This window comes from Oncorhynchus mykiss, chromosome 17 (assembly GCF_013265735.2).
Source record: "Oncorhynchus mykiss isolate Arlee chromosome 17, USDA_OmykA_1.1, whole genome shotgun sequence".
Taxonomy (NCBI): Eukaryota; Metazoa; Chordata; class Actinopteri; order Salmoniformes; family Salmonidae; genus Oncorhynchus; species Oncorhynchus mykiss.
Genome location: NC_048581.1, coordinates 72,536,802 through 72,680,980, shown reverse-complemented (window position 1 = coordinate 72,680,980; position 144,179 = coordinate 72,536,802). Strand labels below are relative to the sequence as shown.

Below are 144,179 nucleotides of genomic sequence, written 5' to 3'. Positions count from 1 at the left end.
TTTTTCACCTGTTGACACAAGAAAAGGGCAACCAGTGAAGCACATACAAACCAAACTACATGACCAAAAGTATGTGGACAGCTGCTTGTCAAACATCTCATTCCAAAATCATTGGCATTAATATGGAGTTGTTCCCCCCTTTGCTGCCTCCACTCTTCTGGGAAGGCTTTCCACTAGATGTTGGAAAATTGCTGCGGGGACTTGCTTCCATTCAGCCTCAAGAGCATTAGTGAGGTTGGGCACTGATGTTAGGCCTGGCTCGCAGTCAGCGTTCCAATTCATCCCAAAGGGGTTCGATGGGGTTGAGGTCAGCGCTCTGTGCAAGCCAGTCAAGTTCTTCCACACCTATCTCGACAAACCATTTCTGAATGGACCTCGCTTTGTGCACGGGGGCATTGTCATGCTGAAACAGGAAAGGGCCTTCCCCAAACTGTTGCCACAAAGTTAGAAGCACAGAATCGTCTGAATGTCATTGTATGCTGTAAGTTAAGATTTATCTTTACTGGAGCTAAGGGGCCTAGTCCGAACCATGAAAAACAGCCCCAGACCATTATACCTCCAGGTAGCGTTCTCCTGGCATCCGCCAAACCCAGATTCGTCCGTCGGACTGCCAGATGGTGAAGCATGAATCATCACTCCAACTGACGCTTGGCATTGCACATGGTGATCTTAGACTTGTGTGTGGCTGCTCGGCCATGGAAACCCATTTAATGAAGCTCCCGACAAACAGTTATTGTGCTGACGTTACTTCCAGAGGCAGTTTGGAACTCGGTAGTGCTTCTTCACCTGCATTGCTTGCTGTTTGGGGTTTTAGGCTGGGTTTCTGTACAGCACTTTGAGATATCAGCTGATGTACGAAGGGCTATATAAAATAAATTTGATTGATTGATTGATTGAATTTGGTAGTGAGTGTTGCAACTGAGGACAGCTGATTTTTACACGCTACGGGCTTCAGCACTCGGCAGTCCCGTTCTTTGAACTTGTGTGGCCTACCACTTCGAGGCTGCTCCGTTGTTGCTCCTAGACGTTTCCACTTCACAATAACAGCACGCACAGTTGCCCGGGGCAGCTCTAGCAGGGCAGATATTTGACGATCTGACTTGTTGGAAAGGTGCCATGCTATGACGGCGCGACGTTGAAAGTCACTGAGCTCTTCAGTAAGGCCGTTCTACTATCAATATTTGTCTATAGAGATTGCAGGGCTGAGTGCCTGATTTTATAAACCTGTCAGCAACGGTGTGGCTGAAATAGCCAAATACACTGGAGGGGTGTCCACATACTTTTGTATATATAGTGTATATTTATCTGTTTATTTATTTTCCCTTTTGTACTTCAACTATTTGCACATTGTTACAACACTGTACATACCAGTAACATAACATTTGAAATGTCTCTATTCTTTTGAAACGTTTGTGAGTGTAATGTTTACTGTTAATTCGTTATTGTTTCTTTTACTTTTGGTTGTTATCTATTCCACTTTGGCAATGTTAAAATGTTTGCCATGCCAATAAAGCCCTTTGAATTTAATTGTATTTAGAGAGGCTGGAGAGAGAGAGAGAGAGAGAGAGAGAGAGAGAGAGAGAGAGAGAGAGAGAGAGAGAGAGAGAGAGAGAGAGAGGCAGAGAGAGAGAGAGAGAGAGAGAGAGAGAGAGAGAGAGAGAGAGAGAGAGAGAGAGAGAGAGAGCGAGAGAGAGAGAGAGAGAGAGAGAGAGGTCTGAAGAGACAAATAAACATACAGCAAGCCACATAGACGCCAGCCTACCCCTGAGAGGGAGAAAGAGAGGGAGAGAAAATGGAGTAGATGGTGTGCACATCCATGTGTGTGTGCATGTCAGCCAACCAGTCAGCAAGCCAGCCAGCCAGCAGGCTTGATGTCAATCAAATGGGCTTCTAATTAAAGTAGCAGGAAGAAGCTGCTGGGGACAGCAATCACTATCAGCTTCCCATTTTCATATGAATGGCCTTTTTTAATTAAACTGAGCAGCTAATAAGCCTCTGTATCCCAACCATGTAGCAGTTTAACAGACAAAGAGTTTCAGAAAAAACACAGGCGAACGGAGGAGGATAAGAGAGAGAGGATGAGAGGTAAAGAGAGAAGAATGAATAATGGTGAGTAAAAAGCAGGGTGATACATTGCCTTTGAACCTGTTGTCTGTCTTTGTTGTTAATGTGGGCGCTTCGCCAGAAGCTATTATTGTCAACAAAGTTTATTTAACGTTGATGGTATTAAAGCACACAGTCAAACAGAATTTGCCTTCCATAACCATGAGAGGAGGGAAATGAAAAGAGAGAAGAGAAGCAGGAATAAAACACAGCGCTATCTCTGCCTCAGCCTCAGATGAAAAGGTTCAAAAAGCATTGGGGCTGGTTTGTTTGTGTGTGTTTGTGTGCTTTCCTACTGCTATAGGGTAATTAAGCAGAACGGCCGGCACCGAGCAACTGGATCCAATCAAATGTCAAAACAATAAAAATATGCCTTTGTTCTAACCAATGAAGCGAAACAGTAACAGACTATTTTGAAAAACCTTATGTGATATTCTAGATGACATTTGGAAATATGCTGTACATACCAGAAGAGTAAAGCTACTGTTTGTAAATTAGATGTTATTGAACCGCCATTGAAATATGGCAGAAATATGATGTTATAATTGGGTCAAATGTAAGTGAATTAAAAATATTTATTATATTGTTGCGCATTGATCTTTGTAATTGTGTAGCATTAAAATTGCCATTTGAAACACAAATGTTTGCTTTGTTCATGAACAAGGCACAATTGGTGAGCTGATCTTATTTCTATATGAAATTAGCTAAAGGTCAAAATCCTGTACTTACGAAAACAAAACTAACAGACAGACAGATGCTCTCTCCTCTCAGTCTCTGTGATCGTATCTTCAGTGCAGTCTAATACATGCATTCAAGCATCATGCAAGGTTGAATGAAAAACAAAAGCAAATGGAATCCATACATGCCTCTTCCCTATGAATGCTTTGTGGAGAAGATTATTGTTCCGTCCCAAATCTGCACTTTCAAAACCTTTTACACCAGATAAAAGGCTTTAGATCAAGTCTCCTCATAGAATCCCAGATCAACTTCTCCTTAGCTATTCAAACCGCCCATTAGGTTCTATATTAACACCTTGAAAGTGAGCAGTAAGATAGCTGGTCATGGCAGCTCAAATGAGCTCTCAAAACCGCCCCCATCGCTCGCTCTTGTCTCGAATTCTCCCCCTTTTTCACTTCTTCAGAAACTTTTAACATCATGACCCCAAGAAACATTTGCGAACTATAACAATAAAATTAACTTGTAATGAGCAAAATAATTGCACATCAAACGTTGTGCGCTGGTGGAGCGCGTGCTCTGAAGAAAGGGACCAATTTACAGATTACATGGCTCATGACTGCCCAAGTTCAAAACACAGAGAAATTGGTTATGAAGTGAGAAAAAGTGGCCTTCCAAACGTCTCCCCAGCATTCTTTAAACTTGTGTAATAGATACGCTGCGGGCAACGGGGCGAATTTACCATGCAAAGAATCTCCATTCTGCACGCACCACTTCAAAGGCAGAGGAACGGAGTTTCAGGCAGCCAGTGGGCAGAGGGAGAGGGGGGAACCAGCTCGGCGATGCACATTTGTCTCCCGGAGTGACAGAAATTGGCGGGGGTGTTCAAAATGAGAGATGAAGCTGATCTAGGGCATAGCAGTAGTCGAGTCAACACCGCTGTGCTTCCTCAATCTTAAACAACTGAGAGAAATCATAATACAGAGAAGAAACGCTGAGAAAGTCAAAAAGGAAAGAGCTGGTAGGAAGCACATCAAACTCAGAGAACCAGGAGATATATTTCTCTATTTCCCTGAGAGAGAGAGAGAGAGAGAGAGAGAGAGAGAGAGAGATGGGAGAGATGGGAGAGTGGGCCATGGTGGTGTGTTCTGTGTTGTAATTCTCTATCGGTCCCAGCTCTTTCAGTGTTGTGTGTATAGACGGTTGCAGGGGAGGACAAGATTACATTAGCAATGAAAAAGTGACCCGGACTGCAGGTTGGCTGGCCATCTGATACAAAGCACAAAAACAGCACAGCAGATTAGACCTACACCCGATACAGAGACTCAGGGGACATTATGTGGCATCCAGCACTTCATATCAAAGAAATAAAAGGCACATTTCTCCAAAAGCAACACACTGTTCTGAAGGAAAGGTGTTTAGTTTGAACTGTAGCAGCCATGGAGACAGCTTTTAATTCAACACATGCTCCTTTTCATCGACCTGTCAGTTTCTCGTTTGTCTTACAAACCTATAGTATGAAGGTACTAAAGAAGTAGTGACAGGTTAAATAAAGTATAAACAAAAATTACGTCAAATGTGATTTTTATAAATGTGTTAGGATGTATTTAATTAAAAATATAAAATCACAGATGATTAGTGTTTTTATTTCTTGCTAGTATCTCACATTACCCTCCCCTACTTTGCTTCTTCTTTCACCCCTCACCCCCACTTTCTCTGGCCCTCTTCCTCTCTCTCCCCCTCTCACCCCCCCCTCTCCTCACGAGGCAGTCTCACTCCCATTATGTGATGTTATCTGATGGGAGTCCTGCCACTTTTTTTATGAAACACTGTTTTTAAGGGGTTACATATGTACATTAAAACAAACCCCAACACATGCATGCACACACACACACGCGCACACACACATGCACACATACACGCGCACACACACACACACACACGCACACAAACACTCACACAAGCTGTGCTGATATGAACCCGCTAAAAAGCTTGGCGACAGACACGCTGCGGGTTTGTTTAAACAAGGCCTTTCTCTTTTTATAGACGATTTACAGTGCTTTCAGAAAGTATTCCTACCCCTTGACTTATTCCACATTTTGTTGTGTTACATCCTGAATTTTCACCTATCTACACACAACAGATACCCCATAATGGCAAAGTGGAAACATGTTTTAGAAATTGTAGCAAATTTATTGAAAATGAATACAGAAATATCTCATTCACAAGTGTTCACACCCTTGAGTCAATACTTTGTAGAATCACCTATGGCAGTGATTACAGCTTTGAATCATTCTGGGTAAGTCTGTAAGAGCTTTCCACACCTGGATTGTGCAACATTTGCCCATTATTCTTTTTAAAATTCTTCAAGCTCTGTCAAATTGGTTGTTAATCATTGCTAGACAACCATTTTCAGTTCTTGCCTTAGCTCCAACAGTGCAGTAATACCTAACAATACAAAACAATACACACAAATAAAAAGAAAGGAATCAAGAAATATCAGGACGAGCAATGTCAGAGTCCGGAATATAAATATATATGTACAGTTGAAGTCGGATGTTTACATACACTTAGGTTGGAGTCATTAAAACTAGTTTTTCAACCACTCCACACATTTCTTGTTAACATACTATAGTTTTGGCAAGTCGGTTAGGACATCTACTTTGTGCATGACACAAGTCATTTTTCCAACAATTGTTTACAGACAGATTATTTCACTTAAAATTCACTGTATCACAATTCCAGTGGGTCAGAAGTTTACATACACTAAGTTGCGACTTCAACTGTATATGATGGTGTGTACATTATGGGCAGTATAAGAATAGAAAAGGTGTGTAAAGCAGTATTAATATAGGATGAGCCTTGACAAGAATACAGTACATACAGTTGAAGTTGGAGGTTTACATACACCTTAGCCAAATACATTTAAACTCAGTTTTTCACAATTCCTAACAATTAATCCAAGTATAAATTCCCTGTTTTAGGTCAGTTGGGATCACCACTTTATTTTAAGAATGTGAAATGTCAGAATAATAGTAGAGAGAATTATTTATTTCAGCTTGTATTTCTTTCATCACATTTCCAGTGGGTCAGAAGTTTACATACACTCAATTAGTATTTGGTAGCATTGCCTTTAAATTGTTTAACTTGGGTCAAACGACTCGGGTAGCCTTCCACAAGCTTCCCACAATAAATTGGGTGAATTTTGGCCCATTCCTCCTGACAGCGCTGGTGTAACTGAGTCAGGATTGTAGGCCTCCTTGCTCACACAATCTTTTTCAATTCTGCCTACAAATTTTCTATATGATTGAGGTCAGGGCTTTGTGATGGCCACTCCAATACCTTGACTTTGTTGTCCTTAAGCCATTTTGCCACACCTTTGGAAATATGCTTGGGGTCAATGTCCATTTGGAAGACCCATTTGCGACCAAGCTTTAACTTGGTGTCATGAGATGTTGTTTCAATATATCCACATAATTGTCCTTCCTCATGTTGCCATCTATTTTGTGAAGTGCACCAGTCCCTCCTGCAGCCAAGCACCCCCACAACATGATGCTGCCACCCCCGTGCTTCAGGGTTGGGATGGTGTTCTTCGGCTTGCAAGCCTCCCCCTTTTTCCTCCCCCCTTTTCCTCCTTTCAGGTTCTGTCAATATAGAACTCGTTTTACTGTGGATATAGATACTTTTGTACCTGTTTTCCTACAGCATCTTCACAAGGTCCTTTGCTGTTGTTCTGGGATTGATTTGCACTTTTTGCACCAAAGCACGCTCATCTCTAAGAGACAGAACGCGTCTCCTTCCTTAGCGGTATGACGGCTGTTCCCATGGTGTTTATACTTGCGTACTATTGTTTGTACAGATGAATGTGGTACCTTCAGGCATTTGGACTTGTGGAGGTCTACAAATATTTTTCTGAGGTCTTGGCTGATTTATTTTGATTTTCCCATGATGTCAAGCAACAGTAAGTAAACAGTACGCAAACAGTATGCAAACAACTGTAACTCGGCCACTCAGGAACTCTCTTCTTGTTATGCAACTCCAGCGTAGATTTGGCCTTGTGATTTAGGTTATTTTACTGCTGCAATGTGAATTCCTCTCCCAGTGTCTGGTGAAAAGCAGACTGAACCAGGTTTTCTCCAAGATTTGGCATGAAGCACTATTTGGTTTATTTTTCATCCTGAAAAACTCACCAGTCCTTAACAATTAAAAGCATACCCGTAACACGATGCAGTCATCACTATGCTTAAAAATATGAAGAGTGGTACTCAGTAATGATTTGTATTGGATTTGCCCCAAACATACCACTTTGTATTCAGGACAAAACATGAATTGCTTTCCTACTTTTTTGCAGTATAACTTTAGCTCCGTGATGCAAACTGGATGCATGTTTTGGAATATTTTTATTCTCTACAGGCTTTTCACTTTGTCAATTAGGTTTGTCTTGTGGAGTATCTACAATGTTATTGAGCCATCCTCAGTTTTCTGCTTTCACAGCCATTAAACTCTGTAACTGTTTTAAAGTCACCATTGACCTCATGGTGAAATCCCTGAGCGGTTTCTTTCCACTCAACTGAGTTAGGAAGAACGCATGCCTGTATCTTTGTAGTGACAGGATGTATTGATACACCATCCAAAGTGTAATTAATTACTTCAAAATGCTCAAATGGGCATTGGAAAATCTCTCTGGTCTTTGTGGTTGAATCTTTGTTTGAAATGTATGTGGATACCTACTCGCTAACATCTCATTCCAAAGTCAAGGGCATGAATATGGAGTTGATTCCCCCTTTGCTTCTATAACAGCTTCCACTCTTCTGGGAAAGCTTTCCACTAGATCAGGGGTACTCAAGTACAATTTGAGAAGGTCCGGTCACAAATTTCCTAGGTGGTAAAGGTCCAGATGGATAATGTAATTTATTGGCGTAGTAACAAACCCCCACCTCTCAACCCATTCAACTCCAAACTGTTCACACCCCTCTTGTTGGCAGAGAGAAAGTGTTGCAGTTTTAAAGCTAATTTCCTGCAATTCTACACATTTTGCATGGGGCAGAGATTTTTATTTGCTGGTTTGAAGCTAATTTTCTGGAATTCTAGGCATTCTTCCATGTATTATGTGTGTTAATATTTTTTTAATTAGTGAGGTCAGGCACTGATGTTGGGGGATTAGGCCTGGCTTGCAGTCGGCATTCCAATTCATCCCAAAGGTGTTCGATGGGGTTGAGGTCAGGGCTCTGTGAAGGCCATTCCAGTTCTTCCACATCGATCTCAACAAACCATTTCTGTATGGACCTCGCTTTGTGCACGGGGACATTGTCATGCTGAAACAGGAAAGGGCCTTCCCCAAAGTTGGGAAGCACAGAATCATCTAGAATGTCATTGTATGCTGTAGAGTTAAGATTTCCCCTCACTGGAACTAAGGGGCCTAGCCCAAACCATGAAAAACAACCCCAGACTATTATTCCTCCTTCACCAAACTTTACAGTTGGCACGATGCATTCGGGCAGGTAGCATTCTCCTGGTGTCTACCAAACCCAGATTCATCCGTCAGACTGCCAGATGGTGAAGCGTGATTCATTAGTCCAGAAAACGTGTTTCCACTGCTCCAGAGTCCAATGGTGGCGAGCTTTACACCACTCCAGCCGACGCTTGGCATTGCGCATGGGGATTTTAGGCTTATGTGCGGCTGATCGGCCATGGGAACACATTTCATGAAACTCCCGACTAACAGTTATTGTGCTGATGTTGCTTCCGGAGGCAGTTTGAAACTCGGTAGTAAGTACTGCAATCGAGGGCAGACAATTTTTACATGCTTCACGCTTCAGCACTTGACGGTCTCATTATGTGAGCTTGTCTGAGCTACCACTTCAGTGGCTGAGCCATTGTTGCTCATAGACGTTTTCACTTCACAATAACAGCACTTACAGTAGACTGTGGCAGCTCTAACAGGGAAGAAATTTAACTTGCTGGAAAGGTGGCATCCTATGAAAGTGGCACGTTGAAAGTCAATGAGCTCTTCAGTAAGGCCATTCTACTGCCAATGTTTGTCTACTTAGATTGCATGGCTGTGTGCTCAATTTTATACACCTGTCAGCAATGGGTGTGGCTAAAATAGACGAATCCACTAATTTAAAGGGGTGTCCACATACTTTTGTATATATAGTGTAATGATATATGTGGGGTACAGAGATGAGGTAGTCGTTAATAAATCAAGTTTAACACTATTATTACAGACAGTGAGTGCATGCAACTTATTATGCAACTTATTTTTACTCCTGAACAATTTGGGCTTGCCTTGACAAAGGGGTTGAATACTTATTGACTCAAGACATTTAAAAAAATGTTGTTATTCATTTGTAAACATTTCTAAAAACATACAGCACCAGTCAAAAGTTTGGACACACCTACTCATTCAAGGGTTTTTCTTTATTGCAGAATAATAGTGAAGACATCAAAACTATGAAATAACACATATGGAATCATGTAGTAACCAAAAAAGTGTTAAACAAATCAAAATCTATTTTATATTTGAGATTCTTCAAAGTAGCCATCTTTTGCATTGATGACAGCTTTGCACACTCTTGGTATTCTCTCAACCAGCTTCATGAGTAATTCACCTGGAATGCATTTCAATTAACAGGTGTGCCTTGTTAAAAGTTAATTTGTGGAAATTATTCCTTCTTAACGCGTTTGAGCCAATCAGTTGTGTTGTGACAAGGTAGGGTTGGTATACAGAAGATAGCCCTATTTGGTAAAAGACCAAGTCCATATTATGGCAAGAACAGCACAAATAAGCAAAGAGAAACAACAGTCCCATCATTACTTTAAGACATGAAGGTCAGTCAATGTAGAACATTTCAAGAACTTTGAATGTTTCTTCATGTGCAGTTGCAAAAACTATCAAGCGCTATGATGTAATTGGCTCTCGTAAGGACCGCCACAGGAAAGGAACACCCAGAGTTACCTCGGCTGCAGAGGATAAGTTCATTACAGTTACCAGCCTCAGAAATTGCAGCCCAAATAAATGCTTCACAGAGCTCATGTAACATACACATCTCAACATCAAGTGTTCAGAGGAGACTACATGGATCAGGCTTTCATGGTAGAATTGCTGCAAAGAAACCACTACTAAAGGACACCAATAATAAGAAGCGACTTGCTTGGGCCAAGAAACACAAGCAATGGACATTAGACCGGTGGAAATCTCCTTTGGTCTGATGAGTCCAAATTTGCGATTTTTGGTTACAACCGCCGTGTCTTTGTGAGACACAGAGTAGGTGAACGGATGGTGTCCGCATGTGTGGTTCCCACCGTGAAGCATGGAGGAGGAGGTGTGATGTTGTGGGGGTGCTTGCTGGTGACACTATCAGTGATTTATTTAGAATTCAAGGCACACTTAACCAGCATGGCTACCACAGCATTCTGCAGTGATACCCCATCCCAGCAGTGATACCCCAACTGTCATTGGTTTTTCAACAGGACAATGACCTGTCGGGCTCCCGAGTGGCACAGCAGTCTAAGGCACTGCATCTCAGGGCTAGAGGCGTCACTACAGACACTCTGGTTCAAATCCAGGCTGTATCACAACCGGTCTTGATTGGGAGTCCCATAGGCCATCATTGTCAATAAGAATGTGTTCTTAACTGACTTTCCTAGTTAAATAAAACAAATAAATACAAAATTACCCAACACACCTACAGGCTGTGTACGGACTATTTGACCAAGAAGGAGAGTGATGGAGTGCTACATCATATGACCTGGCCTCCTCAATCACCCAACTCCAACCCAATTGAGATGGTTTGGGATGAGTTGAACTGCAGAGTGGAGGAAAAGCAGCCAACAAGTGCTCAGCATATGTGGGAACTACTTCAAGACTGTTGGAAAAGCATTCCAGGTGAAGCTGGTTGAGAGAATGCGAAGAGTGTGCAAAGCTATCATCAAAGTTAAAGGTGGCTACTTTGAAAAATCTCAAACATATTTTGATTTGTTTAACACTTTTTTGGATACTAAATGATTCCATGTGTGTTATTTCATAGTTTTGATGTCTCCTAAATGTAGTAAAAATAAAGAAAAAGCCTTGAATGAGTAGGTGTGTCCACACTTTTTAATTCTACTTTGACATCGTGGGTTATTGTGTAGTCCAGTGACAAAAAATATATTTTGAATCCATTTTAAATTCAGGCTGCAACACAACAAAATGTAGAAAAAGTCAAGGGGTGTTTATTCTTTCTGAAGACACTGTATAAACACAAGCACATGCACACACAAAGACACAAACACATACACACACACATGCTCTCACACAGCATCACATTTTAGTCCATGCTCTACAAAATATGAGAATGTACTTGGTCGTATAAATTAAAGTTTGTCAAATCAACTGTGCAAATAAATGATCATGATATGGTTCATTACTCTCTTTTCCCTTTACTTGTCTGATTTTGAGAATTCAGTTGTGTTAAAATTCAAAGGATATTTAGAAAGGCAGTTATTTCCAAGCAAACAAATGAAAAATATAATGTACCCCTCTCTCCCTTTCCCTGGCTCTCTTAACCTATATCCCTCCAATTCACTCCATCCTCCTATGCTCTCTCTCCTGTACCCTCCTCCTCGACTTCCCTGTCTCTCTATTCTTCCCTCCTTTATCTAGTCCTCTCTTCCGCCTTCCTAGAAGTAGATGAGTGATAATAGCTTGGCAGCAGCCTACACACGCCATTAGTCTTTCCATCGGTCTTGTCTCATTTCCCTCAGTCCCACCACAGACTATTGTGCCCAATTAAAATTCCGGCATTTGTTTTCCCTCAAAATTAGGTTACTTCTGCAAACTTACACTAATTTACTTAACTTACTCAAACCTCTGGTGCTCGCCATTCAAAAGGCCCTCTGTTTGTTTAACATGCAACCTGAACTCAGAGACTTCTACACCCCCCCAACTCCCCCAACACTGATCACTAGTAGTTCATGTGAGGGATACCTATTCCTGATCGGCCAAGGATTAAAATCATAATGGGTTGATATGGTGAGAAGTGTTTTTGATTTATCAGACAGCAAAAAGCTAAATATTAGGACGTTTTTTTCTCCATTACTCAATATTCTAGACAATGTCAATATGCAGTGGTATAAAGTACTTCATTACAAATACTTTAAAGTACTACTGGAGGTAGCTTTAGTTTACTTTACTGTATATGTTTTTGCCAACTTTTGCTTTTACTCCATTACATTCTTAAAGTGAAGAGTATACTTTTTACTCCATACATTTTCCCTGACACCCAAAAGTACTTTTTGTGCTTAACAGGACAGGAAAATAGTCCAATTCACACACTTTTCAAGAGAACATCCTTGATCATCCCTACTGCCTCTGATCTGGCAGACTCACTAAACACAAATGTTTTGTTTGCAAATGAGTGTCTAAGTGTTGGAGTGTGCCCCTAGCTATCCGTAAATACATGATAAAAAACAAGAACATCTGGTTTGCTTAATATAAGGAATGTGAAATGATTTATACTTTCAATTTCAAACCAAATACATGCAGTTTTACTCTAGTAGTATTTTACTGGGTGACTCACTTTTACTTGATTCATTTTCTATTAAGGTATGTTTACTTTTACTCAAGCATGACATTTCGATACTTTTCCCACCGTTGTCAATATGTATACCACACTGTAATGGAAAACTGTAAATGATGTGTAAATGATTATGTAAATGATTATGTAAAATATTCTGACAGTAAACAGTATTCTAACAGTAAAATATTCTGAAACGTTTTCCTACAGCGTAGTGTAAATTATAGGGCATTGTGGGAAAATGTTGTGGTCAGGGAAAGAATTGCTGTATTTCGAATGGTACTGTAACTCCACCCCACAGAATACAGTGCTGTCGTACTGTATCTTTGGAGCGCCAAACACCTTTTGACCACTAGTGGGTGCATGGTATAGTTGTTTCTGGCTCCTTAACATGTTTTGAGGCGTGCCTTGTAAGAGGATATATTTCTATTTCAAAATAACAATACTTTTGTTCCTTGATTACATTGAGACACATTGAGACACAATAACCCATAATGTCAATTATGTTTTTTGAAGACATTTTGTGAAATGAAAAGATAAAATGTCTTGAGTCAATAAGTATTCAAACCCATTCTGTGTGCAATAATAGTGTTTTACCTTATTTTTTAACAACTACTTCATCTCTGTACCCCACACATACAATCATCTGTAAGTTCCTTCAGTCGAGCAGTGCATTTCAAACACAGACTCAACCACAAAGACCAGATAGGTTTTCCAATGCCACACAAAGAAGGGGAACTATTGGTAGATGGGTCAAAAAATGTAAAAGCAGACATTGAGTATGCTTTTGAGCATGGTGAAGTTATTAGTTACACCTTGGAAGGTGTATCAATACATCCAGTCACTACAAATACACAGTTGTTCTTCCTAATCCAGAGAGGAAGGAATCCACTTAGGGATTTCACCATGAGGCCAATTGTGACTTTAAAACAGTTACTGTCACACCCTGATCTGTTTCACCCGTCTTGTGCTTTTCCCCATTATCCCCTGTGTGTTTACACCTGCGTTCTCTGTTTGTCTGTTGCCAGTTCGTCCTGTTTTGTCTGTTAGGTCTTACCAGCATGTTTCCCATATCTCTAGTTCTTGTTTTGTAGTCTTCCCAGTTCCAACCGTTCTGCCTACCCTGAGCCTGCATGCCGTTCTGTACCTTTTTGACTCTGTCTTGGATTACAAACCTCTGCCTACCCTGAGCCTGCCTGCCGTTCTGTCCCTGATAGACTCTGTCTTGGATTACGAACCTCTGCATGCCTTGAGCCTGCCTGCCGTTCTGTCCCTGATAGACTCTGTCTTGGATTACGAACCTCTGCATGCCCTGAGCCTGCCTGCCGTTCTGTCCCTGATAGACTCTGTCTTGGATTACGAACCTCTGCCTACCCTGAACCTGCCTGCTGTTCTGTACCTTTTTGACTCTGTCTTGGATTACGAACCTCTGCCTGCCCTGAGCCTGCCTGCCGATCTGTCCCTGATAGACTCTGTCTTGGATTACGAACCTCTGCCTGCCCTCAACCTGCCCTTTTGACTGCCCCTTTGTTATAATAAATATTCTGCACCTGCACTATGGAGGTGGGTTGGGGCCAGTTTGTACTATCACGACTGAGGATGTGACCCAGATGCAGACCGCCTACTGTGTCTGGGTCATATCCTGAGTTGTGATAGTACAAACTGGCCCCAACCTACCTCCATAGTGCAGCGTCAACGCTTCCTGGGGTTTGCTCATTTCTACCACCACTTCATCCAGGGCTACAGTACCCTGGCATCCCCCTCTCTGCACTCACCTCACCCAAGGCTCTGTTCACGTGGCCGGCTAAACGGTTGTTTGTCCCAGATTCCTCTAACCTCACCTAATCTAACCTCATCGCACACCCTGTTCCCTGTCGGACCATCCTCGTCATATTTAAACCTTAGACCCCCACCAACTATCTCGAAACACCACCCACTCCAACTTCAGTGATGTCACATCCTGTCATGTTAGCTTAATGACACATACTGGGCCCATCCCTGCATGACTGTTTGATCTCAGTCAGAGCATTAGAAAGGGACGTGTCACTAGCTGATGGGGTCAGTGATGACTACAGCTGGTGCAGAAGTTTGTAAAACAGCACATCCCTTCTAAGGCCACGCATGACTAAAACTCATTAGCACCACAACTTGCTGGGAGAAATCACCAACACTAACAGCCTGGTTATTAGCTTACTGTGGTTTCATGACTGAAGCCATTTGCCATACTGTACCCATGAGAGGAGGTTCATATTCATTGATCACTGGAGCTAGAACAAGGTATTATACCAAAACATGTACTAACTACGCAATTATAAACCAATCGATATGTCCTGTACATGAGTACAGTGAAATGTTACAATGTTGTTACAGTGTAATTCCAAAGGTATAAGCACACAGAAGCACATGTAAAGGAAGATATGTCGCTGAATTCAGACCAGCAGCATGTAAACTACGTAATAACCCAGGGAGCCTCAAACCCTGTGTAAAACCTGTGTCTGCATGGACCTGCAGTGGACACACAGAGACACAGTGTTATGTCTGGGCTGTCTGCGCCCATTAGGCCAAACTCAGGGGTGAACAGAGGTCATGGTGAGGTCACCAGGGGGTTCCCACAGTTAGAGTATCCCACTCCCATCACTTCCCAAATTACCACAGGAAGGAAGGAGAGGGACAATCATTACATAGTGCTCTTCTGGTCTCTTCACTCTGATTTGTAGCAGTGTGAGAATCTATACCCTGTGGTCCCCTCACTGAGAGACGCTTTGATGTCACTGCTCTACTCATTACCCGCTACAGTGATATCCTTTTCCCATTTCTCTCCTTTTATTCTCTTTAATTCATCCTCTATTTCAGCCCCCTGGTCGCCCTCTGCTCTGTATCTCCTCCATCCCTCTCTCAATGTCGTTGGAGTGGTGGAGCTCCCCTCCATTAGAAAGAATATTACAGTTTACACTGTTTCATTTGCATCACCCTGCCACACCTCTCACTGATCATCCCTCCTTCCCCTGCCTCACTATGTAGATAGAGTATATCCACACTCCACAGTTCAGTATTGCTCCATGGTATCCACCAGTGAAGGAGAGCTCCCTGGAGCGTACTGAATCAGTGCAGGAAAGCACAAATACGCATGTCAAGCCTCACTCAACACCGCAACACACTTTTCCTCTACTGTCAGAGCTGTGATTGGAGGCCCACTGAAACCCCCATAACCTCTGCCTAACAGAACACGGCTCCATTCCAGAGAGAAAGCGAGAGAGAGGAACAATAGGAAGGTGTGTGTACACACATGCACGTGTGGCAAGGATGGAGTGGAAGCGACAGCTTGAATAAAGTGCATGGAAGTGTGTGTGTCTCTTTCCACACAGATTTGTGAATTTTCCTTTCTCCCTTTTCCTCCTTCCTAAAGCCAGATAAGGCACAATACCATTGGCCATAATGGCTGATGATAATTCTGGAGCTTTCATCACTTCTTCTGTGTCTTCCTGTCTCCATGGCTGTCCAGTCTGACTCAAGTGGAGCAGACTTAGCGGGAGAGGTGTGATGAGGTTGAGACCATTGTGAGAGTGTGTGTGAGAGACAGACAGGACAAACAAACTGGGTCAAAGAGAGTGAATGTGTGTATGTGCACATATTTAGGGGGCAGTGAGGATGGGTGTGTTTCAACATAGATTTTATTTCAGAATGCCAGTCCTCATTTGCATAATATTATTCCCCATGAGCAACAAAAAGGAGTGAGGAAGGTGAGAGATATGGAAACAAAAACACAAGTGATGAGGGAATAATGGTGGCCTTGAAGGGCCATTTGAGGAGCTACATTTCCCTGAATCACTGTTTAAAATGGGGCAATCCAAGTTCCAGAAATCATTTGGCACAGTTCTTAAGAGGTAAACCCCTCCGACAACTGCTTTAACAATCTAAATGTACTGTAGATAGCAACTATCATAAACAACTATACCATACAGTATCTTAGTTGCATCTCTAAATGTACTGTAGATAGCAACTATCATAAAAAACTATACCATACAGTATCTTAGTTGCATCTCCAAATGCCAGTGGTAAGACACAGAAAATGGTAGACACCTGGAATGATTTAACATAACACTCCACAACTAGGGCTGATGACTACTAGTGTACCTGTAAGGGCTCATGGGAAGACAGGTGTACAGGTGGAGATGGGCAGGTGTAGGGAGAGACTAGGGTCTGATGGGATTGTAGGTATACAGATGGGCAGGTGTAGGGAGAGACTAGGGTCTGATGGGATTGCAGGTGTATAGATGGGCAGGTGTAGGGAGAGACTAGGGTCTGATGGGATTGCAGGTGTACAGATGGGCAGGTGTAGGGAGAGACTAGGGTCTGATGGGATTGCAGGTGTACAGATGGGCAGGTGTAGGGATAGACTAGGGTCTGATGGGATTGCAGGTGTACAGATGGGCAGGTGTAGGGAGAGACTAGGGTCTGATGGGATTGCAGGTGTATAGATGGTCAGGTGTAGGGAGAGAGTAGGGTCTGATGGGATTGCAGGTGTATAGATGGGCAGGTGTAGGGAGAGACTAGGGTCTGATGGGATTGCAGGTGTATAGATGGGCAGGTGTAGGGAGAGACTAGGGTCTGATGGGATTGCAGGTGTATAGATGGTCAGGTGTAGGGAGAGAGTAGGGTCTGATGGGATTGCAGGTGTATAGATGGGCAGGTGTAGGGAGAGACTAGGGTCTGATGGGATTGCAGGTGTATAGATGGGCAGGTGTAGGGAGAGACTAGGGTCTGATGGGATTGCAGGTGTACAGATGGGCAGGTGTAGGGAGAGACTAGGGTCTGATGGGATTGCAGGTGTACAGATGGGCAGGTGTAGGGAGAGACTAGGGTCTGATGGGATTGCAGGTGTATAGATGGGCAGGTGTAGGGAGAGACTAGGGTCTGATGGGATTGCAGGTGTACAGATGGGCAGGTGTAGGGAGAGACTAGGGTCTGATGGGATTGCAGGTGTATAGATGGGCAGGTGTAGGGAGAGACTAGGGTCTGATGGGATTGCAGGTGTATAGATGGGCAGGTGTAGGGAGAGACTAGGGTCTGATGGGATTGCAGGTGTATAGATGGGCAGGTGTAGGGAGAGACTAGGGTCTGATGGGATTGCAGGTGTATAGATGGGCAGGTGTAGGGAGAGACTAGGGTCTGATGGGATTGCAGGTGTATAGATGGTCAGGTGTAGGGAGAGAGTAGGGTCTGATGGGATTGCAGGTGTATAGATGGGCAGGTGTAGGGAGAGACTAGGGTCTGATGGGATTACAGGTGTATAGATGGTCAGGTGTAGGGAGAGAGTAGGGTCTGATGGGATTGCAGGTGTATAGATGGGCAGGTGTAGGGAGAGACTAGGGTCTGATGGGATTACAGGTGTATAGATGGTCAGGTGTAGGGAGAGAGTAGGGTCTGATGGGATTGCAGGTGTATAGATGGGCAGGTGTAGGGAGAGACTAGGGTCTGATGGGATTGCATGTGTATAGATGGGCAGGTATAGGGAGAGAGTAGGGTTCTGATGGGATGGCAGGTGTATAGATGGGCAGGTGTAGGGAGAGACTAGGGTCTGATGGGATGGCAGGTGTATAGATGGAGATGGGAAGGTGTAGGGAGAGAGTAGGGTCTGATGGGATGTGAAGGGGAACATTTGAACATCTTGGCCATGTTCTGTTATAATCTCCACCCGCTACAGACAGAGGAGTCTTGGCCTCCCCTCATAGCCTGGTTCCTCTCTAGGTTTCTTCCTAGGTTTTGGCCTTTCTAGAGAGTTTTCCCTAGCCACCATGCATCTACACCTGCATTGCTTGCTGTTTGTGGTTTTAGGCTGGGTTTCTGTACAGCACTTTGTGACATCAGCTGACGTAAGAAGGGATTTATAAATACATGTGATTGATTGATGGGATGGCAGGTGTATAGATGGGCAGGTGTACGGAGAGACTAGGGTCTGATGGGATGGCAGGTGTATAGATGGGCAGGTGTAGGGAGAGACTAGGGTCTGATGGGATGGCAGGTGTATAGATGGGCAGGTGTAGGGAGAGAGTAGGGTCTGATGGGATGGCAGGTGTATAGATGGGCAGGTGTAGGGAGAGACTAGGGTCTGATGGGATGGCAGGTGTAGGGAGAGACTAGGGTCTGATGGGATGGCAGGTGTATAGATGGGCAGGTGTAGGGAGAGACTAGGTTCTGATGGGATGGCAGGTGTATAGATGGGCAGGTGTAGGGAGAGAGTAGGGTCTGATGGGATGGCAGGTGTAGGGAGAGACTAGGTTCTGATGGGATGACAGGTGTATAGATGGGCAGGTGTATGGAGAGAGTAGGGTCTGATGGGATGACAGGTGTAGGGAGAGACTAGGTTCTGATGGGATGACAGGTGTAGTCAGAGAGTAGGGTCTGATGGGATGGCAGGTGTAGGGAGAGACTGGGGTCTGATGGGATGACAGGTGTAGAGAGAGAGTAGGGTCTGATGGGATGGCAGGTGTAGGGAGAGAGTAGGGTCTGATGGGATGGCAGGTGTAGGGAGAGACTAGGGTATGATGGGATGGTGTAGGAAGAGAGTAGGGTCTGATGGGATGGAAGGTGTATAGATGGGCAGGTGTAGGGAGAGAGTAGGGTCTGATGGGATGGCAGGTGTAGGGAGAGACTATGGTCTGATGGGATGGCAGGTGTATAGATGGGAAGGGGTAGGAGCGGATAGGGAGGTGGTTAGCTGGGACTGCGGGTGGATGATGGATGGTGTTGATACAGGAGCGTGCGCCCTGCTTTATCTGGGCAGCAGAAGGCAGGCCTGTCTGTGTGATGGGTGAGCTGTCAGCTCTTTGTTTATGGGGCACGGCCCATCTCACATCTCACAGCCCTCAGTCTGCTCCTGGATCTCACAGCTCTCAGTCTGCTCCTGGATCTCACAGCTCTCAGTCTGCTCCTGGATCTCACAGCTCTCAGTCTGCTCCTGGATCTCACAGCTCTCAGTCTGCTCCTGGATCTCACAGCTCTCAGTCTGCTCCTGGATCTCACAGCCCTCAGTCTGCTCCTGGATCTCACAGCTCTCAGTCTGCTCCTGGATCTCACAGCCCTCAGTCTGCTCCTGGATCTCACAGCTCTCAGTCTGCTCCTGGATCTCACAGCCCTCAGTCTGCTCCTGGATCTCACAGCCCTCAGTCTGCTCCTGGATCTCACAGCCCTCAGTTTGCTCCAGGATCTCACAGCCCTCAGTCTGCTCCTGGATCTCACAGCCCTCAGTCTGCTCCTGGATCTCACAGCCCTCAGTCTGCTCCTGGATCTCACAGCCCTCAGTCTGCTCCAGGATCTCACAGCCCTCAGTCTGCCCCTGGATCTCACAGCCCTCAGTCTGCTCCTGGATCTCACAGCCCTCAGTCTGCTCCTGGATCTCATAGCCCTCAGTCTGCTCCTGGATCTCACAAATATGGCTACGTACTATCTTTCTACCTCATCGTCTCTAACACCCTGTCTCTCTACCACTGTCTCTCTAACACCCTGTCTCTCTACCACTGTCTCTCTAACACCCTGTCTCTCTACCACTGTCTCTCTACCACTGTCTCTCTAACACCCTGTCTCTCTAACACCCTGTCTCTCTACCACTGTCTCTCTACCACCCTGTATCTCTACCACTGTCTCTCTAACACCCTGTCTCTCTACCACTGTCTCTCTAACACCCTGTCTCTCTAACACCCTGTCTCTCTAACACCCTGTCTCTCTAACACCCTGTCTCTCTACCACTGTCTCTCTAACACCCTGTCTCTCTACCACTGTCTCTCTAACACCCTGTCTCTCTAACACCCTGTCTCTCTAACACTGTCTCTCTACCACTGTCTCTATACCACTGTCTCTCTAACACCCTGTCTCTCTACCACTGTCTCTCTAACACCCTGTCTCTCTGCCACTGTCTCTCTAACACCCTGTCTCTCTACCACTGTCTCTCTAACACCCTGTCTCTCTGCCACTGTCTCTCTAACACCCTGTCTCTCTACCACTGTCTCTCTAACACCCTGTCTCTCTGCCACTGTCTCTCTAACACCCTGTCTCTCTACCACTGTCTCTCTAACACCCTGTCTCTCTACCACTGTCTCTCTAACACCCTGTCTCTCTAACACCCTGTCTCTCTACCACTGTCTCTCTAACACCCTGTCTTTCTAACACCCTGTCTCTCTACCACTGTCTCTCTAACACCCTGTCTCTCTACCACTGTCTCTCTAACACCCTGTCTCTCTACCACTGTCTCTCTAACACCCTGTCTCTCTACCACTGTCTCTCTAACACCCTGTCTCTCTACCACTATCTCTCTAACACCCTGTCTCTCTACCACTGTCTCTCTAACTCCCTGTCTCTCTACCACTGTCTCTCTAACACCCTGTTTCTCTGCCACTGTCTCTCTAACACCCTGTCTCTCTACCACTGTCTCTATAACACCCTGTCTCTCTACCACTGTCTCTCTAACACCCTGTCTCTCTACCACTGTCTCTCTAACACCCTGTCTCTCTGCCACTGTCTCTCTAACACCCTGTCTCTCTACCACTGTCTCTCTAACACCCTGTCTCTCTACCACTGTCTCTCTAACACCCTGTCTCTCTACCACTGTCTCTCTACCACTGTCTCTCTAACACCCTGTCTCTTTAACACCCTGTCTCTCTACCACTGTCTCTCTACCACCCTGTATCTCTACCACTGTCTCTCTAACACCCTGTCTCTCTACCACTGTCTCTCTAACACCCTGTCTCTCTAACACCCTGTCTCTCTAACACTGTCTCTCTACCACTGTCTCTCTACCACTGTCTCTCTAACACCCTGTCTCTCTACCACTGTCTCTCTAACACCCTGTCTCTCTAACACCCTGTCTCTCTACCACTGTCTCTCTAACACCCTGTCTCTCTAACACCCTGTCTCTCTACCACTGTCTCTCTAACACCCTGTCTCTCTACCACTGTCTCTCTAACACCCTGTCTCTCTACCACTGTCTCTCTAACACCCTGTCTCTCTACCACTGTCTCTCTAACACCCTGTCTCTCTACCACTATCTCTCTAACACCCTGTCTCTCTACCACTGTCTCTCTAACTCCCTGTCTCTCTACCACTGTCTCTCTAACACCCTGTCTCTCTACCACTGTCTCTATAACACCCTGTCTCTCTACCACTGTCTCTCTAACACCCTGTCTCTCTACCACTGTCTCTCTAACACCATGTCTCTCTAACACCCTGTCTCTCTCCCACTGTCTCTATAACACCCTGTCTCTCTACCACTGTCTCTCTAACTCCCTGTCTCTCTACCACTGTCTCTGTACCTCTCTGTCTCTCTACCTCTCTGTCTCTCTACCTCTCTGTCTCTCTACCACTGTCTCTGTACCTCGCTGTCTCTCTACCACGCTGTCTCTCTACCTCTCTGTCTCTCTACCTCTCTGTCTCTCCATCTCTCTGTCTCTCTGTCTTTCTACCACACTACCTCTCTGTCTCTCTACCTCTCTGTCTCTCTACCACACTACCTCTCTGTCTATCTACCTCTCTGTCACTCCACCTCTCTGTCTCTCTACCACTCGGCCTCTCTACCTCTCTATCTCTCTACCACTCGGTCTCTCTACCTCTCTGTCTCTACCTCTCTGTCTCTCTACCTCTCTGTCTCTACCTCTCTGTCACTCCACCTCTCTGTCTCTCTACCACTCGGTCTCTCTACCTCTCTGTCTCTCTACCACTCGGTCTCTCTACCTCTCTGTCTCTACCTCTCTGTCTCTCTACCTCTCTGTCTCTACCTCTCTGTCTCTCTACCTCTCTGTCTCTCTACCACTCGGTCTCTCTACCACTCGGTCTCTCTACCTCTCTGTCTCTACCTCTCTGTCTCTCTACCTCTCTGTATCTCTACCACTCAGTCTCTCTACCTCTCTGTCTCTACCTCGCTGTCTCTCTACCTCTCTGTCTCTACCTCTCTGTCTCTCTACCACACTACCTCTCTACCTCTCTGTCACTCCACCTCTCTGTCTCCCTACCACTCTGTCTCTCTTCCTCTACCTCTTTAATTCTCTCTGTCTCTCTACCTCTCTGTCTCTCTTCCTCTACCTCTTTAACTCTCTGTCTCTGTCTCTCTACCTCCTCATTTACTGCTCATTCATTTTGTATTTTCCTCCTCAATAAATTCCTCCTTCTAATAAATTCTATTTGATGGGTGTTTGAAAGGTAGTTCTTGAGTCGTTTGAACAACACAATCATCAGCACTTAGCTCTTCTAATAATATGCAGGTGTGTAGGCCTTTTTGTGCATTTAAATGACCAATTAGACCAACTGTTGCGAATGGAATTAGGATCTTAAGGATATTTCAATCCATACAGAGAGAGAGAGAGAGAGAGAGAGAGAGAGAGAGAGAGATTTATGAGCATAAACCAACCATATCCCCATGAGTTATACACTTCTAATTAACGAGTCTTTGGTTTATCAGTCTCCGGCTGGTGATTGCTCTTTTTAACCAATTTTCAGCTTTATTTTTTCGCGCTCTTATCATCTAACCGCCCTCCTCCCATCCCTCCCTCTTTTCCAACCCCTCTTTGTTTGAACTTTGCTTGATTTCATCATGTTCTGGTTGTAGTGTGATGTTCTCAAGCTGTCACAGTCCTAGTATTCAGTCTGTAAAGCCACTAGCATGTCTGATCTTTCTCCGTGATCTGGGTCAGTGCAGGGCGTTCATGTAATCTAGGGTCTTGTATCTAGTCTTACGAACCTTATAATATACATAATGATATCTGAACTGTTTATACTGTATGTACAGTAACAATTATGTTAGCAACAGAAATACCTATTGTATGGGTCAGTAGAATGATGTGGGCCTAGCAGTACACTGTAACTGGGATCATTAACTGGGTTTATACGCTACACTGTACCACAAACCAAATAAAGTCTGTTTTCTCATTGATGCAGGTCAACATAAGTTGCACACATTCAGGCCTTTTCTCCTGACTCCTCCAGAATTAGACCTAATGTCCTCTATCTAGCACCAGAATCCTTTCCCTTTGTTCGCGTGATTGATTTGGATCCCTGAAACGTGCCTGTCACATTGATGGATCTGCCTACCTGACGGGAGGTTTATCCCTGTGCCTGCTGCCATCGTGATGAATGGCGGTTGACGTGCTGACAGAGCTGCAGTTATGGCTTCTTTCATTTACCCTCCTCACCGCGCTGGCAGAGACTCATAACAAGGTGACATGTCGCTGTAATGGTCATGCTCAGTCACCCCATGTTGGAGGGCTGGGGGTGAGGGAGGGGGGAGAGAGATGGGGTGGGGGGCACTGATTCAATGTTTCCTGTCCTCCATGTGGTCAAGGTGTTATTGCGAGTCTGGGTGTTATCTCTGTCTCTCTGGGCCTAGAGGGGAGCGTTAGCCCCCAGTCTCATGGAGCGGAGAGGCTGGCTGTTCTGTTCTGTAGACCACGTCCTCCAGGGTGGGTTATAACTCATCTCCAGCGGCTGGAGAGAGAGCTTTATCTCATGCCTTCTCTCCCTCTACTCGCTCTGTCTCAGACAGGGCAGACATTTCTTTGTGCCCGGGTGTCTGTGTGTATAGTTGGGTTTAAGGTGAGTGAATAAGGGTGTCTGTGTGTATAGTTGGGTTTAAGGTGAGTGAATAAGGGTGTCTGTTTGGCGTGTCTCTGGAAATGTATGTGTGTGTATGTGGATTGCATTTGAGTAGAAATGGATCCTCCTTATATGTGCTTATACTGTATGTGTAAAGGTGTGTGCATCATGTGTGTGTTGTTGACTGTATGTACACTACAGTACGTGTCAATTCCAGAGTGTGTACTCGTCCATTAACGGAGGTGTCATCTTCTAAGGCAGCGTTTCCCAAACTAGGGGTCGCGCTTAGTTCATAGAACTGGGGTTACATCAGTAACCTCCGGTAGTAGCTAGATGCGGTTGTCCTAAATAGAGCGGCTTCTGTTTTTTTCTACAAATGTGGCTCTATGTTTTGAACCGTTTAAGCTACAAAATATGATGAAACCCTCACTGAAAGATAAGACTCTCAGGAACACGTGTCTTCTGTTTCCCTTTGCAATGTCCACAATCCGCGCAGGACTCATTACAACAGATTGGACAAGACCAAGCACTAAATCAGACTGAGGGAAAAAGAACATCATCAATGATGAGGTTCTTTTCCACAAAGGAGATCATATAAAATGATTGCCTGATGATCTTCTTAACTTCCCAATGCCTTTCTGACTCAGATTTCAATCACTTCAAACCATACTTTCTTCATATTCAAATACTGTAAAAAGTACTCTCAGACTGATTTGTAATAGATTGTGAGTCACGGGGTAAAAAAGTTTGGGAACCCCTGTTCTAAGGTGTAATTGTCTAGAGGTATTTGATCACATGAAGGATATCGTTACAGTTGCATCAGTCTCCATACCACCCTTCCTTACGCCCCTCAGTCTGATCCCTGCATGCCGCCTCTCCCCTCAGTCTGATCCCTGCATGCCGCCTCTCTCTGTCATCTCAGCCTATCAATCAAAAATGTATTCATTCTGGAGTCGAGGCTGATCAAAGACAGAATTCCTAGGAGGAGGGCAGATAAGGCCTATCTCATTAATAAGTGCTTTACCATCGGAGAGGCCCAAACAGCTCACCACACCCTGCCAGCCTCCCTTTGATATCTAGCAATCCATCCGTTTCATTCTGTCAAAGAGAGAGAGAGTAGAGGGCTACAGCGGATTGGCAGACCATACACAAAAACACACATGGAGACTGGCACATACAAACAAATGCATATTAAAACGGAGGTTCTGGTAAAAGGCAGCTTTACACCCCTCCTTAAAAGATCTGTCACGCTGTAGACTGTGGGGAAAAATGATATTGGAACAGTTGGGATGTTGTGTGTAAACTGCATAGATTTGGAGTCTGCATACATGCAACCTCTCCCACCCGGCTGTAGAATCAACATGCTTACAGGCTGGGCTGAAGAACAGATGTCACTAAGGCAATTTGTGTTGATATACTGTAGATATATATACTCCACCTCTACGCAGACGACATTCTGTATACTTCTGACCCTTCTTTGGACACTGTGTTAACAACCCTCCAGACGAGCTTCAATGCCATACAACTCTCCTTCCGTGGCCTCCAACTGCTCTTAAATACAAGTAAAACCAAATGCATGCTCTCGTTGGCTGGCCCTCGCTTCATACTCGTCGCCAAACCCACTGGCTCCAGGTCATCTACAAGACCCTGCTAGGTAAAGTCCCCCCTTATCTCAGCTCGCTGGTCACTATAGCATCACCCACCTGTAGCACACGCTCCAGCAGGTATATCTCTCTGGTCACCCCCAAAACCAATTCTTCCTTTGGCCGCCTCTCCTTCCAGTTCTCTGCTGCCAATGACTGGAACGAACTACAAAAATCTCTGAAACTGGAAACACTTATCTCCCTCACTAGCTTTAAGCACCAACTGTCAGAGCAGCTCACAGATTACTGCACCTGTACATAGCCCTCTCTATAATTTAGCCCAAACAACTACCTCTTCCCCTACTGTATTTATTAATTAATTTTGCTCCTGTGCACCCCATTATTTCTATCTCTACCTTGCACATTCTTCCACAGCAAATCTACCATTCCAGTGTTTTACTTGCTATATTGTATTTACTTTGCCACCATGGACTTTTTTTTTGTTGCCTTTGCCTCCCTTATCTCACCTAATTTGCTCACATCGTATATAAACTTGTTTCTACTGTATTATTGACTGTATGTTTGTTTATTCCATGTGTAACTCTGTGTTGTTGTATGTGTCGAACTGCTTTGCTTTATCTTGGCCAGGTCGCAGTTGTAAATGAGAACTTGTTCTCAACTGGCCTACCTGGTTAAATAAAGGTGAAATAAAAGAAAAAGATACTACTGTACTGTAGTGCACTCTTGGAAAAAAGGGTTCTAAGGGTTCTAAAAAGGGTATTTTTGTTTCCACGTAGAACCCTTTTGGGATCCATGTAGAACCCTCTGTGGAAAGGGTCTGTAGTGTAAAGTACTTAAGCAAAAATACTTTAAAGTACTACTTAAGTCGTTTTTTAGGGTATCTGTACTTTACTTATTATTTATATTTTTTGAGAACTTGTACTTCACTACATTCCTAAAGAAAACGTTGTACTTTTTACTCCATATATTTTCCCTAACAACCCAAAGTCCTTGTTACATTTTGAATGCTTGGCAGGACAGGAAAATTGTAAAATTCACAGACCTATCAAGAGAACACGTGGTCATCCCTACTGCTATGGTCTGGCGGACTCACTAAACACAAATGCATATTTTGTAAATGAGTGTGTGATAGTTGGAGTGTGCCCCTGGCTATCCGTACATTTTTAAAACAAGAAAATAGTGTTGTCTGAAATTATTTATACTTTCACTTCTACTTTTGATACTTAAGTACATTTTAGCAATTACATTTACGTTTGATACTTAAGTGTATTTAAATCCAAATACTTTTAGACTTTTACTCAAGCAGTATTTTACTGGGTGACTCACTTTTACTTGAGTAACTTTCTATGACGGTATCTTTACTTGTACTAAAGTATGACACTTTCCACCACTGGAAAGGGTCGTACATGAAACCCAAAATGGTTCTACCTGGAACCAAAAGAGTTCTGCCCCTGAGCAAGGCAGTTAACCCACTGTTCCCCGGGTGCCAATGACATGGATGTTGTTTAAGGCAGACCCCCGCACCTCTCTGATTCAGAGGGGTTGGGTTATTTCATTTATTTATTGAACTATTATTTAACTAGGCAAGTCAGTTAAGAACAAATTCTTATTTACAATGACGGCCTACCCCGGACCACGCTGGGCCAATTGTGCGCCGCCCTGTGAGACTCCCAATCACGGTCGGTTGTGATACAAACTGGAATCAAACCAGGGTCTGTAGTGACACGTCTTGCAATGAGATGCAGTGCCTTAGACCGCTGCACTACTCGGGAGCCCCAAAATGCGGAAGACACATTTCAGTTGAATGCATTCTGTTGTACAACTGACCAGGTTTCCCCCTTTCTGTTGTACAACTGACCAGGTTTCCCCCTTTCTGTTGTACAACTGACCAGGTTTCCCCCTTTCTGTTGTACAACTGACCAGGTTTCCCCCTTTCTGTTGTACAACTGACCAGGTTTCCCCCTTTCTGTTGTACAACTGACCAGGTTTCCCCTTTCTGTTGTACAACTGACCAGGTTTCCCCCTTTCTGTTGTACAACTGACCAGGTTTCGCCCTTTCTGTTGTACAACTGACCAGGTTTCCCCCTTTCTGTTGTACAACTGACCAGGTTTCCCCCTTTCTGTTGTACAACTGACCAGGTTTCCCCCTTTCTGTTGTACAACTGACCAGGTTTCCCCCTTTCTGTTGTACAACTGACCAGGTTTCCCCCTTTCTGTTGTACAACTGACCAGGTTTCCCCCTTTCCCCTTCTATCTGAAACCAAAAGGGTCATTCAAAGGGTTCTCCTACAGGGACAGCCAAATAACCCCTTTAGGTTCTATATAGCACTTTTTTTCTAAGAGTATACAAGATATTAGAACATGAAGACATGAACATGAATGAATTGTTTGACTACAGAGGTAGCAAAACTGTACTTCGAAACTATGATACTCCCCCACTTAACATACTGCTTGACTAGTTGGGCCCAAGCTTGCTGTACAACATTAAAACCTATTCAGTCTGTCTACAAACAGGCTCTCAAAGTGCTTGATAGGAAGCCCAATAGCCATCATCATTGTCACATCCTTAGAAAGCATGAGCTCTTGAGTTGGGAAAATCTTGTGCAATACACCGACGCATGTCTTGTATTCAAGATCCTTAATGGCCTGGCTCCCCCTCCACTCAATATTTTTGTTAAACAGAAAACCCAGACATATGGCAGCAGATCCACAAGGTCTGCCATGAGAGGTGACTGTATAGTTCCCTTAAGGAAAAGCACCTTCAGTAAATCTGCATTCTCTGTGAGAGCTTCCCATGTCTGGAATACACTGCCATCAGACACACATAACTGCACCACATATCACACTTTCACAAAATGCTTGAAGACATGGCTAAAGGTCAATCAGATTTGTGAACATGGTCCCTAGCTGTGTGTTGCCGCTTTCCATGTTGTCTGTTGTCTGTAGCTTGTGAGGTGTGGAAACACTTTGTTGCTTTTATGAATTTTGTCTTGCTGCTTTTTGTTTTATGTTGCTCTGTCTGTATGCTACGTCTTGCTTGTCCTATGTTGCTCTGTATGCTATGTCTTGCTTGTCCTATGTTGCTATGTCTTGCTTGTTCTATGCTGCTATTGTCTATATTGTAATTGTTTTTAATAACCTGCCCAGGGACTGCGGTTGAAAATTAGCCGGCTGGCTAAAACCGGCACTTTTACTGAAACGTTGATTAATGTGCACTGTCCCTGTAAAAATAAAATAAACTCAAACTCAAGGTGAGATATTGAGAGGAGGATCAATAAGAGGAAAGTAAGGGTTAAGAGGGTTTAGCGGGTAGCTAGAAAAGAGTGATGGACAAAAGACGAGAGAAGAAATGAATTAGGCTGATCGACAGGGAGACAGGAGAAATTAGAAAAAGGGAAATGGGAAGGAGAGAAAGAATGAGGCATTATTTTTTGTACTCTGCTTGGTTTTCTGTAAGAGTAGCTCAGAGAGATAAGGCTAAAAGGTCCTTCAGTCTGTTTCTGAACAATCCCTTCTGTGTTCTCTGTGTTCTCTCTCTCTCTGTCTCTCTCTCTCCCTCCCTGTCCCCCCTCTCTCTCTCTCCCTCCCTCCCTGTCCCCCCCCCCCCCCTCTCTCTCTCTCTCTCTCTCTCTCTCTCACACACACCAACCAACCAACCAACCAACCAACCAACCAACCAACCAATACCCATTGAAATAACATGTAATTTTTTGATATTCAGAGGAAAAATTCTACCCTTCTCTACAGGGCTAAAAGAACATATTCACATGGCGGTTCAACCTCTATTCCCTAATCGTTAAAAGCAGAGCATTAAGACAAACACAAACTAAGCAGGATTTAGAAGAACAAAAACTAAAAAACACAAGCGAGAGACCTTCATCTCTCTGGTTCCTGTCATGAAAAGACTTCCTTTAAAAGGAGGGAAGGGGGAGCGTCAAAGGCTCAGGTCACAATGTTTACAAAGACCACTTTTAATCCAATCACAGCTTCTCCCTACTTTTATTTCTCTTTTCATGGGCTTAAAATGAAATGTAATAAAAAAACAAGTTAATTCATACTTAAATATTTTGCTCAGTTTTAAAGCAAAGGGATTGGTTGAAAGAAATAAGTAACTTTAGAAAAGAGAATTACTTTCCGTGGGCTTTAAAAATGATTTATTTAATTTAATTATAATTTTCTTATGCAAATCCATCAAACAACTAAAAATGTATAAAAAACATAAAACATCCAAGCACAATATTTCCATGTGGTTCCAAAAGCAATGACAAAAACTCTACCTACCCCAAGAAGATAGTGAGCTACTGAATTGAGACACAGCAGGCTACCAGCATTAAGAACACCTGCTCTTTCCATGTCATAGACTGACCAGGTGAATCCAGGTGAAAGCTATGATCCCTTATTGATGTCACTTGTTAAATCCACTTCAATCAGTGTAGATAAAGAGGAGGAGACAGGTTAAATAATAATTTTTGAGCCTTGAGATAGTTGAGACATGGATTGTGTATTTGTACAACTCAGAGGGTGAATAGGCAAGACAAAATATTTCAGTTCCTTTAAACAGGGTATGGTAGTAGGTTCCAGGCGCACTGGTTTGTGTCAAGAACTGCAATGCTGCTGGGTTTTTCACGCTCAACAGTTTCCTGTCTGTATCAAGAATGATCCACAGCCCAAAGGACATCCAGCCAACTTGACACAACTGTGGGAAGCATTGGAGTCAACATGGGCCAGCATCCCTGTGGAATGCTTTCAACATATTGTAAAGTACATGCCTTGACGAATTGAGGTGGTGGGAGGTGGTGTAACTCAATATTAGTAAGATGTTCCTAATGTTTGGTATACTCAGTGTATACCTACAGTAATGAGTGACTGGATTTAACACAACTATAACTATAACAAAAGCATCTGCTGACACATCGTCAAAACTGAGAAAATGAACACAGATACAGTTCAACTCTCTCTCTCTCTCCCTCCCTCCTCTATCTCTGACCTGTGGTTGTGAGTTGTACGCCTGAGGGTTTGAATAACTGTCTGGTGCCAGGCTGCTCAGCCCTGTGGGCTTGTGGGAGATGAAGCAGAGGTCAGTGAATGAGGTAGAGGCAGGGGAAGGAGGGAGAGAGGAGACATGGGGTGGTCATGCTGTCTGTGTGGATGGAGGGATTGAAGGATGGAGGGATGGAGGGATGACAAGATGAGGGGATATAAACTATTGAGCACAGTGGGTCCACTAGACCTCCACCTGACCTTGTTCATGTGATCAGCATTTTCTTCACAAAAGAGCAAAAGACCCCAAAACAAAATGAATAGGCTAGATAGCACAGATAGCAAACTAATTGCAAAGAAATACATATAATTGCCTTGATAGCTTCAAATTAAACTTTATTTTTTCTCATGTTATTGAGCCTCTGTGCTTTAAACAAAAATCGAATAAAAGATATCAGTAAAATAAACTGAACTCTCATGTCACAACGTCAGTATGCCCTAGGCCATGTTCACTGTCTAGCTGTGAGACCTTGCCCTCCACACACCCAGTGTAACTGTTGAGACCCACAAGCAGATGAAAGGGAAGTCACCCCACTGGGATGAACTCCTTGTGGATTTGAGAGGGCTGGCGGCTGCCTCCCTGGGTGGCTCACCCTGAACCAACGGTCTGGTTGTGATTTTGTGTTGTGGACTGTCAGCCATGGCAGTCTCCTTTTTTCCCCGGGATGCCTTGGCTAATGTGGCCAGGGTGAGGATGGGGTCAGAGGGGCTCCAGTCGGCAGTGTCCTGAGGGGGAATCTGTTGTGGGATGGAGATGGGGTGGGGGGTGGAGGGGATCCCCCAGGACCAGTACCCCTCCCAAATCAAAACAAACAAACTCAGCAACCCTCTGATCTAATCTAGCCAGGCTAAACTCTATTCACAACACTCATCACAAGGCACACTGAAGCATCCCAACCAGAGTTCAAAAAGGATCCTGACCACTGGGGTATACAGGATTGTATTATTGTCTTCTAAACCCGTAGGTTAATATCTCCCTGCTACATCTCTGCCACCTGGACAGGTAGGGCCATACCATACTCATCATCTAAGACAAGTGGACATCCCTTTGTTAGAGTGGGACAGATGAACTGGGGAGATCACATGTTACTGACAGAATGTTAAACAGTGCACACACTCATATACATGCACAGTACATCTACATCTACATAGATGTGCACGTTAACACTCAGGTTTACACAAAAAGGGAAGGGGGGTGTCAAACTTACAGTAAGTTTGGTGGGATAATGTTCGCTTTAGTTTTGACCCAGCTTTTATAGATCAAAAGCTGGGTCATGTTGTTTTTGCAAAATAGAATGCAGATTATTCTGTGATGTGATATGAGTCAGGATTAGACATTAAACTCCTATTCTTTCCTTTCACATACAGTGCCTTGCGAAAGTATTCGCCCCCCTTGAACTTTGCGACCTTTTGCCACATTTCAGGCTTCAAACATAAAGATATAAAACTTTATTTTTTTGTGAAGAATCAACAAGTGGGACACAATCATGAAGTGGAACAACATTTATTTCAAACTTTTTTAACAAATCAAAAACTGAAAAATTGGGCGTGCAAAATTATTCAGCCCCCTTAAGTTAATACTTTGTAGCGCCACCTTTTGCTGCGATTACAGCTGCAAGTCGCTTGTGGTATGTCTCTATCAGTTTTGCACATCGAGAGACTGAAATTTTTTCCCATTCCTCCTTGCAAAACAGCTCGAGCTCAGTGAGGTTGGATGGAGAGCATTTGTGAACAGCAGTTTTCAGTTCTTTCCACAGATTCTCGATTGGATTCAGGTCTGGACTTTGACTTGGCCATTCTAACACCTGGATATGTTTATTTTTGAACCATTCCATTGTAGATTTTGCTTTATGTTTTGGATCATTGTCTTGTTGGAAGACAAATCTCCGTCCCAGTCTCAGGTCTTTTGCAGACTCCATCAGGTTTTCTTCCAGAATGGTCCTGTATTTGGCTCCATCCATCTTCCCATCAATTTTAACCATCTTCCCTGTCCCTGCTGAAGAAAAGCAGGCCCAAACCATGATGCTGCCACCACCATGTTTGACAGTGGGGATGGTGTGTTCAGCTGTGTTGCTTTTACGCCAAACATAACGTTTTGCATTGTTGCCAAAAAGTTCAATTTTGGTTTCATCTGACCAGAGCACCTTCTTCCACATGTTTGGTGTGTCTCCCAGGTGGCTTGTGGCAAACTTTAAACGACACTTTTTATGGATATCTTTAAGAAATGGCTTTCTTCTTGCCACTCTTCCATAAAGGCCAGATTTGTGCAATATACGACTGATTGTTGTCCTATGGACAGAGTCTCCCACCTCAGCTGTAGATCTCTGCAGTTCATCCAGAGTGATCATGGGCCTCTTGGCTGCATCTCTGATCAGTCTTCTCCTTGTATGAGCTGAAAGTTTAGAGGGACGGCCAGGTCTTGGTAGATTTGCAGTGGTCTGATACTCCTTCCATTTCAATATTATCGCTTGCACAGTGCTCCTTGGGATGTTTAAAGCTTGGGAAATCTTTTTGTATCCAAATCCGGCTTTAAACTTCTTCACAACAGTATCTCGGACCTGCCTGGTGTGTTCCTTGTTCTTCATGATGCTCTCTGTGCTTTTAACGGACCTCTGAGACTATCACAGTGCAGGTGCATATATACGGAGACTTGATTACACACAGGTGGATTGTATTTATCATCATTAGTCATTTAGGTCAACATTGGATCATTCAGAGATCCTCACTGAACTTCTGGAAAGAGTTTGCTGCACTGAAAGTAAAGGGGCTGAATAATTTTGCACGCCCAATTTTTCAGTTTTTGATTTGTTAAAAAAGTTTGAAATATCCAATAAATGTCGTTCCACTTCATGATTGTGTCCCACTTGTTGTTGATTCTTCACAAAAAAATACAGTTTTATATCTTTATGTTTGAAGCCTGAAATGTGGCAAAGGTCGCAAAGTTCAAGGGGGCCGAATACTTTCGCAAGGCACTGTATATAGGATTGACTGAGTGAAACAAATAAATAAACAATGAGACACACACACACACTAGCCCAGAGTCAGAGGTAGTGACCTATTCTATACTGATAGGTCCCGTGGGTACAAATAAGCAGCTCATTGGTTCTCTAACACCACACACTCGTCCGTCTGTCTGCCTGCCCCCAACATCATGTATGTACCCATGTCATCCGTCTGTCTGCCTGCCCCCAACATCATGTATGTACCCATGTCGTCCGTCTGTCTGCCTGCCCCCAACATCATGTATGTACCCATGTCGTCCGTCTGTCTGCCCTCACTTTTACTTACGTTCTATCTATGTTTGCTTTTTTGTTTGCTTATTTCCTGCCTTATCACTCCATCTAGAATTCAACTCCATGATTCAGATAAACATGGAGGCCCCACTAAATCTCTCTCTCTTTTTCTCTCCGTCTTCATTATCTCCTATTGTACCCAGATGAGATGTAATTGTGATTTAACAGAGGTGTGACAGTGAGGACACAAGACCTTCGTCATGAGGAAAAAAACAAATAAGATAAGCGATAGATGGAAATATGTACAGCACGTTATCAGCGATGTTAATTGTTTCCACATGAGGATAATGGAGAGAGGGAGGAACCTGAGAATATCCTCCCTGTTCCCCTGGCCTGTTCATGACTCCAGAGGTCAACAGCAGGTTACACTTTTCGCCTCCTCAGTCTGAATGGAGACACTTAATACCCCTCCACCTCCATGAAACCATTACTGTATCCCCTTAAACCAAACAACAACACAGATCTATTCTGAACCACAACACTTCAAGACATCAAACAACACAGATCTACTCTGAACCACAACACTTCATGACACCAAACAACACAGATCTACTCTGAACCACAACACTTCACAACATCAAACAACACAGATCTATTCTGAACCACAACACTTCACAACATCAAACAACACAGATCTACTCTGAACCACAACACTTCACGACATCAAACAACACAGATCTATTCTGAACCACAACACTTCACGACACCAAACAACACAGATCTACTCTGAACCACAACACTTCACGACACCAAACAACACAGATCTACTCTGAACCACAACACTTCACGACATCAAACAACACAGATCTATTCTGAACCACAACACTTCACAACATCAAACAACACAGATCTACTCTGAACCACAACACTTCACGACACCAAACAACACAGATCTACTCTGAACCACAACACTTCACGACACCAAACAACACAGATCTACTCTGAACCACAACACTTCACGACACCAAACAACACAGATCTATTCTGAACCACAACACTTCACAACATCAAACAACACAGATCTACTCTGAACCACAACACTTCACGACACCAAACAACACAGATCTACTCTGAACCACAACACTTCACGACACCAAACAACACAGATCTACTCTGAACCACAACACTTCACGACACCAAACAACACAGATCTACTCTGAACCACAACACTTCACGACACCAAACAACACAGATCTACTCTGAACCACAACACTTCACGACACCAAACAACACAGATCTACTCTGAACTACAACACTTCACGACATCCAACAACACAGATCTACTCTGAACCACAACACTTCACGACACCAAACAACACAGATCTACTCTGAACCACAACACTTCACAACATCAAACAACACAGATCTATTCTGAACCACAACACTTCACGACATCAAACAACACAGATCTATTCTGAACCACAACACTTCACGACACCAAACAACACAGATCTACTCTGAACCACAACACTTCACGACACCAAACAACACAGATCTACTCTGAACCACAACACTTCACGACATCAAACAACACAGATCTATTCTGAACCACAACACTTCAAGACACCAAACAACACAGATCTACTCTGAACCACAACACTTCACGACATCCAACAACACAGATCTACTCTGAACCACAACACTTCACGACACCAAACAACACAGATCTACTCTGAACTACAACACTTCACGACACCAAACAACACAGATCTACTCTGAACCACAACACTTCACGACACCAAACAACACAGATCTATTCTGAACCACAACATTTCACAACATCAAACAACACAGATCTACTCTGAACCACAACACTTCACGACATCAAACAACACAGATCTATTCTGAACCACAACACTTCAAGACACCAAACAACACAACACAATAGTACAAGGCAATGTCACAATGCTTCACCCCACTGTGCCAGGGTCTGTGAGGAGACTAGTGAGGAGGCTGTAGTGTAGTCTACTGCAGGGTGATAAGCAGTGGGCACCAGGCCCGCGTGGGGGCGATGTCAGCGCCGGTCAGGTGTGTCCAAACAGCGCAGACAGGCAGGCGGGCGGGCTGGCGTCAGCGGCCACATGCGTGTCTCGGCACACAACACGCCAAGGGCCCGCATACTGCAGTTCCCACACACGTGTGCACAAAGAGTGCTTAGTCCCAGCATCACGCACCAGCGGCAACAGCAATGTGAAAAATTCTAACAGGGACAAAGGTACACCACAGGGGAAGGGTTGTGGGTGGGGGGTGAGTCCTGAGAGGTGAGGAAGGGTGAGGAAGTGGGTCAGGCATGGCCTGGGGTTGAGCGAGGTAGAGGCCACGGACAAGGGGAATGAGACACGAGTGACATGAACTAGCTTTTCTATGAAAGTTAACACACTTTGGATTTCACTGTAATGTAGTTTCATTTACTGTAATATTGAATTCCTACTAGGTAAAACTAAGTAATAGTCCAAATGTTGATGTTTAAAATTCAAACCACCAGAACAGCAGCCACGGCAAGTTGTCACAACCTCTAGGATATTACCATAAACATGATCCATATACCCAGAAATATCCTTATGATATATTAATGAGTGTGTTTAAACAAACAGTCGTTTCCATGGAATAAGATCCTTGAATTCCCCTACTATTTTAAAGTAAAGTTTAACCATGGAAACTACATGGTAATTTTTCTCAATCTCATAAATCCACTACTCATCAAACAGACTGCATGAGTATTGTTTTATGTCTTGGAGAGTCAAATATTTTTTTCATAGGTTTCATGTGTCCAGCGTTGGAGTTTAGTAGTCCAAGGCCCAAGTTGCTGATACCGTTTACACTGAAAGAGATTATAGTAATGGGATAATGACTGAAGACCTGACAGCCACAGCTCACAGACACAACAACAGTATTGTCACAGGTCTCTGCTGCCCTCCTGTGGCTAATAATGGCACATACACTCTGCCTCAGGGCTGAGCTATCATGGCCACAAGCCTTTGAAAAGTCTTTAGGGACTTAATTATCAAGACTATAGGATGGAGTTGCTCCATTGATCTTTGATCGACCTATGACGATCAAAGAGAGAGACACGTTTAGATTTTTTTTACTTTTTTTTTTGCAGGAGCCCGAAGTCAGCTCGCAGGTGCCCGAAGTCAGCCTGCAGGCGCCCGAAGTCAGCTCGCAGGTGCCCGAAGTCAGCTGGCAGGTGCCCGAAGTCAGCTTGCAGGTGCCTGAAGTCAGCTGGCAGGTGCCCGAAGTCAGCTTGCAGGTGCCCGAAGTCAGCTCGCAGGCACCCGAAGTCAGCTCGCAGGTGCCTGGTCCACCACAAGGAGTCGAAAGAGCACAATGGGACAAGGAAATTCTGGCCGGCCAAACCCTCTCCTAACCCGGACGCCGCTGGACCAATTGTGCGCCGCCTCATGGGCTTCCCAGTCACGGTCGGCTGTGACATAGCCTAGGATCAAACCCGGGTCTGTAGTGACGCCTTAGGCTGCTGCGCCACTCTGGAGGCCAGAGAGAGAGAGAGAGAGACATTCAGACGAACCACGCTTAGATATGCGTGGAAGTTGAAGTTGCACACACATATACATTCTGGACTCAGCTCTCTGACTACAGTGTCAAAGGTGTGGTTTCTAAATGACTGTAGAGAACCTGCTGTATTTAAACAAAAACACTCTGTCTGGCTTATTAGCTCAGTCACTCTTCAAATTGCCTTTTAATAAAGACACCTTATGTGATGCTGTTGGGAAGTGACCTCATATCTGGATGAAGTAACTGGCATGAGCTGCGCCTTGTTAAACTGGGCAGAGCAAGGCCGAGGTCAGGTCTGGGCAAACCCTTTACCTCAAGTAGCCTGACGACACACTAAATTCTTCCGCTGCTCATTCACTACATACTTTAGTCTGATGAGACTGCCATCATTTAAGTAGTCTAGCAATGACCCCTCGTCATTGCTAGAAGGGATTCAGTTTTTGTCAGAATTGACTTCTCGAAACAGGCTTAGGAGAATGTAGCAAATCAAATCAAATTGGATTTGTCACATGCGCCGAATACAACAGGTGTAGACCAGTGAAATGCACCAATGAAATGCAGTGAAATGCTTACATACAAGCCCTTAACCAACCAATGCAGTTTTAAGAAAAATAAGGGTTAAGTAAAAAATGTAAAATAAAAGTAACAAATAATTAAAGAGCAGCAATAAAATAACAATAGCGAGGCTTTATACAGGGGGTACCGGTACAGAGTCAATGTCCGGGGGCACTGGTTAGTCAAGGTAATTGAGGTATTTTGTACATGTAGGTAGAGTTAAAGTGATTTACACAGCAGGTTTAAACTTATGCAGCAGGTCAGGAGAATAAACGTGGCAGCTTAGGATAATTAGGTTAGGAAAAGGTTTAGGGTTAGCTAAAATGCACAAAAACAAAACAAATAAATCTACTTTTGACGTAAATTTGACTTAAGCTAGATCACATCTAGACATGACCGCGACCACCGTGTCGAGGGGCTGTTGTATAAAAGTACTAAGTCATCAGTGATTGGATCTTCTCTAACCAATCAGAGGCTTTGATTAATTTTCAAACTGTCACTTTACCCACGTGTGTTCTGGCTCTGGCCTAACCCATCGAGTGTGACCACATGTCCCGGATTGTGCGGGACAGTCCCACATTTTGTCCCGCGCTCCAGAACTATACAATCATATCCTTCATTTTATCAACAAATTGAAACAACACTATTTAGAAAAAAGGTAGATTTGTCCAGTATTTCAGTCAGACATTCTGACCTGTCTCTTGCAGTCATGTTGGCTTCTGAAAAGATATATACAGCTCTCGAAAAAGTTAAGAGAAAATGCAAAACTGCAAAATGATCTGTTTCTCTGGTTTTACTATTTGTTTGGGTAAAATTAAAATGGTTGTTTTATTCTATAAACTACTGACAACATTTCTCCAAACTTCCAAATACAAATATTGTCATTTGGTGCATTGATTTGCAGGAATTGACTGGTCAAAATAACAAAAAAGATGCAGTGTTGTCAGACCTGGAATAAACAACACAATACTAATGTTTTAACTTAGAGGTCAGGAATCAATATTTGGTAGAGCATGCGTCTTGGCATGCTCTCCACCAGTCTTTCACATTGATGTTGGGTGACTTTCAAGCAGCTCAGCTTTGTTTGATGGCTTGTGACCATCCATCTTCCTCTTGATCACATTCCATAGGTTTTCACTGGGGTTCAGGTCTGGAGATTGGGCTGGCCATGACAGGGTCTTGATCTGTTGTGTTCCCGCATGTGCTGCAGCCACCCCCCCCACCCCCCAAGCACCCCATTGGTTCCTGCATGAACCCCCCCCCAAGCACTACATCTCCATGCTTGTGTGACACTTTGAATGTGGGTCAAACAGGAAATTAAAGTATTATCTGAGTTTTTTCGCACCTACAGTACTGGAGTGCCCCTGCCTCCCGCCTGTGTATCGGAGTCATAGCTTCAAAATGGACCAAAAATAGGTATAAAGAGGGGTTCCTTCAGATGCAGGACTGCCCACGGCAGGAATGCAGGATTTGCGGGTTGCATTAGCACCCTTCTCTAAATCCAGCTACACTTGGAGAGGACAGTTACGCCTAACTACTTACAAAAAGAATGCTTCTGATGAAGAGCTACAAAAGTAAGTAAATAACTGCATTAGACTGAAATAAATGAATACATTTTATCAAACTTGTAAGGCTCTCCATGTCCATCAGTTGCTCATTCAACAGTTTCTGCTATTTCACCCAATCCCGTTTTAAAAGGCTCCCTTCTTAAGTGTTTTACATTCCCTAAGACCATATTTGGCCATGTTTCCTTCATAGAACAGTCACACGTGTGATCTCTCATTTCTGCTTCACCAAATTTTGAGTGAGGCAAAAGAGTAGGCTAGGTGCTTCAATTGCTCATTCGGTGCAGCTGACTGCAGGGGATGTAGTGCTGCCAGAGCACACCTCAGTGTCGCTCCGCCACTTCTCACAATGGTGCTCATTTAGGGACAGATCAAAATTAAAAATATTTTCACATGACCCTCCCCTTGTACTGTAAAATAAATGTAACACCCTCCCCCTTCATAGAATTAACTCCAAATAATTTTACACCCACAAATAACTGTAGTGACCCTGTGTTTATGAATGATGATATCAACTTTGCCACTTCAGCATGCTTTTGTGGCACAGTTGATGCCATGCAGGGCTATGGGCCAGAAGGTTGAGGGTTCACCAACCACCTCGAGCTCACTCTCCCTGGCTGTTTCATTCTTCATGAGCTGAGCTGGTTGCAGACAATGATCAGCTAGGGGGAATCAGATTTTTCCATATGCACAAAAAGCTTAGAACACTAAAATGTTGTGCACAATTTGGCCAAGATAATCCATCCACCTGACAGGTGTGGCATATCAAGAAGCTGACTAAACCACATGATCATTACATAGGTGCACCTTGTGCCTGGGACAATAAAAACTGTGTCGTGCAGTTTTGTCACACAACACAATGCCACAGAGGTCTCAAGTTGAGGCATGCTGACTGCAGGAATGTCCACCAGAGCTGTTGCCAGAGAATTGAATGTTATTTTCTCTACCATAAGCCGCCTACAATATAATTTTTCAGAATTCTGCAGTACGTCCAACTGGCCTCACAACCGCATATCGTTATATCGGCGAATGGTTTGCTGATGTCAACGTTGTGAGAGGAGTGACCCATGGTGGAGGTCGGGTTCTGATATGGCCAGGCATAAGCTACAGACAACGAACACAATTACACTTTAGTGATGACAATTCAAACGCACTGAGATACCGAGACGAGATCCTGAGGCCCATGTTTCAGCCTCATAATGCACAGCCCAATGTCGCAAGGATCTGTACACAATTCCTGGAAGCTAAAAATGTACCCGTTCTTCCATGGCCTGCACATTCACCAGACATGTCACCCATTGAGCATGTTTGGGATGCTCTGGATCGATGTGTACAACAGCGTGTTCCAGTTACCGCCAATATCCAGCAACATCGCACAGCCATTGAAGAGGAGTGGGACAACATTCCACAAGCCACAACAAACAGCCTGATTAACTCTATGTGAAGGAGATGTGTCATGCTGCATGAGGCAAATGGTCGTCACACCAGATACTGACTGGTTTTCTGATCCACGACCTACTTTTTTTTAAAGGTATCTGTGTCCAACAGATCCATAGATTAGGGCCTAATTAATTTATTTCAATTGACTGATTTCCTTATATGAACTGTAACTCTGTAAAATCGTTGAAATGGTTGCATTTATATTTTTGCTCAGTATACATAACATATACTGTATTTTCCAACTGTCCTGTTATCTGGTTTTAATCTCCATTCTAGATTTCCCTTCTAGCCAATCAGAAACGAGTATTCAACAATGCTGTGGTATGAAGTCTGTTAACACCATCTGTTCTAATCTGCTCACAGATCTAAATGTGTACTCCCAAGAAACTGATTGAGATCAAATGATTGGCATGTAAACACATTTCAATAGTCAAACGTGAAGAATTATCATTCAGGATTGACAGTGATGATGCCATAGCCTATTTTGAAAAGAGGTGTGCCTAACTTGGTGTTTGAGGGTATAAAAATGTATGTGTGGGCATAGGCAGACGTTTCAATTGGAAGATGCATTTTATGTATATTCTATAATGATATTCAGTAGGCTACATCTGTCGGTACAAACTTTGAGTGGGTGGAGGGTGCGGAAAAATGTTTTTATGTAGGCTACACTTTCCTGTAAAACCCTCCTGTTTTCCCACATTTGGGTATTTTAAATGTGGTCACCCTAAACCCATTGGTTTCTGGACCAATCAGACAGCCCTGAATGTGTTTGGGAGGTACTCAGATCCAGAAACTAACGTCTGTGGGCGTGGAGTAGCGTTTGGCTGGAGCAAGGAGGCTGGATAGCCAGGCAATATGTCAAGCACCACAGTGTTGATTTTTTATCTCTCTGTATAGGTTTCTCCCTCCCTTCATGGCTCCCTCTCAGGGGCCATTCAAAATGGGATTAAATGCACACATGTTAGGTGGAAGTGGGACCATTTATTTCAACAGGTTTTTGTCAGCACTATCCCATATCAATATGAAAACATTGAATGTATTTGACAGCAGTTCTCTATCTTGCCACTTATCTTTTAACCAAATGTACTTCGGTCTGATTGTATCTTACATTATCTATGAATTATTCTCATGTCATGATGGTATGTCTATAGCACATACAGTGTGTTGAATCCATGTGAAACGTGTGACTGATATATTGTGTGTACTGTTTGAGGAGGTTGACTGCTAGTGTACCAGACTCAGACAGTCTTGAAGAGTCCAGACATGATGTAATCTGTGTGGTTTCCATCGATGAGGCCGTTGCCGTTGCTATGGATGAACCAGCAGGGGACGTTCTCTCCATTCTTCACATCCCAGCTGAAGTCCCTCTGCCAGCCCCTGCAGGAAAAAAAGCAGGGAGGAGAGACGATGATGAGATAAGTGTGTGTGTGTGTGTGTGTGTGTGTGTGTGTGTGTGTGTGTGAAGACATCACAGTACCTTGTCACTGTAAGCTCCTGCCCCTTCACTAGCATGGTGGCATCTGGTTTCTCTGGCTCCTCCCCTGGGCGCATGTCTCTCACCTCAAACTGCACCCCATGGTAAAACTGACCTGTATGGGGATAATACAATACATTCTTATTGATCAGATATACAGACATTTTTCCAAATATACTGCAGTAAAACACCAGCCAGCAACGCAGATTTCATCTGGCCCTGCCAATGACAGGTTATCCTTTGGAGCCCCCTGGTGATACCTGGGCAGGCCGTGGACGCTGGGGGAGAGGAGGTGGCTTTCCTACCTAGCAGGCCATGGACGCTGGGGGAGAGGAGGTGGCTTTCCTACCTAGCAGGCCATGGACGCTGGGGGAGAGGAGGTGGCTTTCCTACCTAGCAGGCCATGGACGCTGGGGGAGAGGAGGTGGCTGTCCTACCTAGCAGGCCATGGACGCTGGGGGAGAGGAGGTGGCTGTCCTACCTAGCAGGCCATGGACGCTGGGGGAGAGGAGGTGGCTGTCCTACCTAGCAGGCCATGGACGCTAGGGGAGAGGAGGTGGCTGTCCTACCTAAAAGGCCATGGACGCTGGGGGAGAGGAGGTGGCTGTCCTACCTAAAAGGCCAGGGACGCTGGGGGAGAGGGGGTGGCTGTCCTACCTAGCAGGCCATGGACGCTGGTGGAGAAGAGGTGGCTGTCCTACCTAAAAGGCCATGGACGCTCGGGGAGAGGAGGTGGCTGTCCTACCTAAAAGCCCAGGGATGCTGGGGGAGAGGAGGTGGCTGTCCTACCTAGAAGGCCGTGGACGCTGGGGGATAAGAGGTGGCTGTCCAGGGTATAGAAGCCCAGATAGTCCTGGTGGTAGGGGTGCTGTTTCCACACCTTGTGTAGGATGACCACAAACCGGACCGAGTCCCTGAGGGTGACAGTCAAGCTGCGGTCTTTGGTCACCTGCAGGTCTAAACTGTAGGAGGGGAGAGAGATAGAGGTAGTTTAATCAGGAGGTGAGGGAGATAGGATGAAACATCAGATTCCCTTACAACCTTCTGTGGTAGTAGGAGTAGCAAGGCAGGTTGCATTAAATCCAGAAACTCTGTTCTCTCTATATACAGTGTATCAATAGGAGTTATCTGGAAGCCAGAACAGTAAAATATTCCAAAAATTCAGTGCCAAAGAAAACTTCAGATGTCACCTAATTTTTACATCCTGCCATAAAGAGCACATGTTCAACTTCATAAAACAACACTTTTTCCCATGTCAAGAGGGAATAAAAAATTACTATACTACCAAATAAAGTAACAGGGTTGACAAATTCTTAAATCAGCCATAAATCAACTTGTGAAGGGGGAATGGAAGCTTGTTGTGTGTAACAGGGAGTTGCAAGCTTCACAATTTATTTTATTGTTATAACATTTGTAGCCTGTCTATCTATGGGTAGAAGGGTTTACGTGTAATGCTCGACCCGCTAGGTTTTCCACCACAAAACACCAGAAAATGGCCAAAAGGAATATAAAGGAATAGTTTCACCATATTAAACTGAGAGTTCAGTTCACATAACAGGGCTGACCTTAAAATGAGGGACAGATGTAAATGAATCACTAAACACATTAACTAAATAATCATACAAAGAAATTACTTTGTCAAAGCAACAAAATAACTAGGCCTTTGCAATGAATAGATGTTGGGGTCACGTGGGTTCAAATCTTCCCTAGAAGTAGTGGGGGCACGGAGGGACATGTCATAATGCAGAATTTTAACACTTTAGCAAGTCTTTATTCATATTAAAAACTTCTCCATGTCGTCTTTATTAAAGGCCACTTCATTTAATATAACAGGCTTTTTAAATTCAATGTTGGTGCAGAATGTATACTTTCTCCTCAAATGGATGCAAAAGGCACTCTTCTTGGAACGACCCAGGTAAGGATGGACTTACTTGGCTCCCTTGAGAGAGGCGGTGTCAGACCAGAAGAGTTTGGCCTGCTTGCCATTCTGGGACACAGTGATGTCATGAGTAGTCACCTCCAGTCTCACCCCCAGCCCCTGGTGAACAATGCCAAAGCGACCAAAGTAGGTGTTCACTTTGCCATCAGGGGCCACCTTCTTGTCCCCAATGGTCTGGCCATTGACCAAAACACCTGCAAGACAGATTGAGGCAAGCTGTTGGTGTTATGTTTGAATGGTTCATAGTGTAGTTTTAATATTTGGTATCTATTTTATGAAACAAGTGTCATGGTTTGGTTTCATGCCTTGTAACATTCAAAGACACATTTCTGTCAAAGGTCAGTCAATTTCAAATAATGAATCATTTCTACAGCTATAACTATGTACTTTAATAAAGTGTCATTTCTGTAGTCATTAAGTGGTGAATATTTACCTGCAAGCTGATCTCTCACTAGGTTGAAGATGGTACCAGGCCTGTCGTCTATGTTGAAGCACAGTGCATCCTCCTGTTCTGGCAACTCAATCATGAAATGAGGGTCTCCATCCACTGCAGAGTCAACAACAGATTGTTCCAGTTGTAAAATTAGATTTGGTTGAGGCTAAGCCCATTAAAACTTTTGGATAACTCTCTGTAGTCCTAATGTGGCATGACAGCATGGTGGACATTGAAATACTAAATACGGTTCATTTAGTCTTTAAGACACTGTTGTTTTTTAACTTTATTTTGGCAGTTAACTATTTATCCACTTGTTTAAAATTGTATGTTTACTGTTTTCCTTTTTGTTTGGTTAAAAGAAGCACAGATAAAAATACTAAATATAATTATGCAAGTACTGAAGCCTGTGAAAGCAACCTATTTTTGAGACTGTCGCACCAGATAGAAAATCCTGAAGTAACCCATGTCTGACAGAACGGTCACTCTGAATGAAGGGGGACTCACCAAAGTATGTGGGCCTGCTCTGCACCCTGTAGGTGTTGCTCACCGTCTGGGGTACAAAATGACCTGAAAATCACACCAAAGATGTCAGATGGCAAGTAAAAATCACGTACAAAGTGGTCAAATATATTTAATAGATTTCGTCTGAACATAACAATGTATATTACCATCCAATACTGTTAGTTTCTAACCACAAATAATTTGGTGTCAGCTTTTCATGTCATAAATTCAGGTGATCCAGTATAATGACTTATTAATCCATTCAGATGAAGAATCTAGTCCTGTCCATTCATGGCATATTCTTACCCAATCTCTGGGCGTTTTGCCTTTCATCTGTCAAACAACAGGAGGAAAAAACTGTCAGACACACACCTTTGACAATCCATATATGGATTTCTATAACCACTGAGATAAACATGTCAGATAAGACACGCCAGATGTACTGGTGGTCTCCCCCTCTCCTCTCCTCTCCTCTCCCATCCCACTTGGTCTCATACCCTCGGTCAGCTTGTCCGCGATGAGGGGTTCCTCTTGCTCCTCTTCAGTCTTAGGCTTGGTGACCACCATGGAGGTAAGAGGGGTGACAAAGCTGTACTGCAGGGACATCTCCAGAGCCTGGGCAGTGGCATTCCCCTTCTCTTCTGCAGTTCCAGTCTCTCTGACAGAAAACCATAGAATTAATGGTGTTATTGCATTAGGTTTGGGTTAGAGGATAGGTTTGGTTTGACTTGGGTTAGGTTTGGTTTAACTTACACTGTTGGGCAGAAAATAATGGAATATTTACAAATGTAGTTACTTTAATATAACCATCTCTATTCATTAGATCCCAACTCTAAGATCTCAACCACCAGTGTGTCTTAGGCATTTGGATTATTCTAAGCCACCATTTTGTTGTGGAGTGTTCACCAGACATCAGTAATAGCAGTTAACTGATCACACTGACTTCTTGCTCAACAGTTGTTGGATGGTGAGGTAGGCCCAAAGACGCTCAGTGAAGTCCCCAAATATGTACTCCTGCTCAGGGTACAGTATGTCCCACTCTTGGGCACTAGCCTGGCCTTTGACAATAAAGTCCTCCTCATACTAAAAATAGTGTGAGGGAGTGAGAAAGAGAAAGATGGTATTAGATACATAGAGAAGGAGTGAGAGACAAGCATTAGTTGGGTTATGCATTGTACTGTACATCATAATGAGTGCAAAGACTGGTGCAAAGACTGATGAAGATCTGTCTTTCTGAGCTCAGGATCAGGGTGGCATGTTGTGTTGTGCCTGTCTGTCTGTTCCTCACCCCCTTTGCAAACACCTCCACGAGGAAGTTATCCAAGCTATTATCAGTGAGCCGGCCAGCTACCACGATCTCTGAGCCGTTGAACAGCTGCTTGTAGTGGCTGGTGGTCAGAGAGTTCACCAGGTTGTCAGGGTAATGCAGGTCCACCTCAGAGAGGAGGGGGCTGGCTACTTCCTCATAGAAACCCTAGGACACAAAGACACACATTACCTAATCATTTATCTTAAATGATTTTCTACAGTGCATTATCACTAATGCCAATATGCAGTATCTATGTATGACCTAGATAGTTTTGTCCATCCTGTGACCCTCCCTATCAGTGATATGGTAAAACCAGAAAAACACTGAAAAGTGACTATTGTGAGATTTGGGACACAGCCCTGGTCCAAACCTGAAGCTGGACAGTGGCGTCAGAACCCTCGTAGATCCTCCGGGCCAGTCCCTGGTTCTGTCTAGACATCACATCCAGAAAGGAGTAGTCCACATCATTCCCAAAGCCCAGACAGAACAGAGACATGTTCCCACCCATCGCATCACGGACATTCTCCTGAATCTGTGGTGTAGATGACACTCCTGTACACAAACACACATGGCTGGACCAGTAAACAAATGGACCATGACCTTACTGGCTTGATCTAATATAAAACAATACATCAGATGGCTTCTTCAATGTTAAAATGGCAGCCCAACCAAATAAAAGAGATCAGAAAGGAAGGAAACCTGTACGCACCTGAGTTTGGCATTCCATCTGTCAGTAAGATAATCATAGACACACTCCTCTCTGTGAACTTCTTGGCTTGTTTGTCTTTCATCATTATGTCCACAGCTTTCATCAGAGCACCATTTATATCAGTGTCTAAAAGGAGAACAGGACAGAAAGTCCATCCAGGTGTTTATAAAATAAACATTAGATATAACAATTTTGTAAGTTCCTTCATAAATGCACCTCACTTAGTTTTAGCATACAGCTTGCCCAAGTGTTGTACTGCCATAGTTTCACTACTATACTCGGGGCGCCAAAGACGATGATTTCAGAGGGGTTGGGTTAAATGCGGAAGACACATTTCAGTTGAATGCATTCAGCTGTACAACTGACTGGCTGACAAAATGAATGACGACACAAACCTCGTGAATAATTTCTCCCTGTATGTGTCACTACATTCCCATTAAATACATATGACTCACATCCACTTTGATATATTCCTTTGACAAATCCTTTGGCTTCAGACACATTTCCCGTGGTGGCCTTGGTCAAAGAGTCCTTCCATGTTGAGATATGGTGGTCAAATGTGACAATTCCAAAGTAGTCGTCCTCATGCAGGTCATTCAGGATAGTCAGCATAGCTTCCCTTGTCTATGAGAGATCACAGGCTCTCAGGTCAATCTGAACATCAACTACCATTATAGCTCTCTCTCTTAACCTCTCGCTCAACATCTCGCTCTCATATTTTCTCTCTCCCCAGCTCTTTCTTTCAGACACACTATTTCCCTCCTCTCTTACCTGATGAATTTTGTTTCCAGACATTGACCCACTCCTGTCAATGACGAACACTACATTCTTTGGAACTCTGGGTAAGTCCGGAGGAGCAAAGAAGTGCACAAAGTACCCATTCACTATCTGAAAAAGACATGCTGAACATCGTTAGGACATGAACACCATGCATTGATGGAATTGACCCCAATACTGATCCTGTATCATATTCAACACAGCTAACCTGGATGTCACCAAGGGTCTCAGCTCGGTTCACGTCATATTTGATAAAGAAATCCCCGTCAATCAGGGTGCCGTCACAACCTGGGCACTTTCTCTGCTGGTCCATTGTTGGGCAGAAAGAGATGTGTGCCTGAGTGAGGGAGGGAAACACATTTTAATACAATTAAACACAAAAAAAACACATTTCAACACAGCAAAATTGTATTTGTCTTTTTGGGACGATATGCTCCGTATGCATTTGTTTCATAGAACAGAACAGCATTATACCTTTTTGTCAGTGACTGTTTTCTCCACCAGAGGGAGAAGCTCGTTGGAGATGAAGGTTCCATAGGCCTCCAGGAAGGCAATGCCCTGGGGTTCATAGATATCTGCCACAATCTGTCAGAGACATGGACCGGATTGATGAGACACAGGACTGAGGAGTCAAGATTATGAAAAAAGTGCTGTTTTGGGGTATAAGGGTGTAAACATCTACAGACCTCAAAGTGCTGGACCAGCTGCTTGGGTTTGACCTGGGTCATGATCTCATACTGGCCCAGTTTACGCTGAAGCAACTCCTCGTATGTCAGAATGAAGGTGACGTTACTATTGGCCGCGATGTTCACAGACACCGAAAACTTCTCCATCTTCCTCCCTGATGCCCTAGAGTCCACAGACAAACACAGGTACAGTAGGAGGCCAATCACATTTTAAACAAAACTCAGGCTGTGATAAAAGAGTATGGAAGTGCTTGGTGTAATGGAAACACCACGTTTGTTCCCTCCTCATTGCCCTGGTCCACTCACTTGACCAGTCCTGCAGTCTGCCCTGTGGAAACAGCTTTCTGATACTGCTTCTTGGCTTTCTCCTTCTCCTTCACCTCGCCCGTGTACGTCTGACCCTCTATCTCCCTGAGATACACAAACACAGTCATTCAAACAAACACACATGTGCATTCACACACACTTCTACATATGCCATGACTGCTGACTGACATGCTGAAGTTGGTGATGAAGGCAGTCTTGGGCAGATCCACCTCAAAGAATACTTCCTGAGAGGAGTTGGCCTTGTTCAGAGCACTGGAGGTTATGACCGTGTGAGCGAAACGAGACGCCACCTTACAGGCCACCTTTACACTGTACACCTCCACCTGAGAGAGGGAGAGATGGAGGAAAAGAGAGAGGAAGAGAGTGGCAGAGAGAAAGGAAGAGAAAGAGGGATAGAGATACATGGACATGTACGTACACAGAAAAAAAACAGAGAGAAACAGCAACCGAAGTGTTTTGAAATGTGTGTTTGTGTAAGTAATGACTATCCAATATGCCTGTAAAAATCTCACATTTTCTCAAAACATATTTTCCGGATACAGCTGAATAGTGTGGAGTAGGCTGCATTGACTACAGGATTACTTCAAAAACAAATGATTACAGCTGTACTCTTTTGAAAGGGTACAGCTGGTTCAGTGTAAAAAGTCCATGAAGGCATGGATTCCTAGTGATGGAGATGGTGATAGCTTATCATTATCCTCACAAAGATAATGTAAATATAGTGTATTTCCTTACCTCCATATTATCTGTACTTCTTTTCTGTAAAAAAAAATGTATAGATTCAGACAGTATTATTAATTTTATTTTTTACAGAGTACACTATTTAGTACTCAGACATGTTTTACTTTTCAAGTGGCTGAAATCAGTACTGTTATCTATACTCAAAAGGTTACACTGTTTTTTTTCTGGGGGAAATGTAAATAATGAAATATTCATCAGATATCATCAGATTCACCACAGGGAGGGTGTTCAAGAGAAAAAGTCGGACAGATTCTGTGACAGATTCCTGTTTTGATGTGTGTCTGACAACACAGTTTGAGTCAATGCTGAACTACCACAGTACCTTTAGTAGCCTTGTAGCACCATCAGAGCGCTGCGATACAAATCACAGGAGAGGTTTAATATTAGAATCAGAATGTCATACAAACTCATTTAAAATTCACAGTCAAATTCATTGTAATGCATATACATAGATATTAGCATGACTATAAAATCAAAGCACACACACACACACACACACACGGAGCGAAAGCAGAACAGAGACGATTCAAATTAGATACGGTACAGATATATATAGAAAAACTAGAGTAACACTAGATTATAGCAGGAGCGGCCAGATGTGGTCACAGGAGAGTAGATACTGTAGAAACTGTGGAGAGTCACCTGTGGTGTGGAGCCTTCTCGTGAGATGACCAGAGCTCCATGCAACAGAGCCGGGACAAAGACAACGCCCCAGAGCAGCAGCACAGTCCACACTCCAGACATGACAAAGATGCAGCTGAACACTGACTTCACTGCTTAGAAAACGACAACCCTTTCCTACCCTACTGCTCCACTTACAGGAGTGACAGACGAAGTGTCTGCTTTATACTGGATTAACAACCAGCAGACCCAACCCATTTTTTACTTTTCAAGTGGCAGAAATCGATACTGTTGTCTATACTCAAATACAGAGTTGGGTAACAGTGGCTGAACAAATTTCACAAACATTTACTCAATCATGTCCTCAAAGGTTAGATAGCAATTCTGGGAAAAATGTTAACAACGAAATATTCATCAGATATCAGATTCACCACAGGGAGGGTGTTCAAGACAAAAAGTCTTGATTCTGTGACAGATTCCTGTTTTGATGTGTGTCTGACAACACAGTTTGAGTCAATGCTGAACTACCACAGTACCTTTAGTAGCACCATCAGTGCGCTGTGGTACAAATGACAGGAGATACATTTAATTTTAGAATCAGAATGTCATCTAAACTAATTTAAAATTCCCAGTCAAATTCATCGTAATGCATATACAGTTGAAGTCAGAAGTTTACATACATCTAAGCCAAATACATTTAAACTCAGTTTTTGACCATTCCTGACATTTAATCTGAGTAAAAATTCCCTGTTTTAGGTCAATTATGATCACCACTTTATTTTAAGAATGTGAAATATCAGAATAATTGTAGAGAGAATGATTTATTTCAGCTTTTATTTCTTTCATCACATTCCCAGTGGTCAGAAGTTTACATACACTCAATTAGTATTTCGTAGCATTGCCTTTACATTGTTTAACTTGGGTCAAACGTTTCAGGTAGCCTTCAACAAGCTTCCCACAATAAGTCAGGTGAATTTTGGCCCATTCCTCCTGACAGAGCTGGTGTAACGGAGTCAGGTTGTAGGCCTACTTGCTCACACACGCTTTTTCAGTTCTACCCACAAATTCTATAGGATTGAGGTCAGGGCTTTATGATGGCCACTCCAATACCTGGACTTTGTTGTCCTTAAGCCATTTTGCCACAACTTTGGAAGTATGCTTGGGGTCATTTTCCACTTGGAAGACTCATTTGCAACCAAGCTTTAACTTTAACTGATGTCTTGAGATGTTGCTTCAATATATCCACAATTTTCCTGCCTCATGATGCCATCTATTTTGCGAAGTGCACCCGTCCCTTCTGCAGCAAAGCATCCCCACAAAATGATGCTGCCACCCCCGTGCTTCACAGTTGGGATTGTGTTCTTCGACTTGAAAGCCTCCCCCTTTTTCCTCCAAACGTAACGATGGTCATTACGGCCAAACATTTCTATTTTTGTTTCATCAGACCAGAGGAAATTTCTCAAAAAAATGTCCCCATGTGCAGTTGCAAACCGTAGTCTGGTTTTTGTATGGCTGTTTTGGAGAAGTGGCCTCTTCCTTGCTGAGTGGCTTTTCAGGTTATGTCGATATAGAACTCATTTTACTGTGGATATAGGTACTTGTGTATCTGTTTTCTCCAGCATCTTCAAAAGGTCCTTTGCTGTTGTTCTGGGATTGATTTGCACTTTTCGCACCAAAGTACGTTCATCTCTAAGAGACAGAACACATCTCCGACCTGAGCAGTATGACGGCTACGTGGTCCCATGGTGTTTATACTTGCGTACTATTGTTTATACAGATGAATGTGGTACCTTCATGCGTTTGGAAATTGCTCCCAAGGATGAACCAGACTTGTGGAGGTCTACAATTGATTTTCTGAGGTCTTGGCTGATTTATTTTGATTTTCCCATGATCTCAAGCAAGGAGACACTGAGTTTGAAGGTAGGCCTTGAAATACATCCACAGGTACACCTCCAATTGACTCAAATGATGTCAATTAACCTATCAGAAACTTCTAAAGCCATGACATAATTTTCTGGAATTTTCCAAGCTATTTAAAGGTACAGTCAATGTAGTGTAAACTTCTGACACACAGGAATTGTGATACAGTGAATGAGTGAAATAATCTGTCTGTAAATAATTGTTGGAAAAAATTATGGTTCATGCACAAAGTAGATGTCCTAACTGACTTTCCAAAACTATAGTTTGTTAGCAAGAAATTTGTGGAGTGGTTGAAAAACTAGTTTTAATGACTCCAACCTAAGTGTATGTAAACTTCCAACTTCAACTGTAAGTAAGTATTAGAGTTAGATATATTACCTCAAATAACTGGTGCCCCCGCACCAGTACTCCCCCTGTATATAATCTCGCTATTGTTATTTTACTGCTGCTCTTGAACTACTTGTTACTTTTATTTCTTATTCTTATTTCTTTAAAACTGCTTTGCTGGTTAGGGGCTCATAAGTAAGCATTAAACTGTAACGTCTACACCTGTTGTATTCGACGCATGTGACTAATAACATTTGAAAGAGTAGGTGTGTCCAAACTTCTGACTGGTACTAATATACACACACATATATATATATATATATATATATATATGTGTATATTAGTACCAGTCAGAAGCGACCTGTACGCTCTCATTGGCTGGCCCTCGCTTCATACTCGTCGCCAAACCCACTGGCTCCAGGTCATCTACAAGACCCTGCTAGGTAAAGTCCCCCCTTATCTCAGCTCACTGGTCACCATAGCATCTCCCACCTGTAGCACACGCTCCAGCAGGTATATCTCTCTAGTCACCCCCAAAACCAATTCTTCCTTTGTTCCACCTCTCCTTCCAGTTCTCTGCTGCCAATGACTAACGAACTACAAAAATCTCTGAAACATCTATCTCCCTCACTAGCTTTAAGCACCAACTGTCAGAGCAGCTCACAGATTACTGCACCTGTACATAGCCCATCTATAATTTAGCCCAAACAACTACCTCTCCCCCTATTGGATTTATTTATTTTTCTCCTTTTCACCCCATTATCTCTATCTCTACCTTGCAGATTCTTCCACTGCAAATCTACCATTCCAGTGTTTTACTTGCTATATTGTATTTACTTCGCCACCATGGCCTTTTTTTTGTTTTGTGTTTTGCCTTTACCTCCCTTATCTCACCTAATTTGCTCACATTGTATATAGACTTATTTTTCTACTGTATTATTGACTGTATGTTTGTTTTACTCCATGTGTAACTCTGTGTTGTTGTATGTGTGGAACTGCTTTGCTTTATCTTGGCCAGGTCGCAATTGTAAATGAGAACTTGTTCTCAACTTGCCTACCTGGTTAAATAAAGGTGAAATAAAATAAATAAATACAAATTCGTAGGCCGTCAATGAAAATAAGAATGTGTTCTTTGTCAAATAAAATAAAAATGTCAGGGTTTGCCGGTCCTAGACCGCGCAAACAAAACACCGGCTCCTCGAGCATTATCACTTAAATATAGCCCAGTAATAGAATAAGGGGCTTGTGAGAATCTCTAGTAATTGAACCTATTTCTTAAGTTATTTCTGCGCATTTGATATTACCTATAGTCGAACAGAAAGCGAGCAGGTACATATGAAAATCTGCTGGTGCATGCAGGAGCGGGAGGAAGAAATCGGTCCGGAGTACAATGTTCAGAATCCTAATGATGTCTCAAATGTAATAATTTTTTTTAACAGGTACAGTTTCGTTGGAAACAAGACAAAAACACAATGATTTGGCATTGGAGAAATATGACAAGATAAACACATATCTATCTCTACATTCTTAGCCTGTAATTTCGGTAATTTTATTTAAAAAATATTCCGCTAAAACGTAAAATTACGTAGAATTGCATGACATTTTTAAGAAAGGCTATATTTTTGTTGGACCTGCAAATACGATGATAGACTCATGCAATGCTTTTAGTATAAAGATGCTCTTTCCACCATAACCTTCTGTCCCGCAGCCATGTGCGCTATCAAAATTCACAAATTCCTTGCCAAACAGTGCTCATAAGACGAAGAACAGTTTCTGCACTGAACAAAAACTATAAACGCATGAAAAATGGTCATGTTTCATGAGCTGAAATGAAAGATCCCAGAAATGTTCCATATGCACAAAAAAAAAATCACACATTTTGTACACAAATGTTTAAATCCCTGTTAGTGAGCATTTGTCCTTTGCATAGATAATCCATCCACCTGACTGATTAAATAGAAACATCATTACACAGGTGCACCTTGCGCTGGGGACAATAAAAGGCCGCTCTAAAATGTGAGGTGTTGTCGTCATACAACAAACACAATGCCATATGTCTCAAGTTGAGGGAGTGTGCAATTGGCATGCTGACTGCAGGAATGTCCACCAAAGCTGTTGCCAGGTAATTGAATGTTAATTTCTCTACCATTAGCCACCTCAAATGTCATTGGAGCTGATGCCAACGTTGTGAACAGAGTGCCCCATTGTGGCGGTGGGCTATGGGCAGGCATAAGCAATGGACAGCTAACACAATTGCATTGTATCGATAGCAATTTAAATGCACAGAGACACTGACGAGATCCTGAGGCCCATTGTTGTGTCATTCATCCACGCCATCACCTCATGTTTCAGCATGATAATGCACATCCCCATGTCGTAAGGATCTGTACACAATTCCTGGAAGCTGAAAATGTCCCAGTTCTTCATTGGCCTGCATACTCACCAGACATGTCACCCATTGAGTATGTTTGGGATGCTCTGGATTGACGTGTACGACAGTGTTCTGATAGCTGTACTTCTGTACAAAGTATCATATTGCCCCATGTTGTCATCTAGTGTCGAATGTGGGTACTGTAGCTTTTAATTAGCTAACTTTCTGTTCAGAGATATTTCCTGTCAGAACAATCTGAGTGACAACAGACAGACAAGCCATACTTTTCTGCCTTACTAGGCCTTGGTTAAAGATAAGACTTTGAGTAGTTTGTGTTATTAGAAAAATATTTTGCTAATTCAAATTGTGTTTGTAGAATATTTACTTTTTTTACATGTTTATTCTAGTTTTTTAAGTTCTGATGAAGCTAACCTGATTGCGCCAACTTTCACTCATTCACTTAACATTGTGTGTTAGCATGCTAGCTATCATTTCGTGACGGAATTTGGATTCTTTGGTTTCTGGATGTATCTAGCTATTTTAAGTGTTCAGATATCTCTTGTGAGAGAGCTAAAGGATAGTTGTTAAGCTCTATGGACACTTAGATTGTGTGAATGTATATAGTGACTTTTTCTCATATCTGTTACAGTTTTACAAACAACATTTATTCTACTAAAGACTCTTAATGGTACCAATGCTTCCTGATTCTTTATTTGAAGAGTGTAAGCTGTCTTGAGGGAAGAACAGACAGCATGTCTCAGTTCCCGCAATTTTGCACATTCATTGAAGAGGAGTGGGACAACATTCCACAGGCCACAATCAACAGCCAGAACAACTCTATGCTAAGGAGATGTGTCCTGCTGCATGAGGCAAATGGTGGTCACACCAGTAACTGACTGGTTTTCTGATCCACGTCCCTACCTTATTTTAAGGTATCTGTGACCAACAGATGCATATCTGTATTCCAAGTCATGTGAAATCCATAGATTTGGGCCAAATTGATTTATTTCAATGGACTGATGTCCTTATATGAACTGTAACTCAGTAAACTCATTTCATGTTGCGTTTATATTTTTGTTCAGTGCAAAACTGCATATCTAAGGCTCTGGTTTGTTCAAGAAGTGAGGGTAAACGGTCAACATGTTATCTGCTATCCACTTTAATTATTATTTTGGGTATAGGGGAGAGGCATTTTTTTTTCAAGCATTCAGGGAGGGTTTAGATCAAATATATTTTGCTGAAGGGAGGGCGATTTCATTTCAGAGAGGTCATTTCATAACCCTTATTATAAATAACGTTTACTCTCTTATTTTGACTTGTAGACTGACAGATATGTGATATCTGCATATGTTTTGCAGCCCAGCTTACCTTCTTTACAATCTATCCATGGATATGCCTCCTGTTTTTTCCTCCACATAATGTTTGTCCATACATCAGCACATGGTAGCAGGCCTATGGCACCAGCTGCGGGGAGAGGTGCTATCCTGTCATCTGAGGGAACTGAGGTAGCGGAGGTTGTGGTGGGATTGGTAGCTGAGGACATGTTGGGATCGTTAGCTGGGGTGTTGGCATCGATAGCTGAGGTGGTGTGCTTGGGAGTTGTCAGTGTTGCGGAGATCGGCCCTGGACCCGGGGACTGGGAGGGACCCGTCAAGGTCGTGATGGGGGCTTTCATGCTAGAAGCCAGAAAGAGACCAGAGAGAGAAAGAGACCAGAGTTCCCGAATTGGAATTCTGTGTTGGATGACCGTTCAAATAGAGTTCCCAGTTGTTTTGAACATGGCATATGTCAACAATGGACTAGTGAAACAAATACCAAAATATCGTTTTTGGGTAGAGTTTTCCTTTAAGTTCCTACCACGATGTGCCAGACAAATGTCCTTCTATAAAGATGAGGTGGCGATGATGATTGTAGAAGCTGTAGATGATGAGCCTCTGTAGATGGCGAAGTAGTTTGTACAAGATGGCAGGTGGCACTGGTGCCGTCAAATCAAATGGGGTTTTACAAAAACCAGTCTGCACAGAACATACAGAATAATCAATTATATAGTCTTACTTTTATCAACAAAGTTTCAGTAACTGTTCTATAATAATTATATATATATATATATATATTTTTTTTTTTACATATGTGGTCTCAAAAGGATTTGCACATTTTTCAAAACCCATGTTCTTCTCCAATGCGACAAAACTACAGGCAGATGCCAATACTGTTCAATCACTCTCATACAAAGAAATGCACATGTAACTATAGCAAATGCAAAATGTTCTAAAATCTAAATGACTTCCCTCTTGAAAGCATACACGCTTACGTCAATATCCTGACTGGTTTTTAGATATCCTAACTCGTAAATATCATGTACACGTTAATTATTCATCAGTTTGTGGCAGCCAGTGGGGAGGTGTGCTGCCACCGACCAGAGAGCTAGGCTAGGTTTCTAGTACAGACAGTGGCTTCATGAAGTAGTCACCAGGAATTATCAGGTGCTCCATGTTCAAATCAAATCAAATTTATTTATATAGCCCTTCGTACATCAGCTGATATCTCAAAGTGCTGTACAGAAACCCAGCCTAAAAGCCCAAACAGCAAGCAATGCAGGTGTAGAAGCACGGTGGCTAGGAAAAACTCCCTAGAAAGGCCAAAACCTAGGAAGAAACCTAGAGAGGAACCAGGCTATGTGGGGTGGCCAGTCCTCTTCTGGCTGTGCCGGGTGGAGATTATAACAGAACATGGCCAAGATGTTCAAATGTTCATAAATGACCAGCATGGTCGAATAATAATAAGGCAGAACAGTTGAAACTGGAGCAGCAGCACGGTCAGGTGGACTGGGGACAGCAAGGACTCATCATGTCAGGTAGTCCTGGGGCATGGTCCTAGGGCTCAGGTCAGTTGAAACTGGAGCAGCAGCACGGCCAGGTGGACTGGGGACAGCAAGGAGTCATCATGTCAGGTAGTCCTGGGGCATGGTCCTAGGGCTCAGGTCCTCCGAGAGAGAGAAAGAAAGAGAGAAGGAGAGAATTAGAGAACGCACACTTAGATTCACACAGGACACCGAATAGGACAGGAGAAGTACTCCAGATATAACAAACTGACCCTAGCCCCCCCGACACATAAACTACTGCAGCATAAATACTGGAGGCTGAGACAGGAGGGGTCAGGAGACACTGTGGCCCCATCCGAGGACACCCCCGGACAGGGCCAACCAGGAAGGATATAACCCCACCCACTTTGCCAAAGCACAGCCCCCACACCACTAGAGGGATATCTTCAACCACCAACTTACCATCCTGAGACAAGGCTGAGTATAGCCCACAAAGACCACCGCCACGGCACAACTCAAGGGGGGGGGGGGGGGGGGGGGGGCCAACCGAGACAGGATGACCACATCAGTGAATCAACCCACTCAGGTGACGCACCCCCTCCAGGGACGGCATGAGAGAGCCCCAGTAAGCCAGTGACTCAGCCCCTGTAATAGGGTTAGAGGCAGAGAATCCCAGTGGAAAGAGGGGAACCGGCCAGGCAGAGACAGCAAGGGCGGTTCGTTGCTCCAGAGCCTTTCCGTTCACCTTCCCACTCCTGGGCCAGACTACACTCAATCATATGACCCACTGAAGAGATGAGTCTTCAGTAAAGACTTAAAGGTTGAGACCGAGTTTGCGTCTCTGACATGGGTAGGCAGACCGTTCCATAAAAATGGAGCTCTATAGGAGAAAGCCCTGCCTCCAGCTGTTTGCTTAGAAATTCTAGGGACAATTAGGAGGCCTGCGTCTTGTGACCGTAGCGTACGTGTAGGTATGTACGGCAGGACCAAATCAGAGAGATAGGTAGGAGCAAGCCCATGTAATGCTTTGTAGGTTAGCAGTAAAACATTTAAATCAGCCCTTGCTTTGACAGGAAGCCAGTGTAGAGAGGCTAGCACTGGAGTAATATGATCATTTTTTGGGGTTCTAGTCAGGATTCTAGCAGCCGTATTTAGCACTAACTGAAGTTTATTTAGTGCTTTATCCGGGTAGCCGGAAAGTAGAGCATTGCAGTAGTCTAACCTAGAAGTGACAAAAGCATGGATTAATTTTTCTGCATCATTTTTGGACAGAAAGTTTCTGATTTTTGCAATGTTACGTAGATGGAAAAAAGCTGTCATTGAAATGGTCTTGAGATCAGGGTCCAGAGTAACGCCGAGGTCCTTCACAGTTTTATTTGAGACGACTGTACAACCATTAAGATTAATTGTCAGATTCAACAGAAGATCTCTTTGTTTCTTGGGACCTAGAACAAACATCTCTGTTTTGTCCGAGTTTAAAAGTAGAAAGTTTGCAGCCATCCACTTCCTTATGTCTGAAACACATGCTTCTAGCAAGGGCAATTTTGGGGCTTCACCATGTTTCATTGAAATGTACAGCTGTGTGTCATCCGCATAGCAATGAAAGTTAACATTATGTTTTCGAATAACATCCCCAAGAGGTAAAATATATAGTGAAAACAATAGTGGTCCTAAAACGGAACCTTGAGGAACACCAACATTTACAGTTGATTTGTCAGAGGACAAACCATTCACAGAGACAAACTGATATCTTTCCGACAGATAAGATCTAAACCAGGCCAGAACTTGTCCGTGTAGACCAATTTGGGTTTCCAATCTCTCCAAAAGAATGTGGTGATCGATGGTATCAAAAGCAGCACTAAGGTCTAGGAGCACGAGGACAGATGCAGAGCCTCGGTCCGATGCCATTAAAATGTAATTTACCACCTTCACAAGTGCTGTCTCAGTGCTATGATGGGGTCTAAAACCAGACTGAAGCATTTCGTATACATTGTTTGTTAAAAGTTAATTTGTGGAATTTCTTTCCTATTTAATGTGTTTGAGCCAATGAGTTGTGTTATGACACAGTAGGGGTGGTATACAGAAGATAGCCCTATTTGGTAAAAGACCAGAGTCCATATTATGGCAAGAACAGCTCAAACAAGCAGAGAAACAACAGTCCATCATTACTTTAAGATATTAAGTTCAGTCAATCCGGAACATTTCAAGAGCTTTGAAAGTTTCTTCAAGTGCAGTCACAAAAACCATCATGCGCTATGATGAAAATGGCTCTCATGAGGACCGCCACAGGAAAGCAAGACCCAGAGTTACCTCTGTTGCAGAGGATAAGTTCATTAGAGTTACCAGCCTCAGAAGTCGCAGCCCAAATAAATGCTTCACAGAGTTCAAGTAACAGACACATCTCAACATCAACTTTTCAGAGAAGACTGTGAATCAGGCCTTCGTGGTCAAATTGCTGCAAAGAAATCACTACTAAAGGACACCAATAAGAAGAAGAGACTTGCTTGGTCCAAGAAACACGAGCAATGGACATTAGACTGGTGGAAATCTGTCCTTTGGTCTGATGAGTCCAAATTTGAGATTTTTGGTTCCAACCAGTGTCTTTGTGAGATGTAGCGTAGGTGAACGGAGGATCTCCGCATGTTTGGTTCCCACCGTGAAGCATAGTGACACTGTCTGTGATTTAATTAGAATTCAAGGCACACTTAACCAGCATGGCTACCACAGCATTCTACAGCGATACGCCATCCCATCTGGTTTGAGCTTAGTGGGACTATCATTTGTTTTTCAACAGGACAATGACCCAACACACCTCCAGGCTGTGTAAGGGCTATTTGACCATGAAGGAGAGTGATGGAGTGCTGCATCAAATGACCTGGCCTTCACAATCACCTGACCTCAACCCAATTGAGATGGTTTGTGATGAGTTGGACTGCAGAGTGAAGGAAAAGAAGCCAACAAGTGCTCAGCATATGTGGGAACTCCTTCAAGAATGTTGGAAAATCATTCCAGGGTGAAGCTGGTTGAGAGAATGCCAAGAGTGTGGCAATCAAGGCAAAGGGTGGCTACTTTGAAAAATCTCAAATCTCAAATATATTTTGATTTGTTTAATCCTTCTTTGGTTACTACATGATTCCATATGGGGTTCCCGAGTGGTGCAGCGGTCAAAAGCACTGCATCTCAGTGCTAGAGGCATCACTGCAGACCCTGGTTCGATTCCACGCTGTATCCCAGGGAGTCCCATAGGGCCGTGCGCAATTGGTCCAGCGTCGTCCGGGTTAGACCGGGTTATTTGTTCTTAATTGACTTGCCTAGTTAAATAAAAGGTTCAAAAAAATCATAGTTTTGATGTCTTATTCTACAATGTAGAAAATAATACAAAATAAATTAGAACCCTTGAATGACTAGGTGTCCAAACTTTTTACAGGTACTGTATATAATGTATTTATAAAAAATGTTGCCTGCTATTTTGGCATTTATATGTGTCACGTATCAGTTTGCAAACAATAAAGCTGCATACAAACTTGGTCTCTTTTTTGCTTTCTTGAGTAAAGCAGCTCCAAAATGCAGGTGTTTCAGCCTAGCTCAGTGCCTTCTGTGATGGTGGGGCAGCCAGCGGAAAATACGGAGCGTAGGGGTAGGTAACGTTCTCTAGTTGCACCGTGATTTGCTCAGTGTTCTTTCACTCATGGGGACACTACGTCAGCACAAAATCTACGGGTAAAGCTAGAAAATTCAAGCCCCTTGAGTGCTGCCATAGAGTTACATTAGAAGTGCCCATCCAAGAAGGCTCAGGGTCATTTGCCACAGAGAAAACAACATCAAATCACATATCTACAGTAGCTTTGATTGGACTGATCATGTCAACATACTTTAAAAATCTTAGCTAGCAGTCATCATCATGAATCAAGTTGACAATCTACTGGCAAATCCTTTTCATAGGAAGAGAAATAAAGATCAATTATAGATAAAACCTATTGGTGCTCATCAGAAATTGTATATATAAACATTACACAAGTTGGAAATCTCAAATTCAACAATTAGGGGTTTGGAAGAAATCAGTGGCATTGCAAAGCAATCACTAGCCTGCTATTCAGTGGAGTGAGTGTGTTGTCCAAGTCTGGGTTCAAGGGTCTCTTTTCCAAGCTTAAAAGGATAAACATTTAACATTGGCCATGCTGTCAATGCAGCATGACTTCTGCCGCATTCAAAACAACTGGAAACTCGGAAATCTCAGACTTCAGTGAGTTCAAGACAACATGGAACTTTAAAGGGAAAAAAAACGAGCTCCGACTGGGAAAATAAGTTCTGAACGGTCATCCAACTCAGATTTGCAAGTCGGGAACTCGGGCCCCTTTGTAGAGATCCGACCTGAAGATCACTGACTGCATCATGATTCAACCTAGTTTTTTCCCCCCGAGTTCCCAGTTGTCTTGAAAGCACCATAAATCTAGAGAATGCCAAACTTTAAAGAGAAAGTTTGATGACAAAATTTGCCCACGAAGGACCACTGTGCAACCTTCCTGTTCAAGTGAACACAGCACAAGGTGAGTTAAAAAAATGTCTAATATGCTGCTGCATAAATGATGTAATATGCCAGGGAGATATGTACACTGTAAGAAAGTAACACTAAGTGTATGTTGTGTAGTAAGCTGTTAGTAGCCCATGTGCCTCACCCTAATAATTTGGTCCCTTTTCCTTTCATAACTTAGCATACTGTTCTGACTTGATGGTGCACATGTAGCCTATAGGCTGTTTTAGAGAAATGTAATCATCAAATATTGTAAGAGCTTTCATTGTCTGCTTATATGCCCCCTCTATCCTACGGTTCTGACTTGGTGTACAGGGAGAATACTACTGTAAGTGGCCCATGTTCGGAATTGTGTCACTGTGCATTTCAAAAGTACTGAACAAATGGTTATATTGACTATGTCCTAGCTCGCTCATTAATGTCTTAATCGAAATTACGGATTGCCTCTTATCCGCTCATCATCCCCCCTTATCTCAGCTCACTGGTCACCATAGCATCTCCCACCTGTAGCACACGCTCCAGCAGGTATATCTCTCTAGTCACCCCCAAAACCAATTCTTTCTTTGGCCGCCTCTCCTTCCAGTTCTCTGCTGCCAATGACTGGATCTAACTACAAAAATCTCTGAAACTGGAAACACTTATCTCCCTCACTAGCTTTAAGCACCAACTGTCAGAGCAGCTCACAGATTACTGCACCTGTACATAGCCCACCTATAATTTAGCCCAAACAACTACCTCTTTTCCCTACTGTACTTAATTTATTTATTTATTTTTGCTCCTTTGCAAACCATTATTTTTATTTCTACTTTGCACATTCTTCCATTGCAAATCTACCATTCCAGTGTTTTACTTGCTATATTGTATTTACTTTGCCACCATGGCCTTTTTTTTGCCTTTACCTCCCTTATCTCACCTCATTTGCTCACATCGTATATAGACTTGTTTATACTGTATTATTGGCTGTATGTTTGTTTTACTCCATGTGTAACTCTGTGTCGTTGTGTGTGTGGAACTGCTTTGCTTTATCTTGGCCAGGTCGCAATTGTAAATGAGAACTTGTTCTCAACTTGCCTACCTGGTTAAATAAAGGTGAAATAAAATAAATAAAAAATCCCCTTATGCCATAGTTTGTACATCTCAATAGTCAGCAGAAACCACATTTGTTTAAGCAAGTCAGCCATATCTGCTTTGTTTTTTTAAAAATTAGTAGTAAATGAGGCTGAATGAACTGTTTCGCTGCCAGACAAGGCTCCGCTGATAGCCAGGTGTAGCGGTGGTAAGGTGTGGGGACTGCTGTTGGAACTCTGCTGTTAGGGCAGATTTATGTAGGCCCTAACAGTTTGTGGACATCATGTGTCACTGTTATAGTGCAATTAATGTGTTAGGTGTTGTGGCTTGTCCCACCAAGAATAACATGCTAAAATTGCCACCGAGTAAAGAGGCAGGGTCAATTCAAAACAAAATAGCTTTTATTGCCTATAAGGTTCTAACCTAAATAATCTCTTTAAGAATAAAACTTAAATGTTCAGCAAATAAAACTTGAAACCAGACCTAAAGGCCCTCTCAGTCCTCCCCTCCCGTGAGGGGAAACCAGACCTAAAGGCCCTCTAAGTCCTCCCCTCCCGTGAGGGGAAACCAGACCTAAAGGCCCTCTTAGTCCTCCCCTCCCGTGAGGGGAAACCAGACCTAAAGGCCCTCTCAGTCCTCCCCTCCCGTGAGGGGAAACCAGACCTAAAGGCCCTCTCAGTCCTCCCCTCCCGTGAGGGGAAACCAGACCTAACGGCCCTCTCAGTCCTCCCCTCCCGTGAGGGGAAACCAGACCTAAAGGCCCTCTCAGTCCTCCCCTCCCGCGAGGGGAAACCAGACCTAAAGGCCCTCTCAGTCCTCCCCTCCCGTGAGGGGAAACCAGCAGCTGATAAGTGTGGTGCCCGAGTGAGTATCCAGCAACACCCTTAACAAGCCTATTTAAGTCAGCCGTGCCTGTTCATCTTCAAGCAGTGGGCGCTTTCCCAGCTGACTACATGACTGGTGAGGGTGTGGACATTAAGTGGCCGCCATGGGGGTGTGCTCGGTCCTCCAGGTCCTGTAGTCCACAATCATCTCCTTTGTCTTGATCACGTTGAGGGGTTGTTGTCCTGGCACCACACGGTCAGGTGTCGGTGATTAGGCCTACCACTGTTGTGTCGTCTGCAAACTTAATGATGGTGTTGGAGTCGTGCCTGGCCGTGCAGTCATGAGTGAACAGGGAGTACAGGAGGGGACTGTGCACGCACCACAGAGGGGACCAGTGTTGAGGATCAGCGTGGCAGATGTGTTGTTACCTACCCTCACCATATGACCCTATGGCTCTAACGATGAACTTAGCCTTAAGATGCTTTTGAGAAACCGGGCCACAGCAAAAGATGTTCAGACTCTAGTGGTCGCCAACAAACTCCCAACCCATTGAAGTGTAAAGAAGTTAGGGGCTGTCTTGTTTTCTGAAAAGATGTTAGGGAATGTCTAAAACAGCTTGGGCTACATATGCATTATACTTCAGTGTGCTGCTGTCCCAATTTCAAAATGTCCTATTTCCATGCTAAAATAAAAACTAAGAAAATGCCATGTTTTGTATAAGGGTAAATTGAGGCACACACACACATTCACACAACAGATATCAGACCATTCAATAACAGCAAGGTTTGGCTTCTTTGGTGCCGTTTGTCCAAGCATCCATCTGTCTTGTCATGGCTCCAGTGCAGTGATGATAGCCACTACGCCTCCACCCAGGCTGGCTCTACTTGCCAAAGATGCTGGCTCCACTTGCCAAAGATGCTGGCTCCTGGGGCTTTAGGCTTCTCCAGCACAGTCTCTCCTAAGACTTCACCCCACTGAACACAGAGGGAGCCACCTTCCCCATACGCTCTGAGGATGGACAAAGACAAGGCCATGAGCAAAGATAGTGGGGCGTGCCATGCACTACTACACACAAAGATGATGAGCAATATTCACACTGTAGACAAACTGATGTGTCTATAATCTTTAGAAGAAGTGCTGCAGTTGTGTTGTCTTTTTCCTTCTTCCTAGTTCTCTAATCGAACATTCTTCCTCTACCCTGGGGACAGGGACAGTAACACTAGGGCAGTTTCTGACAACTTAGCCTCCTGCTCTAGACTACCTATACACCCTCTGTCTTAAACACTGACTGCACAAGATTCAGTTTCTGTAGGAGTGGAAACTATTTGTAACTCACTTAGTATGCGCTCTCCCGAGCTGGGCTTGGGCTGAATACACACCTGAGTTCAGCGATAAAGTTGTAGAAAGTGAACTGAGCTCACAGTCACTTGACTGTGTGACTTTACCCTACCTGCACTAATGCCAACAACTGACCAATATCAAAAGGGGTATATGCAGTCAACAATTAATATGGCAGTGATAATTACTTGTATTTGACACACTCCCAAAAATGTTAGGCAAGTGACATTAGGCTACTATAGATTCTGAGTCTGAACCCTGCTACTCACCACACTCTATCATGCGCTCGCCCTTCAGCCCGTTTACTGCGGGATCCTTTCAGGTCCTCCTCCATCACAGGACACTACTTCTTTACCTCACCGGCCTATGGAGGGCTGGAGAAAGAATGGAGGTTAAAGACAGGGCAAAATCTCACATCTTTCTGAATTTCCCTCATCATAACTCTCCCTCTGATTTGTTTCTCGATCTTCCTATTTTAAAGTAAATATAGCAGAATCCTTTACATAGAAAATAATATATGTAGATTTTGCTGTCACATCAAGAACTGGACAACAAATAGTTGATAAAACAGGTCAGGACAGTCGGATACAAGGACGTTTGCTTACCTGAGACATTGTGTTTGGGTTTTCGTGTCTTAATCCCATCTGGTCAGTGGAGCTGTGTCTGGATTGCTCCTCTCTGTCCAGTCCATTATATTTATACCCTCAGATCCTCAGGGAGATAATCTCTGTTATTGACCCTGGGATTGAGTCAGTGGACCACCACCCTCCTCTCTCTCTGTCCAGTCCATTATATTTATACCCACAGATCCTCAGGGAGATAATCTCTGTTATTGACCCTGGGATTGAGTCAGTGGACCACCACCCTCCTCTCTCTCTGTCCAGTCCATTATATTTATACCCACAGATCCTCAGGGAGATAATCTCTGTTATTGACCCTGGGATTGAGTCAGTGGACCACCACCCTCCTCTCTCTCTGTCCAGTCCATTATATTTATACCCACAGATCCTCAGGGAGATAATCTCTGTTATTGACCCTGGAATTGAGTCAGTGGACCACCACCCTCCTCTCTCTCTGTCCAGTCCATTATATTTATACCCACAGATCCTCAGGGAGATAATCTCTGTTATTGACCCTGGGATTGAGTCAGTGGACCACCACCCTCCTCTCTCTCTGTCCAGTCCATTATATTTATACCCACAGATCCTCAGGGAGATAATCTCTGTTATTGACCCTGGGATTGAGTCAGTGGACCACCACCCTCCTCTCTATCTGTCCATTGTCAGCGTGTATTATTAGACTGACATGAGTGATTGTGCAGCTGGAACAGGTCTTCCCTCATTTAGGATGTAGTTGCAACGAACTGCTGAGTGAGAGACAACTCAAAGCCCTTACAATATCCCACAAGCAGTGATTTCAAAGCTACACAACTCCCTGGCAGTCTAGTGGTTAGGATTCAGCTCTTTCACTGCAGCAGCCCGGATTTGATTCCTGGTCAGGGAATGTGCTTTTAGGCCTCTGAATGCATGTCAACTGGCAGAACACGTCAGCTGATGAACACCTTCCCCATGTTACTACTAACCCCAAAATATCTCTACTCCCTACTACCCAATCAAGAGTTCACCTCTCCCATCAAATTAAACCAGAGGTCAAAATATTTTCCTGAACAGATTACATGAAGGTTTAGGGATTTTGCAAACATAACACATGCAGTCATATAACTTGGATATAATGGTTGAGCATAAGACTTGACTCAGAGGGGCCAGACCATTCATACTGTATCACAGGGAGACTAGTGAATCAGCCTTTCTGTTTGAGAGGCCATCGCTTGCCTGCCAGCATTCCTGTGTGTGTAGTTAATAAGTGAGTAAGGAGTCAAAAGGTGCTTGAGAGCCAGGCTTGTCCATCAATAACAATTGTCCTCGAGTCAGTTTGTATGCTTCAAAAATAGTCATGTGTGTATAATTAGGGAATCTATTTGCAGCAGTGGAGGCTGGTGGGAGGAGTTATAGGAGGACAGGCTCATTGTAATGGCTGGAATGGAGTCAAACATGGTTTTTATGTTCGATACCGTTCCATTTATTCCAGCAATTACAATGAGCCCGTCCTCCTATAGCTCTTCCCAACAGCCTTCTCAGATTTACAGGTACTGCGCCATTATTCTCAGTCAGTGAACTCTATGGGGAGAAATGGGTCCTCACTTCCCTACATGCCTCAACTGCACCTGATACTGAACTGTTTACTGACAGCCCACTCTGTCACTGTGGAAATGGCACCCTGGTGGCAGTAGAGTATAACAGAGACCCCCCCCCCACATTTCAGGAGCCGTCTTAACACTAGCATTCTTTACCCTGACAGCTCCCTGGTGGTCTAGCGGTTAAGATTTGGTGCGCTCACCAAGCAGCAGCCTGGGTTTGATTCCTGGCCAGGGAATTCACTTATTAAACCCTCCTACAATGCAGTACAACCCTAGTAAATGGACAAAACGGAAAGCTCTGTCTATTCAGACACTGTCTTAAAAATAAATAAAAATCTGCTATTTCAGTGTTTTACTAAATTTATTGCAAAAGCAAATATAATGGTAATGTAAGTCATTTGTCAGTCATTTTAATGATCTAGTTGTTTTTTTCAAAACACTAAAAGCCCTCTCTGTTGAGCAGAGGGCAACCAGAAGTGTTTAATGATGCTGTACCACTCATTTACCAAACCCTACTGTCATTTATTCCTAAGTATCAGCCAACAACAATCATTGTCAAACCGTTCAACATCTTCAGCACCATGGTCATCAACACATTTACTTTATCCCCACTCCTTACTTTGAACAGGAGCATTAAGACAAACACACTCATACAAACATACCTGCACTGTACTGCAGGCTGACCTAGTCACTCAAACTCTAGGTCTGTGCTTCTGTCAAAACAACTGAATGCTACTGCAAGTCTAAAGCTCTGGGTCACAAAATGAACACTCACAAACATGGTAAGTTCACATAGGCACATTGTCGAAAACAAAGAATGAACACAAAGAACATCCATAGACCAGTGATAACTGGGAATTGTGCAAGAGCGGAGAGTTTTTTTCCCGTTGGTTGTGAGGACACACCCTCAGGTCCCATATCTACTCCGTCTCGGAATGAAAAACACTTAGTAGGCTGGGGATCATCATGGTTTTGGCCCAAAATAACTTACTGTAAAAAATAAACAGGACACACCAAAAACAATAAATAAGTAATGGAAGAGATCCCAGTTAACTTTCATACACAGAGACAGGAAGAGAAGGCTCCGAGCCAGGCCTATAGACCTAAACGGTCAATGGGTGGGCTTGAAATGAGGGTTTCAGTCCCTTGGGTTCGGGTTGGGTGATGCATTGTGGAGACACACGCCCAAGCTGCACCGTCTTGATCTTCACAGAGCCTCCATTGGAGCATCAAGCCACACCTCCTACATTCCCTTAGCCATGCATGAATGGAAAAGTCCACACAGACAGACACACACACACTCCTCCACCAACTCCTATAACAGGCCATAGCAGTCAGCCATTTCTTATATGGAATCTAGATGAGGAATACAATCACTTTCTGATTCGGAAGAGTATCAAAAGTATTAAAACATTAAAATGACAGAGGTTTACTTAAAGGCGGGGGGGGGGGGGGGGGGGGGCTGAGTTCAATACCAGGTGCCTGTTCTCTCAGTCTACATCGAACCGAGGTCACCGGCTAAACCACAGAAAAAGTAACACCCATTCACAGTTTAACCTGATGCAGTAATATCATTCTGGACTTCTGAAGAGTCAGTATGGAACAGAATTAGGAATTAGAATAGTCATTTAATAGGATATTTAGGGTGCTAGCAATTACACTGCATCACCAACTCAAAACACACCCAAACCTTCCTATTACAGACCAGTGCTAAAAGTTTTCCCAAAACACATATCAAGATTCATTTCCCCAACGAGCATCACTGAAACACCAGTGACAGATCTATGGTGAAATCTCCTTTAGACATGGTATGTAGTTAGCTGCAGTGAAATCCTTTCCATGGGTTTCTATTCTCAGTGCAGAGGCTGCAGGAGTCCCATGTGGATGTGTAGTAATGACAGTCCAATAAGCTCCGTGGTCTGGAGTCTTCCATGATCCCACCTCCCTATATAGGCCCCCTACTGACTCCACAAAGAGACCAATGCCAGCCTGCTGTTAGAAGAATCAAGTACAGGTTGCCAGCAGGCTCCAGTCAGGGCAGCAGGCCCTGGAGGAGGAGAGAGTGGGGATGTGAGTAGACACAGGAGTGGGTCAGACCAGGTCAGACTGGGTAGGCCCAGGTCAAACAGGGATCCCCATACGGTGCTTCTTCTTCTTCTTGACCGTCTTGAGGCCAGTGAGTCGGCGCACATCCTCCTCCTCCGAGTCATCCATCTCATCGTCAGCCGAGAACAGGATCTGAGAGAGAGAGAAAGGAGTTTGGAAATGAGACCAAAGAAAGCCATACGCCTAGATGGATGACACTCAAAGCAACCCTGAGTTATGGGTTAAATTAGTTGAATCCCAGAGCTTAAATGCTCAAGGACACCAGCAAATTTCCTGTGTCAGCAGAAACGTATCATTGTCCTCCATCTGCCTCGGTGGGGTGGAATGATGGGGATGGTTGCTTAACCACTAGACTACCAGGGAGATGTGGTGGCAGGAACACATATGCCCCGGACTATTTGATAGAGGGGAAGAGTCTTTTAGAGTGGTATTTGGGTGTAGTATTGAAGCTTGCCATCAGGGTTTTACTGAAGCAAAAACTAGCTCCAACTCATCACAATAAAACAAGCCTGTGATAACATAGCTATATTCCCCCTTTTATAAATGAGAGAGCGATAAGATCACGGCTCTGAATCTTTATGTAGACAGACTTTATTTCAGCTTGAGGCAGCTTAAGCCATACATGCTCCGTGTTAACCTGTACAGCAGTGTTTCTTTAGTAGTGGGTTTGGGCCCACTGGTTAATTGCAGATAGTTCCTGTGACTGGAGGAACTGCCCGGTCTGGTACACCACACCCAGATGTCTATGAAAAACTACTCCCGTCACAAATTCCATATACCGGTAATTCCATAGGACATGCATTCCTGATATTAGACATGATGGTTAGGATTTGGTGCTCTCACCGCTGTGCCTGGGTTTGATTCCCGGTCAGGGAACACACTTTCAATAACTCCTAGAATCCACTGTCACAAAACATGGTGCTTTGGGTGATCCATGAGTAACTGTGGAAACCAATTATCTAGCTATCACAATCAGCTCAACATTTGATTCCAAAGCAACTCACTACTTCCATTTATGATGAGAAATGTGGTGCTTTGGAATCAGAAAAAAAACCACTCCTTATAAATGTTTTTACAGTTTCTGATGAATAAGAAATCCCCCTGCTCAAGGCAGACTTAAATGACTTCATGCATGAATGTGTGAGTGTGGTGGTTGTCTCTGGTCTATGGAGCAGATCACATGGCCAGGTCCATCTGGTTTACAGGCCTGAAAAGTGACTGGCCTTGGGCACAGGGTGGAGTGATTCACAGCCAAGAGACAGGCTTCTGCTGGTGCTGGGCAAGTTTGTCTACACAGCCAGGGGAGGATGTAAGTTAGGCTGACGTAGCCACAAGGCTGAGGCAATGGGAGGAGAGGGCTTTTGGGGAAAGGAGGTGGTGGACGAGGCTCGGAATCAAATCTTAGGACTTAGTGTATATTCCTCCTTAGGATTTTTCAAAGCTTTCTCAAAAAACAGCTTTTCCAGTGATTTAGGTGTGTAATGTACACTGAGTGTATAAAACATTAAGAACACCTGCTATGATCTCTTATTGATCTGCTTAAAATCCACTTCAATCACTGTAGGTGAAGTGGAGGAGACAGGTTAATGAAGGACTTTTAATCTAACTACTGTCCAATTTACAGTAGCTATTACAGTGAAATAATACCATGCTATTGTTTGAGTGCGCACAGTTATGAACTTCAAAATGTATTAATAAACCAATTAGGCACATTTGGGCAGACTTGATAGAACAATTTTAACAGAAATGCAATGGTTCATTGAATCAGTATAACACTACCCAAATACACTGTCATCTAGTGGCTAAAATCTAAATTTTGTCTAAACTGGAATAATACATTGTGGCCTTTCTCTTGCATTTTAAAGATGGAAATAAAAAAATGTATTTTTCTTTGAATTATCTTTTACCAGATCTAGTGTGTTACATTCTCCTACATTAATTTCACATTTCCACAACCTTCAAACTGTTTCCTTTCAAAAGGTATCAATAATATGCATATCCTTGCTTCAAGTCCTGAGCTACAGGCAGTTAGATTGGGTGTCATTTTAGTCAAAACATTTAAAAAAAAAAAGGGGTCTGATCCTTAGCCTTGAGACAACGGAGATATGGATTGCGTATGTGTGCCATTCAGAGGGTGAATGGACAAGACAAAATATTTAAGTGTCTTTGAACCCGGTATGGTAGTAGGTGCCAGGCGCATTGGTGTGTATCAAGAATGGTCCACCGCCCAAAGGACATCCAGCAAACTTGACAACTGCAACTCAATTTTAGGAAGATGTTCCTAATGTTTGGTATACTCAGTGTATGTATATGATTGGTTGTGTGGTCAGGCCTCAATCTTTTATTAAGCATTCTGTGTCCATATCTTACCTCAGACTCTGAGTCGTCGTGGGAGAGTGCCCGCCTGTAGCGTACCTTACTGTTGCCCCGCAAGTCCTCCCCCACCTCCCGCTCCTCCAGCTTGGCTTTTGTCCGCCCCTTCTTCATCAGGAAGTTATCTACCACCCAAAACATCAGGGCCTGAGGAAAACATACAGTACACAGCTCAGTGAGCAAGTACAACAGACACACATGACAGTTTGATGATCACACACAAGCCTAAATGGCTAAAATCCGTAAACATAAACATCACACTTAGTTGAAGCAATTACATTTCAAAAGGGATGCAAATATCGGTCAATTTTGCTGCCAACTAACTGACCCTCATTAACCGGTCAACAAAAGGTAAAAAAATGTCCAAACAGTAAAATTACGTCACAGACAGAAAATACTATTAGAGATCTGTATATAATGATGAAATGCTGATATTTCCATCCTAACAATGGGAGTTGGACCAAGGCGGGAAAGCAGGCGACAAGCTTAGGCCCAAAATAAGACCATAGAAACCTATTGGGCTTATTTTGAACAGATTTTGGCGAGAGTGAAATCTCTTGCTTGCCATATCCTCTCTGGTACCTTGCATTCATACAAGGACCAGGCATTTTTCATTAAGAGCTGAATGGAAACATGCAACAATAGCAAGCCTATCATATTATAGTTCAAAAGGCTATAGCATATTATTGAACATACAACTCCTGTAATGAAGCATCTAACCAAACGTCCTTTTCAAACATTTGCCAAAATGCAATCTGCAGAAAACACCATTCTAAACCTAATTTGAGCAGTTGTGACAGATTAAAATCTCCGAAATGTAGAAAGAGGGGGAATGTAATAGCAACAAATATGATGGGTTGCTAATATGGATCGTGCCTTTGGCTTCTGAACAGCGAAAGAAAGTTGATATGAATAAGAAAAGGAGAGAAATGCTGGTTAATGGCATGAGGGAAAAAAATTGCCTCCATGTTTCTACGGATCGATTTTTTTAAGGCTACTTTGAAGCAAGGTAAGACATGCCTCCTTATTTGAAGTAAAAGTATCAGGTTTTAAACAATTATACTACCTCGAGCTCACATTGCAAAGTGGTGGGTGACGCACCATCAGTCAACGGTAGGCAGGCTATAGTATAGAGTATACACCTGAACGGCGAAACGGGAAGCGCACTTTAATTATGAGTTGAGAAATAAAAATAGCTCCTTTTAAATCGTACCCACCAAAATGTTGAACACACGATTGCATTTAGAATTGTTAAATTGTTGTGCAATGACTGGGCTTCCAAAAGCAGGCTTCACTCCAATAGCCTACAGACTTTTTAAGGAGCTACTCTCACGCTGTCTGACAGGTGGAAGGCTATTCCACTCCTCAAACTAGGCTCTGTATGCTGTGAGTGTTTGATAAATAATAAACATGACGAAAAAACAAACGTGACAATTTAATTCCAAAATTAAGAAAATGACCTTAAAGACTGATAAGCGTGACCAGTCAAATGTGTTTTCAGCAGGCTAACCGATTAACGGTTAAGATCACTACATTTATTTTCAGAGGCTAACCGATTAACGGTTAAGATCACTACATTTATTTTCAGCGGCTAACCGATTAACGGTTAAGATCACTACATTTATTTTCAGAGGCTAACCGATTAACGGTTAAGATCACTACATTTATTTTCAGCGGCTAACTGATTAACGGTTAAGATCACGACATTTATTTTCAGAGGCTAACCGATTAACGGTTAAGATCACTACATTTATTTTCAGAGGCTAACCGATTAACGGTTAAGATCACTACATTTATTTTCAATTGAGCCCTGCCTTACGGAGGCACTGCACACTTAACTTACATTAACGAAGAACGGGACGATGAGCATGACGATGGCCAGCTCCAACTGAGGGTTGTTTATGGGGTTCAGGAGAGCCAGCTGTGAGACACACAAACAACAGCAAAGAAAGACGTTGAATAAACAGTAAACAAAAACACCAGAGTTAAAACGATAGAAACAGTTTACAGTACTGTTAGCACTCATACACTTTCCACAGTCATAATATAACTGAACTGACACAATGGTCACGTGGTCAGGAACCTACCCATTATGCCCCCTACTCACCTTCTTCCACTGGGGGATGAGTAGGACCAGGATGATCAGGACCTTCTCAAACATCATGATAAGGATGTAGAGAGCACACTGGCCTGCCCATGCAGTACACTGCACTGGTTCTCCTGTGTGCGCATGCACACACACACACACACACACACACACGATGAACATGTGACCTACGGACTAGACACACAATCCAATAGACAGAAACAAACAAGCAAAACAGACAAATACCAACCCACAGAAATATCCAGACAGACGGCAGTTAACTGGAACTCTATATTCCACTTAAAGGGGCAATCTGCAGTTGCTACATCCATTTTTTGGACTTTAAATGATAAATCCATTGAATCTTGAAAAACAAATTCTAAATGCCTCATCAGCTTGGTTAAACGGTCATCATACCCCATCAGAACCCAATATATAAGCTTGTTTTACTCCAATGTCTGTAAACAATATAAGTGTGAACAAACATGCATGCCTCGAAACATGGTTAAAACCATAATGTTTGATATGGTCAGTCCTTGCATCCAAAGCTCTGTCTATGAATTTGAGAGAGGTTACATTTCTCCAGGTCCACTGCATATTACAACTTCAAATCAAAGCACCAGGGAAAGGTTTCCATAAACTCTGCCTTTGGGTAAACAATTTAATAGTGATCGACTATGTTTGATGTGGATGACATTGCAGTAGTGCCCTAGGCAGCCACTCCCCTCTTCTGGACACCATTTGTACTACAGGGTGAAATGATCTCTCATCCACACTGACACACACACACTCTCACCATATTCTCCGAAGCGTAGAGCATCCCACTGCCTCCACTCTACGATAGCACTGATGGCCCTCACCCCGGCATAGATCAGCAGCATTCCAAGAGACGCATCCAGGAGGAAGTTAATGAGGTAACTGAGGAAGAGATGAGACATTGTGTCCACTTCAACCTTGAAGTGCATAATGTTATAGAGACTATACTGACCAGAAATATAAACGCAACATGCAACAATTTCAACGATTGTTGGTCTGCGATTGTGAGGCCGGTAGGATGTACTGACAAATTCTCTAAAACAACGTTGGAGGTGGCTTATGGTAAAGAAATTAACATTACATTCTCTAGAACAGCTATACAGCTCTGTTGGACATTCCTGCAGTCAGCATGCCAACTGCATGCTCCCTTAAAATCTGTGGCGTTGTGTGACAAAACACTGTTAAATCAGCTTATTGATATGCCACCACTATGCTGACTAACAGGGATGCAACCAAATTTGCGCACACAATTTGTGCGTATGGAACATTTATGGGATCTTATTTCAGCTCATGAAACCAACACTTTACATATTGCATTTATATTTACTACATACACAAAAATACAGAGGCACAAAGACAGACAGACAGAATGTCTGAAAGACACACTCATACAGAGACACACTCACAGTGAGCAGGGGTCCTCCTCTGTGAGGTCAGACAGGTAGACGTTGGCAAAGTGAATGAATAGCATACCAATGGCCTGTTTGGAGGTGTCCAGGAACCTGGTAGAGTTGCCGGGCACAGGAGGGCCTTTTAAGAACTCTTGAGAATTCAAGTTCTTTCAATAGCTCAACATCACATTAGAAAAATGAATAATTTGTCTTGTGTTTATCTTAGTTGCGTTTCTTGGTTAATAGCAATAGCGAAGAGGATAAGCTTGAATACTGTGGTTGGAAGTGGGATGGCTGCCGTCTTACCAGATCCTCCAGGGCCTTCTCTCATGCTTGGGCTCCCTGAAGCGCTTCACTGTAGACAGGACACAGAGTCACATATAGGACTGCCGTTCTCACACACCCACGACAGCAGTGGGATGAATTAGTATGCCGCTCTGGGGCAAATCCAATCATTCTATTAATGTAAATTAATTAAGGCCAGCTCCAGTCTGAACTGAAATCGGCTTTACACTTTCATCATCAAGTTTAGTATGTTGGGCAACATCTCAGCACAAAGTGTAATGGGCCTATTTCTATGAATATGGCCAGTGTGATGGGAAATGCAGTTCAGTTTCCCCTTTAGCACCATAGCCTAACCCCTAACTAATGGACTTTAGCAAAAAATTTTCATTAGGCTATATTCCCTTAATAAAAGTCAGCTATTGAGATGCCATGTTTACACAAGGCAACACCATAGAGGAAGAGTGGATGGTAAGAGGAAGTGGCAGACTACTGTACATTACATACTAAAATGACACTGCTTGTTACTAATGTGCCTATCATGATATTATCCGCCAAATCTCCCTTCCTCTGTGAGCAAAATAAATACTTTGGTTGTATCTTATGAGCTGAAAAAAATGTAGTGCATTTGGCACTGTAATCAAACCCATTGATAGATCAGAGGACCTGCTAACAGTACGCAACACCAGGCAGGCATTGTCATATTACATGTCACACTGTCTTGATCACATTTCAACATTATCACCTGGGGTACCAACCTGGGGATGAGAATGATAATAAGGTGGGTGCTTATAGTTGTCCTATTCCACACATGTATTAAGAGTGCATTAAGTGTATTAAGAGTGCATTGATTGGAAATGTGATTTTTGCATAACCAAACTCTCCCTGAGACATCCTCGGGGAGTGGGGTCATGGCCTGGGTCTGCTAACTGCTACCCTTGAACAATAAGGGTTCAATGCCTTACTCAAGGGCATTGACAGATTTGTCACATTCTTGGCTCTGTGATTCGAACCAGCAATCTTTTGGTTACTGGCCCAATGCTCTAACCGCTAGGCTACCTGACCCCCTGCACTGTAGATTGGTGTGTGTTCAAACACAATAGCCTACATGAAAGACAAACTGCCCGTCTCAGTGACTGCTACTCTGGGGGTTAGGCCCCTGTGTACGAGGTGGAAGCCCTTTCTACTAAAGTCTAGGTCTACACTATAATTAATCCTTGTGCGAGTGATGCAAGAGTGTGTATTCTCTGAACACAATGTAATGGCTAACAAATAATGCTTTGGCTGTTCCAGACAATAGTCTGCTTGTTTCCATGCCCACCCTCTTCTAACCTCTATCACACATGATTGATTCCTGGGTGAGAAAAAAGTGGTTTAATGATTTATGACTCCACTAATCTACTGGACATATCTTAAACCCAAATTGAGGATTAGGGTATGACACCTCTAGACAACAGTACCCTAATGTGTGTTAAATACTTTACTGTGTGTGTGGATGCATGTGCGCTGTCTGTGTAATGTATATCCATGTCACCTGTCGAAAGGGTAGCTAGTTTTCCTAGTGTTTTGCCCAAACAAATGTTTACACGGGAATTTGCATATGGATATGCTGTGACTTCAGACTTCCTCAGACTGTTGAGTGTGTAACTACTGACACACCCTGCATGTTGGCTGTGGGTTGGGCTGTGTGAATGTGATGATTCAGGCCCAGTCAATTCCCACTGAGAAAGCTGCCTCGGGCATCATCACTGCTCTGAGAGCTGAAAATGCCTCACCTCTTGCTGTGAGGCTCCTCTCTACCAGGGCCACACTGCTGACTCAGTGGTCAAAGAGACACTCAATGAGGTCAAATTACATGGCCAAAAATGAACACTATGGGGATGGGACAACACATTTCACACTGTATAATCCAGTATTTTGAGACAGTGTATAGGTAATGACTGCCAGTGATTAGGTAATGACTGCCAGTGATTATTGACAAAAACAGACTTCCATTCTAAACAAGTAGCCTAAACAGGTTATCCAGTCTCAACACTGCACAGTGAAATTCAATTTTACAGTAGGCCTAACTGCACAGAACAAACGACCATCAATTAGCACATTTTCCACAGTCAGAGTGGGCATCTGGTTGGCTGTACTCACACATCAGCGTACTGAAGGCCACCATCGCTAGAAGGCCTTGCAGGAAGATGCCAAAAGAGTCCATCAAGTCACCATTCTCGCAGCCACGGGTGTCCGCATTTGGTGTGGGGCGGGCAGACACTGGCGTGTTGGAAAAAGGCATAGCTGACAGAACCACTCCCGAGACAGCCACGTCCCCGGGTTGGGAAAGACGACTCACCCCACTAACCGCCATAGTAGTAGACCAGTTTAAAGGTGTATTGGCGGATGGCATATACCGTAAATAAGCAATAAAGTCAATTTAAATGTCTCCTCCACACAGAATGGGCTTCTTTGTCATCCAGTTGTTAGCTGGCAATCGATTAGTTATGCAGGAGTATTTGGCATTAAAAAAAGGTTATCTTCCTTTTAACTGCGGAGCCATATATTCACGTTTCATGTGGCCAGCGTTAGCAAACATATCCCAGTTGTTGATAATCCATTGTATCACCAAATAGCCACAAAAGAACGGCATACCATGCATGTCATACTCATTTAACTAACATATTATTGGTTTACTAACAAATTAAAATCCAAGCTGTAGTTTGCATAAATTAGCTATCGATAGCTAACGAACATAACTAGCTACACAGCAGGCAATCATGGACAACGCATATAACAATTAAATACGTGACGACGCAATGTTTACTAACGGAAACATTTGCAACAAAGTTCCAAAATGAGTCATCCCAAGGCATGTTCTAACTTCATGTTATTTCAGCAGAGTTCCTAACCCTTTTAGCGGTGCGCGAGAGGGTTAGCAAATGAAGATAGTTTCACCTAGTTATGTACCACTTAAACGTTTTAAAAAGTGGAAGCAAGCTACTTGAGTAAACACCACTGTTTTACCCTGTGACGAATTAAATTATATAAAAACCACAAACCACCAGCCTACCAGAACAAGTGATGCTAACGGTACCGGTAGCTTAGCTAGCTAATCTGGTTCAAGTAATTGCAATGGATCCCTTGTGCATGTATGAAAAGCATGATATTGATATTCTCACGATTTCGGATTTGCTACTTTTTCATTTAAAAAATCTGTTTTGCACAAAACATGGGAACGACCAATAATTTGCTCAATGATCAGAGTACATCGCTACTAGCTACCACTGGAATTTCCAGCTGCATCCTTTCTGTGCCCAGACCAAAGCCCATTGGAATATTCATTACGCCAATTCTGTTGCAAAACGTTTCCCAACCGGAAGAAAATAGAACAAAACAGGGCGGGACTTACCTGAATTTGTCCAATAGAAACTCTCATTTTCGTTGCAAAAATTGTTTGGACTAATGATTACACAGATTGCCCATTCATGTTGACATTACGTAAAGGTTAATGTGATCGATGTGACACAACCGTATCATGAGAAGTGTAGCTTGGAAAGATTTTGAACCGTGTTAAACTCATAGAGCTCGCCAGCTTCAAGTCCGAAAACCCGGAAATGATTTACCTCTTGTTCCTTCAACCATTGCTATAGGGAAAATGAATGGGGAAAGAATAGGGGTTTGGGATAAACGCCGACAATTTTGTCTGAGGTTTTAACACAGATTTAGGAAATCTTATATGTTTTGTTCTATATGAGATAATAATCAGTCAGTTAACATGACCTTTATGAATTATGAAGGCTTTGTGTTTTTTAATTATTACATACGTGCTTCAAAATACACAAAGTGACGTTAGCTGATTATCTCGTAGAACAAAACCTATAAAACCTAAGCCTGTGTTTAACAGACACCTTATTTTCGCCATTTATCCAAAAACGACATTTTCCCCATAGGTTTTGTCCAATGAACCATGGCGGAGTAAGTGCCTACAAAATGAGGCCAATACTATTGCTCTCTATTGGGATGAGATTCAGGCTTTAATTCCACATTCTCTTATAGCAATCATATTCAACAAACATATTGACAAAATCAAATGAATAAATTCTAGTTTTATAACCTGTAAGAGTAATAGATCTCAATGGCAGAGACAGGTAAATCAGGGGAAATAAAACACAAACACAGCAAAGACAGCTAGTAGAATGGCTCCTGAAAATAAAGCATACACACACTAGTCCACCAATAGTTGTAGTTAAAAGGTAAAACTATACAAATATACAAAGGCTCCCAATATTTGGTTTATACTTATTTGAATTTTGCTCCAAAAACACCTACATCTTAATGCTTTACAACAAGCCCTAGTTAATGTCTTCAATATGATTAGATGTTAAAATCCCCCTCTGAGAAGACGAAAAGGGTGTCAAACAGTGTGTCTACATTTTGAAATAAGACCTTTGCACAGATACTTTCAAAGCAAATATGTTTAGTAGAAAATCAAGCTATAACCATTAATCACCCTATTGTACTAGAAGACCTTTTAAATATGTACACTATATACAAATTCACCCTGCTATGTACACTTTACATACCGCAATATAGTACATGGTTTATTTGTCTTTGTGCTTAAATCCTTGCATTGTCAATGCTTGTCAAGTTGATCAAATGAAACCAGGAGTCATTTTGATATTGTGGGTGAGATAAACCTGAACATGAATATCCATGTTAAGGTGTCTTTACCTAGAATACAACGAGGCAGAACCCTTTCTGACCATTACACAGTAAAAAACAGGCAAAAATGAAAGTCTTGATCCATCTGATGTCCATGCATGACTGCTGCTGTTGTGCTGGGCCTGGGTGCAGGGTCCAAAGCATGTCCAGCTGGAAATCAGTTATGGAGTCATTTAATGTTACTGACTGTATGTAATGTTTATTTCGTTCAGAACCCTCAGCTATGTAGCAAATTTCTGGTAGAATTCAAGTTTCACCCTTTCGATATGGTGACACAGCTTTATGGCTGGTCCCAGTTTCAGGTCCATACACTCCTGCAGTGTGGGCAGGTTGAGCAGAAGCAGAGCCTGTCCATCAATCTCCTGAAAACACAAGCATGGCCATGGGGTTAGACAACAATAGTCATGGATTTAGGCCACACTGTACACCAATGCTTGACTTGGGATAGAAGAAGTGCAGGAGCTGTCTTTTTCCAAGCCGGTCCATTAGACTACGTTCACCGAAATTCACAAATGACATTATACTATAGAGACCTCTGATTATTCACCATTAATGGTTTATACACATTTTCCATGCCTTTTAACCACATGTGTAGTACTATTATTATAGCCTACAAGAAAAAGTTAAGCATTATTGACACTGGAAAGCTGCTGTGTCTGATCCCATGTAGACCTACCACCTCCTGCCGTTGTGCCCTTGATCAAGGCACTTAGACCCCACATAGAACTGCACTGTTAGTCACACGTGGTCAACCCTCCATCTGGAGAGCTCCTGGGTGTGCAGGCTTGGCCTTTTCAACATTACAACCAAATACTTTTGTCTTTATAAAATGATTCCCTCATTCAATAAACCAGGGATCAAATGGATAAGGCAGCCTACTTCAAAGCAACCTATCTAACTAGACATGTTAATATATAAGGCTTAAATATTCATGTTTTGGAGGAGATCTATGCACAGCAAGTTATTTGTCAATTAGGCTATTATTAAAATATGTTTTAAGTTGTCGCAATTACATGGCTACTATTTAATTGAGGAGAATCACAGCTTTCCAACAACGCAGATGTATTTAGGCTCTACAGTGCCGGTGAAAAGGAAACAACAAAATTAATGCTTAGTTAGCAATAGTTAAATAGCAAGATAACTGCTACAAGTTATGTTTTGAATTCTAATTAGTCTGTTTGTCATTATTTTATACCGGCTGCTGAAATGTCACGCTCTCTCTCCTCGGGCAACGGCCCACTCGCACTGGCACACACGCAGCACACACGCAGCAACGCAGCACAGACATGCACTGAAGGGTCATTCCGATAATGGCCGATGTCATTTTTTAATTGATTGATCATATTTAAAAAAAATTGCTTTCATGAATTACATAAACAACAACTATGAATCTAATTTCCATGACTTTTCATAACTTTACAAACCCTAATTTTCAATCTGCGTAATCTTGAACAGCCTACTGTCACTCACAGATTCACAGACTAGCGACAAATAAACTTGAACAAAGAGTAACCAGGAAATGAATGCTCACTCTCCATTGCTATTCAATGAAGATCACGCTTTCATTCCACTTTGACCTACCTGTTTTGCCTTAGTGTGTGAATCTGGGCCAGCGATAGGTTACTTTGTTTTTATAACGGTGCCGGTATGCAATTCCCCCAAAATTAGAAGTGCCGGTACGGCATTCCAGACAGATCCGGCCCAAGTCAAGCACTGCTTGTTATACAGTCGAGATAATGATTCTGTGTGTGTGTGTGTGTGATTATTACCTGATCCAGGAAGATGCGTGCCAGGGGAGCACAGTCGGTGGTTCTGATGAAACACACCACATCAGTCACACTCCACTCCAGGGGACTGGTGTCCAAACACAGTTTCTGGGGAGCCTCACCTCTCAAGCTCTGCAGAACACAGAGATGCAGTTAATTAATTCATCATACTATATATAGAGACGGGTTGGCTGACAACGTCACATAAAGCAATGCGCACACTTCAATGGGGCAGACAGTTGTGTGATGTGATTCTGGATGGCCATTTAGCTAGCAACAATGACAAGAAGCTGCCACGTGGGGAATCGTAGGTGGCTCGTTTCAGCTAGTTTGATCTTGTTCTTGATATCATGTCTTGTTTTGAGGTGTTTTGACTGATGTCTACGCTAATATGGCTAAAACTTGCTAGCTAGCTAACCAACAACTAACAATGTATTTGAGGGACAACAAGTGCTCATTGTGCAAATGTATTTATGTTTTCAATAAACATTGGAAACTAAATATAGTTAACATGTTATCAACAATCTAAGCCAAACTGTCAGTTTTGCCCCATAGTTGCACACGCATCGGTTTTGTTGCTAAACACCTAACCGTCTATTCACAGTGAACAGACAAAAAGGAAAAGCACAGTACAGTTCACCTTTGGTGAAGGTGGGTGGTTCTCATCATCAGAGTAAGATGGGGAGCGAGGTTTCCTGCGTTTTCGGGTTGGTCTAGGCGTTGCAGGAGGAGAGGGGGATGGGGTGGGTGGTTGAGACTTCCCAATGGAATATTCTGAATCGTCCTGATCATCCTGGAGCTCAGAGCCAGTATCGTCACTCAGAGAGTTCTCATCATCCAGATCCTCCTCATCTCCACTGCCCTGTGTTAGAGAAAGGGATGGTTAAGTTTAAAGATATCTCGATGTGAGTGTGTGTGTGTGTGTGTGTGTGTGTGTGTGTGTGTGTGTGTGTGTGTGGAGTGTGTCTGTTACCTGTGGTGAACCGGCAGGTGTGTTGTCTAGTGAGGCTGAGGAGCGTCTCTTCTTATGGACAAATAGTTGCTTTCTCCTCTTCCTCCTTCTACCCCTTCTCTTCACCCCTCCTTCTAGGTTAGAATGCCCCCCTGGTGGGCGGCCCACTCGTTTACATTTCTTCTTACCATAATAATAAGCTGCAGAGAACACATCAATACTCCAATCTCAGTCCTCCTGAGCATTCTGCATCCAATGCTTTATCATCAACATACACCGTGAATTTGGAAAGTATTCAGACCCCTTGACTTTTTACACATTTTGTTGCGTTACTGCCTTATTCTAAAATATAATAATTTGTTTTTTCCCCTCACATAAATCTTCACACAATACCCCATAATGACAAAGCAAAAACAGTTTAGACATTTTTGCAAATTTATAAAAACAAAAAAACCTTAAATATTACATTTACATAAATATTCAGAACCCCTACTCAGTACTTTGTTGAAGCACCTTTGGCAGCGATTACATCCTCGATTCTTCTTGGGTATGACTCTACAAGCTTGCCACACCTATATTTGGGGAGTTTTTCCCATTCTTCTCTGCAGATCCTCTCAAGCTCCGTCAGGTTGGATGGGGAGCATCGCTGCACAGCTATTTTCAGGTCTCTCCAGAGTTGTTCAAGTCCGGGCTCTGGCTGGGCCACTCAAGGACATTTAGAGACTTGTCCCGAAGCCATTTCGGTGTGGTCTTGGCTGTGTGGTTAGGGTTGTTGTCCTGTTGGAAGGTGAACCTTCGCCCAAGTCTGAAGTCCCGAATGCTCTGACAGAGTTTTTCATCAACGATCTCTATACTTTGCTCTGTTCATCTTTCCCTCAATCCTGACTAGTCTCCCAGTCCTTGCCGCTGAAAAACATCCCCACAGCATGGATGGTGCCAGGTTTCCTCCAGACGTGACGCTTGGCATTCAGGCCAAAGAGAATCTTGTTTCTCATGGTCTGAGTATCCTTTAGGTGCCTTTTGGCAAACTCCAAGCGGGCTGTCATGGGTATTTTACTTAGGAGTGTATTCTGGCCACTAACGTCCTGATTGGTGGAGTGCTGCAGAGATGGCTGTCCTTCTGGAAGGTTCTCCCATCTCCACAGAGGAATGCTGGCGCTCTGTCAGAGTGACCATCGGGTTCTTGGTCACCTCCCTGACCAAGGCCCTTCTCCCCTGATTGCTCAGTTGGCCAGGTGGCCAGCTCTAGGAAGAGTCTTGGTGCTTCCAAACTTCTTCCATTTAAGAATGATGGAGGCCACTGTCTTGTTGGGGACCTTAAATGCTGCAGCAGGTTTTTGGTACCCTTCCCCAGGTCTGTGCCTCGACACAATCCTGTCTCAGAGCTCTATGGCCAATTCCTTCGACCTCATGGCTTGGTTTTTGCTGACATGCACTGTCAACTGTGGGACTATATATAGACAGGTGTGTGCCTTTCCAAATCATGTCCAATCAATTGAATTTACCACAGGTGGACTCCAATCAAGTTGTAGCAACATCTCAAGGATGATCAATGGAAACAGGATGCACCAGAGCTCAATTTAGAGCTTCATAGCAAAGGGTCTGAATATTTATGTAAATAAGATCTGTCTGTTTTTTATTTGTAATAGATATTTTTTTTAGTTAAAAAACTTGTTTTGCTTTGTCATTACGGAGTATTGTGTGTAGACTGATACATTTGAATCCATTTTAGAATAAGGCTGTAACGTAAAAAAATGTGGAAAAGGTCAAGGGGTCTGAATACTTTCCAAATGCACTGTAGGTGCATAACGAAATACACATAAAACAGACACTGCGTCCCCTATTTGTTGATTCCCCCCTTACTTATCAGCATTGAGTGCCTCTTTATCTCCATAACACCGGATTTCTGAACACCAGGTTTTACTCATATGTATTTGATTTAGAGCAATTGAGTAGGTCACACGTACTGTATTTGGTCTTGGTGAGCACAGAGCAGTTCTCTGAGCAGCGCTCCAGAACCATGCGAGGTCCAAACAGGTTTGGGCAACACTCCAGCTTGATGCAGGTCTTCCTACAGAATTCCGCCACACAATCTGCTGTACGCACTATCTCCACCGTAGCCCGGTAACTCTTTCCCTTGTACCTGCCGGTCAAGAACAGATGCTCAGGTTAGCAACGCTAGAACAGCTTAGCCAGGTCCAGTACACACTTTAATCATCAACTCAACACAAACATGAGCAGAAAAGTTTAGACTGAATCTATGCAGAAAGTGCATTTGGTGATTGTAATGACGTTATGATAGAGCATGCGTTCCTCACTTGGCTTTGAGTGTCTCTCCATGGCCGTGCCAGCGGTCCTCCTGGTCTAGCTGCAGCTCCCTGAGCACCCGGCTGGGCTTGTAGGCTGAGTTGATCAGCAGAGTCAACACCTGGACAGGACACAGGGAGATGGAGAGAGACATAAAGGGCTTAGCATGGATACTGTTCCCAGTCTAACTGGGAAGTCAGGAGTGATCTCTGGGATAGCAAGATTTTGCCCTATTACCAACTGCCCTAAGGGGATTTGAGTAGTTTAGTTGACTTTTTAGTACAATGTGATACAGTTATTACATCATAGTGACCGTATTACCACCACACAGGGAGTGACGAGTCATGACCACAGTCAAATTACCTGTGACCGTTGGTCGCTTATGTGTAGCCTACCCAACTTGCTAACGGCCCTCACTAATGGCCTGGTACTCAGCGCTCTATAGTCCCTCTAATTACGTTCGAAACACTTTATGATTGAATTTGAATAATCTTAATGATGAGGACAAATGGTGATGGGAGTTAGAGGTCCCGTTCTGAAAAGGACACGGGAAAGCCCTGGACCCAATATGCATCATTAAATTTTTAAAACACATTCCAAACTGACCTAAAGACAACGATCAGAAAAGCCAATTATTTTGCTACTTTATTAACCGCTAGGGAGAAAGGGAGGGAGAGAGACGCACAGAGCAAGCAGCTCTAACTACTATGGCGCAAGGGAGGGGCTGTGCGGTGTGTGAGTAAGACGCAGGCTCACTCGGAGGCTCGGAGCACTGGAGCAGGTACAAAGGGAGAAAGAGACAGCAACCACCTGTGCTAGTAGACTAACATTTTGCTAGTTATTTATCACCCATCCGACTGCATAGCAGCCTATCTGCCTTGACTGCATCAAACCAAGAGAAGTAAGCTAACTAGGCTAATTGAAGCTAGCCATAACGCTACTGCACTTCTCACAGTCCTACAGTTAGCCTACAAATAACAACAACTCCATTCAGATTATAAATAGCAGCCTTGGCTTTTGGTCGTTGTAGCCTTTCCTTCTAATTTAACTTTTAATTCTGTCATTTTAATTCCATCTTCCACTGATTAGATATCTCCCAACTTGCTTGCTACACAATCAGAGCAGCAATGCAATTCTCTCTCTCTGCGGAAGCGCATGCCTTTTTTGCCAACTTTTTCCAAATCATCAAAATAGTATCATTTTTATTTATTTTACCTTTATTTAACTAGGCAAGTCAGTTAAGAACAAATTCTTATTTTCAATGACAGCCTAGGAACAGTGGGACTGTTCAGGGACAGAACAACAGATTTGTACCTTGTCACCTCGGGGATTTGAACTTGCAACCTTCCAGTTACTAGTCCAACACTCTAACCACTAAGCTACCCTGCCACCCCAACACCTTAAGCATCATGGAGCCCATATGTTTTTATCTGTATGGTTTGTATACCTATCATAACTTAAGTTACCTCTAAATTAAGTGTAGCCTATAGGACCTGTTTCAAATGATCACTTTTACGCTCAACACAATAGCCACTCCTTTCGACTTTTTAAAATGTAGGCCTAGATGTTCCAAACGCCCGCATCAGCAGCTTGTAAGTGTGGAATCCCGGAGATGCTTAAGGTGTTTATGTTAATTAACGGTCACCGCCACAGCCCTAACATAATGTAGTATGTTTGTTCCAATCCCACCCAGGTGCTCCTCACCTCTTTGAGAACCAGGACACAGTTGCCAGGGCCGACACACTGGGGCAGCTCCGCGATGCGGCCCTTGTTCAGGTAGGGGCCAGAGAAGCAGCGGTGGTTGAAGAAAATCTTGGGACAGCAGTACTTTCCATTCCCCTGTCCTGTACACAAACACATCACACAGAATGTAAGAGGTGTGCCTCACGTCAGAAACCCCAATAATCTATTTCTCTGGTATGTCTACATGAGAAACACTCACCAGTCTCAGATTGGCTGGCCAACTGCAACCTGAGTGTGTCAGGTGTTGTGGATTTGGGTGGTGCTCGGCTATAGGGAAAAAGATACAGTTTAGGGGTCAAAGTGCATGGGACTGGAGTGTTAACCAATCAAAAGTGGACAAACAACCAATTACCAGCCAATGATAGATTCCTTCCTTTCCCATAGGCCTACTTACTGTTTCTCAGGCTGCACCACAGCAATCCTCCTCTGCTTTTCAACTGTAAGACAATATATAATCACCAGTAATAAAACTCTACTGAAACTATACAGAGTACTGTCAAATACGGCGACTGCAATAGTTAAAACGTCCATGCATATTGTGGAATGCTAGTGGCTCCCCTTCACATTAGAGAGAGAGAGACACAATGTTATCTTATTTTGGGACACCCACCTTTGGGTTTGATGGGGTACAGCAGGGGGTAACCGTTGGTCTCACACCAGCTGACAGGGAAGATATCCAACGAGTCCACATGAGCTATCAGCTCTGGTATAGCCTGTTTCAGCCCTAGACACAAAGAGACTGATTTAGACCCACAGAACTAATTCATTATCTAACATTAATACCATCAGTGTGCACAAGCCCACACTCAAATGGTCCCAGACTAAGATTGAAAAAATGCAGGGCCCAGATATGATTATTTTATTTTATTTATTTAACCTTTATTTAACTAGGCAAGTCAGTTAAGAACAAATTCTTATTTACAATGACGGCCTAACCCGGACAACGCTGGGCCAAGATGCGTAGCTACAGGTTCTCACCTTCCAGGCCAAGCCAAATATGTTGCCCTTTGACCTTGGTCACCGTTGCCACGTGAATGTGCTCAGGTGAGATTGGGTTGACCGCCTCCAACTTCATGGCCTCTTTAAAGCTGTGATCAGACTGTTCCTGAGAGGTAGACAGGGATACATCAGGAGAGAGAGAGTATTCATGTCCCATGTTCACCCATGCTATACACTCATGTTATATAACATGCATTGCTCTATGTAAGACAGAGCTTGACTCACTGTGAGGAAACAGTGTTGTGGTGCTGCCTCGGCCTGACACTGTTTCAGGTAGTCTGCCCAGTCAAAGTCCTGCCCCTGGTACCCTACACACCCGGAGAGAGAGACCACAATACAATTAGATAAATCCTAAAAAAGAATAACTGAGCACATTTTTAAAAGTAGCTCTGTAAATGTTACTAGCGTTTCATCACCTGGAGGGGGGCTGAGCGGGAGGCCGTTCTTAAGGCTCCACTGGGCAGGAAAGATCCCAGGACTGTCCCTGTGACACAGGAAGGACCCAACGCCCTCTGCCCCTGAATCATCACCACGGAGACTGTCCATCTTTACTAGGAAGCACTTGTCACTGAACACCTGAAGAGGAGAGGTAGGGTATCACATCACACTCCCCTCTGGGCACAGACATCAACTTTTATTCCACGTTAGTTTAACCAGTGTGTGCCCAGTGGGTCATGTCTGCTCTATGCGGTATTTACCCTACCCTTGTTCCATAAGCATATCTCACCCAAAGGTAACCTCACATACACTACCATACTGTATCTTAATGACTTCAATTTCTACTTGGTGGGTAGGCTCCCAGAGTTTACATGGGTACTATGTCAGGATTTATTTGAGCAAATCTCTACTCTCCTAGCCCTGAGGTGACCACTGATCTGGGTGGACTGAATATGCAACAACAATATAGCTGAAACTGTTGGGTGGGCTAGAGTGCCTTCACTACTGTACTGTCATCATCCAACCCAGTCATATGAATCATCTCTGGTCCGAGAAGAACGTAGTCCGACAATTCTAGGAGCCTGAGGTGAGACTGGGCCAGTAAAGAGGTTGTCACCTTGATAACGGTGGCAGGACTGATGCAGAAAGGGGACGTAGGGTCAACGGCCTCCAGTTTCATCCCCTCAGTAAAGCAGTGGGCAGCAATGGCAGGCCGGTCCTGAAGCAAACACACACACACACACACACAGTGATGGCTCATTCGATCAATATTGCACTGGTATTCCACAGACCCTTGTAGTGCTAATACATACTGCTTGGTAGTGTCTTTACCTTATAGAACTCTTCAGAGAGGGCCTCATCATGAGGCTGATTACTGATCCTCTGTCTGACCTCCTCCCACTCCTCCTCCGTGTGCAGGGGGACCAGGGCTGAAACAAGCAACCACACACACAAATGATCATATTAAACAGTAAAAAAACACAACCTCAGATTTATTCATGAATCATATTTAGCTTTTTGCATTTTGAAACTGAATTCACCCAAGATCTTTCTGAAAAGAGCCGTTTACCTGAAGGAGGCCTGAGGGTGCAGCCGTGCTCTTTGGCCCAGCCAGGTGGGTGGAGGCGGGGGTGCAGGTAGTAGAGCCAGAGGGTGGAGTGTGTATCAGGGAGTCTCTCTGTGCCTGCTAGGCGTAGTCTCAGCCTGCCACCCATGTTCTCCTCCACCTCAGCGCCCCACGCCACCCCAGGGTCAACACTATCCTGCAGCTCCACACTGCAGCCTGGAGACATCAGGTCCACTGGGTCCTTACCACGCTGGGGCTATAGACACACACACGAGCACATACGCGTAAGCGCACAGGCAGACACACAAGTAAGGACATGCTGGATTACACTCAGCAATACCCTTACTGATACAAAGTGAGTTCAAAACCCTTGCTTATCTGGCATACATTCCCAGTTGTTCCAGTTTATAACTGAGCCCCTCTCACCCCTTCCAGCAGGTTGGCAGGTGCACTACACTTCTCAGCTAGGGCTTTCTCCAGGACACCCTCCCAGTCTGGTTGCTTCTCTCTCACACCTGAGGTGGGCGATGGAGAGACATGGTTAAGGATTATAAAAACAAGCTTGGGAAATGTCTTTGAAAAACTCAGGTCTAGATTTCATGGTAATAACCCCGTAATAACCCTCGTACAACTAGTTGGGAGTGGAAGAGATAATTCACAACAGCCATCCCAGTGAGTTCTCTCCCCAGTCCTAGCTCCCTCACCCTCGGGGGGTCTCATGGGTTTGCTCTGCTCCCGGCTCCAGCCCAGGGGGTGGAGGTCAGCCGTCATAATGTCGCACCAGAAGTCGGCACGGCGGTCGTCGTGGTAACCTTCGTATCGCAGGAGGAGCAGCTGGCCACAGGTGGTGATGATGGTGGCCACCCAGTAGGGTTGGTCGGTCTCTGAACGCACACACACCTCCAGCTTCATACCTGGAGTCAGACCTGTCTGCAAGCCCTGGTCCACCTGGGGAGAATGATATATGAAAAGCTCTTATAAGGTGAACTATTGATCAACATTGTATGAGTATTGTGTGTGGTTCTGAGGAGTGTAAATAGTCTCAGTACTTACGTGTTTGAAGGCATGGTGGGGCACAGACACTGCCCCGTTCTCCTCCAAATAGTCATCCCAGTTAAAGTCAGACACATCCAGACTAGAGTCTCCGTCTGCAACACACACACACAAATACGCACACGCATACACACACACAGGTTAATTCTGTTATTTGTGTCAAAAAGCCCTCTCCACCAGTAACAAAGCTGCAGGTCCATGTTGTTACTCACCGGACTCCAGCAACTCATGACTCATGTTGGCTCCTCCTACCGACCAAGTCTAGAAGCTCTGGGGAAGAAAGGAAAGACAGATTATTATCTAGAAAAGATGGACATCATTCTTTAAATCTGTTTGACAGCCAAAACCAGGAGAGCAAGAAAGCATAGTAGGCTGTTGGTAAAAGTGGCATAGGTGGTCTTAGGGTGCAGTGCTTACATTTTGTTTTTGGGATGGGGAGGGCGGCTTAGCAAATGGAAGTATAAACAAAGTTTAGTTGTTGTGTGTGAGAGAAGAGTGACACAGAGAATATTTAGGTACGTGTTTTGAAAATACAAAATGACCTTGCTAATACAAAATGACCTTGCTAATACAAAATGACCTTGCTAAGTTGCTAAAAGTATGAGAGAGGACTTAATCATTTTTTAAATGCTAAATGAGGTGAAATACATCTCAAACAGACCACAACTTTGAAACAAAGTTGAACTGTAGGCTATAGCCACTCTGTGACAACAAAGAGGATAAACTAACTGAACACAACAAGAGAAATAGCATTTATATACTGGGCATGAGAGAGCATTAGAGATGACAATAGCTGAGAGGTTTGTGTAAAGGATGCGGAGGATAGCTGCTCTGTCACTGCTGCTCCATTCAGCAGGGCTGTCAGGCCTGTCTTTGTCATGTCTGATGTCTCTATTAAAGAGGAGACAGCCATCAGACAGGGTCTCCCTGACCACGGTCCGGACACCACGGCCCACGTAACCCAGGATCAGCCCTTTACCCACGACCCTGCTGCCCACACACACACACACACACACACACACACACACACACACACACACACACACACACTGCTATCCAGCTGAGGACCTCATTGTGCTTGAGGTCACACTCACGTCTCAAACACTAGGGAGGATGAAAAGAGCAGCAGAGCCATTTAGCTATTGACAAAGAGCCAGCCCTCAGTGTTGGGCTGCCTTCTGATAACTGATTATCTCCAGAAAATATTTTCAAAGTTGTTGATTGAAAGACAAAGAATGCTTGAAAATGTCAGCATGTTTTTTCCTCATTATTTCCATATGACTTATACACAAGTCTGAATGAAGCTGAGAAGAGGAGGGGGTTGATGAGAAATGATTTCTTGATGCTGAAATTTTAGGGAATTCACAGGTCATTCTGTTAAACAAACTGTTACTTAATCACCAAAGTGAACAGGAAAACGAACAACTTCCCCCATCGTTTAATAGAGGCCTACCCAGTACTCTTTAATAGAGGCCTACCCAGTACTCACACTCACCACCAGCAGACTGACTGCCTGACTCTCAGACTGACTCTTTCTAGCAGAATGTACACTGACTCACCCTGAAAGAGAAACTAGAATGCATACACTAACACACGCTGATCTTTACAACCGCCTCCTAACAGTTACTGGATCATATGATCAGTGCTTAACATGCCATTGACTGAATGAAGTCCTCTGAGTCACACTGAGTGGTCGCTGGGCAGGAAATGCAAGTTAAAGAAATGCATTGATTGGACACACAAGGGTTTGAGAAATGTACTGTAAACGAAAGTGAAGTCTGTTGATGACATGGGTTTATGTCGAGAATAACCTTAGACTAATGGGAGTATTTTCATCAAGTACAACAAGTATACAACAATGTGTTGATGTGTTTATGAATCCTCATTGTCAGCAATTAGCTTACACATAGGCTTCTTGTTATTTGAGAGATTGTATTTCAGTGTTGTATGTTGCCATTGTCAAATAGTGGCCTAATGTAACCGGGGTGCCCGAGTGCCCCTCGCACGTCACAAGACATTAAGCGCAGTATTGTAACTGTCATTTGAACTGGATTTGTCGTGTTAATGCCCATAGAAGAGGAAATCACATTTTTATGCAAAAAACACTTCATATTGATATTTCATCGTCAAATAAAACAATGTTGCATTTTAGGCTACATGGCACATCAATTGAAACAATGTTGCAGTTTATAGCAAAATGTCAATTGAAACAATGTTGCTGTGATTACTCAAGTTGCATAACTGGGAAGTTGGAGTTATAGTTGAGAGAAATAGGCAGTTTAGTGCTTAGATTAGCCTACGTGTAAATGGCAATGTTTATAGCATAATATATCTGTTAGGCATACAACAACAGTGAAATAAAATTAAAATGAAATCTAAAGGATTCCTAGGCCTATTTGATTTAAAGTCAAAAACACCATAGTCGTCTATTATAAATCGTGCAGCCTTTATTATATAAGAGCGATAAATGGATTAAGTTCAGTAACAACATTTTCGGGGAATTCTCGATAGACGCTTTCAATAATTGTCAAGCTATTAACGCAATAGCTTTGCACAGGCACGAGCGCCGATGATCCAACTTTCACACTGGAACGTGCAATAAGAGAAGGACACAGAATGCAAGAAATAACATGTATTTCATAGCCTCTGTGTTTATTCCATATAGGTCAGTTCTGATGCCAAATGCACCAAGTCGAATGCGGCTGATTCGGCACATGCTAAAAACGTCTGTGACCAAGTCAAGTTACTGGAACGTCATGGCTTGAGCAATAGGCTAGCTACACTGTAGCGAGCAATAAGGGCGCTTGCACTCGACCGAGCCCGAGTCATCTTTTTTAGAGACGGGAAAAAAGACGCAGACAACATCAAAATACATTATATCATATTAAGCTCGTAATAAACAAAATATAGTATGTGAGTATTTGGTTACATAATCTGATTCTTACCAGTAAATAGTTTTTCAACTCGGTTTTAGATGCCGTCTCTTTCCGCCTAGTCGTTCACGACCTCATTCCAATATGGCACAAACTGCCACTGCGCATGTTCTGCCGCCTATATCCACATTCTAAACCCGGGTAGATAATATTGTCGGCTTTGACAATGAAAAAAGGACTAACATCTTCAAACAATACAAATTGACATCTCCAAAACCAGTATTAACAGACGCAAAGAAAATTACATTTATTTTTTATTTTTTTTATTCAGAAATAGCCTATTTCAGCTGAGGCAAATAATATTAATATTCTTTAACGTTGATTGAGACAGAAGCTTTAGCCTACGTTTGGCTAATTTCCCTATGGATTCAACACTTTGTTTAATCGTTGAACTAGAATATGGATCGCACGTATAACCGACTCACTTTTGTTGAATGGCATTTTTTTATATAAAAAAACTGTGAAGGTGATATTGACTTTTGCCTGGAGAAATAAACGCATCGAGTTGCTTAAATTTGCCTCATTGTTCCGCACAGAAATACATATACAGATGAGGAAACTGAAGGATATAATGGAATAACATAGCAGGCTTTTTTTCCACAATCAGAAAATCTAAGATTTGATGGGGGGTTTCGGGGACTGTGTGATAATAAGGTGTTTGTGAAATGTTTGGGTGTGGAGCTTTTAGAAATATGCTTTCATAGCAATATGCTTCCAATTTCACGGCGAACCAAATGTGTTTCTCGTTTTTGACTAGGCTATATTAAAAGGAGCCTCGTTTGATAAAGGCATGTTCTCACGACGACGATGTAGACTAGGCTAAAACTGAATTAATCCCCACAAAAGACCAATGCATTTGGTAGATGAATAGAAAACATTTCTGAGATTTCCGTTGCACGGTCGTTGCGAAAGGAAATGGTATAACTACAATTCAATAAATGTGGCATAAGGAGAATTCATTCAATATGCTTGAATGAATGGCACGAATGGCTTGAACATTAAAACCATTTCTAGCCTAACTTCTTTCCAATTTTACAACGTCGATTTGATCTTTCTTTAAAAAAAATGTGGTCTAACTACAGACATGATAATAACATATGAAACAAAGGAGGATAGTGTAATTTTGAAACATAACATGGGCCTATGTAACTTTATGTTGTTGAAAAAAACGAGTTCATGATAAAGTCTCACATTTCACTGGTGTCCGAGATGCATAGGATGGAATAACATGCAGTCCTATGCTTATAAATGCCTTACGGCTAGTCTTAATTCATGCAAACTTCATGAGCAAGTCAGCCTCAGAAGGCTTGTAATGTTGTCCGACGTCGTAATGATGCAACTTTTCAAACGTTGTAGAAGAGTGCAGTGAGCCTATATTGTGATGCCAGAGAGAGAGAGAGAGAGCGGACTCGGAGGACACTCCCGGTGCGCACTGCATGAATGTCGTCGGCCTTGGAGGCTCCGACACAATGAAGAGATGACTAGTAATTGTAGCACCTGGCCGCTAGATGGCAGGGTAGCCAAAATCCTATTGCAGCCAGTTAATAGGCCACCCGCCTGTGAAAGTGCATCTGAGGAGTGAAATTGTGAAAACAAATGATCAAAAAGTGCCTACATGTTTGCAAAATGGGAAAACATCATGCCAGGGAATAAAAACTAAACTAACCACTGACTAAGCCTACAAGGAGAATAGAAGGAAAAACAATTATCAGTGCCTACAATATTGATATTTTCTGGACAACAATTTAGAGTTAAATATCTGTTTATTTATAATCAGACGTAAAATACGAAGACAGTAAAAAAAAAGTATATCCTTACGTCACCAAATATTGTAACTATTTAGGGCAATATACAGTGCCTTCAGAAAGTATTTATACCCCTCGGCTTATTCCACATTTTGTTGTCTTTCAGCCTGAATTGAAAATTGATTAAATATTTTTCTCTTATCTATCTACACACAACACAAAATGACAAAGTGAAAATATGTTTTTTTAGAAATGTTTTCAAATGGATTGAAAATTAAGTACAGAAATGTTCATAGGTATTCACACCCCAGTCAATACTTTGTAGAATAACCTTTGGCAGCGATTACAGCGGAGTCTTTTTCTGGGTAAGTCTCTATGAACATGCCACACCTGGACTGTACAACATTTGCACATTACTCCTTTTCAAAATTCTTCAAGCTGTTTCAAATTGGTTGTGGATCATTGCTAGACAACAATTTTCAGGTTTTGCCATAGATTCTGCCATAGATTTAAGTCAAAACTGTAACTTGGCCACTCCAGAACATTCACTGTCTTCTTGGTAAGCAACCAGTGTCGATGTGGTCTTATGTTTTAGGTTGTCCTGCTGAAAGGTGAATTTATCTTCCAGAGTCTGGTGGAAAGCTGACTGATCCAGGTTTTCCTCTAGGATTTTGCCTGTGCTCCATTCCATTTCTATTTGATCCTGAAAAACTCCCCAGTCCTTAACGATTAGACATATACCCATAAGATGATGCAACCACTATGCTTGAAAATATGGAGAGTGTTACTCAGAAATGTTTTGTATTAGATTTGCCCCAAACAAACACTTTGTATTCAGGACAAGAAGTGCATTGCTTTGCCCTGTTTTTTTTATTCTGTACAGGCTTCCATCTTTCCCTTTGTGTATTAGGTAAGTATTGTGGAGTAACTATAATGTTGTTGATCCATCCTCAGTTTTCTCCTATCACATCCATTAAACTCTGTAACTGTTTTAAAGTCGCCATTGGCCGGAGTGGTTTCCTTTCTGTCTGGCAATGGAGTTAGGAAAGATGCCTTTATCTTTGTAGTGACTGGGTGTATTGATACACCATCCAAAGTGTAATAACTTTACCATGTTCAAAGGAATATTCAGTGTCTTTTTATTTTATTTTTTACCCATTATGAATAGGTTCCCTTCTTTACAAGGCATTGGAAAACCTCCCTGGTCTTTGAGGTTGAATCTGGGTTTGAAATTCACTGCTTCACTGAAGGCCCTTACAGTATGTGTGGGGTACAGAGATGGTCTTTTTTCTATGACTGTGTTAAAAACACTATTATTGCACACAAAGTGAGTCCATGCAACTTGGGACTTGAAAAGCACATTTTTACTCCTGAAATAATTTAATCTTGCCATAAGAAAGAGGTTAGGTTGAATACTTATTGACTCAAGACATAAGCTTTTCATTTTGAATTAATCTGTAAAAATGTTTTTTTTTTTCCAACAATTCCACTTTGACATAATGGGTTATTGTTTTTGTAGGCCAGTGACCAAAAACCTAATTTAATAAATGTTAAATTCAGGCTGTAATACCAATATGTGGAAAAAGTCAAGGGGTGTGAATACTTTCCGAAGGCAATGCACATATTCATTTAACGTACAGCATATTATTATTATTTGCTTTTTAAAATACCTACATTCAAGTAACACAAGACCCAATTTATCCATCCTTTTTCTAAAGGAATCCCCCCCAACACACACCCATAACCTTCAAGACGAATGACTGCAGAGTACCATTACATTAACTCCTTCCAGTATGATGTCCCACTCCATTTCACACTACTGTAACGCAGATCTGAATCAGGGTAGCTGTGGTTTGATCAGAGTAGCTCTGGTTTGTTCCGGAGAGTGGGGAAGCTGCAGTACCATTTACAAATCCTTAGTTTTATATCATGTGGATGGGCAGACCAAGGTGAGAGACTATCCATGCCTGTATAAATCTGTGCATCCTCTACTGGTCCTGTAACTTTGGTGTTCTATCATTTGTTTTTTTTTATCACCCTTTCAAATTAATTAATTGTACCTTACACAGGGTACTGAATTCGCACCTGAAAAAGTAAACGTTCTTTTCATTATAAAACATTTAAAATATACTGGAGATTCATGCTGTCACTCAGACATATTCATTCATGCATACATTTATGCACAGTAAGTGAGTGCTCCAACACACACACACCCACACTTCTATATTGCTATCCTTGTGGGGGCCAAAAACTTGATTGCCATCCAAAATCTTATTTTCCCTAACCCCTAAATCTAACCTTAACCCCAAACTATACCTAACCGTAACCCCTAGCCCCAACCTTAATTATAACCCTAATCCCTAAGTCTAAAATAGCATTTTTCCTTGTGAAGACCAGCAAAATGTCCTCACTTGCCTGAATGATCATTGTTTTACTATCCTTGTGAGGACTTCTGGTCCCCACAAGGACAGTAAAAACACACACACAAAACAATGATGTGAATGATGGGACGGGAAAGAGTGACATACAGTAGGCAGAGCACACGGGTGTGTGAGAGAGCCACATTTGACCCCTGACATCCCAGCATGGACAATACTAAAACTGAACTACAACTGAACTATGGGGTGTGTGTAAATGAGTGTGTTGATGTATGTTGGGGGATAAAGTACAGTACATGGATTAATTCAAGGTTTGATCCCAAGGAAAAGAAAGACACCATTATTGAAGGAACCACCACAGAGATAAATGCAACACTGGTTTCCCCCTCCTCCCTTTCCTATGCGTTTATAATGGTGCGGTTGAAACAAAGAGATGGGGGAATCTTGTTGTGCCTTCATTTGTCCATAATGTGTTGCATCTTGAGGTTGATGAAAGAGAAGCCTGCAAAGGCTGTCTGGTCCATAGAGTCGATTAGGTTCTTGTCCGTGTGGGAGAGGCGGGGCTTCTCACTCAGGAACTCCCGGTCAAAGTTGTTGCAGTCATTGGGGCCTTTCTGTGATTGGCAGAGAAGGGCTGTCAGTTCAACAAGAGACCAATGACACCATTCACAATACAACACCAAATACACAATTAATATGGTGCAGAAAAATCTGAAAAGAGCATTAGTGTGGGAGTTTCACTAGCCACAGTTCCATTATAAGCCAGAGATCCAGATCGTACCACTTTAGGTTTGAAGGGGGGGTCCACCTCTCTCTTCTCCAGGGCAGGCCAGTTGAGGTTCTTGAAGAAGGAGTGGCCGCGGATGTTGTCCACCACACCTAGCCTGCGACTGGGGTCTCTTTCAAACAGCTAGGGATGGGGAACAGAGACACGCAACAGCTTTGGGACAAGCATCCATCTTGGATTTAAGGTGTGTGTTTTTGTGCCTGCATCTGTGTAGATGGGAAGGGTTGAGAGGGATATAATAGCAAGGTAAAAAAGGGATGTCTGAATGTCTGTGTGCAAAGGCTAGTGTTGATGAAAGTCAGGTGAAATTGCAAGACTGATTGCATTGTTTACTAGTGGACACCAATCTGCCACCCACTGTCACAGACTGTGTGTGGGGAATTAGTGAGAGAAGAGAATGAGCAGCAGCTGCACCTTCTCCAATAGGTCCTTAGCCTCCTTGGTGATCCAGCGAGGGTAGTGAGGCACGTCCATCCTGATGGACTCAAACAGCTCATCCTCGTCATCACCCTGGAACGGCGACTGGCCGATCAGCATCTCATACACCAGTACCCCAAACGACCACCAGTCCACGGAGAAGGTGTACTTCTGTCCCAGCAGGATCTGAGGATGGACAGATATAGTTAGATACGTTTGTTATATCTGGAGTACTTCTCCTGTCCTATTCGGTGTCCTGTGTGAATTTAAGTGTGCTCTCTCTAATTCTCTCTTTCTTTCTCTCTCTCGGAGGACCTGAGCCCTAGGACCATGCCTCAGGACTACCTGACATGATGACTCCTTGCTGTCCCCAGTCCACCTGGCCGTGCTGCTGCTCCAGTTTCAACTGTTCTGCCTTATTATTATTGGGCCATGCTGGTCATTTATGAACATTGGAACATCTTGGCCATGTTCTGTTATAATCTCCACCCAGCACAGCCAGAAGAGGACTGGCCACCCCACATAGCCTGGTTCCTCTCTAGGTTTCTTCCTAGGTTTTGGCCTTTCTAGGGAGTTTTTCCTAGCCACTGTGCTTCTACACCTGCATTGCTTGCTGTTTGGGGTTTTAGGCTGGGTTTCTGTACAGCACTTTGAGATATCAGCTGATGTACGAAGGGCTATATAAATAAATGTGATTTGATTTGATATACACATGGACAATGTTAAGAGTCATCTTCTACAGTCAGGATCAAAACACAGAATTACAAATACAGGACAGAGAGTGTAAATTTCTTTACAAACAGAATCGTACAATACCCTATCCTGCACAGACACAGTCACACACCTCTGGTGCGATGTAGTCTGGCGTCCCACAGAAAGTAGTGGCCCGATTCTCTCCAAACACGTTCTCCTTGCACATCCCAAAGTCAGCGATCTTAATGTGGCCGTCTCTGTCCAGCATCACATTGTCCAGCTTCAGGTCCCTGTAGCAGGGAAGGGTTGGGAGGGGAGGGTCCATCTACTAAGCGCTAGTACAAGGATTAATAAGGGAAATCAAGTGCAAGGCCAGACGAGACCATTAAAGTTCATTGATCTCACCTGTAAATTATTCCTTTTGAGTGGAGAAACTGCAGTCCAATTATGATCTCTGCTGAGTAGAACCTGGGGGAGAAGAGTGGTAGAGGGCAAATAACTTCTGGGTGCATCATCCCTACGAAATGCCTACAGTCTGCCCTTAACCGGCTATGAAACTGTCGTGGGTGAGTTCTAAGTAAATAACTACTGCGTGTCTGGTGGATAGTGAGTTAACACTGTAGTCTGTCACTTACGAGGCTCTGTAGAGGTCAAAGCGACCCTTATCCTGAATGTGGAACATCAGGTCTCCTCCATTCAGGTACTCCATCACGAAAAACAGGTGTTCCTGGTAACACACACACACACACACACACACGTTAAGCTACTGTCTAAACACCCAAGTCGAGTGACACACATCAGTCTGATGAACAATTGTTCCTGGGGTGCTGTGTGTGTGGAGGTAGTGATGGATGACGGTAAATCCTAATGAAAGATAAAGCTTTGGAGAGGGGTAGGGGTCTCACCCTGGTCTGGAAGGTGGAGTAGAGGTGTGTGAGGAAGGGGTTGTCCCAGGCCAGGGCCAGGACTCTCTTCTCCACCATGGTACACTCCACATCATCATCCATCAGAACCACGTCTTTCTTCAGGGCCTTCACAGCAAAGTACTGTCCTCGCCCCCTCAGCTCAGCCAGCAGGACCTGGAGCGCCACACAGGAGAGGTGATACAGCACAGCCGAATACTCATGTTGAACATACTAAACTATCAGACCAGAGCAGGCCATTTTGTTAGGTTATAGCCTTATTCTAAAATTGATTCAATTGTCCCCCCCCCCCCCATCAATCTACACACATCCCACAATGAATTGAGATGTATTGGCTATTTAATAAGACATTACAAATGAAATAACACATTTATATAAGTATTCAGACCCTTTACTCAGTACCTTCAGCAGCGATTACAGCCCTGAGTCTTCTTGGGTATGACACTACAAACTTGACATGGGAGTTTCTCCCATTCTTCTCTGCAGATCCTCTCAAGCTCTGTCAGGATGGATGGGGAGTGTTGAGGCACAGCTATTCATGTTTCTCCAGAGACGTTCGATGGGGTTCAAGTCCAGGCAGTGGCTGGGCCACTCAAGAACATTCAGAGACTTGTTCCGAAGCCACTCCTGCATTTTCTTGGCTGTGTGCTTCGTTGTCCTGTTGGAAGGAGAACCTTCGCCCCAGTCTGAGGTTCTGCGCGCTCTGGAGCAGATTTTCATCAAAGATCTCTCTGTACTTTGCCCCGTTCATCTTTCCCTCGATCCTGACTAGTCTCCCAGTAACTGCAGCTGAAAATAATTCCCACAAAATGATGCTGCCACACTATGCTTCACCGTAGGAATGGTGCCAGGTTTCCTCCAGGTGTGATGCTTGGCATTCAAGGCAAATAGTTTCATCAGACCAGAGAATCTTGTTTCTCATTGTCAGAGTCTTTTGGTGCCTTTTGGGAAAATCCAAGCGGGCTGTCATGTGCTTTTTACTGAGGAGTGGCTTCCGTCTGGCCACTCTACCATAAAGGCCTGATTGGTAGAGTGCTGCAGAGATCGTTGTCCTTCTGGAAGGTTCTCCCATCTCTACAGAGGAACTCTGAAGCTTTTTCAGAGTGAGCATCGTTTTCTTGGTCTTCTCCCTGACCAAGGCCCTTCTCCCCAGATTGCTCATTTTGGCCGGGCGGCCAGCTCTAAGAAGAGTCTTGGTGGTTCCAAACTTCTTCCATTTAAGAATGATGGAGGCCACTGTGTTCTTACGGACCTTCAAATGCTGCAGAAATGTTTTGGTACCCTTCCCCAGATCTGTACCTCGACACCATGCTGTCTCGGAGCTCTACAGACAATTCCTTCAACCTCATGGCTTGGTTTTTGCTCTGTCATACACTGTCAACTGTGTGAACTTACATAGACAGGTGTGTTCCTTTCCAAATCATGTCCAAACAATTACATTTCCCACTGGTGGACTCCAATCAAGTTGTAGAAACATCGCAAGGATGATCAATGAAAACAGGACGCACCTGAGCTCAATTTCGAGGCTCATTGCAAAGCATCTGAATACTTATGTAAATAAGGTTATGGGGTATTTTGAATAGATTGATGAGAAAATGTTCTTATGGAAACCATTTTAGAATAAGGTTGTAATGTAACAAAATGTGGAAACAGTCAAGGGGTCTGAATAGTTTCCGGATGCACTGTAGCTACTCCAACAACAGATAATAACACGGGTCACATACTAACTAAACCACTACAGTAAGTTGGCTCTCAGCAGTTGAAGAGTGCCCTGGAACCTTTTAGACAAAGCAGTGCTAGCAAGTGATGTGTTTGAAGGCCATTGAGTCTGTGTGCATGGGTGTCAGTGGCATGAGCATGAGGAATGTAGCAGTGGTTGTACTGTACCTTGCCAAAGCTGCCCTTGCCCAGCACCTTGTGGAACACAAAGCTGTCAATGGTGAGGCGGGTCTTGGGGGTGATGCTGGCTGGGGCAGGGCCCTTACCTCCCTCCCACAGCTTCTCATAGCCTTCTGTTGAACACACACGCACAAAGAGACAGGCATAATGTCAATAGATGCATACACACGTAAAGACCCACAAAAAACGAAAGAGAACTAAAAGACCTACATTGTTAAGGACCAAAATATTGTTTACTGTAGAATAACATGTGCTCTCAACTGCAGCAGTGACAGCTGCTTACCACTAGGGTCCGCTCCTGGGCTTTTGTTGAAGTCCTGGTAGATTCCAATGTCCGTTGACTCAGAGTTGCTGGATTCAGACCGTCTTGTGGATTTCTGAAGAGGTATAATGCTATTACAATAGGGTTATGAATGTGCATTCATGGCTCCATAAAATACATTAGTATGTTTGAATGTGGGCATGACCAGGTGTCTCTGTCTTTCTCACTTGGCTAACTTGGTTGAGGGCCTCAGCCAGGAGTTTCTGGTTGATTCCACAGAGATTTCCCACTTTCTTCTCACATTTGTGATGGGAGTTCATGCCACAGTCTAACAGGAGAGAAGAGAGAAGAGTAAGACAGTAGCTGGGATAAAATGAAGGGAAAGATTTAAGAGGCAGAGTTAAAATATTGGGTGGATTGAAGATTGTTCTCTATCAAACATCATTGCAAATAAATGTGTTTTCCCGTTTGTACTTTAACTCTTTGCTCATTGTAACAACACTGTTTATAGACATATGACATTTGAAATGTCTTTATTCTTTTGAAACTTTTGTGAGGGTAATGTTAACTGTAAATGTTTTTTTGTTTATTATCTATTTGACTTGCTTTGGCAATGTAACCATATGTTTCCCTTGCCAGAAAGCACCTTACATTGAAATGAGAGAGTGGCAGAGAGACAGAGATGGAGGCCTCACACCTACCTTCACACTTGAGGCCCTGCTTGACCATTCCCCACAGCATACTGCCACAGTGGTCACAGAAGGTAGGGCTCATGTAGTTGTGGATCTTAAAGCGATGTGGCATGTCGATCTTAAAACGCTCCTTCTGGAACTGTGGATACACAGAGCTCCCATCATCAATGAGCTAGTCCATAGTACCCATGGGCAGTTAGTACCCATGGGCACTGCCCCCCCCCCCAAAAAAATGGGTGTCTGTGGGGCCTCACAGCCCTTCTGAACCTCCTCATGGTGCCCCACAGGGAGCAAGAGAGAGGGGACAGGGGCACACACCTACACCGATAACTAGTGGACTGACTCCACTCTCTCTTCCCTCACAGCACTGACTTGCCAACCACTCCACCTGTACTGTTTCCATACAGGCTGCAGACAGGGAACAGGTTCACCTCTAACCCCTGAAGAGAAGGCCTCTCTATCCTAACTGCCACAGGTGCTATAGAGCTGATCCCACTACGACAAATACTCCAAGTCTTTCTAGTACTCCATGGCTGCAACACTAGTCAAAAGTGCTCCACTACTGGTAATAACTGTCCCATGCTGAATCCACTGGCACCATACTGGCTACTTTGGTCCCATGCTAGCTAAATAACAGCTGAATAAAAGGAGAAAAAAGAAGGAACCCGCACACTGCTCTTGATAGTATCACTGCTATTTAAAAAGCTTTAAGTATCGGCCTCAGAGCCTTCGTCAGAGTTCAGATGTGCGAGCATTTGAATTTTGAGCTAAATCACAGCTGGAATGAAGCACCACTGTTCAGTTTTAAACACAAGCATATTGATTTGCCTGACAGTTCTCCTGGTCTCTGATAGCTGTTGATTTGACCTCCCTGAAAGTGTCTCGTCTTGCCTATTGAGGAGTGAAGAATAACGTGGCACAGTTCGCACAGCTGCATGACTCCGATGCGATCAGAGAAAACAATATGGAAAAATTAGGACCCTGGTCAAAATATAAAATCAAGGGAATCACTCCATAGAAAACTGATCTTCAAACACCATCTACAGTAGGTTACATGGTGCCAATTGGCCACACAGTATTATATCCAGGTTTTTGATGTGTTTTGGGAGGTGAGGTCATGTTGCTCACCATAGTCTCTCTGCTGTTGGCTGCTGTTCCTGTGCACCTCCCGATGATTTTGTCAATACATTTCTTGTGGATGGCGGCGTTGCATTCTGAGACAGAGATTAAAACCACATTAGGAAAAGCTGCTAGTTAAGATATTCACTTATTGATATGAGAAATTTGTGACTATTTTTGGGAGTAAATTATTGCAGAGTGAACGCTTTGGATGTTTCACTCCAAGCACCAAAACAACTTCCTTATAGTGAAAGATTTTAACGGCAAGAGGTCAGAGACACTCACGTCTGCACTTGTAGCCTTGCTTGTTGAATCCCCTGTTTGGAAAGAAAAACAGGGTGAAGATTCATACAATAAATGACTCATCTTTGTGCACTTTTCCCAAAAGGCATACTGACAGATATTCTTACTATCTCAATATAAAGTATTGACAGTGACAATAAACAATGGCAGTTTAACAGAATGAGAGGAGAGACATTCATTCACCTTTTGCACAAACTACACCATCCACACACACTAGGGACATTGGTCATTACTCAACCTGTCACCATAAGGCACCAATAACAACTTTCTTCTCTGGCAGGAAGGGGGCAGCCCTGCACTGGTAATTGTGCTGACATTGTTGGAACATTGCAGCAACACCCTGTGGGTTTTCCCCAGACAGCGTCTCAGACAGCGACTCACACAGCTCACAGAACAGGCGCTGCCAGCCAGTCTTACTGTTATTGTTGGACAGACTGCTCCAGTTATGGATCAATTAGAGCTGTTAATTGGTCTACTCAGAGACCCCATGGGGGGCTGGTTTTGGGGTAATCAGTCGACTGTCTCTGTACTGTGGTTAACTGCTAAGCCAAGGCATAATACCGTTGTGTAGCAAAACGACACACTTGTAAAACAGGTTGAAAGCTCAACGGTCTTTGTCATGGTCACGGTGGTGTTTGGATGGGGTGGTCTGCGTCTCTCACCAGACAAACTCCCGGCAGACAGAGCAGAAGGTGGGCTGTCCGAAGAAAGTGGCTGTGAACTCATGGTTCTTGATGAAATGGACCTTGGCCTGTTTCATGGCTCCTCTCCTTCGGGTCAGTGTCATCGCCCCATCCTCCTCTTCACGCCCCTTCACGTTCGACTTAAACACTGCTCGGGACACATAACAATATTACAATTCATTATTTGATGTACTCAATCATATACCATTGTGTCTGCTGTGGGTGATATTATTAGATAGTGTGTTACATTGTGAGCTAAAAATGGTACCTTGGTGAAAATTAAGAGTTTGTAACAATAGAAAATGACTCAAAAAATGGCACACTCCAACATAATTTACAAACAAAGCATGTGTATTTAGTTAGTGCCAGATCAGAAGCAGTAGGGATGACCAGGGATGTTCTCTTGATAAGTGTGTGAATTGGACCATTTTCCTGTCCTGCTAAACATTCAAAATGTAACGAGTACATTTTGTGTCAGAGAAAATATATGGAGTAAAAAGTACATTATTACAGGAATGCAGTGAAGTAAAATACAAATACACAAAAAAACTACTTAAGTACTTTACACTACTGCAAAACATAATCAAGTGCCCTGTATCTACATTGTTATATTCTAAAACCACATAAATTATTGCCCGTCTATACAGATATCTCAGCATTAGAGATGATTGCTTATTAAAGACATGCTCTGGAACTTTGGCGACTACTAAGTATTTGTTATCCTCATGCTTTGGGCTGGATGTGTCAACGTGTAGTTCATAAAGTGCATTCGGAAAATATTACAGCATATTCTAAAATGTATTAAATTGTTTCTTCCCCCCATCAATCTACACACAATACCCCATTATGACAAAGTAAAAACAGGTTTTTAGAAATGTTTGCAAATGTATAAAAAAGGAGTAAATATCACATTTACATAATTATTCAGACCATTTACTTGGTACTTTGTTGAAGCACCTGTGGCAATGATTACAGCCTCAAGTCTTCTTGGGTATGACACTACAAGCTTGGGACACCTGTAATTCGGGAGTTTCTTCCATTCTTCCCTGCAGATCCTCTCAAAGCTCTGTCTGGAATGGGGAGCTTTGCTGCACAGCTATTTTCAGGTCTCTCCCCCTAGCTATTAGAGTTCTAGCCAAAGAACTTCAGCCCCTCACCATTTGAGTGACAGCTAGCAAGATGCACACACAGCAGAGTGAGAGAGAGCGCAATGACTTTAGGTGCACATATGTGACATAAAATATTACATTTTCAGGGGACACTTTTGGCTCGTGAGAGCTACTTTCAGAACTACTGGAATTATGCAAAAGTACTGGAGAATCTCTTTAAACATCAACTCATCAAATTGAGGAAGATTAAGGAAAAGTCATCTAAAGAATGAGGTCAGGTCACAATTGTTTTACTTTCAGAGTAAACAGTGAGAATGGCCTTCTGCAAAATGTGGCTGTAGCTGATGCAAACCAGAGACAGAAAAGAAAAGCGAGAAACTCTGCTCCCAAATCATTTGCTGATCGGGGAGGGCCACTCTGATCTACTTGTCCCCGGCCCGCAGAGGGGGTGTCCCAGAGCGATACATCGCACTAACTCATTTTTCAGGAAGGGGCGAGGACACTAAGTACACCAGATCCAGCTGTTCCCTCTTTCAATTGAGCATGCTAGATATTATGGAGAAACCATCAGTTCATGTGGGAAAGTTTAGATGGAGTTTAAGGGAGGTGATCCGTGAAAGGTGTTTGTTTTGAATAATCTTGTTGTATGTATTGTATTGATATTATGTATTGTATGTTCATGGGAGCCCCCTTGCAAATGAGACCCTGGTTTCACTCAAGAGAGGGAAAGCCCACTTACACAGACAGGAACCATGACAATTTTTGTCATTAGTGAATGGCCTGAGTAAACAATCTTATTTATTCACCATATTTGACACAAGCCAAGGGGACTCGGTCAAAGGTCATGGAAAGAAAACAAAGAGAGGCGTGAGAGAAGTAAACAAAGAAAATAAAAGTGAAATGAGGACTGTGAGAAGACACAAAAGAGGGTGAGGGAGCAGGCCACAGCTGGGAAGATGGAGTAAAAGACAGGAGACTAATGAGAAAATGGGAGACTAACACATTTCCTCCTTGCCATCTCATTCCTTTGACTGGTGTGTATGTTTAGAGAGGAGATGCTCCCACCTGCCAACACTGGACACATGCTTTTCAGGAAAGCTGCAGAGAGAGGGGGGTATGCTGCTCCAGCCTACCCCCTCTCCTACCAATGGGCCGACCCAGAGCAGATAAAGCCTGACTGGGACACTCTAACATACAGATTCCCCCTGGGTCTGGGTCCTATGCCAGCTCCTAGATACACACAATCCTCCTTCCAGGGCCTGTATGGCTGCTAGGCTGAGCGCCATGTGACAAGCTGGCCTGGCAGCCTGGAGGCCACTGTTTACGCTCTGTAGCCAGTGTGTTTGAGTGCTGGAGAGTGCAGAGAGCGACATAGATTTACATTAAATACTAGACTGAGAGCCTGTTTGTTTGGCTTACTACCTGCTGTGTCTGTGTCCTCCACAAAGAACTGGACGACCATCTGAACCTTCCCAGAAGGCTGCAGGTCTACCCAGAATTCAGCACAGCCGTTGCCCTTTTTACAGCGCTCAGCCAGTACGGACACGCCCACCGTGGCCTCGGCCAATGGCTCCTCTGCGGTCTTCATCAGAACCACTTGGAGGACACGGCCCTCGTAGATGTGGGCATCGAAAGTGGACTTCCAGGCAGGGTACATCGTGGGTTTCCTCTGGACTAGGGTCTTCCCCCGATCTGGAGAGAGAGAGAGAAAGGTTACACCACCACAGCTTACACATGTGCATGACAAAGTGTGTTTGTATATGTGTGAAAGGGAGGGAGAGAGAAAAGAGTGTGTGTGTGTGTGTGTGTGTGTGTGTGTGTGTGTGTGAGACATTGTTTTTGGGGTATCTGTACTAAACTATTTATATTTTTGACAACTTTAACTTCACTACATTCCCAAAGAAAATAATGTAAATGTACTTTTACTTCCTTCCATTTTCCCTGACACCCAAAGGTATTTTTATGCTTAGCAGGACAGGAAAATGGTCAAATTCACACACTTATCAAATCAAATCAAATTTTATTTGTCACATACACATGGTTAGCAGATGTTAATGCGAGTGTAGCGAAATGCTTGTGAGAGAGAACATCACTGGTCATCCCTACTGACTCTGATCTGGCGGACTCACTAAACGCACATGCTTTGTTTGTAAATGATGTCTGAGTGTTGGAGTGTGCCCCTGGCTATCCGTAAATGTAGAAAAACAAGAACATGGTATCTTTTGGTTTGCTTAATATAAGGAATTTGAAATAATTTACTTTTATTTCTAATACTTAAGTATATTTTAGCAATAACATTTACTTTTGATACTTGAGTATATTTAAAACCAAATACCTTTAGACTTTTACTCAAGTAGTACTTTAGTTGGTGGCTTTCACATTTACTTTAGTCATTTTCTATTAAGGAATCTTTATTTTTACTCAAGTATGACAATTGGGTACTTTTTCTCCACCACTGAGTAGTACCCAATGGGTAATGCTACTGACCAGTGCTGAGGGACTCCTTCATCTTAATTGCACAGAAGGGAGCGTCAGTCAGGGGTGGCAAGACGCCCACATCAAACGCATTAAAGGCTATGCGTAAGAAGGGAGACATGGTGACCACTCATCCAGCAGCCTCCTGTAAAACACAGACAGACACAGTCAGGATTATAATTATGAAATACAGACATAAGTTCACACAGCACACTCTTACACAACACATATCCTGAAAACAAGAAGTAGACACAGCTGTGGGCAGCGATTGCCAAAGAGACAGGAAATACAGAGGAAGTGGAAGCTACCCACTGTCACGCGCCGTGCTAATGCTGAAATAAAGCCCTTCATTAAAACATCACAGAGGGAAGAGAGAATCCCTCTCCTGTTCCGCAAACTGTGTGAGAGAGAGAGCAATACAAGCCAGCGAGAAAAAAAGGAGAGAATCAGACAGAAATCAATGGGATCAGATTCACATGACATATTAATTCCCTGAGAGGGAGTGTTCTAAATCTGGTGCGCTGGCATTTCCTTCCCCTCCACTAATAGTGTCCATCCACCCTGCTCCTTCACATGCGTTTGATTTTCTGGCTGATATAGACAGACACGGATCAGACCATTGAGATGCAGTCCTAGGGGTCCTTCCCTGGGTAATGAGGCCAAACACATCCCTACTCCTGCAAGAGCCTTCCATATCTGATCCAAAAAGGTTGAGGTGGGTTTTGCTGATCTAGTGATATAGAACCCCTACCGGAGGAGAGACCAGGAGCATCATAGAGGAGAGGAAACAACACCGTGATGAGGTCTGTGAGCTCTCAGAACTGAGTGTTAGCACAGCTGACTGGATATGCAGCAGAGGACCATGGCACGCTTTTTGTGACCTTGACGTTGTTACGAACCACAAAAGGCCTGACAATGTTGCTCATATGCCCCCAAAGCTACACTAACTACTAATTGTGCCCTGCGATAAAATCAGGGAGGGGACTGTGGATCTGTTTCCGACCATTAGTAGGTTAGTCACATGCGATATCTCAGACAGCACTGGCCCAATTTTAGAATTACAATAGTTTGGGGGTGCTTATATTTGTCCTGTTACACACAAGTGTTTTTTTTGCATATCCCAACTCGCCCTGAGACAACCGCAGGGAGTGGGGTCATGGTCAGGGGTCACCATTGTACAGCGCCCCTGGAGCAATTTGCCTTGTCCAAGGGCACAGCAACAGATTATTTTCATTTTGTCAGCTCTAGTATTGAAACCAGCAACATTTCAGTTACTGGCCCAACGCTCTAACCGAGGCTACCTGCTGGTCAGAATTTGACAAAACTTGGGTGAACGATGAGTCTTGCCATGGAGATCCGGCATTTACAACATTACAATGATTGGAGCTATAGTAATCTCGATTGGCCCAACGGGGGGGAGACATGCCTTGTTTTCATATGACAGGCTGCACACCTTCAAAGGATGCATAACTTTGGCTGAATTAATGTGAACTGGTAAGTCCAGTAAGACTGCTCACTTAGCTTACTGCTCCCAACAATTTCAAAATGTGACAGCCGTTACTCTTCAGTTGCTTTTTAAAGAATTTCATGTAGTTTTTGGGATTATGACACCTCTTGTTCTTCCACTAGATTTTGTGGAATCCAGGACTAATGGACAGTGAGTGGGGAACTACCTTCTTATATCAGAAAGGCTAATTCAGAACAAAACATTTGAGGAGCAGAGCTACAAATGGTATGAGTTAGCATGCCAAAGAGGGAGGCAGAATTAGCCTACATCATAATCCCCCAAGCAGCCATGAAATCCCACAGAATTCCTTCAAGATTTTCCACACAGTGGTTTTCTTATGAGCTTTGTGTCATAGCTACCCTACTTTCCTCTTTTGAGTCTTTGTGAGCATAATCATGTGGATTAACAAACAGTATTTTCAGAGAAGTACTACTCCCTTGTAACCCAACTAAGGATACATCTCATGACTCAAGCCACTTGGCAGTCCTGTGGCTGTTCATATCAAAGCTCTATAGTGTTACAACAGTGTAGTACTCTGTGTACATGTGATATTAGCAAAGGATATGATATTATCCTTTAACTCCTCAGCAAGCAGTGTATGTATGCACTGCCAATGTACTGCAAAGTGCCCTTGGGTGTAAAAAGTTAAATCAACGGACACTGCTTTGTTTTCATGCTCATTTTCACATGATTTCATGTCATTACCTGGGTTAGCTAGGTAGTCTAGAACACCTTGTGGCTTTCAGCTCACGACGACTGGTAGATGTGACTTCAGTCACAACTTGTTCTGGTTTCATTAGGCTACATTAAAATGAACTGGTCCATGTTTGTAGACTGGTTTTCCTCCAATACCATTCTATGTAGGGTTACTGTCTGAGCTGGTTTAGTTCTAAATCGATTAACATGTCCACACTGTCTGGCTTGGATCTGGTTTCTCTGTGTCTGAAGGACAGTAGTTTGAGCAGCCTGAAGTCAAGAGGGGTAAAACAGTTGAGTGAAACTCCCCCAGTCTTCCTTCGCACGCACACAGCTTCAGGAAGTAGACTTTGGAATCAACCTGGCAACCAGTCGAAAATCAACTATAGACTCAGTGCCAGCGGTAAAATACTAGCATACACATAGCAATTTAATTTGCGCTCTATTGTAGACAGGCAGCCATATACACATAACAGTGCTGTAAAAGACAGCCGTGTGGAGCATTTGCAAATGCATCTGGGGAGAGAGTGGGCAGAGAAAATAGGAGAAGGGAAGGGAAAGAGGGAGATGGAGGGGCAGCATACTATAGGCAGGCTAGATGTCATTTGTAGATGTCACATGCAGACTATGGACCTCGAGTGGGGAGTCAGAGACATGCACTTGGACAGACCACTGATAGAATAGGTTTCTGTGTGTTGAAGTCCACAGTTGCGCTATTTAGATTAGGCTCTCATGTAAATATTCCGCTTGTGTGCTGGAATTAAAGGGCCAGAGAAAGCATAGCTACTCAACTGGAATGTCACATTTTAGGTTTGTGTTAATAATATAGTAGCTACATGTGGTATGTCTTTATGGATGACACACAGTAACATGCAGACACAAGGAACGCTGAAAGTACACCAATGAGGAAGGAGTAGTTGCTGGAACAAGACGGGAAACAACTAGAGCTGGGTGACATACATTTCCAGTCAAATGTCACCATATATATCACCAAGGAATATGCAAATTAAACAGTTGTGACCTTCAAGGAAGTGATACTTAGTGTAATGAATACTTAGGTGGGATGTTTACTGGAATGTCTAGTTATGGTCTAGTTATATGTAACTATATACAGTAAATCCCTATGTAGGGTATATTAACTCTTCAGAGGACATGGTTGAAGGAGGAACATTTCTTGGAACCAGACTAGTGTGAGATAAAGGACGATTAGTCATACAGTACATCTGAGGTCATCTCAATATTCTCCACCAAGTATATAGGACTCCTGAAGACAAGTGAATCTTCCAGTGAATAGAACTGACTGAAAGAAGTGATTAGTTCCCATGTGACCACTTCTTGGTCTCTTTCACAATCTCATTCTACTGCTCCTTCAGTTCATTCTAAAAACAAATGATATAAACAGCAGCATGAGCAGAGACATAGCCACGATTATGTCTGGCTTTGGCGGTATACCGTTTATGCGGTATACTGGGTATTTTTGAAATACTCAAGAATTTGATTTCCTTTTTATTAGGATCCCCATTAGCGAACGCCATAACGTTAGCTGATCTTCCCGGGGTCCAACCCCAATTACAGTTTTTGACAATTGCTTACACATGATTTCTGAAACTATGGCTCCTTTTCTCTAGACTCTACCCACAAAACCCCAAAACACACACACACCCACCCCTTGCAAAACCAAACACTTCATTCAAAACTATTTTAACTCTTCTCAAAACTCTACATACAAACCTTCAAATGATTAGCTCTTATACACGCCAACTACACACGGATGTGACAAATTTAAAACACTACTATTTTGTGTCTTTTGGCATGTTCAGTGGAGTCCACGGCAGTTTGTCATAGCACTCACATGTACACAAATATAAACAGAAATGCAATGGGGGAAAAATATAATGTATTTCTTTCTCAGAACATTGTATTTTCATCCAGATTTCAGGATGAACAGTAACAGACAAACAAATAGGATTGCTACTATAAAGAAAAATAAAACTTTTAGGGTGCATCCTGTCTCCTATTTGGGTCTGGCCACAGCACCTCATCGACATCCCAAGCGATGTTCTCTCTGGCTGAACAGTGAGGGAAGTAGCATCTGGAGTGGCGTATCCAGCCCTGGCACGCCCCCTCGTCTATGTCACCACAGGCCTCCTCCTGGTCCTCGCCCCCCCCTCTCTCCTTCTCCTCTAAATCTCTCTCCAAAATTGGCCTACATTGTTCTCCAAACCAAGAAAGCCAACCTGAAGCCTATTTATAATGCTCAAGCTCTGATTTCTATGTGAAGACACCTAGCTATAAGTGTTTTCACAAGTGAGCACTGGGTGTAGGTAATCGGTAAAGGAGTGTGGCGTTTTGAATGGCAGTGTTTTCCAAACGAAAAACAAGACCTGTTAGACCTGTTAGTTTTGAATGTTTAATGTAGAGAACTGTGATTAGTGTTCTGCACAAAGTGTGTTTTACAATTACAAACTGAGTGTAAAGCAGATAATGTGCTTGCAGTTTTGCAGACTTGTTCTGAAGATTAGGTACACGAGTTAATGGTTTTGCTGAGTGTGCCTCAAGTACCACCTTTAGTGTGTACGCGATTGTAAAGAAAAAAAACGTTAAAAACTGTAATAAGACATTACAATTACAAATTAAGACTTTACAAACATTTAACAAGTAGACAATACAGACAATTAAAATACCTGACAGGAAACACATTTAACATTCAGTTGATACTTTCTATTTGCTGTCCAGTCATATGGTCTTTCACATTAGATGTTTTCTACTTCCTGTCCAGTCATATGGTCTTTCACATTAGATGTTTTCTACTTCCTGTCCAGTCATATGGTCTTTCACATTAGATGTTCTTTGATTTTTTTTCTTTAAGGTAGATTTACCTTTTTCCTGAGAAATTTGGATTGGTAAAGAGTTCGTCAGCTATGGCGCTATATAAAACTTTAGATTTAAGGCGATTTGTCCTTGCCTTGGGTTGTGCTATATGCCCTGAATATACCTGTCTGGTTTGATGGTTATTCATGTTGCTAGTATGTACCAACTGGCCTGAAAATACCGTCATTTTTGGGGGGAGGTGCGCTACACCAGGGGTTCCCAAACTTTTGGGGTTGGCTCGGGGACCCTTTTGTGATAATTAATTTATAGTTTATAGCAGTTTTACCATCTAAGATGTGAGAAATATGCATTTGGTTTGTTCATTTGCTAGCAACATGAAAGTAGCTAGCTTGCAAGAGCAAGCTTCTTGGTTACAGCAGAGACAAACGATCCCCTCCTGGTTCAGGATCCCTGCTGCCTAAATGTGTTTTGTGCGTGCAGCAAGCTGTGAGTAGCCTTTTAAAATAGTAGTATAACTTTATGAGCTGGGTTGTCTGCCCTTGAAATTAGCATTTAGCTAGGGTCTGCTATGGGACTTCGCTAGTAATTTGTTAGCACTTTTTCCCCCCACCATAGCAACAAAAACAGTTTGGAATTAAATGGCACCACTTTTGTGCACTTCCAGTAATACTGTATACGCCGGTATGGTACAGCAACGACATTAAAATCTGGATACCACCAAACCCCTCTGGCTACATCTTCATAAAGATATCTTTAGATAAGGGATATACATGTGTAGAGAGGTAGGCATGCAGCAGAGAGACATCATTAGAGAGGGAGGGAGTGGCCTTAGCACTAACCACAGGGTCCTGCCCAAACAGGGCAGGCAGGTTTAGGCCGAGAGCTTCGTTTTGGCTACATTATCACTATTATGAGTTGCCATGCCCTTCTTTCTATGGGAAAGGGACAATGACAATGACAGTGTGTTTGCATCATGTCATCATGAGGAGGTTCCCTGTAATTCAGCATCGTTACAGACTCTTGGTTGCTACCTACATAGTATTCATTCCAAAGGTTAGTAAAGTAACCTTTGCCTGCTCACAATCGGTTAAAATCACATGATGCACACCTGATTATGTCATCAGTGTCTCTGGATGATGTCATCGGAAACATCTTTTGGATTACAAAACATACGTTGATGTTGGGTTGGTGGCTGGAGATTATGAATTTCATGTTGAAAAAGAGTGACATTTCCCTTTAAGAGTGGAGGAGATTTAGACAAAAGGAGGTCCATGAGAACTTCAGATGATCTTTAAAGGGTTGATAAGGTGAACAGCCGAGGGCAGTTAACAATTGGTTCTGATGATAGGGACCAGAGGGCAGATAGACAAGAGAAGATTTCCTCACCGATACCACAAAGTGCTTTGGCCATAAAGCCTGATATAATATTACTGTATAGAATACTCTCACGAGAGGTATAGGCTGTTCCAAAGCTTCTTTAAAAACACGCTAGACCAGAAACTACATTTCTGTTTTTATTACATGGATACAAGTGAAAAGTGAGGTGGGCAGAAAGACTATTTTAATTACTCCAAACAAATATTTACCCTTGTTTTTCGATTGTTATTACACATATTCTAATTGGATGCTATGGGAGATGGTTGTCGGGATGATGGGTTTGGACAGGTGTTCCAGGTTTTCTAGTCATGCCCTGTGGATGCAGTGCTGGGATTGGTCCGAGAGGAAAACCAGGAAGCATCTCTGAAAATGACCCATTCCCACAACACATACAGCAATCTGTTTTTGGACAAATGGGTGGAACCAAACAGCTTTGACCATATGGTCTTTGTTACTGTAGACAGAGATATAGAAAAGATGAAAATGCCTACCAAACACCATCCCGCTCACACATACTGTACATCGTCTGCTGCTGGGATAGCTCAGGGTCTGTGTCTGTCTGTCCATTAATCAAAGTGCCTTGGTGTGATCTCTCTGTTCAACAGGGGAGGCTCCCCAGAGGAAAGGGAGGACCATCCTCCTCAGTGAATTTCATAAAAACGTTACTTGTAAAACACTTAACAAGTTATCGTTTTAGATAAAACTATACTAAATATAATCATGTCACCAAATAACTTGTTAACACACACTATTTTGCAAAGAATGTCCACAGTAGCCTCAACAGCACTGTAGGGTAGCACCACGGTGTAGCCGGAGGCCAGCTAGCGTCAGTCCTCCTCTGGGTACATTGACTTCAATAAATAAAAAAAATCTAGGAGGCTCATGGTTCTCACCCCCTTACACAGACACAGTAATTATGTCAACTTCCGGAGGACGTCCTCCAGCTTTCAGAGCTCTTGCAGCATGAACTGACATGTTGTCCACCCAATCAAAGGATCAGAAAATTAATTTGCGCCTGGTAACACACAGCTGATGTGTTGTGCATTGAAGTCCACAAGCGAAGGGAAGAGAAGGAATACAACGTGGCTGTTATGAGAATGAACTCTGTTTACGCATGATCAGGGATGTATTCATTCCACTGATTCTGTTAAAAAATGTTTGTCAAACGGAACAAAACGGGGATAAACATACCTGAATTTGTCCAATAGAAACTTGTTTGCAACTGTTGGACTAATGATTACACCCTATATCAGCTAGACGCAGGCAAGAGTGTGCAAGGCGGTATTGAATGTCACTGTCACCTCAAATTTGTCTCTTCACCTGTGTGCACCTGTTGTAAACTTTGATTCATAGGCTAGGTTGTAGCAACCTCATGACGTGTATAAGATATTTTTTTGTATCATGTAGTAGCCTAAACCTATCGCTGGTACATTGAACTGGGTGAATATTAATGAGAGTCATCCAATATACTGTAATAGAAATAAGGCCATGGTCATTAAATTATTTTTTTTTTTTAAAAAGGCCCTCCCTCTTCTTAAAACGGCACCGACTGCCACTGCTGTTCAACCAGAGAATATAGATCCGTCTGAATCGGTCTGGGTTCACAGTGAGTGTGTACAGTATGTGCACAGGTTCCATCACAAACGAACGCACACTCAACACGGAAATATTATGTAAACCCGGTTGGTGCACAATATTGAGAATCAATCTTACACAAACCATTTTCCAGGCAGTGGGATTCCTCTAGCACGATAAATGTGTGATCAAAACCCAAGCCAAGCTCACTTCAGTCCAAACAGCATTGTGTCACTGAGTGTAAAAGGCTCTGTGCTTTTGAACAAGTTCGCCTTTCCTAAACCCAGAGGGCCAGAGTGACTGTAACTTGAGATGTGAAAGACAGAAGAGAGCGAGAGAAATGTATCCAGCCAGAGAACAAGGAGGGCCTATAAACCAGGGCCAGGCTCAGCCCTAGCAATTAGAGCTAAGCAAACAACCTCCACAGGACAATAATGAACCTGAACAAGCATCGCCTGTGGCAGCCTGGACTAGATTACAGATACAGCTAATAACATGGCGTGTGTGTGTGTGTGTGTGTGTCAACTCAAAGAAGGTTTCTACTGAAGTTATTGCTCATTGTGAGAACTGCAATGGCAATTTGGAATGCGGAAAAAAATGGCGTCACAGAGTGTAATTTACTACTGTTTGTCTGTTAATGCGTCATCTCTTTATCTGTTAATATGGTTAAACTGTATGGCAGCTGCTTGTACAAGATAACCATACCGCCTTACACACAAGTAGAGCTGGCATAAATATACCTGTAAATTCTCTGTGAATGAATCTGACCATCCACAAAAGCTTTCCACTAGATTTGACTACTTCTGACCGTTTTAGCTGAACATTTTTATTTGGTTCAACCATATACTCATCAGCAACTACAGCTAATGAAGTCACTGAAACACTTAACAAAGAGTTGCGTCTGTTTTGGAATGTGTCCTGAACATCTCTAAAACTAAGAGCACTGTATTTGTTACAAATACAGTGTAGGTTCTAGACCTCAGCTGAATCTGGTAATGAATGGTGTGGCTATTGAACAAGTTGAGGGGACAAAATGACTTGGCATCAACTTAGATTGTAAAATGTCATGGTCAAAACATATAGATACAATGGTTGTAAAGATGGGGAGAGGGTTGTCCGTAATAAAGAGATGCTCTGCTTTTTTGACACCACACTCAAAACAGTAAGTCGTGCAGGCTATTGTTTAGTCGTATCTTGATTACTGTCCAGTCGTGTGGCCGAGTGCTGCAAGGAAAAACCTAGGTAAGCTGCAGCTTGCCCAGAACAGAGCGGCATGTCTTGCTCTTCATTGTAATCAATATAAATACTATGCAAGCCATTCTCTCTTGGTTAAGAGTTGAGAGACTAACTGCATCACTTCTTTTAATAAGAAACATTGTGTTCACAATCCCAAATTGTTTGCATAGTCAACTTAGGGTACCAACGTAGGGTACCATGGTGCTTTTCAGTTGCCAAATCCAGAACAAATTCAAGAAAGTGTACAGTATTATGGTACATAAAATGGCACCGACAGACAGGGCTACCTCACTTCTTGTCCTTAGGAAACTTTACAGTATTTCATTTTTATTTTAATGTATAATTTCTTACATTGTTAGCCCAGAAAACCTTAAGTGTTATTACATACAGCCGGGAAGAACTATTCGTTATCAGAGCGGCGTCAACTTACCAGCACTACAACCAGGAATACGACTTTCCCGAAGCGGACCCTTTGTCCGCATCACCCAGGGCATTTTAACTGATTTCCAGAGGCCGACTCAAAACAACACCGCCGGAGAAGAGCGAGTCGGAGCAGTCTTCTAATCAGACTTCGGAGGCGCGCACAACACCCACCGCTTCCGAGTATATTACTCGCTAATGTCCAGTCCCTAGATAACAAAGATGACGAAATCAGTGCAGGGTTGCTTTCCAGAGAGACATCAGGGATTGTAACATACTCTGTTTCACTGAAACATGGCTCTCTGGGGATATGCTGTCGGAGTCGGTACAGCCACCTGGATTCTCAGTGCATCGCGCCAACAGGAATAAACATCTTTCCGGGAAGAAAAAGGGCGGGGGTGTATGTTTCATGATTAACGACTCACGGTGTAATTGTAATAACATGCAGGAACTCAACTCTTTTTGTTCACCTGACCTATAAATTCCTCACAATCAAATGCCGACCGTACTATCTCCCAAGAGAATTCTCTTCCGTTATTGTCACAGCTGTGTACATCCCTCCTCAAGCCGATACTACAACGGCCCTTAAGGAACGTCACTGGACTTTATGCAAACTGGAAAACATATATCCTGAGGCTGCATTTATTGGTCGCTGGGGATGTTAATAAAGCAAATTTGAGAAAAAGGCTACTTAAATACTATCAGCATATCAACTGTAGCACATGAGCTGGACCATTGTTACCCTAAATTCAGGGATGCATGCAAGGCCCTCCTCTGCCCTCCTTTTGGCAAATCTGACCATGACTATATTTTGCTCCTTCATTCCTATAGGCAGAAACTCAAACAGGAAGTACCCGGGCTAAGGACTATTCAACGCTGGTCTGACCAATCGAAATCCACTCTTCAAGATTGCTTTGATCACACGGACTGGGATATGTTCCGGGTAGCCTTGGAGAAAAATATTGACATTAACGCTGATTCCGTGAGTGAGTTTATAAGGAAGTGTATAGGATATGGTGTACCCACTGTGACTATTAAAACCTACTCTAACCAGAAACCGTGGATGGCAGCATTCACGCAAAACTGAAAGGGCGTACCACCGCATTTAACTATGACAAGGCGACATGAGTAGTCATTCCCCCCACATGGCAATTAATCAAGCAAAATGTCAGTATAGAGCCAAAGTGGAGTGCAATTCAACAGCTCAGACACAAAATGTACAGTTGAAGTCAGAAATGTACATACACCTTAGCCAAATACATTTAAACTCAGTATCACAACTCCTGACATCTAATCCTAGAAAAAAATCCCTGTCTTAGGATCACCACATCATTTTAAGAATGTGAAATGTCAGAATAACAGTACAGAGAATGATTTATTTCAGCTTTAATTTCTTTCATTATATTCCCAGTGGGTCAGAAGTTTACATACACTCAATTAGTATTTGGTAGCATTGCCCTTAAATTGTTTAACTTGGGTGAAATGTTTCAGGCACGCTTCCACAAGCTTCCCACAATAAGTTGGGGGAATTGTGGCCCATTCCTCCTGACAGAGATGGTGTGAGTCATGTTTGTAGGCCTCCTTGCCCGCACACGCTTTTTCAGTTCTGCCCACACATTTTCTATAGGGTTGAGGTGATGGCCACTCCAATACCTTGACTTTGTTGTCCTTAAGCCATTTTGCCACAACTTTGGAAGTATGCTTGGGGTCATTGTCCATTTGGAAGACCCCATTTGCGAACAAGCTTTAACTTCCTGACTGATGTCTTGAGATGTTGCTTCAATATATCCACATAATTTTCCTACCTCAAGATGCCATCTATTTTGTGAAGTGCACCAGTCCCTCCTGCAGCAAAGCACCCCCACAACATGATGTGGCCACCCCCGTGCTTCACGGTTGGTATGGTGCTCTTCGGCTTGCAAGCCTCCCCCTTTTCCCTCTAAACATAATGTAGGTCATTATGGCCAAACAGTTTTTTTGTTTCCTCAGACCAGAGAACATTTCTACAAAAAAGTACAATGGCTTTTTTAATGGTGGTTTTGGAGCAGTGGCTTCTTCCTTGCAGAATGGCCTTACAGGTTATGTCGATATAGGACTCGTTTTACTGTGGATATAGATAGTTTTATACACATTTTCACAAGGTCCTTTGCTGTTGTTCTGGGATTGATTTGCACTTTTTGCACCAAAGTACGTTCATCTCTAGGAGACAGAGCGCATGTCCTTCCTGAGCGGTATGACGACTGCGTGGTCCCATGGTGTTTATACTTGCGTACTATTGTTTGTACAGATGAACGAGGTACCTTCAGGCATTTGGAAATTGCTCCCACGGATGAACCAGACTTGTGGAGGTCTACATGTTTTTCTGAGGTCTTGGCTGATTTATTTTGATTTTCCCATGATGTCAAGCAAAGAGGCACTGCGTTTGAAGGTAGGCCTTGAAATACATCCACAGTTACACCTCCAATTGACTCAACCTATGTCAATTAGCCTATCAGAAGCTTCTAAAGCCATGACATCATTTTCAGGAATTTTCCCAACTGTTAAAAAGGCACAGTCAACTTAGTGTATGTAAACTTTTGACCCACTGGAATTGTGATACAGTGATAAGTGAAATAATCTGTCTGTAAACAATTTTTGTAAAAATGACTAGCCGAAAAGTAGATTTGCCAAAACTATAGTTTGTTAACAAGAAATTTGTGGAGTGGTTGAAAAACGAGTTTTAATGACTGCAACCGAAGTATGTAAACTTACAAATTCAACTGTATGTTGTGCATTAACTTCAACTATATGTGGCAGGGTCTACAGACAATCACATACTACAATAGGAAAACAAGCTATATCGCAGAATACGGACGTCTTGCATCCAGATGAAATAAACACCTTCTTTGCCCACTTTGAGGACAATACAGTGCCACCGATGCAGCCATCTACCAAGGACTATGGGCTCTCCTTCTCTGTGGCCAACGTGGGTAAGACATTTAACACGTTAACCCTCACAATGCTGCCGGCCCAGATAGCCGTGTCCTCAGAGCATGCGCAGACCAGCTGGCTGGTGGGTTTACGGACATATTCACCCCGCTACCATCCAGAAGGCGAGGTCAGTACAGGTGCATCAGCGCTGGGATGAGAGACTGAAAAACAGCTTCAGACTGTTAAATAGCCATCACTAGCACATTAGAGCCTGCTGCTCACATGGAGACTTTGGCCACTTTAATAATGTCTATACTGTATTCTATATGATCTATTGCATCTTGGCCTATGCCACTGACATTGCTCATCCATATATGTATATATTTTTATTCCATTCCTTTACTTAGAGTTGTGTGTATAAGGTAGTTGTTGTTGAATTGTTAGATATTACTTGTTAGATAGAGCTAGAAGCACAAGAATTTTGCTACACTCGTAATAAACATCTGCTGACCATATGTACAGTGCCTTGCGAAAGTATTCGGCCCCCTTGAACTTTGCAACCTTTTGCCACATTTCAGGCTTCAAACATAAAGATATAAAACTGTATTTTTTTGTGAAGAATCAACAACAAGTGTGACACAATCATGAAGTGGCACGACATTTATTGGATATTTCAAACTTTTTTAACAAATCAAAAACGGAAAAATTGGGCGTGCAAAATTATTCAGCCCCTTTACTTTCAGTGCAGCAAACTCTCTCCAGAAGTTCAGTGAGGATCTCTGAATGATCCGATGTTGACCTAAATGACTAATGATGATAAATACAATCCACCTGTGTGTAATCAAGTCTCCGTATAAATGCACCTCCACTGTGATAGTCTCAGAGGTCCGTTAAAAGCGCAGAGAGCATCATGAAGAACAAGGAACACACCAGGCAGGTCCGAGATACTGTTGTGAAGAAGTTTAAAGCCGGATTTGGATACAAAAAGATTTCCCAAGCTTTAAACATCCCAAGGAGCACTGTGCAAGCGATACTATTGAAATGGAAGGAGTATCAGACCACTGCAAATCTACCAAGACCTGGCCGTCCCTCTAAACTTTCAGCTCATACAAGGAGAAGACTGATCAGAGATGCAGCCAAGAGGCCCATGATCACTCTGGATGAACTGCAGAGATCTACAGCTGAGGTGGGAGACTCTGTCCATAGGACAACAATCAGTCGTATATTGCACAAATCTGGCCTTTATGGAAGAGTGGCAAGAAGAAAGCCATTTCTTAAAGATATCCATAAAAAGTGTCGTTTAAAGTTTGCCACAAGCCACCTGGGAGACACACCAAACATGTGGAAGAAGGTGCTCTGGTCAGATGAAACCAAAATTGAACTTTTTGGCAACAATGCAAAATGTTATGTTTGGCGTAAAAGCAACACAGCTGAACACACCATCCCCACTGTCAAACATGGTGGTGGCAGCATCATGGTTTGGGCCTGATTGTCTTCAGCAGGGACAGGGAAGATGGTTAAAATTGATGGGAAGATGGATGGAGCCAAATACAGGACCATTCTGGAAGAAAATCTGATGGAGTCTGCAAAAGACCTGAGACTGGGACGGAGATTTGTCTTCCAACAAGACAATGATCCAAAACATAAAGCAACATCTACAATGGAATGGTTCAAAAATAAACATATCCAGGTGTTAGAATGGCCAAGTCAAAGTCCAGACCTGAATCCAATCGAGAATCTGTGGAAAGAACTGAAAACTGCTGTTCACAAATGCTCTCCATCCAACTTCACTGAGCTCGAGCTGTTTTGCAAGGAGGAATGGGAAAAAATGTCAGTCTCTCGATGTGCAAAACTGATAGAGACATACCCCAAGCGACTTACAGCTGTAATCGCAGCAAAAGGTGGCGCTACAAAGTATTAACTTAAGGGGGCTGAATAATTTTGCACGCCCAATTTTTCCGTTTTTGATTTGTTAAAAAAGTTTGAAATATCCAATAAATGTCGTTCCACTTCATGATTGTGTCACACTTGTTGTTGATTCTTCACAAAAAATACAGTTTTATATCTTTATGTTTGAAGCCTGAAATGTGGCAAAAGGTCGCAAAGTTCAAGGGGGCCGAATACTTTCGCAAGGCACTGTATGTGACCAATAAAATTTGATATAGAGACATTATTGCATGGAACTCCATTCCATCTCATATTGCTCAATTGAACAGCAAACCTAGTAAAAAAAATTAAATAAAAAACAGAGAGCAACACCTCACGGCACAACACCTCTCCCTTATTTGACCTAGATATTTTGTGTGCTTGCATTGTAGGCTACATGTGCGTTTTGTCATTTTTGTTTAATTTATGTAGTCCTGTCCTTGAGCGGGTGTCTATTAATATTCTGTTTCATGTTTTGTGTGGACCCCAGGAATAGTAGCTGCTGTTTTTACAACAGGTAATGGGGATCCTAATAAAATACCAAAAACATTGCCATGAATCAACATTTCTTAGATTTTTCCCAGACCTCAAATAAGGCAAGAAAGAGGGCCTCCCGGGTGGCGCAGTGGTTAAGGGTGCTGTACTGCAGCGCCAGCTGTGCCATCAGAGACTCTGGGTTCACGCCCAGGCTCTGTCGTAACCGGCCGCGACCGGGAGGTCCATGGGCCTAGCATCGTCCGGGTTAGGGAGGGCTTGGTCGGTAGGGATGTCCTTGTCTCATCGCGCACCAGTGACTCCCGTGGCGGGCCGGGCGCAGTGCGCGCTAACCAAGGTTGCCAGGTGCACAGTGTTTCCTCCGACACATTGGTGCGGCTGGCTTCCGGGTTGGATGCGCGCTGTGTTAAGAAGCAGTGCGGCTAGGTTGGGTTGTAGCGTTGATACAAGATAGTAGCTACTACAACAATTGGACACCATGAAATTGGGGAGAAAAAGGGGTAAAAAAAATGTTTAAATGCATAAATTAAATAAGGCAAGAAAGTATCAAGTATGATTTGATCATATTTGTTAGACTCAAAAGCCTGTGAAATTAATAAACATGTAATAAACACACTGTGAAATTAATAAACATGTTTCTACAAATGTACACAAAAGAGAGCATATCCCTTTATCATCATACCCATAACTTTGGGAATGACGGAGGTTGTTTCCTGAACAATAGCTGAGCCTTTTCCTCCCTCCCTGTCTCAACTAGAGGTCGACCGATGAATAGGAATGGCCGATTAATTAGGGCCGATTTCAAGTTTTCATAACAATCGTAAATCGATATTTTTGGACACCGATTAGGCTGATTATTATTATTTACACCATTATTTAATCTTTATTTAACTAGGCATGTCAGTTAAGAACACATTCTTATTTTTCTGCAGTCAGAATGCCAATTGCATGCGCCTTCAACTTGAGACATCTGTGGCAATGTGTTGTGTGACAAAACTACACATTATAGAGTGGCCTTTTGTCACCAGCACAAGGTGCAGTTGTGTAATGATCATGCTGTTTATAATCAGCTACTTGATATGCCACACCTGTCAGGTGGATGGATTATCTTGACAAAGGATAAAATGCTCACTAACAGGGATGTAAATAAATTTGCGCACAACATTTGAAATAAATAATATTTTAGTGCATATGGAACAATTCTGGGATCTTTTATTTCAGCTCATGTTGCGTTTATATTTTTATTCAGTGTATGTTTGTAGTCATAGGTAACCAGAATGTGACTACAACTAAGTCTTTGAACACTGTGTTGTTAAAAAACGCATGCTTCCTACCCTTTAATGTTTTAACCCTATCCAAAAACTCAACCCTTAACCTTCTAAATTCGACATTTGGAGCAATGGAAAGATACTGAGCAGGAGTCAACCCAGGGTGTCAGAAACACTTTGAAATTTGCTGTTTGGAGAAACATCTAATTCTGCAGTGAGACAGAGCTTGTTGCTTGATTACCACAAACTGCAGACAGCACAGTGCAGTGGCCAGACTAGCAGGCAGATAATAGAGGTGTCTGAGAGTGACTGACTCCACTACACAGTACAGGGTGGGTAGGATAGAGAGAGCGAGAGGCTAAATGATGCAAGACGACAACATTGGGTGCTGCTAAACTGCTGTCATCCTGGGTGTGTGTGACAGAGAAAATATGTTTAGAGAGTGTCACTAAGTAGCAGAATGTGTGAAAAACCAAACTCATCACCTATATAACTGCTAGGATAAATAATGGAGTATGGGAGAGTGTTGTAGATTCAGCCCAAGTACCCCTGTTTCTCTCCCACCCACTCTCGCTGTGTGTGTGTGACGCGCTGAGAGCCACACCTGGAAGCAGGTGTGCTCAAAATGAATAAATAATACAAGCCTGCCATGTAGCTTACACCACAACAGAGCAGACAACAAAGCATTAGTATCTAAACAAGGTCTGTGTGTGTTTCGTAATCGTGTCTGCACAGCAACTTCCCACTATTGCAATAGTACATTATGTTTTACAGATTAAGCTTTTTGGTCAGACAAGCACAGAAATGGCAAGAGTATATTCTGAGTATATAAGAGTATATTCTGACCCACCTCAACCATCTTTATCCCACCAGAGAACAGAGACATCACAGTCAGTTGCTCTACCAAAAGAGAACTCTAAATAGAGTTTGCCAGATTAGCTATGCTATGGAGTGTTAGTCTTTAGTCTCAGCTAAATCATTTTATAGAAAAATATTCAAATGAATTAAGCCAATCTCTCCTTATACATCACATGCACAAGCTGTACTGTTTTCCTCCAGCAGATCCATAGAGAGTAGGTGTTTGTTGTGCTTCCCTGTGGATCAGTTTTGCATGGGGGAATCTTCACTGAGCAACTGTCATAACTGTCTCCTCACACCCGGATACAAAGCAGAGCAGCCACCAGACCAGCCCACAGCCAATATTGACACACCGCTCAGCCTCCTTAGGCATCCAATGCATGTGTAGAGTTACCCTTCCAGTCCTATTGTGTCCCATTTTTATTTATTTTTTTCCCCACCAGGTAGGCCAGTTGAGAACAAGTTCTCATTTACAACTGCGACCTGGCCAAAATACAGCAAAGCAGTGCGACAAAACACAGAATTACACATGGAATAAACATACATACAGTTAATAACACAATAGAAAAATCTGTATACAGTGTTTACAAATGGAGTAAGGAGGTAAGGCAATAAATAGGCCATAGTGGCGAAGTAATTACAATTCAGCAATTAACACTGGAGTGATATATGTGCAGATGAGGATGTGCAAGTAGAAATACTGGTGTGCAAAAGAGCAGAAAAAACCAAAACAAATATTAGATGATGTAGGTAGTTGGTTGGATGGGCTATACAGCTGCAGCGATCGGTAAGCTGCTCTGATATCTGACGTTTTAAGTCAGTGAGTGAGATATAAGTCTCCAACTTCAGTGATTGTTGCAATTCGTTCTATTCATTGTGGCAGCAGAAAACTGGAAGGAAAGGAGGCCAAAGTAGGTGTTGGCTTTGGGGATAACCAGTGAAATATACCTGCTGGAGTGTGTGCTATGAGTGGATGTTGCTATGGTGACCAGTGAGCTGAGGTAAGGCGGCGCTTTACCTAGCAAAGACTTATGGTAAGAGGTGTTGAGAGTAGGTAACAATACGTCTGCCATGCTGATCCTTAACACTGGGTCCCTCAGGGGTGTGTACTTAGTCCCCTCCTGTATTCCCTGTTCACCTACGACTGCGTGGCCAAACACTACTCCAACACCATCATTAAGTTTGCTGACGATCACCGACAACGATGAGACGGCCTATAGGGAGGAACTCAGAACTGGCAGGGTGATGCCAGGACAACAACCTCTCCCTCAATGTGAGCAAGACAAAAGGAGCTGATGGTGGACTACAGGAAAGGGCGGGCCAAACAGGCCCCCATTAACATCTATGGGGCTGTAGTGGAGCGGGTCGAGAGTTTCAAGTTCCTTGGTGTCCACATCACCAACGAACTATCATGGTCCAAACATACCAAGACAGTCGTGAAGAGGGCATGACAAAACCTTTTCCCCCTCAGGAGACTGAATATATTTGGCATGGGTCCCCAGATCCTCAAAAGGTTCTACAGATGCACCATCGAGAGCATCCTGACCGGTTGCATCACCGCCTGGTATGGCAACTGCTCGGCATCTGACCGTAAGGCGCTACAGAGGGTAGCGTGAACAGCCCAGTACATCACTGGGGCCAAGCTTCCTGCCATCCAGGACCTATATAATAGGCGGTGTCAGAGAAAAGCCAATAAAATTGTCAGAGACTCCAGTTATAGACTGTTTCCTCTGCTACCGCACAGCAAGCGGTGTCCGGAGTGCCAAGTCTAGGATCAAAAGGCTCCTCAACAGCTTCTACACCCAAGCCATTAGACTGCTGAACAATTCATAAAAATCGCCACTGGACAATTTACATTGAGACCCCCCCGCCCTTGTACACTGCTGCTACTCGCTGTTTGTTTGTTACCTATGCATAGTCAGTTCGCCCCCACCTACATGTACATAGTACCTCAACTAGCCTGTACCCCTGCACACTGACTCGGTACCCCCTGTATATAGCCTCGTTATTGTTATTCTTATTGTGTTACTTTCTATTTTTGCCTACTTTGTAAATATTTTATTCTTCTTGAACTGCACTGTTGGTTAAGGGCCTGTAAGTAAGCATTTCACGGTAAGGTCTACACTTGTTGTATTCGGCGCATGTGGCAAATCAGGTTTGATTTGATGACAAAGCAAAAACAGGTTTTTAGAAATGTTTGATATTTTTTATAATTACATAACTGAAATATCACATTTACATAAGTTTTCGGACCCTTTACTCAGTACTTAGTTGAAGCATCTTTGGCAGGGTTTACAGCATAGATTCTTCTTGGGTATGATGCTACAAGCTTGGCACACCTGTATTTGGGGAGTTTCTCCCATTATTCTCTGCAGATCCTCTCAAGGTCTGTCATGTTGGATGGGGAGTGTTGCTGCACAGCTATTTTCAGGTCTCTCCAGAGACATTCGACTGGGTTCAATTCCGGGCTCCGGCTGGGCCACACTCAAGGACATTGAGACTTGTCCCGAAGCCACTCCTGCTTTGTCTTGGCTGTGTGCTTAGGGTCGCTGTCCTGTTGGAAGGTGAACCGTCGCCCCAGTCTGAGGTCCTGTGCGCTCTGGAGCAGGTTTTATTCAAGGATCTCTCTGTACTTTGCTCCGTTCATCTTTGCCTTGATCCTGACGCGACTCCCAGTCCCTGAAAAACATCCCCACAGAATAATGGTGCCCCCACCATGCTTCATCGTAGGGATGGTGCCAGGTTTTCTCCAGACATGACACTTGGCATTCAGGACAAAAAGTTCAATCTTGGTTTCATCAGACCAGAGAATCTTGTTTCTCATGGTCAGAGTTCTTTAGGTGCCTTTTGGCAAACTCCAAGTGGGCTGTCATGGGACTTTTACGGAAGAGTGGCCACTCTACCATAAAGGCACCAGTCTAATGTCCACTGCTATTTTTTTCTAGGCCCAAGCAAGTCTCTTCTTCTTATTGATGTCCTTTAGTTGTGGTTTCTTTGCAGCAATTCAACCATGAAGGCTTGATTCACAGTCTCCTCTGAACAGTTGGTTAAAGTGTGTCTGTTACATTTTTCACAGAGTTTGTGTATGTGGGCTGCAACTTCTGAGGCTGGTAACGCTAATGAACTTATCTTCTGCAGCAGAGGTAACTCTGGGTCTTCCTTTCCTATGGCGGTCCTCATGAGAGCCAGTTTCAAAATAGCGCTTGATAGTTTATTCAAGTGCAGTCGCAAAAACTTTCAAAGTTCTTAAAATGTTCCGTATTGACGGACCTTCATGTCTTACAGTAATGATGGACTGTCGTTTCCCTTTGCTTATTTGAGCTGTTCTTACTATAATATAGACTTGGTCTTTTACCAAATAGGGCTATCTTCTGTATAGCAACCCTACCTTGTCACAACACAACTGATTGGCTCAAACACATTAAGGAAAGAAATCCCACATGTTAACTTAACAAGGCACACCTGTGAATTGAAATGCATTCCAGGTGACTTCCTCATAAAAGCTGGTTGAGAGAATGCCAAGAGTGTGCAAAGCTGTCATCAAGGCAACGGGTAGCTGCTTTGAAGAATCTAAAATATAACATTTTTGCTTACTACATGATTCCATATGTTTCTACAATGTAGAAAATGGTAAAAAAAAAAAAAAAAAATAGGAAATCACTTGAAACACATTCACCATTTTCTGCAGCTACTCTATTTTTTTTCTTTTTTTTTAACTCTCCCTATTATCTATCCTGATGCCTTATCAGACACTTTTTATTGCTTTCATGCACATACAGTTGGGCAAAAAAGTATTTAGTCAGCCACCAATTGTGCAAGTTCTCCCACTTAAAAAGATGAGAGGCCTGTAATTTTCATCATAGGTACACTTCAACTATGACGGACAAAATGAGAAAAGAAAATCCAGAAAATCACATTGTAGGATTTTTAATTAATTTATTTGCAAATTATGGTGGAAAATAAGTATTTGGTCACCTACAAACAAGTAAGATTTCTGGCTCTCACAGACTCTTCTTTAAGAGGCTCCTCGTTACCTGTATTAATGGCACCTGTTTGAACTTGTTATCAGTATAAAAGACACCTGTCCACAACCTCAAACAGTCACACTCCAAACTCCACTATGGCCAAGACCAAAGAGCAGTCAAAGGACACCAGAAACAAAATTGTAGACCTGCACCAGGCTGGGAAGACTGAATCTGCAATAGGTAAGCAGCTTGGTTTGAAGAAATCAACTGTGGGAGCAATTATTAGGAAATGGAAGACATACAAGACCACTGATAATCTCCCTCGATCTGGGGCTCCACGCAAGATCTCACCCGGTGGGGTCAAAATGATCACAAGAACGGTGAGCAAAAATCCCAGAACCACACGGGGGGACCTAGTGAATGACCTGCAGAGAGCTGGGACCAAAGTTACAAAGCCTACCATCAGTAACACACTACGCCGCCAGGGACTCAAATCCTGCAGTGCCAGACGTGTCCCCCTGCTTAAGCCAGTACATGTCCAGGCCCGTCTGAAGTTTGCTAGAGAGCATTTGGATGATCCAGAAGAAGATTGGGAGAATGTCACATGGTCAGATGAAACCAAAATAGAACTTTTTGGTAAAAACTCAACTCGTCGTGTTTGGCGGACAAAGAATGCTGAGTTGCATCCAAAGAACACCATACCTACTGTGAAGCATGGGGGTGAAAACATCATGCTTTGGGGCTGTTTTTCTGCAAAGGGACCAGGACGACTGATCCGTGTAAAGGAAAGAATGAATGGGGCCATGTATCGTGAGATTTTGAGTGACAACCTCCTTCCATCAGCAAGGGCATTGAAGATGAAATGTGGCTGGGTCTTTCAGCATGACAATGATCCCAAACACACTGCCCGGGCAACAAAGGAGTGGCTTCGTAAGAAGCATTTCAAGGTCCTGGAGTGGCCTAGCCAGTCTCCAGATCTCAACCCCATAGAAAATCTTTGGAGGGAGTTGAAAGTCTGTGTTGCCCAGCAACAGCCCCAAAACATCACTGCTCTAGAGGAGATCTGCATGGAGGAATGGGCCAAAATACCAGCAACAGTGTGTGAAAACCTTGTGAAGACTTACAGAAAATGTTTAACCTCTGTCATTGCCAACAAAGGGTATATAACAAAGTATTGAGATAAACTTTTGTTATTGACCAAGTACTTATTTTCCACCATAATTTGCAAATAAATTCATTAAAACTACAAATGTGATTTTCTGGATTTTTCTTTCTAATTTTGTCTGTCATAGTTGAAGTGTACCTATGATGAAAATTACAGGCCTCTCTCATCTTTGTAAGTGGGAGAACTTGCACAATTGGTGGCTGACTAAATCGTTTTTTGCCCCACTGTATCTACCTCAAATACCTCATACCTCTAAACAATGATCTGGTACTCGCTGAAGCTCCATTCTTGTGTATTTTATTTAATTCTTCATGTAACTATTTTATTTTTAAACTTTGCATCATTGGAAAGGGCTCGTAAGCAAGCATTTCACAGTAAAGTCTACACTAGTTGTATTCAGCGCATGTGACAAATAAAATTTGATAAATACAGTTGGTAAAATGTATTATCATCTTTCTATACATTTCCTCTCAGTAGGCAGCACAGACAAATGTTGAAAAAAAGTCTGGGCCAGTGGTCACAAATTTGTAATTTCTAGGTTGCATAGACCCACTGTATTGTGTGGTGATTGACACCAACGACTGTAAATGACAACTTGTGGTTGTGGGCTTGTTTTGCAGAATTCCTAGATTACAAGGGGCACTAGCAAACACTAGTGACTCATGAGTGTGTAGTAACCACAGTAACATAGAAGAGTAATAACATTGTGGCATAAAGTCTAGAGAAAAATGATAGTGTACATCATGTACTTTGGTGGCAGCTGAAATGGGCCAGATCCTTCCACACAAATAACAATCCGTTCAGGAATACCTTGGGACCATATTGCAGCTCAAGGCCCATGGAAACTAAAGACTACAGGTCTTCACGTGTCCAAAAACTTGGACCGGGATGACAATCAGACCAAACTACATTTACTTATCTTTAAAAAAAATGGAGCCCTGAACCCAAATGGAGCAGAGGACAACTCAACCTAGACCCGTACCCTAACGGGTCTGGGTCTAGACCAGACCCAACTGGACTAGAGTGACAATTCATTTTTTCCCTCTTATCAGCCAAGTTGCTCTACTGGTTAAGGAACATGTTTTATATGTTGGCTAGGCCTTTTATAAGTAAAGAAATCCAGCTTATGTAAAATAAAATATGCTACAGGACCCGACCCAGACCTGAGGGACATGTTAGTATTCTTCAGCCCCCAATCCAGGGTCAGGTCTCGGGTATTACGGGTCCACCCGGACCCATGAAGACATCTAAACTAGACGAGGATGACCAAAAGTTGATTGATGATTCACTTTTATCAACTTAATTCTCACAAAAACGGAGTGTCCGTAATGCGCATTGAATTAACCTACTAACAACCAAAACGACATTTGACAGACCGTAAAATGAGGCTCCCAAAAGCAGGCGAGGAAAGTATATGAATAAGGATTCCCACAGAACATGGCTTACGTAACATGAACAGAGAGGAAATCATTATCTGAGAGCACAATGTTTGTTACCCACCAACCGCTTCGTTTTGACCCGGTTCGATGTATTGGTTTTTTTTTTGCTTTGAAGCGCACAAAGGTTTCCTAAAACTTTACCGCAGTGATTTTGTAGTAAAGAAACTTGTCCGATCGCTCATTTTCAGCAATCAGCAGATGTGGTAGGTACTAAGTAGTGCCCCAAAGTATCAACAGAAAAAACGTTAAACCATTGTAAGATTTTATTGTAAAAAATAACAAAAAAACAATGCGCTTTTATCGAAAGTAACTCGTCCCGATCGTGACGTCAGTGTGCAATTCGACCGTGTCCTTTTACTGTCATTTTGTCAAATATTGAAGATTTCCTCCAATTGAGTTACAATTATTTAAATGTTAGGGAATCGACTTACCTTTATAAAGCGTTTAAAAGGGTCCCGATCAAGTTTGCTTTGACTTATTATGCTCTGCCCTGGTTTGTATTCTACACGGGGAATCTTCAGCGTGTTTAAGGAAGCATTCGCACGCAGCTCTCTCGCAGCCTGTCAGCTATGGAGTGCAGTGGTGGTGACGTCGTCCAGGTGCAATCCCAAGTAAAGAGAGAGAGGCAGAGCGTTTGATTTCGTGAAAGTCCAAAGTCAGAAATAGAGAGTACAGTACACAGAAAGGGATAATTGGCCACCAGTAGAACATTACTTCAAATTTTAGTCATAATCTATTTTGAGAGAGAGGTGTAAATGTTTTTGTGGTTTTACCACATTTTTACTTTTCACTGCTAGGAGACTTGCCTCAAAGAAGATATTCAGTTTTGTTGTTGTTGTAACAAACAGTATCAACAATGGTGCCTAAGATGCAGTCCTCTAAAAGCTCTAATATGTTTTTAGCCAATCTTTATATGTTGAAAATAAAACCCAGTAAAGCTCATGAATAGGCTACAGAATTCAAGGCTGCCTCTATTACTTTCCATGAAAATATGTATTTGGCAGAGGGTCATATAACCAGCAAACTGAACGAGGGCAGTGTACACACAAACAGAAAGCCTCTTACTCCACAGGTTAGAGCAGCCAGAAACACCCTTTGGAGGCCTGGCTAAACCATTGTGGCCCCACCTACATGCTCCCAGTCCTGTGGCCCAGCCATTTCTTCCTCCTTATCCACGCAGAGTAGAGTCATGTGCTGCTGAGTCATCATACCCCACACACCCCGCCCACCCACCTCTCTGGCTATAAGAGACAAAGAGCTGGTAAATTTAGCCAAACTGTCCCAGCTCCTATACGGCTATTTTTAGTCCCATTCAAAGTTTACGGATGACACACACACACTTGTACTTCTAATTGTAAGTGAATGCTGACACAGATTTGGTGTGTTAGACAATCACATCCATAAACAGCAGGGTGCTCTCCAGTATAAATAAAATACAGTGGTTTCTAATGAGGGGCCAGAGAAGGGTAATGACACAAAAATAACCCCATGGATGCTTTTGTGTCATACCTATGACTGTGGCATTGTTGTGAGAGAAGAAAGGAAAGAGTGTGTTATTAACATGTTTGTGTACTGTATAGAGGTAGCACATTGTTTTATATTTATTTGTATTTTATTTCACCTTTATTTAACCAGGTAGGCCAGTTGAGCGCAAGTTCTCATTTACAACTGTGACCTGGCCAAAATAATGCAAGGCAGACAAAAAACAACAACACACATGGGATAAACAAAAGTACATTCAATTACAATAGAAAAATCCACATACAGTGTGTGCAAATGGAGTTAGGAGGTAAGGCAATAAATAGGCCATATTTATTTTATTTTACCTTTATTTAACCAGGCAAGTCAGTTAAGAACAAATTCTTATTTTCAATGACGGCCTGGGAACAGTGGGTTAACTGCCTGTTCAGGGGCAGAACGACAGATTTGTACCTTGTCAGCTCGGGGGTTTGAACTCACAACCTTCCGGTTACTAGTCCAATGCTCTAACCACTAGGCTACCCTGCCACCCCATAGTAGCGAAGTAATTACAATTTAGCAAATTAACACTGAAGTGACAGATGAGCAGATGATGATGTGCAAGTAGAACTACTGGTGTGCAAAAGAACAAAAAAAGTAAATAAAAACAATATGGGATGAGGTAGATAGTTGGATGGGCTATTTACAGATGGGCTGTGTACATCTGCAGCGATCGGTGAGCTGCTCAGATAGCTGATGCTTAAAGTTAGTGAGGGAGATATAAGTCTCCAACTTCAGCGATTTTTGCAATTGGTTCCAGTCATTGTAGCAGAAAACTGTAAGGAAAGGCGGCCAAAGTAGGTGTTGGCTTTGGGGATGACCAGTGAGAATACTTTCTGGAGCGTGTGCTACAGGTGGGTGTTGTTATGGTGACCAGTGAGCTGAGATAAGGCAGATCTTTACCTAGCAAAGACTTATAGATTACCTGGAGCCAGTGGGTCTGGCGACGAATATGTAGCGAGGACCAGCCAACGAGAGCATACAGGTCGCAGTGGTGGGTGGTATATGGGGCTTTGATGACAAAAAGGATGGCACTGTGATAGACTGCATCCAGTTTGCTGAGTAGAGTACTGGAGGCTATTTTGTAAATGACGTCGCCGAAGTCAAGGATCAGTAGGATAGTCAGTTTTACAAGGGCATATTGGGCAGCATGAGTGAAGGAGGCTTTGTTGCGAAATAGGAAGCCAATTCTAGATTTGATTTTGGATTAGAGATGTTTAATATGAGTCTGGAAGGAGAGTTTACAGTCTATCCAGACACCTAGATATTTGTAGTTGTCCACATATTCTAAGTCAGAACTGTCCAGAGTAGTGATGATAGTTGGGCGGGTGGGTGGGGCAGCGATCGGTTAAAGAGCATGCATTTAGTTTTATTAGCGTTAAGAAGCGTTAAGAGCAGTTGGAGGCCACGGAAGGAGTGTTGTATGGCATTGAAGCTCGTTTGGAGGTTTGTTAACACAGTGTACAGTGACGGGCCAGATGTATGCAGAATGGTGTCGTCTGTGTAGAGGTGGATCAAGGAATCACCCTCAGCAAGAGCGACATCATTGATACAGTGCCTTGCGAAAGTATTCGGCCCCCTTGAACTTTGCGACCTTTTGCCACATTTCAGGCTTCAAACATAAAGATATAAAACTGTATTTTTTTGTGAAGAATCAACAACAAGTGGGACACAATCATGAAATGGAACGACATTTATTGGATATTTCAAACTTTTTTAACAAATCAAAAACTGAAAAATTGGGCGTGCAAAATTATTCAGCCCCCTTAAGTTAATACTTTGTAGCGCCACCTTTTGCTGCGATTACAGCTGTAAGTCGCTTGGGGTATGTCTCTATCAGTTTTGCACATCGAGAGACTGACATTTTTTCCCATTCCTCCTTGCAAAACAGCTCGAGCTCAGTGAGGTTGGATGGAGAGCATTTGTGAACAGCAGTTTTCAGTTCTTTCCACAGATTCTCGATTGGATTCAGGTCTGGACTTTGACTTGGCCATTCTAACACCTGGATATGTTTATATTTGAACCATTCCATTGTAGATTTTGCTTTATGTTTTGGATCATTGTCTTGTTGGAAGACAAATCTCCGTCCCAGTCTCAGGTCTTTTGCAGACTCCGTCAGGTTTTCTTCCAGAATGGTCCTGTATTTGGCTCCATCCATCTTCCCATCAATTTTAACCATCTTCCCTGTCCCTGCTGAAGAAAAGCAGGCCCAAACCATGATGCTGCCACCACCATGTTTGACAGTGGGGATGGTGTGTTCAGCTGTGTTGCTTTTACGCCAAACATAACGTTTTGCATTGTTGCCAAAAAGTTCAATTTTGGTTTCATCTGACCAGAGCACCTTCTTCCACATGTTTGGTGTGTCTCCCAGGTGGCTTGTGGAAAACTTTAAACAACACTTTTTATGGATATCTTTAAGAAATGGCTTTCTTCTTGCCACTCTTCCATAAAGGCCAGATTTGTGCAATATACGACTGATTGTTGTCCTATGGACAGAGTCTCCCACCTCAGCTGTAGATCTCTGCAGTTCATCCAGAGTGATCATGGGCCTCTTGGCTGCATCTCTGATCAGTCTTCTCCTTGTATGAGCTGAAAGTTTAGAGGGACGGCCAGGTCTTGGTAGATTTGCAGTGGTCTGATACTCCTTCCATTTCAATATTATCGCTTGCACAGTGCTCCTTGGGATGTTTAAAGCTTGGGAAATCTTTTTGTATCCAAATCCGTCTTTAAACTTCTTCACAACAGTATCTCGGACCTGCCTGGTGTGTTCCTTGTTCTTCATGATGCTCTCTGCGCTTTTAACGGACCTCTGAGACTATCATAGTGCAGGTGCATTTATACGGAGACTTGATTACACACAGGTGGATTGTATTTATCATCATTAGTCATTTAGGTCAACATTGGATCATTCAGAGATCCTCACTGAACTTCTGGAGAGAGTTTGCTGCACTGAAAGTAAAGGGGCTGAATAATTTTGCACGCCCAATTTTTCCGTTTTTGATTTGTTAAAAAAGTTTGAAATATCCAATAAATGTCGTTCCACTTCATGATTGTGTCCCACTTGTTGTTGATTCTTCACAAAAAAATACAGTTTTATATCTTTATGTTTGAAGCCTGAAATGTGGCAAAAGGTTGCAAAGTTCAAGGGGGCCAAATACTTTCGCAAGGCACTGTATATACAGAGAAAAGAGTCGGCCCGAGAAATGAACCCTGTGGTACCCCCATAGAGACTACCAGAGGTCCGGCAGGCCCTCCGATTTGACACACTGAACTCTATCAAAGAAGTAGTTGGTGAACCAGGCGAGGCAGTCATTTGAGAAACCAAGTCTGCCGATAAGAATACAGTGATTGACAGAGTCGAAAGCCTTGGCCAGATCGATGAAGACGGCTGCACAGTATTGTTTTTTATCGATTGTGGTTATGATATCGTTTAGTACCTTGAGCGTGGCTGAGGTGCACCCATGACCAGCTCGGAAACCGGATTGCACAGCGGAAAAGGTACGGTGGGATTCGAAATGGTCAGTGATCTGTTTGTTAACTTGACTTTCAAAGACTTTGGAAAGGCAGGGCAGGATGGATATAGGTCTGTAACAGTTTGGGTCTAGAGTGTCACCCCCTTTGAAGAGGGGGATGACCGTGGCAGCTTTCCACTCTTTAGGAATCTGTGACGATACGAAAGAGAGGTTGAACAGACTAGCAATAGGGGTTGCAACAATGGCGGCAGATCATTTTAGAAAGAGAGGGTCCACATTGTCTAGCCCAGCTGATTTGTACGGGTCCAGGTTTTGCAACTCTTTCAGAACATATGATATCTGGATTTGGGTGAAGGAGAAGCTGGGGAGGCTCGGGCAAGTAGCGGAGCTGTTGGCCGGGGTTGGGGTAGCCAGGAGGAAAGCATGGCCAGCCATAGAGAAATGCTTATTGAAATTCTCGACAAAGTTCCATTCCCTGGAAGGCAATGTAAATGTTATTGTACATGGTTCCAAGGCTGTACTATTTCACACACACAATATGTTTCAGTTAGGTTATTTCCCTAAAGTGTGCATGTGTTTGACATGTACAGTGTAATCAACCTAGTGTAAAAGAGATGACTCTGGCTTTTGTAAATGCTTTGTTTTAGTCCAATTTGTCTCCTGTGCTGTCATTAAATTCAAGTGTTGAAACAGTGATACGACTGAATTTGGTTGTGTTCTGTACCCTTCATTTAGCTCTGATGCTGTGTGGTATATCACTCCTGTATCTCCTGCTTGCCCTGGATATTGTGCAACTGTATATTCATATTGGCACTGGTCGTTAGGGCAGGGTGCACAGACGTTTCCCACGGCGATGCCTGCTGCTGTCGTCCCTGTGGTGCCAGGGCAAACATCAGGGTGAGTAACGAGAGGAAGGGATGAATGAAGGGGAACTCTACAACACATAAAACAGGAAATAAATTATCCTTTCATCATGACCTCCGCTATGGACGGAGCAAGCCTTTCTCTATGTTCCTCCCTTGTTTCTATAGCATCCATTCTCACTTCTTCTTTGTGTCCTGTCATTTTCTCTTCCTCTTCACGTCTTGATTCACATGTCCTTGTTTATTTGAGCTTCATGAAAACACAGAACTGCTCTTAAACTGACACAGTGGCTTTCTGTATGAATCGGCTACTGTTTGTTTGTATGTGTGTGTCTGTGCGTGTATTAAATTGGCTTACACACAAGCATGAGATAAACCAGACCACTGTTCTCTGGCCAACACAGTTGTTTTACCCATATATGGAGACAGTGTGTGAGTGTCAAACAGTGAAGCACTTCATAGAATACACTCTCTCAAAGCAGCAAAAGTTCACTTTCCTCTTTTAGCCACTGACTAACAGATGTTTTAATCTAGAACAAATGGCTTGTCCATCTGTTTCATATGCTTTACATGCCATGCTAACCTATACTGTGTATAACATCAAGGGCCTGATTATCAAATGGACACTGGTACATTCTGTTTTTAATGCACAACATACAGTTGAAGTCGTAAGTTTACATACACTTAGGTTGGAGTCATTAAAACATGTTTTTTCAACCACTCCACAAATTTCTTGTTAATAAACTATAGTTTTGGCAAGTCGTTTAGGACATCTACTTTGTGCATGACACAAGTAATTTTTTCAACAATTGTTTACGGACAGATTATTTCACTTATTTCACTGTATCACAATTCCAGTGGGTCAGAAGATTACAAACACTAAGTTGACTGTGCCTTTAAACAGTTGGGAAAATTCCTGAAAATTATGTCATGGCTTTAGAAGCTTCTGAGAGGCCAATTGACATCATTTGAGTCAATTGGAGGTGTACCTGTGGATCTATTTCAAGGCCTACCTTCAAACTCAGTGCCTCTTTGCTTGCCATCATGGGAAAATCAAAAGAAATGATCCAAGACCTCAGAAAAATAATTGTAGACCTCCACAAGTCTGGTTCATCCTTGGGAGCAATTTCCATACGCCTGAAGGTACCACGTTCATCTGTACAAACAATAGTACGCAAGTATAAACACCATGGGACCACGTAGCCGTCATACCGCTCAGGAAGGAGATGCGTTCTGTCTCCTAGAGATGAGCGTGCTTTGGTCCGAAAAGTGCAAATCAATCCCAGAACAACAGCAAAGGACCTTGTGAAGATGCTGGAGGAAACGGGTACAAAAGTATCTATATCCACAGTAAAACAACCTATATCGACATAACCTGAAAGGCCACTCAGCAAGGTAGAAGCCACTGCTCCAAACCGTCACAAAAAAGCAAGACTACGGTTTGCAATTGCACATGGGGACAAAGATCGTACTTTTTGGAGAAATGTCCTCTGGTCTGATGAAACAAAATAGAACTGTTTGGCCATAATGACCTACATTATGTTTTGAGGAAAAAGAGGGAGGCTTGCAAGACGAAGAACACCATACCAACCGTGAAGCACGGGGGTGGCCACATCATGTTGTGGGGGTGCTTTGCTGCAAGAGGAACTAGTGCACTTCACAAAATAGATGGCGTCATGAGGAAGGAAATTTATGTGGATATATTGAAGCAACATCTCAAGACATCAGTCAAGAAGTAAAAGCTTGTTTGCAAATGGGTCTTCCAAATGGACGATGACCCCAAGCATGCTTCCAAATTTGTGGCAAAATGGCTTAAGGACAACAAAGTCAAGGTATTGGAGTGGCCATCACAAAGCCCTGACCTCAATCACATAGAAAATTTGTGGGCAGAACTGAAAAAGCGTGTGTGAGCAAGGAGGCCTACAAACCTGACTCAGTTACACCATCTCTGTCAGGAGGAATGGGCCAAAATTCACCCAGCTTGTGGAAGGCTACCCGAGTCGTTTGACCCAAGTTAAACTATTTAAGGGCAATGCTACCAAATACTAATTGGTGTATATAAACTTCTGAAATCATTCTCTCTACTATCATTCTGAAATTTCATAATTCTTATAATAAAGTGGTGATCCTAACTGACTTAAGACAGGGAGTTTTTACTAGATTTAAAAGTCAGGAATTGTGAAAAACTGAGTTTAAATGTATTTGGCTAAGGTGTATGTAAACTTCCGACTTCAACTGTATGCTCTGTCCCAAATGTGAAAGAGTTATGTCCTATTGGTGAACACATTATCCCTTCGTATGTACTGTACTCTCCATTTCTATTGGTAGCCCTTTAGCCCTTTCCTGCAGTCAAATGACCTTGTGGGTTCATGGGTGGAATGTTAATATTTTTTATAATTTCATAATTCATAAACATTATAATTCAGTCTCCTGTGATGTATATAAAGTGTAATATTGGGATACAAACTCAAAATTTAATACATTTCAACTATATATCTGGTATGCTAAACAATTTCTCTCTCTCTCTTTTTTCTACATCTCTACATCTGTCTACAATCCTTCTGATTGTGCAGCACTCAAACAATGACACATTGTAACTTCTGAATGTGCTTCTGAAACTTTCTGAGGAGGTACAGACAGGAAGTGTCATTGTATATCTTTAGAGCTCCTTTCTCACCTTTAGGACTCTACAGAACACAGAGAATCAAAGACAGAGGAAGAGAGAGAAAGAGAGAGGGAGAGGTCTACCACCTGGGAACGAATGGGGACATGCTCGAGGAGAAGGAGAGCACAAAGGACATGGATGGATTCTGAAAAGTAGAGTAAGCCCACTGGGCACACACTGGTTAAATCAACTTTGTTTCCACTTACTTTTAATTAAATTATGTTGAACCAATGTGGAATAGATGTTGAATTGACGTTTGTGCCCAGTGGGAGGTGTATTTCATGTTTAGGTTCTTTCGAAAAGGGACATTTTTCCTGTTGTTTCTGTTTCTGTTTCCCTGCCTCTCTTTCTTTCCTTCTCAGCACTAACTTAGTATTGGATCACGGTGACTTCAGGGATTGTGGTAACTAGAACAACCCCATTTATTTCTCCATCTTTCCTTCACTGTTCTCTCTGATCTCAGTAACTCAATCTTTTTGAAAAATATTTAGCCAACATATCCAAACATACTGTACCTCTACTTCAGTCGTGAACCCTGCTATATCTTAATTTTCCCTCAACCCCTGCTACCTACTTCTTCCAGTTTTGTCCTCGCTCACTCTGTCAAGTATCCCCTCGTTCCTTCTCTCCTCACTGACCTGAATAAGGTTCTGGTAGTTTGTATACTCTGAGACAAACCCAGGCTTTGAGGTGGTTTCAGAAGACCTGGATGGATCAGCCATTGAAGTGAAAACAAGGTACTTATGTTTAGCGTTGAAAACGAATTAGGCCAAAATGTTTTGTGCTGTTTCTTTAACTTTAATTATTCATACAAACTGCTGCGTTACTTTCCTTGGTGTGCTGGTCGGTTGGGACTCTGGGAAACTCTTTGATATAGCTAATTACCGTACCTCAGTTGTGTCATATTACCATCAGTTCTAGCCGGGAAGCAGGGTGGGCACAAAGACACTAAGGGATACATGCATCTATAGAGATAGAATCTGAAGCTACAGAAGACTTCAGGTAGAGTCCACAAGCGGTGTGTATCATAAACCCCTCACAATGGAAATGAGCTCATGTCTACTTTACTATCAGATTTTGAGAGTACAATCATTTGAATAATGAGGGCCATTCGGTGCATACAAATGTCTGCATAGGACTACAGATGGTCTGATGGAGAAGAGTTTAATATCTCTGGAACCACCTGAACATAACAATCACATAAGCTGTGCAGAAGCACACCCAATGACTGTGTTATAGTTTTAAGATACATTCATCATGGGTGATAACAGAAACAACACCATTTAAGCACAGCAAATGTGCAGGCTCGTTTACTGAACACCAGCCAAAACTCCACAATCCCAGTTGTGTTCCTTCACTGGGAGTAAACTCATTACACTGTGACATTCCAGAACAGGCTGATATTTTTGCTTCACAATGTGAGTCTCTCTCTCTGTCTCTCTCCCTCAAATTTGTATTGGTGGATCGCAACACCGCCACCTACCGAACTGGAGTGTGAGGCCATTCACATGTGTGTCTGCATGCGTGCACACGTGTTCAATTAAGGGAAGGCTCCAGGTGCGTTGGGAAAACAGGCTGCTTTCCTATTTCGCCACCAGAGGGAGCCTATGTACAGCCCCATCCTGATGCTCCAGAATACTGGTGATCTTAATGCTCCACAGATATAATAAATCATTATGTTTGGTAAGTGTATTTTTTCCCCAAACGAGGTTAGCCGAAATCACGCCCCGTATTCTAGCATACATACGTCCACGTCATTGGTCAACAACACAAGAGTGGTGATTTGATAGATTCGGAGAGCCTCTATCAGGCAGGTGCCTTCAAAAGACAGGAGAAAATGATTATCGGTCCTGCAGCCCGCAATTTGGTGCGTTCCTGAATGTGGCCATTCCTGCATCTGCAGGAACGCCCCCCTGGGTGAAGGACACTTTCTACCGGTGTACGGCTAGCTAGCTACCACAGAAGTATAAAGAGGGGTTCCTGCAGATGCAATAATGCCCACATGCAGGAAATCCCCGAATTGCGGGTCACAATTGCACCCTCCTCGAAAAGTAGGCGCGTGCGGTGACTACAATCAAAATACAGGAGAAAATGTGATCGAACTCATTGAAGTACCAAAATTACCTTGTTAACGAGATGTTTAAGCTTTTAATTTGCCGTATTATTGCTGGAAAAAGTACAAACATAATGTGTGGTAACTGTACATTACTGGCTTAAATAATGTCCTTGCAAAACTTGCTCTAAAAATGTGATTTTAGCAAGCATGGATGCTGCAAACGATACAGCGCGCAATGAATGCTTCAAACACGGTACTGTGAGTTAAGACTATTTTCAAAACTCTTGGCTATTGTAGTTAGCTAGCTGACAGGATAAATTTGATATTATACATGATTTGTGTTATATTATCTCTGTCGGCAAGTGTAGGCCT

General features: G+C 43.1%; 4 protein-coding genes across 8 annotated transcripts; all 4 read right to left on the bottom strand.

Annotated features, from left to right (window-relative positions):
• Positions 1-41,883: 41,883 nt before the first annotated feature.
• LOC110494513 (inter-alpha-trypsin inhibitor heavy chain H3) lies at positions 41,884-50,659 on the bottom strand. The gene is made up of 22 exons (XM_036950584.1): positions 50,464-50,659; positions 50,144-50,173; positions 49,816-49,839; positions 49,249-49,403; positions 49,060-49,164; positions 48,754-48,916; positions 48,542-48,652; positions 48,276-48,404; positions 48,062-48,178; positions 47,746-47,914; positions 47,291-47,416; positions 46,952-47,133; positions 46,561-46,746; positions 46,216-46,355; positions 45,770-45,930; positions 45,579-45,605; positions 45,276-45,338; positions 44,769-44,882; positions 44,328-44,529; positions 43,186-43,358; positions 42,400-42,511; positions 41,884-42,299 (listed from the first exon to the last, which is right to left on the bottom strand). Exons 1-22 carry the CDS (start codon positions 50,563-50,565, stop codon positions 42,161-42,163), a joined length of 2,730 nt encoding a protein of 909 aa, XP_036806479.1. The 5' UTR covers positions 50,566-50,659; the 3' UTR covers positions 41,884-42,160.
• Positions 50,660-59,683: 9,024 nt separating this feature from the next.
• Positions 59,684-94,193, bottom strand: LOC110494511 (scm-like with four MBT domains protein 1). 3 transcript variants are annotated; one of them, XR_005037065.1, is made up of 23 exons: positions 94,091-94,193; positions 91,358-91,415; positions 91,146-91,240; positions 90,797-91,040; positions 90,519-90,607; positions 90,096-90,348; positions 89,858-89,955; positions 89,643-89,744; positions 89,005-89,164; positions 88,814-88,896; positions 88,568-88,694; positions 88,200-88,313; positions 87,984-88,026; positions 87,789-87,856; positions 87,551-87,690; positions 85,858-85,967; positions 85,507-85,682; positions 83,561-83,739; positions 83,228-83,449; positions 82,591-82,719; positions 80,520-81,183; positions 76,990-76,993; positions 59,684-59,699 (listed from the first exon to the last, which is right to left on the bottom strand). XR_005037065.1 is itself a non-coding variant. In XM_021569640.2 (21 exons), the coding sequence occupies exons 2-21, from the start codon at positions 91,380-91,382 to the stop codon at positions 81,043-81,045; spliced, it is 2,598 nt and encodes an 865-aa protein (XP_021425315.2). In that variant the 5' UTR covers positions 91,383-91,415; positions 94,091-94,193; the 3' UTR covers positions 80,111-81,042. The 3 variants fall into 3 exon arrangements, 2 of the variants coding, with proteins under 2 accessions (XP_021425315.2, XP_021425316.2); XM_021569640.2 differs by lacking the exons at positions 59,684-59,699; positions 76,990-76,993 and having other exon boundaries at positions 80,111-81,183; XM_021569641.2 differs by lacking the exons at positions 59,684-59,699; positions 76,990-76,993 and having other exon boundaries at positions 80,111-81,183; positions 83,561-83,691.
• On the bottom strand, positions 68,183-79,656 carry LOC110494512 (store-operated calcium entry regulator STIMATE). Of its 3 annotated transcripts, XM_036950583.1 has the most exons (9): positions 79,510-79,656; positions 78,257-78,514; positions 76,139-76,187; positions 75,848-75,943; positions 75,202-75,323; positions 74,427-74,539; positions 74,163-74,240; positions 72,317-72,466; positions 68,183-70,078 (listed from the first exon to the last, which is right to left on the bottom strand). In XM_036950583.1, the coding sequence occupies exons 2-9, from the start codon at positions 78,507-78,509 to the stop codon at positions 69,962-69,964; spliced, it is 978 nt and encodes a 325-aa protein (XP_036806478.1). In that variant the 5' UTR covers positions 78,510-78,514; positions 79,510-79,656; the 3' UTR covers positions 68,183-69,961. The 3 variants fall into 3 exon arrangements, with proteins under 3 accessions (XP_036806478.1, XP_021425318.1, XP_021425319.1); XM_021569643.2 differs by lacking the exon at positions 79,510-79,656 and having other exon boundaries at positions 78,257-79,461; XM_021569644.2 differs by lacking the exon at positions 79,510-79,656 and having other exon boundaries at positions 69,942-70,078; positions 72,362-72,466; positions 78,257-79,463.
• A 1,629-nt stretch (positions 94,194-95,822) lies between the features above and the next one.
• On the bottom strand, positions 95,823-133,829 carry LOC110494510 (protein kinase C delta type). The gene is made up of 17 exons (XM_021569639.2): positions 133,664-133,829; positions 109,576-109,708; positions 108,511-108,780; positions 105,959-106,127; positions 105,279-105,310; positions 105,003-105,088; positions 103,884-104,013; positions 103,410-103,510; positions 103,204-103,297; positions 102,909-103,033; positions 101,004-101,177; positions 100,734-100,825; positions 100,504-100,566; positions 100,250-100,388; positions 99,403-99,591; positions 98,983-99,111; positions 95,823-98,815 (listed from the first exon to the last, which is right to left on the bottom strand). Exons 2-17 carry the CDS (start codon positions 109,682-109,684, stop codon positions 98,657-98,659), a joined length of 2,061 nt encoding a protein of 686 aa, XP_021425314.1. The 5' UTR covers positions 109,685-109,708; positions 133,664-133,829; the 3' UTR covers positions 95,823-98,656.
• Between the last annotated feature and the right edge of the window lie 10,350 nt (positions 133,830-144,179).

Excerpts from the sequence above, each read along its gene's own strand:
- LOC110494510 (XM_021569639.2), bottom strand. The coding sequence starts at position 109,684 with ATGTCTCCCTTCTTACGCATAGCCTTTAATGCGTTTGATGTGGGCGTC. Across the intron at positions 103,511-103,883 it reads GCAGGGCCTCAAGTGTGAAG|ACTGTGGCATGAACTCCCAT; the intron begins GTAGGTGTGAGG and ends CTCTCCTGTTAG. Across the intron at positions 99,592-100,249 it reads CAGACTACATCGCACCAGAG|ATCCTGCTGGGACAGAAGTA; the intron begins GTGTGTGACTGT and ends GTCCATCCTCAG.
- LOC110494512 (XM_036950583.1), bottom strand. The coding sequence starts at position 78,509 with ATGCCATCCGCCAATACACCTTTAAACTGGTCTACTACTATGGCGGTT. Across the intron at positions 76,188-78,256 it reads GGCCTTCAGTACGCTGATGT|TGAAGCGCTTCAGGGAGCCC; the intron begins GTGAGTACAGCC and ends TCCTGTCTACAG. Across the intron at positions 72,467-74,162 it reads TCGTCCCGTTCTTCGTTAAT|GCCCTGATGTTTTGGGTGGT; the intron begins GTAAGTTAAGTG and ends TGTTTTCCTCAG.
- LOC110494511 (XM_021569640.2), bottom strand. The coding sequence starts at position 91,382 with ATGAGTCATGAGTTGCTGGAGTCCG. Across the intron at positions 88,695-88,813 it reads CACAACACTGTTTCCTCACA|GAACAGTCTGATCACAGCTT; the intron begins GTGAGTCAAGCT and ends TCTACCTCTCAG. Across the intron at positions 88,314-88,567 it reads TATTTGGCTTGGCCTGGAAG|GGCTGAAACAGGCTATACCA; the intron begins GTGAGAACCTGT and ends CTTTGTGTCTAG.
- LOC110494513 (XM_036950584.1), bottom strand. The coding sequence starts at position 50,565 with ATGTCTGGAGTGTGGACTGTGCTGCTGCTCTGGGGCGTTGTCTTTGTC. Across the intron at positions 50,174-50,463 it reads GAGAAGGCTCCACACCACAG|CGCTCTGATGGTGCTACAAG; the intron begins GTGACTCTCCAC and ends TTTGTATCGCAG. Across the intron at positions 47,134-47,290 it reads AGATGGAATGCCAAACTCAG|GAGTGTCATCTACACCACAG; the intron begins GTGCGTACAGGT and ends GTTTGTGTACAG.